General features: G+C 40.2%; 1 protein-coding gene and 1 long non-coding RNA gene across 9 annotated transcripts; one reads left to right on the top strand and one right to left on the bottom strand.

Annotated features, from left to right (window-relative positions):
* Positions 1-28431: 28431 nt before the first annotated feature.
* On the bottom strand, positions 28432-37298 carry LOC102952204. Its single transcript, XR_006212970.1, has 2 exons — positions 36829-37298; positions 28432-28708 (listed from the first exon to the last, which is right to left on the bottom strand). It is a non-coding gene; the product is annotated as an uncharacterized LOC102952204 (long non-coding RNA).
* A 160-nt stretch (positions 37299-37458) lies between these two features.
* Positions 37459-129028, top strand: RB1CC1 (RB1 inducible coiled-coil 1). Of its 8 annotated transcripts, none has more exons than XM_042973185.1 (24): positions 37459-37739; positions 61540-61654; positions 62580-62701; positions 63941-64067; positions 64242-64412; positions 70267-70469; positions 71837-72263; positions 77091-77261; positions 86778-86962; positions 87131-87317; positions 87402-87483; positions 87751-87812; positions 89662-89765; positions 90211-90337; positions 90428-92328; positions 108957-109122; positions 111849-111957; positions 112059-112299; positions 118993-119047; positions 120158-120205; positions 122500-122558; positions 124711-124838; positions 127199-127269; positions 128068-129028. In XM_042973185.1, exons 3-24 carry the CDS (start codon positions 62631-62633, stop codon positions 128143-128145), a joined length of 4773 nt encoding a protein of 1590 aa, XP_042829119.1. In that variant the 5' UTR covers positions 37459-37739; positions 61540-61654; positions 62580-62630; the 3' UTR covers positions 128146-129028. The 8 variants fall into 8 exon arrangements, 7 of the variants coding, with proteins under 7 accessions (XP_042829119.1, XP_042829117.1, XP_042829118.1 ...); XM_042973183.1 differs by having other exon boundaries at positions 124711-124847; XM_042973184.1 differs by lacking the exon at positions 61540-61654 and having other exon boundaries at positions 124711-124847.
* The last annotated feature ends 15151 nt before the right edge of the window (positions 129029-144179 follow it).

Below are 144179 nucleotides of genomic sequence, written 5' to 3'. Positions count from 1 at the left end.
TATAATTGTTAGAGATGCATATTGAGGTATTTAGGGGGATTGTGCTGTAGCAATGGGATTTATTTAAACTATTTCACAGAGGGGAAATAAAGAGGGATAGGTGAAGAAAATAGGTGCAAAATCTTGATAATTATTGATTTTAGGTCGTGGATGTAGGGGTATGCATTACACTTTTTCCTCTCATTTTGTGTATGTTTTTACATACAATAAAACAATTTTAAGCATCAGTATTTTTTAAAATTGTGCAGGCCCAAGAGTCATTGTCTCTTTTGGAGGCAACTGCTCGATTGCAATTGCTTCCCATGGTCCTGTTATGTGAATTTTATAGCTTCACTCTTAGAGGATCATTTTCTTACTTTTCTGATTTTAGGAAACAACTCATCCTTTACCTTTATGTGCCACCTCTATCATTATAAACAACTTCTTGTTTATAATGATAAACTTTATTATTCGTTTATAATGATAAACGAATGGCCAGTTGCCATTTCGTGAACAGCCTTAGGTGATGAAACTTGGAGAGGCAGAAGTGCGGGACTTTCTCAGGAGCAAGGCGGGAGCCGTAGGCACGCCCCTGGGAGGAAGGAGCCGGTCGGGGTGCTGGAGGGATCTCAGGGGCGCACGGGGAGAAAACAGTCCCCTTCCTTGGGTACTTTGGGAAGAGGGTTCATTGCCTCTCCGAGGACAGAAGACCCTGCAGGTGCGAGCCAAAGGCCTCTTACCGGCAGGGCAGAGCGGCGGCGCTACGCCAGAACAGGGTCTGCGCGCTGCAGGATCCTTTAAGACATTGGGTTTTGAACCCCAGCCCAACCGATCGCCTAGGAGGCCCCGGAGGCCGTGCGGCACGACGTGCTCACCGCCCTCTCGATTCCGTGAGGGCGGCCTGAACAGCCGGTAGGAGGCATCCGGTCCTGGGGAGGAGAGTGGGGCGTCGCCCTTTTTCTCCCCATCAACAACCCGTGGGGCTTCGGAGAGCAGCACGGCGACCCCCAGTGGAGGCGGGACTTACACCAAACCCCGCCCCTCTGTGCCTGGCAACTGCTTCTGTACCCGGATGGGACTGACACTGACCCAACCAGACGGGCCCTCCTCCAGACCAGCACAGCCACCTGTCCCAGGCACCAGCAGACAAACGTTTTGGGTTTTGTTTTTGTTTGCTTTCTTTTCTTTACTTTTCTGTTCTTTTCTTTTTCTTTCTACCCTCATTTTCTTTTGGAATCAGGCTCATAGTTTCTGATTTTTTTTGGTCAATTCTTAGTGTATATATCTTAGTGTATATATATATATATATATATACACACACACACATATATATACACTAATATATACTAATTAATTATATACATAATATATAGAATAATTAATATATAATTAATTTATATATACATAATATATAGAATAATTAATATATAATTAATTTATATATATACATAGTTTGATCAGGCATTTTTACTCTTCTTTTTCCACCTTTTCTCTCTCTTCTTCTTCTTTATTTTCCTTTCTCTTTCTCTGGATTTAGCCTATGGTTTTTTGTGGAGTTTTTTGATTCTCTGTTTGGTCTTCTTTTCACCCCTTTCATTTTTCTCTTTTTATGGGATCAGGTTCCCCACCCCCCACCCCCCACCCCCGCTTCCAATGCCGCCCTTTTTCTTTTTTTTCCCCCAGGTTCACTTCAACAAACAAATTAAAGCACACCCGGTTGAAGGTCCAAACAGTCTCTGCTACAAGCGAGGAGGAGCTCTGCAGAGGACTGACCTGTGGGATAGAGCAGCCAAAACGCAACAACAGAGTGCGTGCAGCCTGCACCAAAAACACTTGCTGAAGGGCCAGGCCCTGGGCCGTGTATGACCCCTTTTTAATATAGTAGTACTCGCAGGTGCAGGACACCTATCAAAACGGATTAAGACCCAGGAGGCATCTGGGTGGCTCAGTTGGTGAAGCATCCAACTCTTGATTTTGGCTCAGGTCACAATCTCACAGTTTGTGAGATTGCGCCCTGGGTTGGGCTCTGCTTTGACAGCTCAGAGCCTGCTTGGGATTTTCTCTCTCTCCTTCTCTTTGCCCCTCCCCAGCATGCATTCTCCTCTTTCTCTCTCTCTCTCTCTCTCTCTCTCTCTCTCAAAATAAATAAATAAATAAACTTAAAAAATAATTTTGAAAAAAAAAATACCACATAGTGAAAAATACATAATAAATATAACATAGTATATAAGTAAATTTAACCAGAAATAATATGAGGGGTCTGAGACCAGAAATGTGTCATGGGGGGGTGGGGGGGGGAACCAACAACAATGAACTTAATTCAATTATTTAAAAAAAAAAAAATTTAGATTGGTTCATAAAACAAGCCTCAATTAGCAAGATGAAAACAAAAAGAAATATTAAATCTGAATCAGGAATGTCAATGTATACAATAGGATGATGACACTGTATTGATGTTTGTAGAGTCCTTGTTTGTAGAGTCCTTCTAAAATGTCCTTGTTTTTAGAAGTATTAAATGACGTTCAATTTACTCTCAAATGGGTTAGGAAAAACTGGAAAGAAAAGAAGGAAGAAAAGATGGAAAGAGAAAGAAAGAAAGAAAGGAAGAAAGAGAGAAAAGAGAGAGAGAGAAGGAAAGGGAGAAAGGAGGAAAGAAGGAAAGAAAAATAAGAAAAATGTGAGACATGGTAATTATTGGGGAATCTGGATAAAAGATATTTTTGTCTTTTATATTTTGTATTCTTGTAAAAGATAAAAGATCTTTTCATCCTTGCCACTTTTTTATGTTTGAAATTATTTTTAATATATATAAATAAATATATATTAATATATAAATATAAAATATTTATAAAATATAATATATAATATAAAATATAAATAAATAATATTTATAAAATATAAAATATATATTTAATATATATAAATAAGTAATGCAGAAGAAGTAGATGGAGAGAAATAAATGAATTTGAAATTCATTCTTTAAAAGCATGCAAATGCCAAATATTAGTATAATGGAAAAAATTAGTATAATGGAAAAAAATTAGTATAGAAAAAAATGTAGATATTTTCATCCCTTTTTTATAGATGGGAAATTTAACTTGGAACGGCTAATCACTTACACGAAGTTAAGGCATGGGGAATATAGGATTCGGACCTTAACCCCACACTCCTTCTACGGAAACTCACTGCTTTTCCATAACAGGTACATTCATCAAGTGGCTACTGTAAATATGGAATTATCCAGGTAATGATCCGAAGTCAGGGTTTAGTGGTAGAAACATGAATTGGGCAGCAATAACAACAACAACAAAACTACAATAAAACATTGGCAGATTTTATGAATTGGCTGTTAAACACACAAGGATTGTCTGGATATGTAAAAATTCGGTTTTCCCCAATACTGGGCAGGCCTGCTGGGTGCTAGGTGTCTTCGAGTCCTCTGTGTTTGTCTGCTGTTGAGAAGAAGACCACAGGTCCAAAATGGAATCACTTATGCTTGGCCAAGTCACCCAATCAGGGCTTAATACCTTACTTTATTGCGGTTTCAACCTCTCCCAGAAATGTAGTCTTAAGTGGTCAGTCCAGAATTTTCTGGTCAGCACCAATAATAAGGTGCCGACCTGGGCACATGGGTCCTCTCCATCCCCCAAAGGAAGATGATGTAATCCACCTAATAAGGCCCTTTTCTCCCCCAAAGAAAGGTTACTTCACCTGAAATAATTTTTTTTTCTGTTTATGACTTTCTCATCCTTCCTTTAAAACTTTCCCATTCTGTAGCCCTTTGAAATTCCCTTCTACTTGTTAGATGGGGTGCTGCCCGATTTATGCATCAATCAATGCCAATTTCTTTAAAATATACTCAGCTGAATTTTTGTTATTTAACACTACAAATCTTCAGACCAACTCCTTGTAACTGTGCTTCCTTTTCCCAAATTTGAATGTCTCCCTTTTCTCACCTTCCCAAGCTTTTCCACTCTGTGTCTGAACCTATCCCTCTGGCAATTTTACATTATGGTGAACCAGCTCTTGTCCACAACTGGGTTTTCAAAGTCCCTTCTAACAAAACAGATGAACATAGGGAAAGGGGGAAAAAGAGAGGGAAGCAAACCATAAGAGACTTTAACTACAGAGAACAAACTGAGGGTTGATGGAGGAGAGGTGGGTGGGGGGGATGGGTTAAATGGGTGACAGGTTAAGGAGGGCACTTGTGTTGAACACTGGGTGTTACATGTAAGTGATGAATCACTAAATTCTACTCCTGAAACTAATATTACACTATATTTTAATGAACTAGAATTTAAATTAAAATTTGAAAAACAAAAGCTCACAAAGTCCTTTCTATACCTTTGCTTCTCTTCTGAGGACACCACCTCCCCCCTGGCCCTCTCATTTCGTATCAGTGATGTCACTCCCATAAACTGCTTCCAGATCATTAACTGCTCTCATGCTCAAGAAACACTCTTAAATTTCCAGCCACCCCATACTCCTAGTTATGACTGCCAACTATATATCTCCTGATTACTTCTCACCATTTATGGTATGTTTGGGAATTAGATAATACAATCTATATGAGATTCTTAGGATTGTGGCAGGCACATATTAATGACTTAATACTTACTAGCTATTGTTATTATTAATTTTAAACTTGGACTCAGAGTCTTTCTTTCCTAAGTCTTGCCATCGTTCTAAGTGGCTTTATTTTAAAATGGACAGTTCACCCATTTGCACGTTAGTCTTTGACACTCTGGTGGTGAACCATTCCATGGCCTTTATGTCCTCTCTATTGGCCATATGTACTCATGGCCTCACCTTGGAATTCTTGCACATTGTAAATACTCCGTGTTCCAGCACCCTTCTAATCCAAGCCGATCGAGGTAGGGTTGGGGCATCATCTCCCTTATAGCACCAATCTCATTATGTCATCAACCAGTTAAAAGACCTTCAACAGCTCCCTTCATCAAATTCAGTGCCTTCAGTTTGTCGTAAGTTAACTTTACAATCCTGACTCAATTTATATCTTCTCCCACCTGCCTTTTATACTACATCCTCTACTAAAACTCTCAACTCCAATGATACCTTATCCTTTTTCCCTTTCTAGCCTGGGAGTTTTGTAAATACTGGCCCTCAGCCTGGGGAGAGGAAAGAGGCCCTTCCTTCCCTCTGGGCCAGATTTTGTCTTTCAATTTGGTAGAGTATTCCCAAAGTATGCCTTTCCAACCCCCTTCTCGGACTCCCGTCTTCCTACCCTTTGTTATACCTCAAAATCAGCATCCCTCCTGCTAACCACACAACTACTCAGTGCGTTGGCACACCGTAGCACTTACCCTGCTGAACTGTAATTGTGCCTGATAGTTCATTTATCATTCCTTTTTAGAAGACTAAATTAGCTGAGGACAAGACCTGGCCTGACTGGATTTTGTTTTTACATTTCTAGTGCCTACTAATTCCTGGAGCACAGTAAATATTCTGACCCAATAACTATTCATTGAGGCAACGTATAAATCTAAACTATTCTAGCACAACACTTGATACCCTTTTCACAGAGTTTTACAAGGTAAGGCTGCCTCTGGGGATAAATCTGTACTCCATCTCCTCAAGGGTATTAGTAACTCCTACCCAAAGACCAACAAGCTCTTTTGTCTTTTACATTTAAATCAAAAGGCAAGAGGTGGGGCTTATGGTTAAATACCCCAAAGAGAATGTGAAGAAGATTATTAATTTACACTAACACTTCTACAGCATTTGCTTTCTTATGCCTGTTGACAATCTGCCAGGAAAAGGTGAGTGAAATTAGATTTTGCAAATGTTACTGAGATATTTTTTTTCCCAATTGCTTTGTATGTAAAATACTAAACAAAAAGTACTGAATTTATTTCTTGCCAGGCCAAAAAAAAAAAAGAAAAGTGGGGGGGGAGGGAAATTTGGTTTCTTGAACATTTAGTTTGCTATTAAGTCAAAGAAATTTCAAAAAATGTATATAAAATTATTAAAAACATTGTTGTTGCAGTTTATTCTACCCAACTGTGAATTAGATAATTTTCAAACAAAACTCTTTTTTTTTTATAAGTACTTTTGTCTTAATTTTTTTTTTTAATTTTTTTTTTTAACGTTTATTTTTATTTTTGGGGCAGAGAGAGACAGAGCATGAATGGAGGAGGGGCAGAGAGAGGGAGACACAGAATCGGAAGCAGGCTCCAGGCTCTGAGCCATCAGCTCATAGCCCCACGGGGGCTCAAACTCACAGACCGTGAGATCGTGACCTGAGCTGAAGTCGGACGCTTAACCGGCTGAGCCACCCAGGCGCCCCACAAAACTCTTTTTTGAATGTGAAAGCTAACTGGGCTTTCCATCAAAGCTTCTTCAAACCAAAACTTTTTCAAAGTAAAATTAACTTCTGCATGGTCTTTGTACAAACTTGAAGTAAAGCGAAGTGACATTTTTCTTCCTTAGAGAAGAACAGCATTTAGCGGAAATTGTACAAATTTTCACGACTGAAATACATTTCCTGCGATTGGAATACACACTTTAGAAAGATCTGAAATTTCTTCAGGTGGCTTGGGTTCTCCTGGGCTGTGGGATTTCTCAGTCTTTCAAGACGTCTGCACGTACAGCCATAAGCCTAAACAGAAATGTTTGGGCTAGAAACTTCTTTGCAAATCAACCCTTAGAAGAGTTCTACAGAGAGGGATTATTCTAGAATAATAAGCTATTATTATTGTCGATCAAATGTGTCAAAAGCAGTTATTCTTAGAATCATTCTTAGCTTACTAACTGTTCCCCAGAGGAGTCTTTTCTGGTTTTATCTGAGGAATGATATATTCAATTGATCCTGAAACCATTGGCTCACTAGAGTGTGTTAAGAAAGGCAGCGTGTTTATCTTGAGTATTATTATCTTTTGAAGTGGAATACAAATGTCTTCCATCAAATGACTGTGAGCACTGTTAGAGAAGTGCCTTTCAGGGAAGTGTGCCCTGTGAGCAAAGGGGACAAGCATTTACTGCTTTTCTGTTACAGCATTCCACTCCTTGTATTTGCATCTACTTCTTTCCAAAAATGTACTTAACGGCCATGATCTATTTGCAGTTCTCTGAATCACTCATGGGACCTGTTTCCCTTTTCTGTCCCTGCCCCAAGCCTTACTGACCACATTTACTCCCCTCTTCTGCCCAGGTTGGACAAATGTTAACCAACTCAACTCCATCCTGGCAAACAGACCAGTTGGGTTCACTGTCTCAGCCTAAATATCTCACCAGCGCTTCAGAGCAAGCAGAGCTTATCAGAGATTTCAGGCTCCCACTTTGCCCTATTTTCCCCATTTTACTGCTTGGATCATAGCTTCTAGAATGTCCTCTCACTCTCGCTTTGATCAGCTATAATTTACAAAAAATAAGACACACCAACCTTCAGTGTATAATTTGATGCTGACGAATGTATTCAGTTGTGTATTTACCACCCAAATTATGATATAAAATATTTCCTTCGCTCCAGAAAGTTCCACTGGGTCACTTTGAAGTCAGTCTCCTGCTTCCATCTCTGGAACCTGCTGATCTGCTTTTTGTCACTATAGTTTATCCATTTCTAGAATTTCGTTTAGGCGGAACCCTACACTATGTAATCTTTTGTGTAAGGCCAGGAGTAGTGTGAGGGGAGTACTTCAGTGTTGGACTTCTTTCGCTTAACATATTGCTTTGGAGATTTTTCCACATTGTTGCCTGAATCTTTAGTTTGGTCCTTTGATATTAACACATCTATTGAATGGCCATACTGTAATTTACTTATCCACTCACCAATTGAAGGATATTGGGGTTGTTTCTAGGGTTTGATTTTTGTGTGTAAAGCTGCTTTGAGGATTTGCTGTACTGGTGTCATGTGAACATAGGAATTTATTTCTCATGGCTAAATACAAAAGAGTGGGCTACTAAGTCATATGGAAGCATTTAATTTTATAAAAGACTATCAAACTTTTTCCAAAGTGGGTGTGCCATTTTATATTCCCAGCAGAAAAGTGTGAGAGTTACAGTTGCTTCGCATCTTTGCCAACTTTTTATATTGGAAGTCTTTTTAATTTGAGCATTTAGTTGGTATGGAGTGGTTTCTCATTATGACTTTAATTTTCATTTCCCTCGTTAAAAAACAAAAATCCACGGAGTAAATTTGAAGATCAAATTGGCTTCATTTAACAATTCATGACTTGGACAATATCCTGTGTAGCAAATAGAAAGGCACTCCAAAGACTTGTACAAAATGGAAGGCTTTCCTAGGCAGAAAGGGAACAAGAGAAAGAAAGAAAGGAAAGGCAGGGCTTTATAAAGCAAATTACCTCACTAGTCCTGACCAGGCCATTCCAGACTGACTGGTTATTAAGTTACTTTTCTTGAAGAGACCTACAGTCAGGTTAGGTATTAAATCTGTTTGCTGACATGGGGCTGAGCACGAGTGACTCTATTTTGGATCTGTTAGTTCTTTTTATAAGACCCCAATGATTAATAATTACGAGCATTTTTTCATGTGCTAATTTGTCAACTACTTTTAGTGTCCTGTGCCTGCTTGGGTTTCTCTTCCTGTTTCTTTTACTTGGGGTTTGTTGACTTTCAAATATTCAGCCATTATTTCTTCAAGCATTTTGTCTGAACCCCCACCTACACCTTTGTGAGACACTAGTTACGTGTGATGTATTTTAGGACACGTTATGTTGCTCTATTCATTTTTTTTGCTTATTCATTTTTGAGAGACAGAGAGAGACAGAGCATGAGCAGGGAAGGGGCAGAGAGAGAGGGAGACACAGAATCCGAAGCAGGCTCCGGGCTCTGAGCTGTTGGCACAGAGCCGGATGCGGGGCTCCAACGCACGAGCCATGAGATCATGACCTGAGCCGAAGTCAGATGCTCAACCGACTGAGCCACCCAGGCGCCCCTGCTCTACTCATTTTCTTAAAAATCATTTCCCCTGCATTTTGAGTTTCAGTTTGGATATTTTCAATTGCTTTGTCTTCAATTTCTCAAGTCCTTTCAAGGGGTGTATTGTGATGCCTTATCTGCTGTTAATCCCGTCTATAGTTTTTTCGTCTCAGATATTACATATCTCACATCTACAAGTGTAATTTGGGTCTTTTTACAATTTCCATTGTTCTTCATCACACGCGTGCTTTTCTCTAACCTTCTTGAGATACGAAGTGCGTTTTTAGCAATGTTTTAGTGTCTTGTCTGCTGATTGTATTAGCTGTGTCATTTCTGCATCTGTGTCTTAATTTCTTTTCCCCTTGGCGTAGGGACATGGTGGAGTATCTGTCTGTACACCAGGCAATCCTACAATTAGATGCCAACATTGTCAGTTTCATGTTATTGGATGTTGGTTTTTGGTGTTCCTTTCAATACCTGTAGGTTTCAGTTCTAAGATGCAGGTAACTTACTTGAAATCCACTGGATTGTGTTGAGGCTCACTTTTAAACTCTGTTAGGGCGGGCCTCAGGGCAAATTCAATCCCTTTTATCCATCTTGGTCAAAATGGAAATCCAATCAGAGCCTCTTTGATGGTACTTCTCTCAGACCCTCTCTGGGTGAAGGCACATGATAACTTGTAACATGACTTCTTCGCAAGCCAGACCATTCCACAACAAGACCTAGCCCCAAAGAGACAATACTGAATGGTAGCTAAGAGTTTCTGGAATGATTGAGACCTGGTTTAAATTTTATTTCTGTTTCAGTGCAACCGGAGCTAGTTAATCTTTTTAGGCTTTGATTCATTTATCTGTAAAATAAAAGTAACAGTACAGTTGACCCTTGAACAACATAAGTTCAAACTGCATGGAGTCCATTTATACACAGAGTTGTTTTTACAATACATTACTATGTATGTATTTTTAATGTTTGTTTTTGAAAGAGAGAGAGAGAGGCAGACTGTGAACAGGGGAGGGGCAGAGAGAGAGGGAGACACAGAATCCAAAGCAGGCTCCAGGCTCTGAGCTGTCAGCACAGAGCCTGACGCGGGGCCCAAACCCATGAATCATGAGATCATGATCTGAGCCAAAGTCGGATGCTTAACCGACTGAGCCACCCAGGGCCCCAACTTCCTTATGATTTTCTTAATGACGTTTTTTCTCTAGCCTACTTTATTGCAAGAATACAATATATAATATATATAATATACAAAATATGTGCTAATTGATGTTTTATGTTATCAGTAGGGCTTCCAGTCAACGGTAGGCTATTAGTAGTTAAGTTTTGGGGGAGTCAAAAGTTATATATGGATTTTCAACAGCACAGGGCACCCTGTGTTGTTCAAGGGTCAACTATAGTATCTTTCAGTGGTTGGGTAGATTAAGTAAAATAAGGAATACAGCATATTTTGGGGTCATTATCATAATTTAAAGCCCCAGATTCCTTAAATATGTCAGGTATCAGGCAGGCTGTATTTCAGAGAAACTTAAAAGCAAACATGTAACTGTTACTAAGTATGCTAACTGCATAATGGATACTGATTAAACATCAAAAGATAAAGTACTCTGTCATAACACCCAATCTCACGGTTTAGATGGTGAACCAATGATTTGGAAATGGACTATGCACTGAAAATGTACTAAAAATAATGTGTAATTTGGGCTTTAATCTGCTAATTTATCTCCACTCTAGTGGTTTAGAAACATAATTCACACCGTGTTGTAACAAGAAAGGATCTCAGAAGATATTTACAAACCATATATTCAACAAAGGACTACCATCTAGAAGATATAAAGAACTTTCAAACCCTAAAATAAACAGAAAATCCAATTTGAAAATGACAAAAGACATAAAGAGACATTTCACCGGAGAGGATACACAGGTAGCAAATAGATACCTGAAAAGATGTTCAGCTCCACTAGCCACTAGAGAAATGCAAGTTGAAACGAAAACAAGATATTATTTCACATCTATCAGGTTAAAAAAAAACTTTTTTTTTTTTTAAATGATGATGAAGATTTGGAGAAACCGGATGGGGCTATAACAATGGCAGCGTCACTCTGAGAAACATTTTGGCAGTTTTTAAGAATCTGAACATGTAATGATCATGTGACCAAAAAGTGCACTCTGGGGCATTTATCCCAGAGAGATGAAAATGTATGTTTACACTGGGGCGCCTGGGTGGCTTGGTCGGTTGGGCGTCCGACTTCGGCTCAGGTCATGATCTCACGGTCCATGAGTTCAAACCCCGCGTCGGGCTCTGTGCTGACAGCTCAGAGCCTGGAGCCTGCTTCCGATTCTGTGTCTCCCTCTCTCTCTGCTCCTCCCCAGTTCATGCTCTGTCTCTCTCTGTCTCAAAAATAAATAAACGTTAAAAAAATTAAAAAAAAAAAAAAGAAAATGTATGTTTACACAAAAACTTGTTCATGAGTTTTTATAGCAATTTTATTGGCAATAGCCAAAAATTAGGCTCAACCCAGATAACCTTCAATGGGTGAATGGCTAGCTAAATGTATGCATGGAACATGCATACAATGAATGTTACCCAGCAACAGACAGGAATGATACTATTGATCTATGCAACAACCCAGATGGATTGCTAGAGAATTGTGCCGGTGAAAGAAACCTACCCCAAAATATTATATATTGCATGATTCCATTTATATAACACTCTTCAAATGACAACATTATAGAAACAAAGAACAAATTAGTGGTTGTCAGGAGTTAAGGAGAGGCTTTGAGTGAGAGGCAAGTGGGATGTCTACAAAAGGGCCGAAGGAAGGATCTTTGTGGTGACAGAAATGTTTTATATCTTGACTATGTGAACATTAGTATCCTGGTCGTGATTTTGTAAGGAAACACAAACAAACAAACAAAGTAAAAGTTAGAAAACACCAATGGGGAAATAAACACTCATACTTGCGGTAAAAGTCCAAATTCCATTTTGGAGGGCATTTTGGTAACATCCTCTAAAAATAAAGATGATTATACTTTTCGCACAGTCATTCTAGCTCCGTGGCTGTACACGTGAAGTGACTGTGCCCAAGATTGTTCACTGTGAAATTGTTACTGGAAGCAATCCAAGTGTCTGTCAATGGGAGCCCGGTTGGATAAATTATCGGATATCTGCTCAGGGAATACTAGATAGTTCTAAAACAGAGAAACAGAAGGGCTCCATTAACTGACACAAAAAGATCTCCAAGCCATGAGGTGAAAAAAAAGAAAAAAAAAAGCAACAGGCTTAAAAATGTTTTCAATATTCTTCTTTTTGTATAAAAAGGGGAATTTAAGACTATCTGGATTTATAGGAATACGCTAAGGAAACTCTGCCCACATCCACCAAAAATAGTAACACTGGGTAGGTGGTCACCTAAGTGTGTGTTTTAGAAGGTTGTTGGGAAGCAGATGGAGAGAAAACAGGCCTGGGAAAGATACTTTCACTGAATACTTTGTATCTCCTGATTTTTTCCAAATGTGCATATTACCTCTTCAGAAATGAAATTAAGATGAATACATCAACTTTATCTTGACCTGGTAGATTGATTATTTGATGGATGTATTAAATTGCTAACATGAATAGACATGTATTGCATATCAAACATGCAATACAATTCCGTTAACATGTTTAGCACAAAGATCATTTAGAAACGCTTTTTCAAATGTAGTAATCTTTTTACAAACTAGAGTCATGCAGAAAATGTCTGTGATCATGTCTGGCCTGCGGGCATTATTTAACACATTTTCAGCAAGGTGATTTTTTTTTTCTAAACATGTATTTTTTTTTTTAAGTTTATTTATTTTGAAAGAGAGAGAGAGAGCATGCACACGAGTGAGGGAGGGGCAGAGAGAGAGGGAGAGAGAGAATCCTAAGCAGGCTTTGCACCATCAGCATGGAGGCCAATGCGGGGCTCAGTCTCACGAACCTGTGAGATCAAGACCTGAGCCGAAATCAAGAGTCAGATGCTTATCCAACGGAGCCACCCAGGCTCTCCCAGCAATGTGATTTTTATCACTGAAGTGCGTATGATTTTTATGACTGAAGAGAACACACATGAAGCCATATCATCACGTAATGTGCATTTTACAGACATTTTACTTTCTCCTTCACAGTCACGAGGTCCTCCTCTGACCCTTTTGGAGGAAACTCCAAGGTCCCTGCAAAGATCCATAGACAAGCAAATCAATGAGCTGTAAGTGGAAAATCTCAATAGTATACAACCAAAACAAGGAGTTGTTTGAATTCAGCCCTTTTTGGTATTCTAATCATAATCATGAAAATCAAATTATAAGACATATGCTCTATATTCTAAGAGAAGCCCCAACACTTGAAGGTCTACACCCTCAAACATGTGGCTAAAATTTAGTTCAAGGATGCCCAAAACTATAGGAAAAATATGTAACATATATGAGCTCCTCCAAAAATGACTCTAGGTCAGCACCCTTCAGTAGGAAGGTAATGTTAACCACATTTGTAATTACGAGTTGTCCAGCAGCCGCATTAAAAAGCTAAAGTTAATTTTAATATATTTTAACACAATATACTCAAAATATTATTTCAATGTGTAGTTAATACGACATAGTTTTGTCCAGATATTTTATAATCTTTCATGCCAACCTTTCAAAATCCACTGTTTTACCCTTGAAGTACATCTCAATTCAGACCCTAGATTTTATTCAAATATCCGATCTATATCTAGATTTCAAAAATTTACAGTTGAAATAGTAAACTTGTATATCCAAGTTGTTCTACACAAACGTAGGCGCCTGGGTGGCTCAGTCGTTTAAGCATCCAACTCTTGGTTTCGGCTCAAGTCATGATCTCGTGGTTTGTCAGTTTTTTGTCTCTCTCTCTCTCTCTCTCTCTCAAAATAAATAAATCAACTTAAAAATTGAAAAAAAAACTTAATAATTTTTCCATAACCTCATCTTAAAGCTAAAAATTTGTACCCTTTTACCAACCTCTCTTTATTTCCTCCCCCCACCCCAGCCACTGGCAACCCCTTTTCTATTCTGTTCCTATGAGTTTGACTATTTTATTTTATTTTATTTTATTTTATTTTATTTTATTTTATATTCCACAAAAAAGTGGTACCATGCAGTATTTGTTTTTTCTCTGTCTTTTTATCTCACTTAGCATAATGCCCTCAAGATGCACCTATGTTGTCACAAATGACAGGATTTTCTTCTTTTTTATGGCTGAATAATATTCTGTTATATATGTACAACATTTTCTTTATCCACTCATTTGTCAGTGGACACTTAGGTTGTTTCTTTGTCTTGGCAATTGTAAATAATGCTGCTATGACCATGGTGGGGCATATCTTTTCTTGACTATGGAATTACCAAAGTAGATGGGATCTCAACATATCCTACATCCCTTTGCCTTTAGTAAGATTCATTTGTATATCGTGTTGCACGAGAAGGGGAATTGGGGGGAGAGCAATCTTGTAGGACTGAACCTTTAACCCGTGGGATCTAATGCCCTTCTAGGCAGATAGTGCATAGTTGCGTTATACTGTAAGACTCCCCACTGCTGTCGCAGAATTTCTTGATGTGTAGACGACCATTACACCTGGTGTGTGAGTGAAGCAGTGTTGCAGTAGGATGTCAAATGGACGAGACCCAGGAGTGGTTTTCCCTTCACACTTATCTTCTACTACGACTATGGTTCTGACGCTTACACTCGAACCTTTAATCCTGCTGTCAACCGTCTGGGGAGAGTGGGAGATGAGCATCGTCGTGAATGCCTGAGGGTTTCAACACAAGATACAAACGAGTGTCTCCACACCTTTCCTCTACTACATTCCCAACGACAGCAATTTGTCTCTGGAATTACCAATAGAGGTTGCAACACCATCATGTCAGGAAAGTAGGCCTTGCAGCGGAAGCTCCATACTGGAGCACGACGGATAAACAAGCTGTAGCTTTGTTTCAAGAAAGAGAGAGTGAGGTCTCATAAAACTGCTCGAGGCGAAGCACCATAAAATCACCAGGACAGCAGTTACCACTCAGTAAAGACTACTTTTTGGAAGGAGGAAGCAGAAAAGCAACCATTTCTCGAGCTGGAATGAAACCAGCTTTAGGCGTGTCTCTGATTTGTGGACTCCCCATCATTAAACCTAGATACTTGTAAAGAATATTTGTGAATCTTCAATAACCCCACCCCCACCCCATTTTTGAACTAGATAAGACTAAGAAGAATTCTCTTGTTGTTAGGATTGATAATGATTCTCTTCCATTTATTGTTAAACACGTATAGAGACTAATGTGTTGCTAGGCATCGCCTTTTTATTCACTTAGAGGGTCCTGATGCATTTGAAAAACTGAGAAGTGTTTGGGGTTTTTATGAGGTCTAATCCTGAAGAAGTATGTAACCAGATTTAAGTGAAACCAAGGTAAATCAGATGTGGCCAAAAGGACGAAATTCTGCCATTAATATAATTAATCATCCATAAAGCTATCAAGAAATCCTGAGAGGTCAAAATAAACAATTATTCTGTCCACCAGATTTACTTTGAAAGTTGTTCTCTGCCAGGATATTGATTGAGGGTCCGCGCTAAATTATGTGACTCGGCCACTTGTCATGCAAGTTTAAAATTTTACTGCAGATGCAAAGAATACCTGTGTATAATAACTAGATTAATGTGCATGAAGTGAAGTGAGAGTGGTAAGGTGGCTGGCAGACAATAGCTTAGTGACACTAATTTCTGTGAAAGTTCACTAAGCACATGAATTCGTGCTTTGGGACTAGGTAATAAAGGAGGAGCAAAAAGCTTTGAGGGAATGCACGTTAGCAGGGAAATGAAAAGTGATTTATCAACTTATGGAAGGCGACGGTCCTTTGGAAGAAGACTGGCATAAGCAAAGACAGTTGGAGAAGCTGGAAGACATGGCCGGAAAAAAAAAAAAAACCACCACAACAACAACAACAAAAAACCCTGAGGAAGTCCTCTAAAACTCTGGGTTCAAGACCTTGACGTAAAGAAACGTTTCATTGGTTTCATCCATTGGCTTGGGTGTGTCCCGGGGGGTTGTTGGGGAATAGAGGGTAAGCACTGCTGGATGGAGAGGGAGTCATATTGTAGTTAATGGACATGGAAGTGTGTGTGAACATATGACCTGAAGGAAAGCGTTAGAGTCAAGCTTTGTGGAGACTTAGCTCCTTTCAAGGGAAGATTTTAGGCTTGTCCTCTCTGGTCATGAATCCTAGAACTGTCTCTTTTTTGGACTTACCTCTCTAAAATAGCCCTAGGTTTAGTTCAGTTTTCCCCAACCCCGTCCCAAAGCAAAATGGCCCTCTGTGAACTTGAGGAAAGTTCTGTGACCTGCTATATGATATAAGAATACTGAAAGCAGGGGCGCCTGGGTGGCTCAGTGGGTTAAGCAACCAACTTCAGTTCAGGTTATCATCTCATAGTTCATGAGTTTGAGCCCCGCATCGAGCTCTCTGCTGTCAGTGCAAACAGAGCCTGCTTTGGATCCTCTGTCTCCTTCTGTCTCTGCCGCTCCCCTACTTGCGCACACACTCTTTCTCTCAAAAATAAAAATAGACATTAAAAAAAAAAAAAAACTGAAAGCAATAGACTTCAAGTTTAATTGTGTTATCACAAAACTACCAGTTGGATAGGATTTTAGAAATCCTCTAACTTAGTCTCTCCCTACCAAATGGAAATTTAGGCAAAAAGGTTATGCTACATGCAGCAAAGGTAAGATTTGGAAATGAAAGATGTAAAATTTGTCTTTCTTGATTTTAAATCTGACTTTGTCTACTGAACTATGTTATCATACCTAATTTTGATAGAAAAAAAGGGATTCCCGGCTTTCTTGGAAGTGTAACACTTAGTTATTACTGATCTTATTGTGGCTGTGCTTCTAAAAAGTCCAAAGGGAGAGGTTTTTCTCTGTTGAATTAAAATTGGACAATTTAAAGGTGATTAAAGGTAATATGGGCTGTTATGAAACCAGGGATGAACTGTGATCTCATCAATTAGCAAGTATTCAGATAAAAATTTTGTGATTAACAAGTCTGAACATGTTTGAAGGTTTCTAGCCCACAGCGACCCCTGGTGTTATTTTGAAAAATATGCAGTATGGTTTATTCTCTCCTCTTTAAGACCATGTATTGCAATCATTCTTTGCATGAGTGGGCAAACTCTATAAAACAGTTCGTTCCCAGTAGTCGATGGGGTAAAGAGCAAATTTCTCCCTTGGAAATTAGATTCTGTGCACTAAAAATACAAAAAAGCAACCTTATATTAGGTAATATCTGTATACATTATTTTAAAAATCTACAAGAAAACCTCTTGGGAATGAAATTCATTTTATCAAATCTCAACTAGCAAAGAAATTAATTGGAAAAACAAAAGTGATCATAGGAATTCAAACTTAACTATCCCTTAATGTAATAGAAGTCATTATCCAAAAAGATAAAAGATAAAAGATATCATTCAAGTGTCTTAAAATCCATTATCACGCAGAATTAGGTGTTCTCCCAAGAATGGCAAATTTAAGAAATCGGTTGTCTACATAATGAGAGAGAAATCTAGGTAACTCGTACCGTGAGCCATAACATTTACTTCTGACTTTGCTATTGTAATGAGAAAAAGTTTTCACATCGCGTCTTCTTGGAACATGGTGGGATGAAAAAGGAGAGAAGGACAAAGAGAGAAAAAAGATAAGATGAAAGGAGGGAGGGAGAAAGAGAGAAGAAAGGAGGCAGGAAGGAAGAGGAGAGAAAACAATATATGTTAAGGGGACAGTTGCCTCCTGTGAGTTTGGGCTTAATGACCACTGAGTTCACTGGGCCTCTTGCAACGCCTAACATGCATTAGGTTGAACAGATGAAAGGTGTTGAAAGAAAACAAAATTATTCAATGACACTTGTTAGGGGATGGTAAATCAGACTTTACTCAGGGGGACTGTTGTGATAGGTATAGGGACTACTATGGTGGGTTTTGCAATAGGAGAGAGAGATCGGCCTCAACTCTGAATAGCAAAGGGGCAGGGTGGGGGTCAGCTGGTAAAAAGTTACTAAGAAGAAGCCTCAGGGATAGTGGGAGAGTCTAGCTAACCTGACCTGGTGGTATGCTTGCTGAGGGCAGGCCAGGGCAATCAGAGATCACTTGGGGCTGCTAGAGAATAAGGACCCCAGTTGGATAGGGAGGATGGTCAGATATTGAGGACGGGGACACTGGCTAAACCGATTCAGCAGGATTCTTGCTAAAACAGGACAACACAGAGACAAACATGGAAGCCCGAAAGTCGAGGTGTATTAAGGAAAAGGATTCAGAGGAGTCTGATTTAAGTTTGGTCAAGGAGAGAGACCCTTGGTCAAAGGGTCATCAGATATTGGCAATTTCATTTATCTAAAGTTAACTGAGTAAAACTCTGCAGAATATATAATGTAACATGTATAATGTCATCTAGCTCCATCAGCTAGCCCTGTAGGGAGACCATATACGTGGGAATTGTAACATTGTGTATTCCCAGAAAGTAATATTCCACCCTGGAGGTAGTTCACGGAGTCCATGGAGAGATACAGCAGTTGTAAGGTGATGTGTGAGGCTTACGGCATAGCTATAAGGTCAAACATGCAAACAGGTCTATGGGTTTTTAAATTCGGATTGTAAGAACACTCCAGACCCCAAGAGGTTTCCACTGGTTACTCAGATGATTGCTGAAACTCCGTATTAGAACACAGGGTTCTTACAAAAGTATAAGAGACGATATAAAATGCGAATATCTTTACTAACGTCTATGATTACCTTTTTCTTAAGAGCCTGAAATTGAAGGATGGGAGAGAGGAAAGAGGTGATTAAGAAAAAAAATGGAAACAAAAGCTGGGGGCAATAAACACTAACTTTCTGGCAACCAATTTTCCTAAAAGCCAGGGTTATGAAAAAATACTACACCAAAAGCAAGCAAAAGGAGAGAACTGTCACTGGGTTAGACAGACCAAAGGGGCAAGTGAAGGGAGACAAAGTGTGGCCAAACCAACACGCCCAAAGGAGAAAGAGCAAAAAAGCACTCACGTGTTCTAAATAGTATTTCCAGAAGGTGATTCCTCAGAGATAGAAATCACAGCAATGTTTCTTCACTCCCTAGACCTTGGACTATATGGAGCAACCTTATGATTGTGCGTAGTTTATTTGTGACTTAATGTGGAATAAAGGGAAGGAAAGGGAAAAAAACACATTTCCACATAATAATTGTATGATTGTAAACTGCAGGGACAGATGGATATAGAAATATTCCATATGATGCAATACTACAAAGTATGTCCAGTATTTTCGCTGTAAGCATCTTTGCCCCAAGCACTTTTTCCACAGCCATTTTCGCCGCACAACTAGTTGACCATGAGGCAATTTTGCTGTAGGACGTAAAATCACACAGAAAAGGACATTCGTTAAAAAGGACGTGGTGCAACGTGACAGATGAGTGACATTTAAAGAGACTGTCAAAAAATTGAAAACAGCATTTGAATACATCTAAAGTGTGTGTAGCTTCATGGAGTACTGTGCCAATCCCTGATTCATTTTGTGGATTGTATCTAAGCACTTGTCTCCAAAGCCTTTTGTTCGTGGTAGTGCCAACCTAAAACTGTCCGTGAGCGATTTAAGCAAGAGCGTTTATTTAGGATCAAAGAGTTGCAATTTGGGCACACAGATTTCGGTGGCAGTCCAAATAGTGTCCCACTAGGGAACAGAAGTCATGGGTTTTTAAAGCAAAAGGGAACACATATGTATGTTATTTACAAAAGAATTTCTGATTGGTGTCGACAGCAGAAAAGTAATCTTGACTGAATATAACTGCTGGCTAAGGCTGTTACGAAGCAAAATGTCTTACTGTAGCAGGTTGCAGGTGTCCAGGCTGAATCCTTGGAATATTTGTGGTTTGGCCCAGTCCAAAATTTCATGGTGCCCCTGCCGGGGACGTACATCAGGCCCCTGTCCTTAATGTCCTGCCAGCTCCATTTTAAAACTCTTGTCATGCATGGGCCCATTTCATTTCATTTCTCACAGTATTAAACATTTTTTTTTTTTTGCTTATCGATTCATCCCCTCATTCAGCATCACACTTTGTTCTTTTTTCACTAAAATCTCTTCCTTTATTAAGAGAGGTAGCCGTTTCCAAATACTAGGATGTGGGTTTGTAACTGAGCTTAGTCTTGCATTGTGAAAGCCTTCATTTGTTCTTGGCATTTTGTCCCAGTCCATTGATAGATGTTCCCAAGTTCAATGGGAAATGGGGGTTCAAAACTCTGCACCACTGTGAAGACATATATAAAAACGGGAGCACTGCATCAATGGAGAAATGAAACCAAACTGTCAACCAGTTATCTTTTATCTTTTATAGAAAATTTGCCTTTTAGCCAATTATGCAGCAAAAATGTTCTTGGCAAAAATGGAAAAAAAAATGTTTGTGGGAAAGATGTCTATGGCAAAGAGGCTTACAGAGAAAGTACATGGAACATAAAGTACATAAAGGTATCAAAAGAAATTCAATAAAATCTGTCTAGTGATGTATGTGTGTATGCATGCATATATATACTTTGAAAAACCTTTGTAAGGAGATAGATATATATGTGACCTCTACCATCCCCCAGGTGATGTCTGATCACCCCGGCCTGCCTTCAGCAAGAATTCTGCTAGATCATTGTCAGTGTGTGCGTTTGTGTGTGTTTATAGATCTATAAAATGGGAAAGGAGACAAGTTCCCAGATAACTTCAGAAAGGCAGAGTAAAAAGCACCCTAGAAGGTTTGTAGTTCCATGAAGTTTCGGAGGACAAAGAAATGACATTCAGTTGGGGAGACCCAGAAAAAAGAATTTTGAAAAACTGGTAGCCTATTGACAGGTGGCCAGAGAAAATTCCAGGAAAAGTGGTGGCCTGAGCAAAGGCATAAACTAAAACAGGAAAGATTATGTCTAGGGTGAATAACAGACAGAATTAATTGAGCACTTACCACAGGGTAGGTATCATCTCCAACTCTTTATAAGTGTTATTTACACTATCCTGACAAAGTAGTGCTATGGTTTTCATTTTACACAATCTTTTTAAAAAAAATTTTTTTTTAATGTTTATTCATTTTTGAGAGACAGAGAGAGACAGATCATGAGCGGGGAAGGGGCAGAGAGAGAGGGAGACACAGAATCCGAATCAGGTTCCAGGCTCCGAGCTGTCAGCACAGAGCCACTCACGGACCACAAGATCAAGACCTGAGCCGAAGTTGGATGCTCAACCGACTGAGCCAGCCAGGTGTACCCCCCCCCCCTTTTTTTTTAAGAGAGAGAGTGCATGAGTCCGGGAGCCAGGGAGAGGGGCAGAGGGAGAGAGAGAGGGAGAGAGAGAGAGAGAGAGAGAGAAAGAGAGAGAGAGAGAATCTTAAGCAGACTCCATGCTCAGCACAGAGCCTATCACGGGGCTGCATCCCACGACCCTGGGATCATGATATGGTTTTCATTTCAGATTTGAAGAAACAGAGTCACAGAGACATAAGGTACTTGCTCAAGATCATCCAGCCAGTAGGAAGCATTCATAGGCTCCAAAGCCAGCTTGAGTCCTTAGTCCGCCCACAATTCTCCCTCATGTAGGTCAGGATCTTCATTGGAAGGACCTAAAAGGCCACCTAAGGACACTTTAAAATAGAGTAGGCAGTAAGGCATTACTTGGGCCAGATGAGAAATCATGAGATTAAAGGGGAAAGGCCAGTTTCCTCATCTGCTGTCCAGTGCTGCGAGAGGTGAAGTTCATATAAAGTTCGGCACTGTAGGAAGTTACAACTCTTCATGCCTCTCCCCACCACAGACAAGGCGAGCTAAACTCCAGGTGAGAGGAGGTGAGGGGAAGGGAGGGGGGGTGAGGTGACGTACCCTGCTCTCCTGTCTGCTGGGTAGCCTGTTCAATAATATTCTTATGCCTCCTAATCAGGATTAAATCTCTAAAAGGGAGGAACCGTTTCTTCCTTATTTTTATGATCCCTGGTAATGCCAACAAATAAACATTTAATATGAATATATGTGAACACATATTCATATGTCCTGGAGACCTGATCACAACTTTCCCTTTAAAAACAGGAACTATCTCAAGCAAACACCAAAGTATAGATACCAAGGTAATGAATACCCAACCTATCCATTACCCACCTTTAACACATCTTAACCTATGACTGTACGTCTTTCAGATTTTTTTTATGTTTATTTATTTTGAGAGAGAGAAAGCATGCACAGTGTGTGTGCAAGCGGGGGAGGGGCAGAGAGAGAGGGAGAGAGAGAATTCCAAGCAGGCTCCATACTGTCAGCGCAGAGCCCCACTCGGGGCTGGATCTCATGACTGTGAGATCATGACCTGAGACAGTATCAAGACTCTCACCCTTAACTGACTGAGCCACCTGGGAATCCTGCATTTCAGAATTTTTAAAAAAGAAATAGTACATATATAACAAAAGCTCCCCGGGTCACCCTATCTTATTTCAATTCTCTCCTTGCCCTCCTGATTGTGGTACATTTCATTCCAGTGTGTGTGTCTGGATTTTGATTACCTGCATATTATTTTTTGTTTTACCTTTTGCCCCCACTCAACATTACCTTTAAAAACTTTCTTTTTTATCTTTTATTTTTTTGAAAAAAATTTAAATGTTTATTTTTGAGAGAGAGCATGAGGAGGGGAGGGGCAGTGAGAGAGAGAGGGAGACCCAGAGTCCGAAGCAGGCTCCAGGCTCTGAGCCATCAGCACAGAGCCCGATGCGGGGCTGGAACTCACGAACCTCGAGATCATGACCTGAGCCGAAGTCGGACGCTCAACAGACAGAGCCAGCCAGGTGTCCCTATCTTTAAAAACTTTCAATCTTCCTTTCCTTTTATGAATAGATATCGTTCAAAAGGAGTATACAGTGAAAAGTTTCTTTCCCACAAAGTGCTGGAACATCCAGTTCCATTTCCTAGAAGCAATCAGCGTTTCCTGTTTCCTCTGTATTCTCTCAGAGATGTTCTATGCATATTAAGCAAAGATATATATATGTCCCCCCCTTTTTTTACTTAAGTGCTAGCACACCGTTAAGCACCTGTTTTTTTTTTCATGCAGCATTGCATGTTACAAATAATTACATAAAATGTATAAAGAGATTCCTTACTCTTTTGTCCCAGATGCACTGGATGTATAAACCATCATTTACTTACCCTGTCCTCTATTAATGAATAATCCATTTTTTACTACAGCAACTAATATTGTAGTGACTATTCTTGTTCACATGTCAGTTCCCACACACGAAGTAGGTCTATGGAATAGAGCTGACACTTTCATGGTGATATTAATCATAATGGGTTGTCATTATTCTTCCTTAAAGAAGAAATAAGTGCCCATTTTCTCACACCCTTTCCAATACTGCATATTATCAAATGTCTTTATTTTTTACTTAAATACTATGTTTTTGAGTTATCACAGCAGAACACAGGCCACGGTCCATGCCATTGTATCTACTGAGTAGTATGCAGTTGTATAAATTGAATATACTGCAAGTTATACGTCCACACACCCACTGATGGACAATTACATTTTTCCCATGCAATTCCCATTTTTCACTTCATCCTTGTTAGAGTGCCTGGTTCACGATATTGCTTGAGTGAATGAATGAACTAATAAATCCATGAATAATAAGAAACTGATTGCAAAGCAAACTAAACAAGCTGGTATGAACTGAGGGACTATAGCTTATATTCCCCACTATGAATCACAGTGTTGAAGGGAAGACGTAGACAAATTTGAATACCCGGGAAAATCCAGACTCGGTCCTCTTGTCAGTTTAAGACCTTGGAGGTAAATGAGAGGGGTTGGGGAAGAATAGCCTTCTATTGCTTTTAAACTCTGGACTTTTTCAGTTTTCATAATTGGCATTAATAGCCTCAATCCCTGGTTAGTCAAGGAAACAACACACAGCGAGGATAATTTTTCTAGTTTTAAATGTAAACAGTACCTCATGAGTCATCTTTTGAATTGCAGAGATACACCCAGCTGGTTAAGGGCCACCACACCCTGTCTATATTTACTGAGTCAAGAATAAATCTGGCTAGGTTGCTTTGTTAAAAGGACAAACCAATTATTTAAAGCTCAAGTCCATACATTCTGATTCCCCAGCTGATTTTCATATCACAACAATGGCAGCTTCTGTGTGAGAACTTTATAACACTGATTAACCACAGATGGCAAGTTTCAGCATAGGACATTATTTAATATTTGCATATGTTGCATTTTGTGGCTGGGGCAAAGGAGTACTTACTGTGCTTAATTTTACTGAGGCCACGCTAGGAAATTTGTGAGCCCAAGGCAAAAATGCCACACATACTTCCTCCTCATATTTAGCTTTCTGCCCTAGGGACAGAATTCACTTAAAAGAGGCCAGTCTAGGGGCGCCTGCGGGGCTCAGTCGGTTGAGCGTCTGACTTGGGCTCAGGTCATGATCTCACGATTTGTGAGTTCGAGCCCCACTCGGGCCCTGTGCCGACAGCTCAGACCCTGGAACCTGCTTCGGACTCTGTGTCTCCCTTTCACTCTGCCCCTCCCCTGCTCGTGCTCTGTCTCTCAAAAATAAATAAACATTTTTAAAAAGTTACTAATTATATTATACAAGTGATACACCATTATATCCTTTGGTTTTGGGAGAGCAATAACCAGACTAAGACTGAGACTGCAGAAAAATCTGCCAATACATGTTTAAATAGAATTTGAGAAAAAGTTAAGCCCGAGCTTCAATTTCCTGCTATGTAAATGGCAGTTTTGTTGTGTTAGACTAAATAAGGTATATAGAAAGCACCTAGCCATGACACCTCACACATACTCTCTCGATTTCCTTCGCTACTTTCTCTTTCTCCTAAATCAACGGTGTATTTAGCACATTTAACACCTGGTATACATCATTCTTAGCACCTTCTTCCTCTGAATGAGAAGATTACTTTTATTAATCACAAAATGAAAGATAATATGGGCCAGGTAAAAATGTAGACATTGAAAAATATGCCATTAAATTTTTTTAAATGAGGGGCTGGTTGGTTCAGTCGGCTGAGCGTCCGACCCTTGATTTTGGCTCAGGTCATAATCTCATGATTCGTGAGAACGAGCTCCACATTGGGCTCTGTGCTGAGAGTGTGGAGCTGGCTTGGGATTCTCTCTGCCTCTCTCTGCCCCTCCCCAACTTGTGCATGCTCTTTCTCTCTCTCTCTCAAATAAACTTAAAAAAATTTTAAATGAAATGTTAAAATGATTAGGGTACAGAAAAGGAAAAAATGTAATACAGTAATACTTTTCCTTATAAATTTTTTTATAAAGGAAAAAGATATAGAAATGCTTCAAAAAAAGGTTTTCAAGGTTTTAAGAATGATCTGCACACAGAATGACAGAATTTAAGTTACTCAACTTGTGTTTAGGCATCTTTACAGTCATGGTGCTATCATTGTATATTTTGAGTCTACTGTTTATAGGTAGGGTTTATATAGTACCATAGGAGTTGGAGACATGAATTAACTTCCCCACAGAAGATCATGTTTATTAAAAGATAAGTAATAGGGGTACCTCGGTGGCTCAGTTGGTTAAGCAACCAACTCTTGATTTCGGCTCAGGTCATGATCTCGCGGTTCATGAGTTCCAGCCCCGTGTTGGGCTCTGTGCTGACTGCTCAGAACCTGAGCCTGCTTCATATTCTGTGTATCCTTCTCTCTCTGCCCCTCCCCAGCTCTCACTCTGACTTTCTCTCTCTGTCTCAAAATAAATAAACATCAAAAAAAAAAAAAAAAGACAAGTAATAAAATGTACTTACTTTTGAGGCTTACATATGTGGGTTATTACACGTTAATAGAAACCACAGCATTTATTTCGAATTTACATTAGTGGTTCTCTGTCTTGGTGATTTTGTCTCTTGGGACATTTGGCCATGACCGGAGGCACTCTGGGTTATTACAACTGTGGGTAGGAGACTACTAACTGAAATCAGGTGGGTAGACACCAGGGATGCAGCTAAACATGGGAAGATGAACAGGACAGCCGTTTGGCTCCAAATGACAACAGACCGGGAAACCCTGACTTGGAGTAACAGTAGTTTTTAGAGAGCATTTTTTCACTGGCACCGTTTAAGATTAATGGTACCCGGTGATGATAAAAGCAGACTGTTTGACGACTGTAGACAATGCACCACCTTATTACTGCCTGCACCCAGGGCTATCGAGTACATTTCCATTAGATTTTCCTTCTGAAGGACTGCCACCTCAAGTGAGGGTTAAATCAGACTTCCAATTTTAAAGTAACTTTAGGGCACCTGGGTGGCTCAGTGGGTTAAGCATCTGACTTCTGCTCAGGTCATGATCTCAAGGTTCGGGAGTTCAAGCCATGCTTCGGGTGAACCCCCTTTCTCTCTACCCTCGCTCACTTGTGCCCTCTCTAAATACATACGTACATACATACATAAAGTACTTTTAAATCACTTCAATGATGGTTCAATGAACCAAGCTTAGCAACAGGTGATTTATGGGGCTATTCTCTCTCTGCTATTTATCTCATTAAATTTTTTTAAATATAATTTTAAAATGTTAAGAAACAGTTACACTGAAATATAATTCACATACCAAAGATTGACCATTTTAAAGTGTGCGATGTGGTGGCTTTTAGTATATTCATGTGATTGTATAACCACCACTATGTGATTTCAGAATATTTTCAACATTCCCAAAAGAAGCCTCATGCCTACCAGCATCCATACCCTCTTCAGCCCTTTCCAGAGCCCCTGACAACCACTCACGTACTTTCTGTCCAGGAACTGCCTATTCTGAACATTTTGTACAAGCAGAATCAGAGTACGTGGCTTTTTCTGACTAGATCCTTTGCTTAGTGTATTTCCACGGCTCACCCGTGTTGTACCACGATTCAGTGCTTCTTTCCTTTTGTGGCCAGATAATACTCCACTGCATGCATGGGCCATTTGGTGTATCCATTCATCAGTGGATATTTGGGATGCTTACATTCTTTTTTGGCCGTCAAGACTGCTGCCGTGAACATTTGTGACATTTTGCTGGGAAAAGAGGTTTTCAGCCGTCTTGGGTATATACCGAGGAGCAGAAATACTGGGTCGTATGGTGATTCTATTTACTCTAAGGAATTGAAACTCTTGCATCATATATATTCTATCGTATGAACACGCCTTTTGGTTATCCATCGATCAGCTGATAGATATTAGAGTTGTTTCCAACTGTTGTTATGAGTAATGCAGTTTGAACATTTATGTGCAAGTTTCTGTGGAGACATATATTTTTATTCCCCTAAGAGTGGAATTGGTGGGCTATGTGGTGCTCTGTTAACTCTTTTGAGGGACCATTAATCTGTTTTCAAAAGTGACTGCACTATTTTAGAATCCCACCAGTAATATATTAGTTCCAATTTCTCCACATCCTTGTTATTGTGTCTTTGATTTCAGCCATCCTGAGGATGTGAAGTGGTATCTCATTGCAATTTTAATTTGCATTTCCATAATGACCGAGATTGAGCATCTTGCCATGTGCTTATTGGCTATTTGCATATCTTTAGGGATGCCTGTTCAGATCTTAAGCCCATTTGAAAAAAATGGGTCTTCTTATTATTGAGTTGTGAGAGTTCATTATATATTCCGGATACTTGTTCTTTATGTGATAGGTAATTCACAAACACTTTCTCGCATTCTGTATCGTCTTTTCAATTTTTGGATGGTGTCCTTTGAAGCACAAGTTTTTAAAACTTTGAGAAGTCCAATTTATCTACCATGCATGTGCATGTATAGACTGTGTTTTTGGTGTCATATCTAAGAAACTATTACCAAATCCAAGTTCACAAACATTTACTCCTATTGCTTTCTACTAAGAGTTTTATAGTTTTAGCTATTACATAGGTTTTCCGTCCAGTTTAATTTTTGTACATGGTATGAGATGGGAGCCCCACTTTATTTTTTTTACACGTGGGTATCCAGTTGCCCCGACGCCATTTGTTGAGAAAGCTATTCTTCCTCCATTGAAATGTCTTGGTACTCTCTTTGGAAACCAATTAAATTTATAGCGGTTGATTTCTCGTGTTGAATCTGTGTATCAGTTGGAAAAGTATCACCATCTCCGTAAGTCTTGTGATTCACAAACATGGGATGTTTAATTTCTTTCAACATTTCAAAAAATGTTTTACAATTTTCGGTGTACACGTCTTGAATTTCTTTGGCTAAATTTATTCCTACTATATTTTTAAATGGATGCTATTTAAATGAAATTTTCTCAGGGCACTTGGGTGGCTCAGTCAGTTAAGCATTCGACTTTGGCTCAGGTCACGATCTCACAGCTTGTGAGGTCGAGCCCCGCGTCAGGCTCTGTGCTCACAGCTCAGAGCCTGGAGCCTGTTTCAGATTCTGTGTCTCCCTCTCTCTCTCTGCCCCTCCCCCGCTTGGTGCTTGGTCTGTGTCTCTGTCTCTCTCAAAAATAAGCATTAACAAATTAAAAAAAAAAAAATGAAAATTTCTCAGTTTCATGTTTTCAAATGTTTATTGCCAGTACACAGAAATATAATAAAAATGTTTTCATGTAAAGAGTTAATACTACTGAGTTTCATGAAATAGGAAAACAATGTATGTCTTTAATCACTTAATACAGATTTTTTGCTTCTTTTGAATCTGTACTATCCACTGTGTTGAAGACATCCATACCGTAACTTCTTTTCAAAGGCTGGATGCTCAGCTTATTTGGCGCTGTTGGATATTTTCAACCTTCTTGAAACAGGAACGTCAAGTAGTTCCCTGGAGCCTTAAATACGGACAGGAAAAGACAGGCATTTAACATAACCAACTCTCTTTCATCAGTTTCCAGTACCTCGGGGGTACAAAGGCACGAAAGGGAGAAGGAAAGGAGACAAAAAACCTACAATATGAATGTAAATAACAAGCAAGGTATAAAATTAAGAAATATTTTGAAGTCATTCTTTTATTGTTAAATATAACTAGATGTTTGTATGAAAATGCACGAAAACACTTCATCAGTTTTAAGAACTGATGGGGTTGTAGTTTTCAAAAGGTGTGAGCAGCCACTGTTAGCATTATTCTGCGACTGTACAAAATGTTCAAAGTGCAGTAAATTTTACATGCAGTTTTCATTCTAACCTGTAGAGTAGTGTGGGGAAGCTAAAACAGGTATTGTGAACACGGGGGAAATCGAAATCATAAGTATTAAGTGATCTTCTAAATCCAAATAAGATCTCAGGCTTTCCAATTTCTAAATGCAAACAAGCTTATGCTTCAGTTGTATAGAAACAATGTGCGCAATTCAAAAAAAAAATGAAGGAACATTTAAGAATGACAAGTTCAAATCAATCCCTTGATAAGGGTACAAAGATTCAGAAAGTGTTGTGAATAGATTAGGATGTTTCTGATGAATTCATTGTCAGAGAGGGTGGTACCAGTGGATTTAAAGCAGAAGGAAGATTTAGTAGGATCAAAGGGATCTTTACAGATTTACTCTTCTGTTTCCCAAGGCTAAGTTTGCGTTAGAATTCCCTCTAGAGCTTAGTGAAAAAAGTAAGTCCTGGGCCTTGTCACTGTATAGTGTATTTGACACTTAGAGTGGATAATTTATTTTTAACACTCTACTCTTCTATGCAATAAAATTAGTTTCAGTAACAATAATAATGGCCAGAAGAGACAGTGACAGTTTTTATTGAAATTTCATATGAATCCTATACCTGAAACTAATATTACACTGTATGTTAACTAGTTGGGATTTAAATATAAACTTGGGTAGAAAAAGAGATTTCATATGATCAAGGCAGTCAAACATTAAAAGTTAAAAAAAAATAGAGGACGCCTGGTTGGCCCAGTCGGTTGAGCATCTGACTCTTGATTTCAGCACAAATCATGATCCTGGGATGGAGACCCGTGTTGGGCTCTGCACTGAGAGTGCGGAGCCAGCTTGGGATTCTCTCTCTCTCCCACAATAAATAAAAAGGGAAATTTAAGCAAAATGAATTTATTTTTTCCATAGAATTCATCTTTTCACCAATGAAAGCACTGGCAACAGGTGTTTCCTGAAAATCCATCATGGAGTCAAGTCATGGTGCTAAGTCTCCTATGCTGGCTTTGTAATTCTTAGAGCAGGCTTTGGATTGCTTTTTGGTATGCTGTCCACCACGTCTGATGCATTACGTCTCCCATCCCCTCTCCACAAACTTTTGACACCTTGTGTTCAAAAGAATGTTCCATCATTGTTTTTAGGATTTTTTTTTTCTAAGCTAGTGTTTTTGATATCTTGCGTAAACAGGTAATGAAGGGCAGTTGGGTAACAATGATGTGGTTTTGGAGCGGTGGTATGGGTCCAGAGCTGACAGCCAAGAATGAATTCTTGATACGTCTTTGGTGCAAAAATGTGATTTTATTAAAGCACGGGGACAGGACCTATGGGCAAAAAGAGCTACACTGGGTTTGTCACAGGTGACTGGTTATAGACCTTCAGGTTGGGAAAGGGTTAGGGATAGCATAAGTCTCTAAGGAATTTTGGAAGAAAGGTTTCCAGGACCTTGAGGGTGGGTATTGTTTAGGAAAAGGTCACTTATTACTGTCCAGTAAAACCTCAGTCATGGGACCCTTCAGATGTCTATCATCAGTGGGCCATAAGCTTGGAGTATGATTGCCAACATAGAGCTCATGGGGGTAGAGATAAAGAAGTTTCCAAAGGAATTTTTTATGTTAAAGTAGACTTATAGGATCCTGGGGGATGGGATAATGTTAAGCTAAGATTGCCTTTTGCCCTTAGCAAAGTCATGACTGAGGCAGCTGAGTCCCCAGAGAAAGGTGACTCTGCCTGTTTCAAGGACTTGTCAATGGGCTGTAGGCAGTAAGGAAACTTTTCATTTGCCTTGGTTTCCCGTATCAAGAAGCTTGCAGGACCCTATTCATTGTTAAATGCATCCGGATTTCAGAGATGTGAACATACCAAAAAGAGTGCACCTTGAAAAACAGTACAGTAGTTCTGTATTTTAACTTATTTTCCTTTGTCATTAAATATTTCCCTACAATATAAAGCCTGCAATGCATTTCATTGTATGGATGTACCATGCTTTAGTCTGTGGTTCTGGGAAGAAAGTGATTTGGTCACTCTGGGAACATCACAACACATCCAGAGACATTTTTGGTTGGCATAACTAGGGGTGCCACTGGCATCTAGTGGGTAGAAGTTAAGAATGTTGTTAAATATCCTAAAATGTAGAAGACAGCCCTCTTATAACAAAAAATTACCTGGCCCAAAATGTGAATAGTGCTGAGATTCTGTGGCCTACTGCTAGACTTAAAATTTTAATTTTTCCCCCCTCTAGGAATGCAGGAAATTAAGGGACAGCATAATGTGGTGCTTAAGGCTACAGCCTGTCAAATTGGCTGGGCTCCTATACTGGCCGATACAGTTTCTAGCTGCAGGACATTACCTAGAAGGAATTGGTTACTTAACCCCTCATTTCCCCATCTGTAAAAATGGAGAAAATGAATAGAAACTGGATAAAGCTATTAAGACAAATAGGTCTGCACCTAAAGCCCACATTTGTCATCTAAGATACACTCACTAGTGTTGCACCAGCTTCAGTTAGGTTATTTATTTTTTTTAAATAAACATAATCACAAACTTTACTATCCAGGGGTGTAGTCTGCATAGGAAGCACTGATGGAAAAATCAGGGGCAAAATATCTCAAGGTTTGCGGCCTGTTGCCAAATCTAAGATCTTCCAAGCCATTGAAGGGTGGTAAAATCAATTTAGTGGGTCAAGATTAGCATTGCAACAAAAATAGAATAGAAAATATTGGAGTGAGTCGCAAGTATTTTTTTCACAAAACATGGTTTCAGTGACAGAGGCCTGTATGTATGCACCAAGTCACAATGTTAAAATGTATTTAAGTTTATTTTGAGAAAGACAGAGAGAGAGAGAGAGAGAGAGAGAGAGAGAGAGAATCCCAAGCAAGTTCTGCACTGTCAGCACAGAGCCTACCACAGGGCTCGAACTCAAGAACCCGTGAGATCATGACCTGAGCAGAAATCAAGAGTTGGATGCCCAACCAACTGAGCCATCCAGGCACCCGTATAATGTTTTAATTTTTTAAATTTGATTTTATTTCTTATTTTTTAAAATTTACATCCAAATTAGTTAGCAGATAGTGCCACAATGATTTCAGGAGTAGATTCCTTAATGCCCCTTCCCCATTTAGCTCATCCCCCCTCCCACAACCCCTCCAGTAACCCTCAGTTTATTCTCCATATTTATGAGTCTCTTCTGTTTTGTCCCCCTCCCTGTTTCTGTATTATTCTTGTTTTCCTTCCCTTGTGTTCATCTGTTCTGTCTCCTAAAGTCCTCATATGAGTGAAGTCATATGATTTTTGTCTTTCTCTAATTTCACTTAGCATGATACCCTCTGGTTCCATCCACGTAGTTGCAAATGGCAAGATTTCATTCTTTTTGATTACCGAGTAAGACTACATTGTATATATAAACCACATCTTCTTTATCCATTCATCCATTGGTGGACATTTGGGCTCTTTCCATACTTTGGCTATTGTTGATAGTGCAGCTATAAACATGGGGGGTGCATGTGTCCCTTCGAAACAGCACACCTGTATCCCATGGATAAATGCCTAGCAGTGCAATTGCTGGGTCATAGGGTAGTTCTGTTTTTAGTTTTTTGAGGAACCTTCATACTGTTTTCCAGAGTGGCTGCACCAGCTTGCATTCCCATCTTTAAACATTTTTTTAATGTTTATTTATTTTTGAGAGAGACACAGAGTGTGAGCAGAGGTGGGGTAGAGAGAGAGGGAGACCCAGAATCTGAAGCAGGCTCCAGGCTCTGAGCTGTCAGCCCAGAGCCCGACACGGGGCTCGAACTCACGAACTGCGAGATCATGACCTGAGCCGAAGTTGGACTTTGAATGGACGGGGCCACCCAGCCGCCCCTAAAACGTAATTTTTAATGTGAGTCACAATAAAGAAGTTTGAAAGGCACCACCTGAAGTCCAACTACCACTTGATATTTGTCTATCTGTCTCTGTATCTGTAGAACTGATAAGCTTCTGCTTTAGGACATTTCAGCTGTGTATTTGGACACTTGGTTGAAAAACTCTTCAAAATAATGAAAGACAAGAACTTAACGTGAAAAATGACTACAAATAGTTTGTGCCAATCCATTGGTTTAAATCTGTTGGGGGGCGCCTGGGTGGTTCAGTCGGTAAGGGGCCGACTTTGGCTCAGGTCACGATCTTGCGGTCCGTGAGTTCGAGCCCCGCGTCGGGCTCTGTGCTGACAGCTCAGAGCCTGGAGCCTGTTTCGGATTCTGTGTCTCCCTCTCTCTGACTCTCCCCCGTTCATGCTCCGTCTCTCTCTCAAAAAAAAAAAATAAATAAACGTTAAAAAAAAAATTTAAATCTGTTGGGCAATGAAGCAGGCTGGAAGTGTTGTATGTGTTGCAGCGTTAGACACAGTGTTGTTCACCGGCCCATTACACTCATCACTAGCTTTGAAGACACACACTCATAAGTTAACTAGCATCATTATCATTAATAATATGTGAGTACCAACAAACCAGCTGAGTAGGGCAGCTTTAACATCTGTAAACAGTACTGAGAATATTAACTTGACAATCATAGTGCCAGAGCCTCTAAGTAGTGTATGACTGCATTTTATACATCATTAGCTATGATCTTAAAAATGAAAGCCAAAACTTTTTTAAAAGGAGCTAACCTTTAAAAATGGTTAACTCTAACCCATTCTTTGAAAAAGCCAAATTACGTTAATTGCAGTTGCTGGCTATTTGAACATAATCTAAGAGAAAATGAGGGCAATTATGCTAGGTTGAGAAATTCGTAATGCATGCAGAATAAAATCCCCAATCAGGCAGAGCTAACAAAATTCAGCTGTAAACTGCAATCTCCCCAATATCCTGATGTATTCTGGGTAAGGAAATAGTGTCATTTAAACTTGTGACCAGTGATGTTTGAATGGTCCCCTGCACAGGCTTTTGAGATATTTGAGGGCAGCAACTTTCCACAGTAACTTCTTAGTCAACCTTCAATACAAGTATTTTATTAATTGCTAATTATGTGCCAATCTCTCTAGAAAGTTCTAGCAGCTTAAAAATTAATAATTCATAGTTCCTAAACCTTAGGGTTTCATAGACTTAGAGGGGAGACAAGAATTTATAGTTGTGTGGTATGGAGCAGAGGCAGCAGAGTGGATCACTGTACTGCCCAGAAGTTAGACGCCGGCTCCTGTCCAAGCTGTTTGAAAAAATGAGTGAGAAATGAACAAGGAGGGAGGAACATTTCCTGGATGAGGAAACTCACATGTGTAAAGGGGAAAAGTGCCAGGAGGTAAGCTGGAGAGATGGATTGCTACAAAATGAAGAGGCTCTGATGCTATGTTAAAAAGCTTAAATTGTATCTAATTTGCAAAACAAAACCAGTGAGGCCCCTAGGAAAGACACCTGACCAACATGGTCCTGGATGGAGTAAATAACAGAGACTGGTTGAGGGGTGAGTCTAAGTATAAATTGAAGGCCCGAAAAAAGGCGTAGGGCACCATCAACAAATGTTTGTGTGTATACCACATATTGGGGAAATAGTTCCCTCTATTAAAAAAGAACTTACATTTCAGCATGTTAGACAGATAGTGAAAGAATAATCTAGAGGAACTGCAGACATGTTAGGGAAGGATTCCCTGAGAAAGTGACCCTGAAATGGGGACCTGAAGGAAAAACAGGATTTTAAAGATTCGAACTGATTTGAAGTACTTAATGGTGTTTCTCTATAGACTCTGTGTAACCCCTACATACTCCTAAAGACAACCACTCTCTTTTGCCCTCACTATAAATCTATTAAAAGCCCCAGATGTTTATTAAATTAAGAAATAATCATGTAATGAGGACAAGATTAAGCCTCTCACCTCTTTTCCCACTGGGAATATTTGCATCATTTACATCGTTTTATAATTACTTGATAATCTGGAAGAGGACCAAATGAAAGGACAGAGATTTAAGAGCGAAGAGGGAGACACTGCAAAAGGGAAGCAAATTAAAGAGTGAATAAAAAGAAGCGAGTGCTTGAGAAAGCTCAAAGAAAGTATCAGCACTGTCCATTTAACGCAATAATTTGGAGGCCCCTATTAATCTGCATTTCGGGGAGAAAAGTGCAGCAGGTGGAAATGAGGCTATAGAGTGTGGACTTCTTATCAGTCAAGCAGCTTGGTAGAAAAGTAATGCTGCATGAGGAAGTTTTGTTGTCTTAATTTACTAAGGAAGGGAGAATACAGAGTTTTCAACATTGTCCTCGGAGGAAAGAAGATGTAACCTGTTGAAACTTACTACTATGGGGGGCGCCTGGGTGGCTCAGTCGGTTAAGCGTCTGACTTCGGCTCAGGTCATGATCTCACAGTCCGTGAGTTCGAGCCCCGCGTCGGGCTCTGTGCTGACAGCTCAGAGCCTGGAGCCTGTTTCAGATTCTGTGTCTCCCTCTCTCTGACCCTCCCCCGTTCATGCTCTGTCTCTCTCTGTCTCAAAAAAAAATAAACGTTAAAAAAAAAAAAATTAAAAAAAAAAAAAAAAGAAACTTACTACTATGGACATAAGCATCAGTAATTTGTAAGAGTATTTACTCCAGATGCCTCCATATACATAACAAGGCTAATGTTATGTATCACTAAGAAACACCACTGAACGCATATGAACTTTTAACCTTTATATTCTGGAGCGGATGTAAAACCTTTAAGGTATAAACCAATCACTTCTGGTCCTTTCTTCCAAACTATGACTAGGAGAAGATGAGGACTGAATTGTTTGTTTTCCAAAGAAAGAAGTCAGACAAATAACATTGAAAAACATTTTATTATTTAAGAGATTATCACCGGCATAGTTCAGTGATGTTTTCACATTCCGGGCTGTAGTGTGTGGTATTTGGGAGTGACGGGTGTCAGTGACAGCTAAGAGAAGTTCAAGCACCGGTATATTCTTTAGAGGCCCAATGTGTTTTGCTTAACCAATTTTTGGCCAAATCTTCCTCACTACCTAGTTTCTGTGTGCCCGTTCCTATGCGGTGACTGATAAAATCAGCGTCTTTCTTCGGTCCTGCCAGTTCGTACCTCCTCCCGAGGCATATGAACAATTTAACCTCTCAATTTTCACTTCTCAGCTCTATCTTGCTGGGGGTATAAAAAAAATCCAGCTTAAAAAAAAAAATAAAAACGAAACAAATAAAATAATTTGCCAGACAAGATTCTCTCGGGAATATACAGGAATGTAAACTAAAACACAAAGTGGTTAAAAAAAAAAAAAAAAGTAAGAAAACAAAGAAAAGCTCTTCTCAAATAAAACTTTCAGATACCGGGTAAGTGTGATGGAAACTAAAAATCCCTCATGCTTGCCAGTCGTCCAGTCCAATGTTTTGTTTTGTTTTGTTTTAAACCAGTTTCCACCGTGATAAACGAAGGGTTGCAAACTTTGCTTCCTAACAGTATTTGCTCCGTTTCGGTGCTCCTGAAAACGGTGGTAACGCTCATTTCTACGTAAATCCAACTCAAGGGCGCTCCGACAGCGACAGCACCTCTCGGCTTTCACTTGTACCAGACATGCCTCGACAGAACAGGAATTTAAACAGTGTTGCATAATCATTCTACGAGTAACTCCTGCTCACCACATTTTAATACCCAAAGCCTTGTAGTTTCGAGCCCTTGCTTGTGGCCGATCATCCGCACACACTCAGGATCCCCCGGAAATCGTGTCCCCTCGGGAACTCACGCTAACCCACCTGAGAACCAACTCCGTTTACAAAACTAAAAACTGCTTACACCTTCACTCCAATCGACCAAGCCTTAACTCCTTCTGGTCTCTTGGACATTTTCTTGGGCTTACCTGGTCCGAGAAAAATCGTGCCGCCCCACACTCGAAGTTACTCGAGCCACTTATCAGCTGTTTCAAGTCCCGGCGGTGGGGGTGTGGTGGTGGCAATGTAGCCTGGCCGGGCCACAGCCAGGTACGTCATCCTCTTACAGATCTTGCCCGGTATGCGGCCGGGCGACGAGGGCACACAACCTCCGTGGGCCCCGCTCCTCCGCGACAGGTGGAAAGAGATAAGCTGTTTGACCTGGGGCTGATCCAAAATTCGGCGGGGTCCGCCTCAGGCCAACTCGCGGTGGCGAGAAAGGTCAAAATCACCTTGGGGCAGTCCGCGGCCGGACCGCGGCTCGCACCGCCAAAGGGCGCCCCAGCTGTGTCCCCGGGTCAGAAGAGGACAGCAAAGTCGCAGGCCGGCCGGCCGACCGCGACTGAGGGCGGAGCCGCCCCCCCTTTTCCCGGCGGCCTGCCGACTTCCGGACCTGCGCGCGCCTCTCTGCACCGCCCCGGCCGCCCGGCGCGCCCCACCCCCCGCCCACCGTTTCCCGGCGTGCTCCGCGGAGGAAGGGACGGAGTCGACAATAACAAACCCAACCGCGGCGGTGTCCGCGGCCCTGCAGAGCCCTCGGCGCTGCCTTGGGGGTCTCCGTATCGCCCCGGCCCCTCGGCTCTGACCGGCCGCGGCCCCCTGCCCCCCGGCCCCTGACCCAGAGCCGAGGGGCCTGACAGCGTCCCCTCTCCGCCCCGACCCCTCCCTCCCGCCGGGAGCTCGGGGCCGCGACCGGCACCTGGGACGCCGGCGGTTGTGTCGGTTGGCGGTGCCCGATGGGCGGTTGGTAGCCGCCGCCGCGGACGAGGCGGCGGCGGAAGATGGTGCCAGGGGCTGCCGGCTCTGCTGCTGCCGCCGGTGGAGGAGGAGGTGCTGCCAGGTAAGTGCTGTCGCCGCCCGGGTCCCCTTCCCCCATCTGGCACCGCGGCCGCGCGGCGAGCCCGGACACAGTGGGCCGGGGACGCCGGGGTCCCCGCCGGGTCGAGCGCCGCCCGCGCGCAGGTGTGTGCGCCCGCGGGCCCGGCGCATCCGGCCGCGGCAGGTGTTGCCCTGCGGCTGCTTCCCTAGCGCGACAGCCCCGGTGGAGACACGCGGTCTGAGTCGAAGCCCCGCTGGGCTGCGGGAGGTGTGGGGCCGACTCTCCCGGTGCGGGCCTGCGTGCGGCTTCCTCGGCCGGGGCCGCCGGGGTCCCTCCCTGTGAACGCGTCCCCGGCCGGCCGCGGGCCGAGTTTTCGGGAGTGGCGGAGGGCGAGGGACGCCGACCCTACCGGGAAGCATCCTGGCTTGTGGTCACGGCTGGACTTAGCCTTAAGGCTGTCTGTGACTTGAGAACCCGGGGAGAGGAATTGGGCCGAGGCCGAACGCAGCACACAGCGGGAGGAACGCAGAGATACCTTTGTCCCGACCCCGGAGTGCGAGATCGGTATAAAGTTACTCTTAGGAATGACTCAGCCTCCGCCCGCCCCACTGATAGATTTGGGATGGGGTGTGTTTGCGGATTTCACAACTTCCTTAGTCGAAGCTGGAGAACAACAGGAGAAATGGCAGCTTCTGGGGGGGAATGAATAGTTTCTTCCACCGCCTGGTGGATGTACTATGTTTATTGTTTATGGTTTCGTAATCTAGTCTTTTCCATCAGGAACTCTTTAAAGTGCGGTCATACCACGAAGTGCCGTGTGCCTGGATGTCAAGGAAGACTAATGTGCTCACTGTTGATAGAGTCTTGTTACTACAAGTCATTAAGCTAGATAACAATGTTTGCCTCGAGTTCACTGTATGTAGAGCGATGATTTGGGCCCTATGAAAATGTGCCTGTTATTTTATTGTATAGTTTCTAGGTTTTTGGGTGCTGATGCTGCTTGTTGATCTGTCCGATGGGTCAGAAGGTAAGCAACTTAGGAGGAGACGATTTTTAATTTACATCGACAAATCCGCTTAATGAAGAGTCACAGAATTATATTTCGATATTTGATACGACTTGGGTCTTTACCATTCCGAGGTGATGTTACTATGGGAAGCAAAAGTACCTTGAAGATTTTATTTGGGGGTTTTTTGCTTTAGTAAACAGACAATTGTTAGGGGTGGGAAGATGTTTTTTGCTTTTTCTGTATTTAGTGTTGTAGCAGAGTGTGGCCTTAATGAACACATTTTCTCAGTAACATTCCTGTCTTTTTTTTTTAATTTTAGTGTTTACATTGTGTTTAAAATCTAGAGTTTTATGAAAGAGATGCTTTATGTTGGTGTTTATGTTGATAAATGTCTGTTGATGGACATTAGATATGGACTCAGGCCACTTTTGGCGCATAATTTTCTTTAGTCTATTTTGAATGTTTCATGATAGTCAAATTTAGGATTAATCATTGGCCTAGTTCTGATGGTGTTGGATGACAGGGAAGGCAGTGAAGCAGTACTCTTGTCTCAGAAAATTTTTCTGGCCCTTGCTAACACATACAAATTCAGAATGCATGACACATTGACTTTTAGCAAGTCAGATTCATCAGGTCCTAAAGGGCAGAGGACACAAGACCTTTGTTTTTGAAAAGCCACACTTCTGGACCTAAATTTTTGTCATGTAAGATTAAGAGGGGCTTTTCTTTGGCTTCTGATTTTGAGACTGTCTTTAAATTTTCATGCCTTCAGCAAATGTTTGAGCACCTGCTATATGCTGCCCTTTGCGGATGTGTGTAACTTATAAGTGTTTTTTTAAAAGGGATATCTAGCAAAATGTTCTTATTTGGATAGTACTATTCTCTAACCCCAATTAAGCCTTTTCTTTTGTAGTACAGATAATAGTGGCTCAAGAAACTGAAGTGAAATCTAGCAGTGCCTTTCTACACACATTCATTCATGCAGTTATTTACTTACTACAGGTAGACCATTGGACCAGTAATTACAAGGAATATAGGAATGTGTAAGAAATTGTTCTTGCCTTATAATAGAAAATTGGAGTCATGTATAAAACTGATTGCAATATTGTAGCATTATTGGAAATTTGAAGGAAAAGTACTGAAGGAGATTTGGGTTTTTATGGAGTGTAGCGATATTTTTAGAATCATGATCTGACATGGATAAGTCACTTCCCTTTTCTTTAAAAAGATGTCCTATCCACCTCAACAAATTTTGGCTTGGGATTGATCATGTGCCTACTGTGTGCCAGGCACACTGGTGTAAAAGTACTGGGGATTTGGCAGTGAACAAACCAAACCAAATCCTGTACTCATTCAAGAAAAATATGGAGTAAGAGACGCATGCTGGCTGGGAAGGAAAACAAACAGGAGGAGAGGAGTGTCAGGATTGAGGGGTTGAAACTTTGGATAAAGTGGCCAAGGAAGTCCTCACTGATTGTTAACTTTGAAATAAAGACCCAGGAGAAGCAAGGAAGCTAGCTGTGTGACTATCTGATCTGAGGCAAGAGCATTCTTGGCAGAAGGAATAGTAAATGCAAAGGCTGTGAGTGAGATATTTGGCATACAGAGAAAAAGTGAAAAGGTTACTGAGGGTGGACTGATAGGAATGAGGGGAGGGTGACTCATGACTAGGAGAATGATGGTAGAGAGGACTCTGTAGATACTCAGGTTTTTTGGGTAACAGTAAGGAAGCTGTAAAGTGCCGTAATCTTGAATGTGCAAAGGCACGGAGGTTTGTTCCAGTAAACTCAGCAAGGCTAGAAGGCAACTTGTACCTAAATTCACGTATGTTTTCAGGAAATGTTAAACCCCTGCAACACAGTTTTAGCTCCTGTAACGTGAACAATGAATTAGAAGAACTTTATATGTAAGCTTTGTGTATAAGATTATAGGAAATGGTGAACTTTGAGAAATGTTAAAGAAGACAAATTGCAAATGCAGCCTGCTTTAAGATGCTGGAATAGGTATGATGCTAGAGAAACAGATTGTAGGGTGCTGCATTAAAGATGTACTTTTGTTGATAAAAGCGTGTGAATTTTAATTATCACTTTTCTGGTTTGCTTATTATTGTGGCCCTAATAAACCTAATTTGCCTGTAAGTGGACCTCTGTTGGCTGTCTCCTGAGAGGATGGCATTTCTTTCCATCCCTCAATAAAGATGAGGTCCTTTTAAATTACTTTTTCCAAGTAGAGTACTTGAGTACTTTCATGCACCCTTTCTTTCATTGGTCAGTTTCTTCTTCCACAGCTGTTTAGTGAGTACCCTCAGGATTATGGAGGACACCCCACGCTCCCAATCACCCCCCATGACTTTGCCCTCTTTTGAATTCTCGTATTTTATTAGCTTGTAATCGTGTTAAAGGATGAAAATAATTATGACTCATTTCCATTTTGTTGTTGTTACTGGTTCGGGACTAAACACATCATTTTTTCCTTCATACTCTACACGTAATAATTGATCAGTAACTATCCAGACTATCTGTTGAAATGTTACTCGAATCAGTACCGTACCGCTAATATATCTATTGTTTTTTTAGGTGCTATTTTGCAAATTCCAGATATGCACATCCTTTTCTTGAGATTGCTGTGTTTTTACATAGGCTTCCTAGAACAAAGCTAATTCAGAATTTACTGTATATAATTTTGATTGCATTTTCAAACTAAGTATTCTAAAACGAAGCATAGAATTATAACACTTTTGCTATAGACACAATTCTGCGAATATTAAGAGTTTAGAAAACCTGAATTCACATTTACAGGGAGGGTCCCCACTTGGTACTGCCATCCCTCAAAAATTAGACCAGGTGCAGCCCTGGATGTCATAGCTCAGCTGGTGACACTAATGCAGAAGCAACGGATGTGGCTTCCGTTCTTGGTATGATTTGGAGGCAAGACGGCTATTTTCTAGTAAACTTGACTTAAATTCATTTTAACAGTTTTTTTGAATTTCTGTTAAGCAGAAGCTGTCAAGTGACATAGTATGTATAAGAAAACATGTTTAAACACAGTAATACAAAATGAATTTACTTTTTGTGAATAAGACTAATTCAAAATGACAAAACTAATGATATTTTCTATAGGGACTTTTTTAAGACTAGTAATGTTTTCAAATTCAGATTATCAGTAAAGCATGCGTTTTGCATAATTTTTTATGAGTGGCAGGAGAACAACATGTTGAATACATTTATGTGTATTGAGGGAAAGATTCCCACATATATTATTCAGCTCAAATAAGTTGTATAGCATTACGCGTGGTGTTATCTCATTCTTATGAAACAAAACTGTCCGTGTTTACACACATACATTTTTTTCTCAACACATAGGAGAAAAATCTGAAGGATTATGCCAGACTATTAAAAGTAGTCCTGTTGTCTTCATTCTGTTGGAGCTGTCTGAATTTGAAGTTGCGTATTTACTTGTAGATAAGGCATTCATTTAGGAGGCCTTGAACTTTTATGGAGAAGGTTCTTTTGGGGGGAATGTGAGGAAAATGGCTGACCTACTCTTCTTTTTCTCTTTTTCTTTTCCTCTTGGCAGAGAAAGGGTAGGATCAGATGGAAATAATCTGATTTGGAGGGTTTGAAGTCCAGCTTTCAGTCCCTGGGTAACCCAGACATTCCGTTTGTGGTGAACGTTATTTTCATTGATGCAGCGCCTAGTGGTCCCTCCTTGAGGTCAAATTGCAACCTGCAGAATCACAAATCCGACAAAATTATTTCCGATTCTTGTTCTTTCCCTATGAAACTTCTGGGCCAGTGTGTATAGTTCATCCAAATTTTGTGAATTCTGCTAGACCTGAAAGCAGTTTGTGGGTACTTGTAATCCCAGCACCTGGCACAGTCTTGGCTTATGTTGAGTGTTCAACAAAGGCAGTGTGAATAATGATTGAATGTGTTCAGTTTGGGATGTCAGAAATTGAGGTTTTTTCCCGCCCTTTGTTTTCCCCATAAGGAAGCTAAATCCTAAATTTTGGAAAGTTGACAATAAACTGTAATGACTGACCTAATCATTATCGGTACTCTCTCAAAAGAGGAAATTGTAAATTCATCTCCAATCGATAAATTGGATAGGTGGTGGTTTTCACGGGTATTGGAGATGCTTTTTTTTTTCTTTCTTTCTTCTGGACTTGAAAGTCTAGTTGTAACTCCTATGTATCTGGGAGTGAAGTGAATGGAAGCATTTTTTAAGAAATAGAACTATATCTCGAAGCAAAAAAAAGAAAAATATATCACCCCTTTAACTCTCCTCATTTATAGCTGACCGTATCCCAGAAGGATCCAGGAAGAACAAATGTCCTTTTGTGATATGAGATTTTTTTTCTCCAGTATAATTCTACAACCTTATGTAGGTCTGTAAATTCAGAGGGAAAAGAGTTCTTGTGGACCACCTGTGATTAGGGAATACGTCCCAGAAGTGCTAATAGAACCGTGTTTTGGGACCATACTTGGATGAGTAAAATTCAGATGAGCAGAAATTGGGGGAGTTTTATCTGGCAGGGTTATATAAAGGGAGAGAATAGAAGTTTCTTGTCGAGGAGTAGAGATATTTCTAGAAAGGTAAACTAGGGCTTAATTATGAAGTCTGTGAATACTGGAGTTAGTTATAATCGCCACCGTTTTTGCACTGTAATGGAGTCTGAGATACACTCTGTAGAAGGTATCATTTCAGCCCACGGATGGTAAACTGATCATATGGATTATCTGAGCCTCATTGAGAGAGATGGGATTCACATAGAGGTAAATCTGGCTTCAAAGTCTGACAGTTTAATATTAATCTAGCTTTAAGCCAGAGGGGGCAAATTCACACCCTTAAAGGGGCAGACAGATAATGAAATTCAGTGAAACCATACTGGGGGTACTGTACTGTGGTCACAGGAGAGAGCTGCAAAGAAACAAGCTACAGAGCGAGGTATGCCATTGATCTGTGACCTGCTGTAGGCAGCTTTGAGGTTCTAGGGAAGGTACTTGAAGGTACAGGAGGCATGCAGCCTGATGGCAGTGGTTGTGACTGGTGGGAGCGCTCAGGGAGGCTTGGGGTGGGAAGGCAGTGGGTAGAGTAAGGCAGTGGGAAGAGTTTCTAGGCTCTAAAATAAGGGGTGTGTCCTTGGAAAATGAAGGGTTGGATTCTGAAGGAAAAACGGATAGGATTTAGATAGAAATAACTGAAGTTCTGAGCAGCAGGGGAACGAGGGTTTTTTTTTGACAAAAGAAGTTAGGGAGTAAATAGTTGTGAAGGAAAAGCACTGAATTGAAATGTGGGTATGTCAGGTTTGCAGCAAACAATATGATTGCTAATGGCTGATATTTAGCATCAGCTGAGTGTTAGTCCTGTGCCCTGAGGCAGAGATCTGGGTTAAATGGTAACTGATGATGTTTGTATTGCACTCTTCCGTTTATGTGTAGATTCTTTACATTTTCACAACAACCCTGTGAGATAGGGAGTTTTTTTGTAATCAAACTAATTTAAGTTTGGGGGTGCCTGGCTGGCCCAGTTGGTGGAGCATGTAACTCTTGATCTTCACGTCATGAGTTCGAGCCTCATGTTGGGGGTAGAGCTTACTTAACACTAGAAACTCTAAAAAAACCAGTTTGTTTGATGAGGTTAGTCAGGGTCACACACAGTCGATCGAGGGAATAAGACTTAAAAATAGGCTTCTGAGGGCCACCTGGGTGGCTCAGTCGGTTTAGTGTCCGACTTCGGCTCAGGTTCGTGATCTCGCGGTTTGTGGGTTCAAGCCCCGCATCGGGCTCTGTGCTGTCAGCTCAGAGCCTGGAGCCTGCTTTGGATTCTCTGTCTCCCTCTGTCTCTGTGCTCCTGTCCCACTTATACTGTGTCTCTCTATCTCTCTCAAAAATAAATAATAAAAACATTTAAAAATTTTTAAAAATAGCTTTTCTGGTTCCAAATCTCATGTTCTTTTCACAGTTCTGTTCTCCCTCTTACATGGACATAAAGATAGCAGTTGGAGAACTAAATATGAATGACCACGTAGGGAAGGTTGTGGAGTGGAGAGGCATATCTACACTGGGATGGCAAATTGGGGGCTAGAATGGGGACAGCAGATGGGGGTCATTGACTTGCTCTTTCAGTTGGACCAGCTGTTCTAGTGCAGCATACTCAAGTTTTTTATTTCTTTGTGGTGCATAAAGTGTTGTCTTTTCTTCTTTTTCAAAATGGAAGTATTTTTACGCCTGGTTATAAATGTGATTTTTAAGGACACCAAAGAAAGTGAAAGGCCCGCATCCAGAAATAGCCATTGTAAAAAGATCGATGTTAAGTTGTTCCAGAGGTTTTTTTTTTTTAAGTTTTTATTTTAATTTCAGTTAGCATACAGTGTTACTAGTTTTAGGGGTCCACTGTAGTGATTCAACACTTCATGTATCATCCAGTGTTCATTACCGCAAGTGCACCCCTTAATCCCCATTTGGGCCCCCCCCCCCAACTCTCTCCCCTCTGGTAACCATCAGTTTATTCTCTAAAGTTGAGTCTGTTTCTTGGTTTGCTTCTTTTTTCCCCTTTGCTTATTTGTTTTGTTTCTTAAATTCCACATATGAGTGAAATCATATAGTATTTGTCTTTCTCTGACTTATTTTCTCAGCATTGTACTCTCTAGCTCCATCCATGTCATTGCAAATGGCAGGATTTCATTCTTTTTCATGGCTGAATAATATTCGTGTGTGTGTGTGTGTGTGTGTGTGTGTGTGTACACCACATCGTCTTTATCCATTCATCATTGGACATTTACTTATGCTGTTTCCATAATTTGCCTATTGTAAATAATGCTGCTGTAAACATAGGGATGCTTGTGTCCCTTGTGTTTTTATATTTTGGGGATAAATACCCAGTAGTGCAATTGCTGAATCATAGGATAGTTCTATTTTTAACTTTTTGAGGAACCGCTATGCTGTTTTCCATTGTGGCCACACCAGTTTGCATCCCTACCGACAGTGCAAGAGTGCTCCTTTTTCCCCACATGCTTGTCCACATTTGTTGTTCTTGAGTTTAGCCATTCTGACAGGTGGGAGGTAGTATCTCATTGTAGTCTTGATTTGCATTTCCCTGATGGTAAGTGGTGCTGAGTATCTTTTCACGAGTCTCTTGGCCATCTATATGTCTTTGGAGAAATGTCTGTTCATGTCTTCTGCCCACTTTTTAATTGGTGTTGAGTTTTATAGTTCTTTATGTATTTTAGATATTAACCCTTTATCAGATATGTCATTTGCAAATATCTTCTATTCTGTAGGTTGCCTTTTAGTTCTGTTGGTTGTTACCTTCACCGTGCAGAAGCTTTTTATTTTGATATAGCCCCAATAGTTTATTTTTGGTTTGGTTTTCTTTGCTTCAGGAGACATATCTAGAAAAAAGTTGCTATAGGCCACGCTTTTTGAATGTTTGTGGATACACGTACTCCGTCAGCATTAGTTAATACAATAAAAATAAAATCTGCCTACTGAATCACATGATATGTACTGTAACTAACTTTTCTTACTGAATAATAAATATATCAGTAATCAATATGTATAGAGCTAACGTTTTTAAATATCTAAATGATGTCACATAATATAGCTGCAGCATAATTTATTTGATCAATCATGATTGATAGTTTTCTGAATTTTCATTGTTAAAAATAAAGATTTCATTGGATATATACCTTTGTACACTTGTCTTTTTGCTTTCAATATATTTCCAGCGGTAGAATTGCTGGTTTGTACATCTTAATACATAATTTATATTTTCGTATTGCCAGATTAAATCTTATAAGTTGTACCCATTTTCATTCTTGTCAAAACTGCCAGTGTGCTTGTTATAAGATAACAAGAGTCCACACTCTTCATTTTAGTCCTTAGAAGTAACCTGAAGGGTAAAAACAGGTGGCATTTCAGATAGACTATTTTTCGGTATGTGTGGATAGCCATTTGTCATAGTACTGTTGCTTACACAATGTATGCTTTCCCCCATTTGAAATTATGATGTTTATCTCTGTGTGTGTATATGAAGACGCATTTGAATCTGTTCTGTTCCATATGTTATCTATTAATGGGCCAGGCTCCTGGTTTTAATTACTGTTAGAGTATGTTTGACATGTTTTGATAAATGCTCTTTCCTTCAGGGTCTCTCTCTCCCCCTGCCCCCCCCCCCCATATATATATGTGTATGTATGTAAGTATATATAATAGGCACTTAGTAATTATTTTCTCAATGGACAGAAACTAAAGACGTTGTTTAGGGAAAAGACCACATAATAACTTTAAGAAAATCTTGTGTCAATTACTGAGTTACTAACCTGTTGCTTTTAGTTTAAAATTGCTTTGGGTTAGCTTTTGTCATACAAAGTATGACTTCATTTTATAAAAATTAAGTTTATACAGAAAATGAGCATTGTGCCAAATTTTAGAAAATCTTGACTATTTGGTGAAAAGTAGTACTGTGTTATGTACTGGGCTTAAATTTTATGTCATATAAAGTTAATTTCCTTTTTTTTAAGTTTATTTTGAGAGAGCGAGCACGACGTGCACGTGAGCGCACACAGGGGAGGGGCAAAGAGAGGGAGAGAGAGAATCCCAAGCAGGCTCCTCACTGTCAGTGCAGAGCCTGACATGGGGCTCGAACCCACAAATTGTGACATCGTGACCGGAACCTAAGTCAGGAGTCAGATGCTTAACCAACTGAGCCCCTCAGGTGGCCGCCCCTAAAGTAAAATTCTAATTGTTTCAGCGACAGTTGACTTCTATGCTGGCACTTTACCATTGCTTGTAAGAGTTTAGTTCTGGATCGGTTAGATGTAATCCACTTAGAAATTTGGTAGATTTTATATGAGTTAAGGGAAAATGTGCTTATGAGCAATCCCAACTCTGTAAGTTGATAAAAGGGTTAGCTCTTTTTTATTTTAAATGTTTGTTTTTTATTTAGAGAATGAGCAAGGGAGGGGCAGAGAGAGAGAGGGAGAGAGAGAGAATCCCAAGCAGGCTCCTTTCTGTCAGCACAGAGCCTGATGCAGGGCTTGAGCTCATGAACCCATGAGATCATGACCCGAGCTGAAATCAAGAGTCAGTTACGACTGAGCCGTCCAGGCCGCCCCAGCGTTAGCTGTTCTTAATGATTGATTTCTTCAAGGAAGTTAGTGAGTTGCTAAGCTTATCCTCTTTAACATTTTAGTAAATGTGGTCAAGGAGGCTAAGTCATTGGTCAATTTCACATACCCTTTTTTGGGTATTTTTTGGAATGGCATCACCTTTATGTGGACTCTCGCCTATCTCATTCTTTTCTAGAACTTTTGCCTGCCTCTCTGTAGTGTTACATATTGCATTGCACTGTCACGTTCACTTTATGTAACTCAGCTCCTTGAAAGGAGAGCTGATGCTTCTTTTTTTTAATCTTTAGAGACTGGCTCACTGAGAAAGTTAGAAACGAGTTTAATGTACATTTGACTATCTGGCATTTTATAAAAACATGGAGGAATTAGCCAGTATACCCTTTTCAGTTTTTAGGTGAGGAAACAGATCTGGTGAAGGTTCTTAAGGTCACAGAAGGAAAAATGTGAATCTAGTATAAAACCTAGATCTTTTTAACTTCTGTTCCAGTATTGTTTTAGGATGAATTCTGTTCATTTTCAAGATGACCAAAGATGTGCTTGATTACTAATGCCCCTTTTTGCTGAATGTGTTAACAATTACGTACCAAGGAGCAAATTCAGCTTTGGATATCTTATTTTGATTGCAAGAAAATAAGAATATGTACATTACACACTCTTATAAATAAAATATTCCAGTGGATTCTCTTTGAGCCATTTTATATTTCTGATTTCACGGTTTTGGTTCTTGCTCTAGTCCTTCTCCAGAGCCTTGGCCTCATTTATCGACTGTCCAGTGTCTAGTAGTTTAGGTAGTGAGTGTGTGGTTTTTTTTAAATTTTTTATTTTTAAACATTTATTTATTTTCGAGAGCCACAGAGCACGAGTGGGGGAGGGGCAGAGAGAGAGGGAGACACAGAGTCCAAAGAAGGCTCCAGGCTCTGAGCTGTCAGCACAGAGCCCGACACGGGGCTTGAACTCACAAACCTTGAGATCATGACCTGAGCCGAAGTCGGCCGCTTAACTGACTGAGCCACCCAGGTGCCCCTGAGTGTGTTATCTTGAAGAGCGATTTAAGGCATGGCCAGCTTTTCTCTAGCCATTTACAATACGGTTTTGGGAATGTAAGACACTTGGCATGTGGGGAAAAATGTAGAGCAAGATGTTTATTTATGTTCTGGATACCAACACTATTATTTGATTAGTTAAAATTTCAGGTGTGGGTCTGGGGCACCTGGGTGGCTCAGTCGGTTGAGTGTGTGACTTCGGCTCAGGTCACGATCTCGTGGTTTGTGAGTTCGAGCCCCGTATCGGGCTCTGTGCTGACAGCTCAGAGCCTGAAGCCTGCTTTAGATTCTGTGTCCCCGCCCCCCCCCCCCCGCCCCTCCCCTTCTCGCACTTTCTCTCTCTCTCCCTGCCTCTCAAAAATAAATAAACATTAAAAAAATTTGAAGTGTGGGTTTTAAGAGCCTAAGGAAGATTGTTGGCAGCCAGTAGATTGGTGGAGAATTTGTGACACAGGATGTTTGTGACTTCATGGTTACAAAATGGATGCAGTGAGATGACATGAAGGACCAAGGCTTATTCATCTCTCATCAGGAGGTGGGTTTCCGTGGTGTGGAGCTTCATGTCATGAGGCACAGAAAGGCAGTCTTGGGTTGTTTACTCCAAGGAGTGTAGACAGTTGAGTAGATGTTATGAAGCATTTTTAGTTGGGGAGAAGTAAAGTGACATTAAACTAAGACCTAAGATGATTTAGTTGGTTGTGTCCTCCAGGATGGATTTGAGATGAAATCTACCGGTAGAAGGAGCTCAGGTGGGTTATTGTCAGGGCTCGGGCACGTAGGAGGAAGCACTGGATGGGAATAAGGGGAAGAAGGAAGTACACAGACCAAGCACTCTGGTCACACAGATGGCATCTTAATTATCTTGTGAACCCAAAGAGGTCAGTAGGAGCGACACTTCAGTAGAGGAAGTTCTGCTTAAGGTAGGGTTGATTATTATTATATTGTGTTTGGTTTTTAATTAAAGAGCCTTGGGATACCTTGGCTCTAAGGAAACTACCAAAAGCTAGTTGGTTGAGATCTTTCTCAGTTAACTGTTTGATCTCTGTTTTGTTGGGTACTTGCAAGGGGTATGCTAAGGGTACTTTTCCTCACGAGAGCTTATTCACTCAATAGATGCCCTTGAGTACTCCCTGTTGTGTTTCAAGAGTGACTTCCTGTTCCTAGGTAACACTTTGGAGTATGTAATGTGCACTTGGCATTGTGCTAAATATTAAGCTCATTGCATAGATAATTTTACTTGTTTTCCACAAAGCTTTACGAGACGGGTATTGTTAACATTCCCATTTTACACATTAGCAGATGGAAATCCAGCTGTGTGGTGACAGGGGGCCCCTGGGCGGCTCAGTCGGTTAAGCGTCTGACTCTTGGTTTCAGCTCAGGTCACGGTCTGTGGTTTGTGGGATCGAGTCCTGTGTCAGGCTCTGTGCTGACAGTGCAGAGCCTGCTTGGGATTCTCTCTCCTCCCCCTCCCCCCCGCCCCCCTTTGCTCCTCCCCTGCACTCGCATGGACACGTGCTCTCTCTCTCAAAATAAACATAAAAAAAAAGAGAGAGAGATTCAATTTTGTCTGTTTCTTTAAATAGGTAGTTTCAACCCTGTACATAAACTGTATCTTACAGACTCTTGCATAGGTGGGCACCTTGGGTACCATCAAGGTCAGATTTTTTCTCATTGCAATGTTAGGTCCAGGGGAACTGTTAACTCAAAAGTAAATTTTATTTTTCACGTCTGTGGTGATTTTTGCTGAAGAATTAAGGCTGAGAGTAAGAAAGCTCTGCATATCCTTTATATTGTATATTGATTAGATGTTGGTATAAAACAGAAGTTTGATTTTTATATTTCTGTATATACATGCTTACTTATAGGAAGTTGTGATTTTCATTGACTGAAATTATTGTTCACAAAGTCCTTACATGTATACACAATTTGCATATCCTCATGTTCATGCACTAGCTGCAAATACGATCTGCTGAGATTTGATATGCTGGGTCCAGACTTATTTAACAAGTTGACAAGTCTCTTTGAGAAATTATGGGAAAGAAAATTTCTCAGCTCTGTTTTACCACAGTGAAAAGCTGCTTTTAGAAAGTGTTTCAACAACTCACTATCAACATGAGAAAATATGACCAATAGATGTGGGGGGAAGTTAAATTTTTGTCCAGCATGGATGGTGGGAAGTGTAGGACACAGAGTTTCTCACATGCATGTAGCCCTTTGTTAGGCACTGTTAGGGGTTAGGTTTCAGAGCAGACAAGGTTCTTTACGGCAGCCTTTTATAGGATGTGCTTGCTTTAGTGAATAAGTCCTAGCATTGCTCAAAAAAGCAAAAATGAAGCCATCCAACCAAAATACAGAAAAAACAGATTATTGAGCCACACTTTTAGCTGGATCATTTTTCTTCTTTTGTAGGGATGAGGAACATCTGAACTGCTCTGTAAATTTTATTCTTGTATATTTATATTTACTTATTACAGAAATTAACACAAAAAGGGAGTAGAGTATTGAGCCACACGTAAACATCATTTTGCGTCCATCATTTTGTGTCTGTGGTTATCTCATGGCCAGTCTTGTTTCAGTTATGGGCCATACAGGCCCTCCCCTCTCCCCGCCATTTCCCCTTCTCTTACAATTTTAGTCTTATTAATTTTGAAGAACAGATATGCGCACAATAGCCCAGCAAGGAAAATGTTTTCTGTCCTTTTGAGATGAGAAAACTGAATCTTAGGGCGTGTACGTTACTTAACTCGCTCAGCTTGTAAATGGCAGAATAAGAATTTAAATCAGGTGCGTTAAACTCTTCCTACATAAAAGTCCATTATTTTTCCCTCACTTTAGGTCACATGATAACCGGGAAGGTGAGGTATTCTGGCAGCAGCTAATTGTTTAACTAGATTTTTACTAATTCCAATACAGAGGTACTTATTTTTACTGTTTTGGTGTATTTTCTCTGTCATCATTTTTCCTTTATTCTTTTTGCGCATTGTAATTCTGTTGCGTGTACTGTATTCGTTCAACATCGTAACCTTGTTAAATATTATTGTATATCCTATTTTACCATGTGAATAGTTGAGTAGGCAAGTATTTTTAAAAGTATTCACAAGTAATGAAGTGTTTTGGGTATACTTCAACTATACTTCAGATTATTTCTGTAAGATGAGTTTTACGATACAATTACTAGGTGAAGAGAAATGTGTGCTTATAAAACTTACCTACCTACTCCATGAACACCAATTGCTTTTCCAGCAAGGTAGTAATTATAGTAGATTCCCACCTATAATGTGAATGTTGAGTATGATCGTCAAAATGCTTGTGGTATTTTTTGTACTGTCTTATGGAAATCTGCAAACATATACAAAAGTAGCGAGAATATATATTTGTTAAGTTTTTATTTTAATTCCAGTTGGTTACCATACAGTCTTAGTGTGCAATATAGTGATCCAACACGTCCATCCGTCACCGGGCGCTCGTCATCACAGGTGCACTCCTTAATCCCCATCACCTATTTCACCCATCCCCCCACCTCTTCCCCTCTGGTAACCATCTGTTTGTTCTACATAGAGAGAATATTATAGGGAATTTCTCAACTGTCCCATCTCATTTGCTTTAATAGTTACCGGCATTTGGCTGAGCTTATCTGTCCTTCTGCCCAACTGACTTTTCCCTCTCTCTCCCGCTTCCTGACTTTGTTTTTGCTAGACTGTTTTAAAACATCTCAAATACTATTTTACATATTAAGTTTTCAGAATTCGTTATTTCATAACTGAAATGCCATTATCATCCTGCAAAGGAATGGGAATTCTTCAGTGTAATCTAATGCCTAATCCATCTTTAGATTTCTACACTTCAAAAATGTTTTTTTTTAACAGTTTGATTCAGAATCCAAACACATCCACACGTTACATTTGATTATTATGCCTTTGACATCTCTTTTAATAAGTAGAATTCTTCCTCTCTTTTTGAAGCCATTTGTTAATCTAGCTCATTGTTCTATAGAATGTTTATTTCTCCGAATTTAGCTGATTGTTTTTCTTACAGTATTTTTCTTTTCTCTCTGTACCCCATGTTACCTGTAAATTGGTAACCGTAGGTAGAGGTAGAGTCTAATAAATTTGGGTTTGTGTTTTTCGGGGGAGGTGGTGAGAATATTTTCTAGGTATACTTCCGGTTGAAACACCTAGAGACACGAGCCTAGCGGAGTGACAAGTGATGGGTGTGTTCGTGTTTGTCGGCTTAGTTTATCTGCCAGATTTCTTCTACTTATTTTAGCGTCTCTTGATGTCTAGATCCATTATTTCGTTGTCAAATTGTTATTTTCCATACTCTGTCTGTAGTAATAGCTTTTCTATAAAAAGGTGTTTCTTTATCATTGGTTACCCTGAAGTATAATTTATGTAGGAAAGAGAGGATAAATGCTTAAATCCTTTCCGTTTTTAGTTTCAGAATGAGTTGCTACTGTTAAGTCATTGAAGATTTGTCCTTCCTTTTTTGTATCATTGTGAACGTGAACATTTATGGGCTTTATGCTAAGTGTTTATTCTTTTGATGCGCAGACTGCCCCATCTTAGTCATGGAAGCCCCCTCAGGCTGATTTCTTTGCCCTTTTGACATGGTCTTTCTTATTAGTGTTTGATAGCTTCTTTGCTGTATGGCACATGTCCCTGTTCTAGGCTTAGGTGTTAGTACATTTTCTACTTGAGACTTTTGGAATCAGTCGCTTCGCCAAAGGTTCCTTTTAGAAACCACAACATAGGCGTACGATGATTCTAGTCGACTCTAGAGTTAGAAGGTCCACCTCCACAAGACTGCTCTCACTTTGGATACTGGCCACCTGTTGGGTGGTGTCCAGGCCCGCCCTCACTTCAGGTCAGCTGACTACAAATTCGGGGTCCCCACAGCCACCTTCTGGCTCGAGAATTCCCTAGAGTGGATCACAGACTTTGGGGAAAATGCTATACTATTTATGGTTTTATGTAGTGAAAGGATACAAATTAACATGAAAAGCAGGCAAGGGAAGATGTACATAGAGCAGCGTGTGGAAGAGAGCAGGGCTCTGGTTGCCCTCTCCCATAGTCGGGGACAGCATTCCTTTCTCTTAGCCAGAGGGGGTGACGCTACCTAGAGTAATGCTCACCCCGAAAGCTTACCTGGGCCTTTGGTGTGCAGAGTTTTTATTGGGGCCCTATCACCTTTACAAGGCGGCTGACTTCACTCTCTGGCTCTTCCTGGAGGTCCAGCTAATGTCCTTTGGTCTCCATTTTTTCTGGAGACGGGAGCCGATACCGTGTGTCCTCCCAGCCCTGTCATAAATCCCGTCGTTAGACTGTTCTAAAACCCCCGGACAAAGACACTCCTATCAAGCAGGACATTCCAGAGACCTACAGTTCCCCTCCTTGTAGCCAAGGTTCAAGGCCAGACCTCTCTTTGGACAAGATTGATTCTTTTCTACACAAGACAGTGTGGGTACTTAGTGCTCTTGGGTTGTCACTGCCTCTGTTTCAGGGGGCTGCGCAGTGTGTGTTTTGTGCAAAGAGACATTTTTGGGTCGAGCATTTCTAAAGTCCTTTCTTTTTGTATTGTATTTCTTCCCTTAGATTAAAAATCTAGGGATCTTAGGCTGGAACCCTTGTTTGTTTGATGGGTGAAGATCTCTTTTTGAGATTTGTATTTCTTTGATCACTGAAGAGGTTTCATGTATTTTCCTCACTGGTTACCTGTTTTAATAACTTTCTCTTGCACTATTTATTGTGGATTTTTGCGATTTTCTTACTAATTAATAGGAACTCCTTTAAAAAAAAAACAAAGCCATTAACCCTTAGGCACTTGTTGTAACACTGTCCCACGCGCCAGTTTTGAGGAGAAAGATCACGTCCTTTGATGCTCAAATGGTGAAGCGGGTAATGGAAAGATTCATCCTTTTTTTGGACTTCACGCTTCCCCAAAGTCAGAAAATGAATGATTACTGTGACCTGCCCAGAGTCGTGTCATCTGTTAGAAAGAAAGCCAGGAAATTGGGCCTGTCTCCTGGAGGGCTTCCTGTTTGCTCTTGCTGCTGTCATTTCCATGCGGTGTTACCGTTGCACCCAGCGTGTCTGCCGCGCGGCTTCAGCTCTTGACTGTTTGGTGCCTGGTGATAAGCCGGGCTGTGCAAGCTCTCGCTGAGCTGGCCGCAGTTGCTCAAGGCTTAGAGCAGAAGCCGCCAAACTTTTTCTATAAAGGACCAGATAAGTATTTAGGCCTTGCTGGTTAAGAGGCGAGATCAAGGCTTTTAAGTAGGTGTTTACATCACGAAAGAAAAAACTGCCTTGCCCTGTCCTGTGTGTCCAGAATGGGCCATCCAGGGTGCTGGGCACGCTTTGTGTTCAGTTGCCATCGGTTGAAGCTTTTTTTTCTGGACACACGGGGCCACCTGAGGGATAGGGGCCTGGCAGGCTGGGGGAAGAGGCCAATCAGTAAGTTTTACTCTGTGTCCAGAGGCTCCCAGGTCCTGGGGTGCCCTTCTTCCTGAAGGTGCGGCAGGAGGCCAGGTGACCTGGGGCTCCCATTCCAGGGCTGGTTTCGCTCCTTGCCGCCAGCGGAAGCTGCAGAGTCCCTGACGTGGCGGTGGCCCCCAGTGTGTACCCTGAGTAGCGAACACAGCACTGGGAGTGGAGGTGGGTCTTTGCAACTCCACCTGTCCCTTGGAACGGTGCCCCCACAGCCTGTGTGGGCTGCAGAGCAAAGGAGGCCACTGGCAGCATTTTCACTCGCCCGTGTTCTTCTTGGCTACCATGGGCAAGTTCTTCTGTGTACATCCCTTTATCTGTGAAGTTTTTGGAGAATCCCACCGTGCAAAGATGACCCACAGTATGGAAGAATTTCCAGTCTGTGTGCAGGGAACCGTGTTATCTGTGTACCCAAGGGAATCTTGTTCTCCCATAACCTGGGTGCACACCAGTTCTTGGATGGTGACTTTTCATTGGAAAACGTTACCGTGTTAAATTTTGAAGTGTTCTGCCATCCCACCCCCCCTTACTTAATTTTAGAATTGTTTTCTATTATATTTAGGAAAATGAAGACTTTTTTTTAATGTTTATTTATTTTTGAGAGAGAGAGAACGTGAGCAGGGGAGAGGCAGAGAGAGAGGGAGACACAGGATCCGAAGCAGGCTCCTGGCTCTGAGCTGTCCGCACAGAGCCCGACGTGGGGCTCAAACCCACCGACTGAGATCATGACCTGAGCCGAAGTCGGACGCATAACCTCCTGAGCCACCCGGGCACCCTTAGGAAAATGAAGACTTAAAACTGGTTGTAGAAAGTGATAGAATTGTTGAGTGTGTGAGGGGGGGTGAGTATCGGGATTTGTAAAGGAACAATAAAATAGCAAGTCATGGGATGTGCTTCCTAGATGTTTTAGCAGCACCTGTTCGTGTTCTCCTTTCCTTCTTGATCCGTCCATCGATTTGAACTCTGGTTGTTTTTGTTACGTGACTTTGAGAGAGAAGTGAACTTTTTTTAGAATCCACAGTTTTGTTATTGAGTTGATGGGGATAACACCAACCCTTCGCACAGTAGAAATTGTGAGGATATGTAGCTGGTATAGGTCTTCAGTTCATGTTTCCAATCAGTGGTAGTTATTGCTAAGTCAACAATGTCCGTATCGTTAACGAATAAAACATAGAAGAGTGCAAGCATATGTTTTGGAATTGTTTTTAAATATAAATAATTGCATTTTTGTAGCTATTCTTTTTGAAAGTAGATGGAGTTTGTGTAGATATAAAATTTTCATGTTGCCCAGTAGGATGTAGGCTTCATGAGAGTAGGCAATTTTATCGTATTGTGTGCTCTTTAACATCTGAAGCTAAGAAAATGCCCAGGGTATACTATATTCTCAGGTGAAATTTTTATTGAATTAATGTTGTAAACTGAGGTGGGTTCAGACTCTTGGATCTCATATTTACCAATTTTTTGCTTGTAGGCAAGTCGAGTAATCTCTGAATCTGTTTCCTCACCTTCAAAAGAAAACAGCAATAATATGGATATCTTCTGTTATGAAAAATAAGGGAAACGTTGCATATAAAACTACTGAGCATAATGGCTGGCATATAACGAACCACTCAGTAAGCGTTAGTGATGATTATTTTATGTGCCGTGTACTTAGGACATATGAAATGAATAAAGAAGATTTTGTGGTCATGGAAGCTATTAGCCTGGGTTGTTTTGTTTTGCTGTTCCCTTTTTTATTTTATGTTTCTGGTTTTGTCTTCTTTTTAATTTCAATTTTAGTTTACTTGACACAGAGTGTTATATTCGTTTCAGGTGTATCATGTAGTAATTCAACAATTCTACACATTACTCAGTGCTCATCATAAGGGAACTCTTAATCCTTTACCTGTTTATTTCACCCATCCCTCCGCCCTCTTCCCCTCTGGTAACCATCAGTTTCTTCTCATAAAAAGTCTGTTTTTTTGTTTGTTTATTTTTTTCCTTGTTCACTTGTTTTGTTTCTTACATTCTATATATGAGCGAGATCATATGGTATTTGTCTTTCTCTGAATGACTTATTTCACTTATAAAGATACCCTCTAGAGCTATCTGTGTTGTTGCCTAGATCTATCTGTGTTGTTGCAAATGGCAGGATTTCACTCTTTTTTGTGACTGTGTGTGTGTGTGTGTGTGTGTGTACATCATCTTTGTCCATTCATCTATGAGTGGGCACTCAGGCTGCTTTCATAACTTGGCTATTGTAAATAATGCTGCAGTAAATATAGGGGTGCACATATCTTTTCCAGTTAGTGTTTTTATATTCTTTGGGTAAATACCCAGTAGAGGAATTACTGGATCATATGGTAGTTCTATTTTTACTTTTTTGAGGAGCCTCCATGCTGTTTTCCACAGTGGCTGTGCTAGTTTGCATTCCCACCAGATGTGCAGGAGGATTCCTTTTTCTCCACATCCTCGCCAGCACTTGGTGTTTCTCGTGTTGTTGATTTTAGCCATTCTGACAGGTATGAGGTGATATCTCATTGCGGTTTTGATTTGTGTTTCCCTGATGATGAGTGATGTGGAGCATCTTTTCATGTATCTGTTGGCCATCTTGTAGGTCTGGAGAAATACCTGTTCATGTCTTTTTTTTTTTTTTTTTTTTTTTTTAATTGGATCATTTGGGTTTTTTTGGTGTTGAGTTATAGAAGTTCTTTATGGATTTTGGATATTTACCACTTGTCACACATGTCATTCACAAATATCTTCCCCTGTTCAGTAGCTTGTCTTAGTTTTCTTGACTATTTCTGTTGCCGTGCACTGTTTATTTTGATGTAGTCCCAATAGTTTATTTTTGCTTTTGTTTCCCTTGCCTCAGGAGACATACCTAGAAATAAGTTGCTATAGTTGATGTCAGACAAATGGGTGCCTGTGCTCTCTTCTAGGATTTTTAAGGTTTCAGGTCTCACATTTAGGTCTTAATCCAGTTTGAGTTTATTTTTGTGTATGGTGTGAAGAAAGTGGTCCAAGTTTCATTGTTTTGCATGTAGCTGTCCAGTTTCCCCAACACCGTTTGTTGAAGAGACTGTCTTTCCCACTGCATATTCTTGCTTCCTTTGTTGAAGATTAATTGATCCTATAATTGTGGGTTTATTTCTGAGCTCTCTGTTCGGTTCTGTTGATCTGTGTGTCTCTTTTTGTACCAGGACCATACTGTTTAGATTACTATAGCTTTGTAGCATATCTTGAAATCTGGGATTGTGATACCTCCAGTTTTGTTTTTTTTTTTCAGGATTGCTTTGGCTATTTGGGGTCTTTTGTGGTTCCATACCAATTGTAGGATTACCAGTAGGCTGACATCGATTCAAAGAACACTGGGGTGGTAAGACCATGGAGCAGTTATGATTCATTTTACTACTTAGTTTTTCTCTTATGCTTTCTAGCCTACATCCTGGGTGGTAGTTGGCAATAAATGAGGATTTAGAGAGTGAAGCCTCAGAAGGAGGCCTCTCGTCAAAGTCGCCAGTTCAAGGGCTTTAAATCATAGGTAATGGAGGAAGACATTGGGTGTTCTATCAGGTAGGTCAGGAGGTGCTTCTCAAATGATTGTCATTGCCATCACTTAGGACTGTTAGAAATGAGCTGAATGACAAAAGACAAGTAGTGTTATCCAGTCTGCCTGTACAGTGGAGCAAAAGCATAGCCTAGGTCTGGGGCCACAGCAATCAAAACTCTCCTTGAAATCCTTGAAATCATCTTACGTTATTCATGAATTCTGCATATAGACTGATTCTCACATACGCTTTGTGTAGCTGTTTTTGTAAGCATTGTTAACGGTTGTGCTTTTTAGGTTGAGCTGTTACTCAGGGTGAGCACCAGGTGAAGAGATCGGTGTTCCTTCAAAGGCACATAGTAGCTGCTGCATTTATCAGAGTTTCCCTTGTTTACTGTAAGGATGATGGAATAGGAGAATGGCACTAGGACATCTTTACAGTAATTTCTAAAGCCTCTGATGAACTATGGGCAGTATTATACCTAGATCATGAAAAGAAAAAGATCGATGAAGTATTCCAGATTGAAGGAGATTAAATAGATTTAACGATTAAATACAGTATATTATCCCGAATTGGATCCTAGATTGAGGGGGAAGACTGGTATCATTGGGGCAATAATTTGAGTATGGACTGTGGATTAGATAAGAATATGGCATCTATGGTAAATTTTATGATTTGATGAATGAACTCTGGTCATGTATGAGAAAATTCTTGCTGTTAGGATGTATGCATCCTGAAATATTTATGAAGAATGAGCCACTCTGTCTGCAGGTTACTCTTAGATAGTTCAGAAAAATACGTCTTGTGCGTATGTATTTATGTGTATATGGTTATTTGTATAAATATACGTGTATCTATAGAGAGAGGTGGGGGAGGGAGGGAGGGGGGCAGGCATGGAGCATTAAGTGGCCCAAATGATAAAGCAAATGGAGCACAACGTACCGAGTTGGCAACACTGGGTAAAGGGTGCAAGGGAGTTTCTTGTACTATTTCTGTAACTTTTGACTAAGTGTGAAGTTATACCAAAACAAAAAAGGTAAACAATATTTAAAAGGAAACAAAAGCAAAAACTTCGAATAATGTAGTGATTATGACAAAGATTTTATATTTAGGCTCACAAATGTTGTGTCTTCTTGTACTGTTTTACTCCACCTTCGCAGGACAGTCTTCATCTCATCCCCATGACCCCGTTTAAATGTAACCTACATAGAGCTCTACTTTGATTATCCACATGCAAAGTAGGTCCTTCTTGGTACCCACACTCCTCTTTCGTTGCATTTATTGCAACTTATGTTTGCTTTCTTTGCGTTTAATTTCTTTTTCTCCTTCAAGATTGTGATCACCACCAGGGGAAAGATCTTGTCTGTTTTGTTCACAGAATACATAAACTCGATAAGCGTTTGTTCTGTGTAGATGAATTAATGAATTAATGAATCATCTCTGGTACCGATATTCCTTCCATTTTAGTCACCGTACTTTTAGCTACCGAATCCTTCAGAAAACAAGAGAACTTTGTTTAACCTGTAAGATAAAGTGTACTCTTGGATTTGGGCGGGGCGGGGCGGGGGGGGGGGGGAGGTCCCACCCAAACCCTGGAGAGTTGGCAGAGAAGCAGGGGTACTAGGGTTGTTTATTGAATTCTTACTCCCTGCCGAGTGCTGTGCTAATATGTACTTTGTCTCCCTTAATTCTCGTAATATCCCTGTGATGTGGGGTGCTGTGTGTATTATCTTTTGCTGAGTATAAGAAACGTTTCAGTCCACACTTTCCGGGCATACGTCAGCTGGGTCCTGTGTATGGAGGTCTGTCAGAAGATCGCAGTGAACGCGTCTGCCGGGGCCGGGGTCTCGTCTGAGGCCCAGCCAGCGAGGGATCCCGCTTCCGGGCTCAGTGGTGGTTGTCAGGGTCAGCTCCTCGCAGCCCGTCAGACCCAGAGCCTCGGCCTCTTCCCGAGGCTGACTTCAGTTTCTGGCCACACGGGCCCCTCCGTGGCAGCTCATTGCTTATCGGAGCTGGCAAGGGAGGGAGTCAGCTGGCACCGGGCAAGTTACAATCTTGAACAGCAGTCGTGTGACATCTCGTTAACCTTGCCGTATTTCATAGGCTGGACACAGACCATGGGCCCTGCCCACGCCTCGTAGAAGTGGGGTGTCACCGGAGTGTGGATTCCCGGGGGTGTCGCCGGGGTGTGGATACCTGGGGGCGGAGGGGCGATTTTAGAGGCTGCCTGCCACAGGTCCCACTTTTATTCATTTTATAAGACAATAAATCCAGACCGCTAGGAAAATTGCCCAAGATCCTATACGAGTAACGGGGCCAAAATCACACCCCGAGGTGGTCAGACTCCACAGCTGGGCTCTTTTTTACCATTATATTTTAAGAACTAAGAAATGGCTGTAGAATTTGACAGTTTGGGAGAGTTCTTTAGAGACTTGTGTTTTAGGTCTTTTAATGGAGGGCTATGGGTCAAAATTACACTCTTGTGGTTTCAGTGAATGTGCAGGTAGGAAGACAGACAGACAGAGTTTCAGGAGGGAATTTTTAAAGGAAGAGAACAATAACCATATGTTGTCATATACCGAATTATTTCTCTCTGTGATAATCCAGAAATTCTTCTTTTCCAGTTCACTGAGTTTAACCAGTAATGCCATTCAGTTGCCAATATCAAGCAAAGCAAACATAAGCCAGTTTTAATCTGCTTTTTAAGAAAAGTGGTAGTCCTTTTCATAGTGCCTGACGGTAAGTCACCGTTCCTAAATTCGTAACTTTTTTTTATCTAGCGCATGTAAAATAATGATTTTACAAACATTATTTTAAGGCTGTCTTCGTTTTTTCCTTCTTCCCTGATGATTTTCCTCCAAAAGAGCATAAAGAAAGATATATTCTAGCATCTAGGACTTGATTATCTTTCATCACTTTCATTAATTAGGTGGAATTTTACTCTAATTGTTAAAATCAAATGCTAGATCTTGAACTCTGTCCCTTCTCATAAATGAGGAAGTTTATTTCTTCTGTGAGGTTTTGACTTGGACAACTAGTTGTGGCAGAGTTGTTTTGAATATTCTCTTCTCCAGACCTGTGCACTTTCCACTGTTCAAGGAGATGATATAACTGTTAGGGTCACAGTTTCTCGTGGAGCATTTCTAACTCAGTGTGGAGGTGGAATTTAGATTAAGAGACAGCTGGTGGAAGGAGTTGGAACTAACTCGTTTCCCCTAACTTGCAAGTAGTGGCTACTCTTATTTGCTGCTAGTAAGTTTAACCTTAAGACAGTGTTTTTATTGTTATAAGGAACCAGCTGGGGAGGAACTTCTTGAGTTAGGAAGATCTTTGATCAAATGTTTAATTTTAATTCTTAATATAGAAAGGTACATGAGAACAGCGTGAAATGTACACTTAATTTTTGTTCTAATTGCTGACCTCTTCCTTAAAGCTAATTTTTAAAATGTAGAACAATTATGCATTTTATTAGTCTCACTACTGTTGATTTTTTTAGCAATGGGTTTGCCGAATTGTCTGGTTAACCATCTTAGACCTCAAAAACTTGGTCGTCGTCGTCGTCGTTGTTGTTGTGTGGTACAACTATACCATGTCTTATGGGAGGATATTTGTATTTGTTGTTGTGTTTGTAAAACTGACCGTTCTTCTTATCTGTTTCTGTTAGTAACCAGATCAGAGTGTGAGGTATAAGCTCACAGAATCCAGAGAAATCATCATGAAGTTATATGTATTTCTGGTTAACACTGGAACTACCCTGACATTTGACACTGAACTTACAGTGCAAACGTAAGCTGTATTTCATTCAATGTCATCAGTTTCGCATTTTGTATATGCAAAAAGTTAAAGTATTGATTTGGAGAAAACTTTTTTTGTTAAATAAGGGTAGCGATATCTGAAACCTTCGGTCTCCGCATATTACGTGTATAATTGCCATCCTTCCTAAAATGCTGAAGTTAAATTCATAAAATTATGCTTTGTTCCATTTGTGTGAATATGTTATTCATGATAAACAGACTTACCCACAAACGAACTGATTTCTATCAAGTAGAAGAAGTTTTCATAGTTGATAGCTCGTCTTAAGTTTCCCAGGACACCACTAAGGAAATTACTGCTAGCTACATAAAGCAATATTGTCGGTCCCATGTATTTTGGTGGTTGATTTTTATTCCTTTGTATGAGTAAAGTCAGTGGTATTTGTTTTGTTTGTTGTTGCGAGAATAAAATCAGTTTAATATTTTTAACCAATTTAGGAAGACTCGTACATCTTCATAACTCTCCAACTTTACGGCGAATTCAAATATTTGACTAATGAATGCCCTCCTATATTTGTGAAAGGTGGGGAGAGGTGTCAGGGGCAGTGAGGCTACGTTTTGGGGCCAAACAGCAAGAGAGGAAATAGTAACAACTATTCCTGCTTATATTTTGGCCCTAACAGCAAAGACCGGATAGCAGTACAGAATAAATAAATCTGACACGGAAGATATTATGAATAATTTGTGGAATTAATATTCTTAGTTTTAAAAGTGGAATTTGAATTTATTTTCTTTCTTAAAGTTCTAGTTTTTATAAAATACAATTTTACCTGTAAAGCAATGATTTTCTGAAAGATAGGGAAAGGAAGCAGTTTCTTGATTTATACTTCATGTAGTTTGTGTAATGTGATGTGGGGATTTTAACAGACATCTGTGTTCTGAGAATTTTAACAGACCTGATGCTAATTTGAGCATATTCCTTTGCTATGTTATATAAAGAGCACAGAAATAAATATGTCTGCTGCCTGTATTTTATAGACTTACTTTTAGACGTACCACATGGTTGATTTATTCACCTAAGAGATCAGCCAGCTTATGGAGTCTAATTCCAGAAACAAGAAGGTTATATTTTCCACTACTGTTTTGGGGAAAGTTTTGAGAGTGAAATTAATTAGTATCTGTCAGGTATTGTCACACAGTGCCACTTCGATAGTGAGGACTTTGTCCCTGGGAAATGTCAATAACTAGTATCTTTTGTGCCTCCCCCCGAAAGTGTGGCAGACCTCAAGCATGCCATTCACAGCAAATACAAGATTGCTATTCAGCATCAGGTGCTGGTGGTCAACGGAGGAGAATGCATGGCTGCGGACCGAAGAGTGTGCACCTACAGTGCTGGGACGGTACGTGTCGCGAGCCCTCGCACACAGACGCGCGCGCTCCGGCTCCCCGCCCGGGGAGTTGGCAACTCGGCGTCCGGGAGGAAGGGGTGTCTGCCCCCTATGTTGAGGGCAGGGCGCGCGGCCGGTATTTCACAGCATTTCACCGGAGTTTCTTTGGCTGTCTTATTGCCACAGGACACAAATCCGATTTTTCTTTTTAACAAAGAGATGATCTTATGTGATCGTCCACCCGCTATTCCGAAAACGACCTTTTCGACAGAAAACGACATGGAAATAAAAGTTGAAGAATCTCTTATGATGCCTGCAGTTTTTCACACCGTTGCGTCAAGGACACAACTTGCAGTGGTAAGATAAAAATCATCATAGTTATTTTTTGTGATTATTGTCCTTCTTTACATCTAGTGTGGTTTAAAATTAAAAGTGGGTCACTTAACAAAACGATGTCTTATTCGAATACTTGGTAATATTTTCACGAGGTTTCAGCTTATTTTAGGCATCGATGAACGTGCTAACAAATGGATGGTTCCTAAAAGCATTCCAATCTAAACAACACAGAGAACAAATGGGTGGTTGCCAGAGGGGACGGGTGTTGGGGGATGGGTGAGGAAGCCCGGGAGATGCCGCTTCCAGTTATGGAATGAATTAGTGGGAATATAAGGTACAGCATAAGGAACACGGTGATGTTACAGTAGAAGTGGATGGTGACAGATGGTGGCTGTGCTTGCGGGGAGCACAGCCCAACGCGGAGAGTGGTACACCTGAAACGAACGGAACCTCGTGTGTCAGCTGTCCTCACGTAGCTGGCAAAAACACATTGTTAGGCAGAACACAAAAATAACCACGTGAGGAGATGTTTTGCTGGTCGATGTGTCTGGTTTTCAGATTCCTACATTGTTAGTCATTCGACATTTGCAAACAGTTACAAGATTTTAGAGTGGAAGAGCTGTTTTAACCATGATTTCTTCACTTCTTTCCTAAATGATGGTATGCAGGTGATGGTTTCTGAACACTGCTGTGATGAGTAAAGTTACCTGTGTTAGAGTAGACAGAAGCAGAGGGAGAGCTTACACAATTCTTAAAAATGTGATTCTTTCTTCCATATCCGCATTTAGGTCCTGGAGGAGAACAAAGTCTCTTTACAATACATGCCTCTTACGTTGCTTCTGTAATTTCCGTGGGTCGTCGTGCAGGCCTCTTTCGTTTTCCTTTTTGAATTGCCAGTACTTCACTGTGATCCTGGCCCTAAACTGTCATCAGCAAGACACGGTTACTTTACTTTCCGACACGGAAAAATGTTATCTTTAGAACCACACAAGAGGATTTATCGTTTATAAAAATAAACAGATTAACAAAATATCAAGTCTTTAGTGTTAACGTTTGCTTCTGTAAGTAAATCTCAGCCGTTTGTTTTAGTGTAGCATATACATTTGTGAAAACTACCCCATTTTTCACATAGGATACAACATAAAAAGAGAATTAACTTCCTATTTCTGGGACATACTTGATAAGCATCAGTCTAGAAATGTTTTTGAGAAGGCAAAGTTACTTTAAAAAAACAAATTGTGTAAACTGAATTTCTGTAAGAGTCCTTTAGATTTGTTTTATGATTAACTCAAGAGAGCAAGAATATTGGTATACAAATAAACTAATAAAACTTTAGCCTACATATTTAAAAAGTAATATTTTTTGATTTGGATGAAAAATATAATACTAAGAAAAATGTACAAAAATCAAAGGATCATCAAATAGGACATGTAACTTCTAAGTGAGAGACAAGTCAAAAAGAATAAGTAAAGCTAGATTGAACGAAGGCGTGATATTAAAATGCATTATATTAAAACAATTTAAATAGAAGATGAAATGAGGATTAATCTAGAAATAAACAGTCCTAGCAATATCTGGTGATGCAAGTTGACATGTTAAAAACCACTGAAGGTTCTTCCAGGCGAGGATCAACACAGAAATAGGAAGGGGGGGGGCATAAAGAGTAGCAGCGATTGCATAATAACTTCATTAATCTAGCAAAAATCCAGAAACGATATAATACAAGCGATACTAAATATAAAGTAATGAGAGTAATACAATCCAATATACCGCTTGTTAATTAATTTAGCCAACTTTCTTTTTATAGAAAGATAAATGTACAAGAAAATTTTAATGGCAGTATTTATAGATGACAAAGTGGATATCAAAACATTAAACAGAAAAAAGTGAAATTTATAATAAATTATGAGAGGGGCGCCTGGGTGGCTCAGTCAGCTAAACCTCTGACTTCGCTCAGGTCATGATCTCGTGGTTTGTGAGTTTGAGCCCCGTGTTGGGCTCTGTGCTGACAGCTCGGAGCCTGGAGCCTGCTTCTGATTCCGTGTCTCCTTCTCTCTGTCTGCCCCACCCCCGCTCATGCTCGCGCTCTCTCTCTCTCTCTCTCTCTCTCTCTCTCTCTCAAAAATAAAGCAACATTAAAAAAATTTTTTTTTTTAATTTATGAGACAGATAAGTCAGATCTGTCTTGGCCTGTCAACACGGCTAAATGCTAATAACTTCAGGAAAACTTAATAAAATATAATGACGTATAAAATGTAATGACATGTTCATACCAGAATTATTTCCTATAGCCAAATGGTAGAAACAACCCAACTGTCCACCAGTGGATAAAGAAACAGATGTGGTATATCCATACAATGGGATATTATTTAGCTTTGTCTGGAAGGAAATTCTGATATTAACCATAATACGGAGGAGCCTCGAGGGATAGATATGCTAAGGGAAATAAACCAAACACAAAGGACAGATATTTATACCATCCCAATTACACAAGGTACCTAGAAGCGTCAGGTTCATAGAGACAGAAAATAGGATAGTTACCCAAGGCTGGGGGGTGAGGGAGGGTTGAGTTCATTGTTTATTGGCTGCAGTTTCATTCTGGGATGATGAAAGACTTCTGGAGATGGGTAGTGGTCATGGTTGCGTGGCAGTGTGAATGACCTAATGCCACTGAATCATTCAAAATGTGTTAAAACAGTAAGCTTCATGTGTGTTTATAATAATTAAACAGTAAATTAGATATTTTAATGTCGCTCTCATAATCAGAAAGCTCTTATGGGCTACATTTAGTTTTTTGTATCCCAAAAATCTGGAATGTATTTATTTTTTCTTACAGATAAAACCAGAGGAGTATCAAAAGAGTAATACATTTTAGTAGCAAAGAGGATATATTATTGCAGTGCACGGGTGGTTCAGTATTTGGAAATTTATTAATATAATTAATTGCCTCAGTCATTAATACCGGAGAAAGCAGAGAGTCGTGTTAAATTGTCCAGATGAGACATGTTAAAATTCAGCAGCTCTTCCTTTTTTTTTTTTTTTTTTAATTAAGTAGGCTCCACACCCAATGTAGGGCTTGAACTTATGATCCTGAGATCAAGTTACACGCTCTGCTGACTGAGCCAGCCAGGCACCCCCAGCAGCTATTCCTAACAAGTAAACTAGCTCTAGAAGGAAACAAAATAAATAAGATACAGAATTGGCCAGATATAGAAAATAATCCGCTTCCAAATCAGCAAAACATTAGAGCCATTTTTGCATAAATCGCCATCCAACTATTCAGTATTCTTTTGGAACTGAGAAATGTACTGAAATAAGAAAATGAAAATGAAGTGGTAAAATTAATGGAAGAAAGTGAAAAACATCCATTTTAGTTGATGATACGGTTGTATATTTGGAATGTTCAAGAGGATTTAATAAAACTCTATCAAAGAATTTTGATAAGGTGGCTTGGATATGTGATAAATATATAAACATTCACATTTCTTGGCACTGGGCCCTGCTTTGGAATAGAAATGGAAAATACATTATAGTCTCAGTAGCAAGAAAAAATACATAACATGCTATTTAAGAACATAAATTATAAATCAATGAAAAGACATACTGTTCTTAATATTTCCAATCATAATGTTAATATATTCATGCACTTAATGAATTGCACTCTAAGTTGCCACGATGAAGCATTTTTGCTTTGGAGAGTGAGGAGGAGCTCTTGAGTTTTTTTGTTCAGTTTGTTTTAAATAAAGTGGACTTTAAGTTTATGGGGAAGGTTCAGTGTCCAGGAATATCTAGGAAAGTTAAGAGAAATAAGAATGGAAGGTAGAGGAAATAACGTGTCTTTCTCAGATTTTAAAACACACTTCAGAGCTACTGTAACCCAAACCATGAATATGTCCGTGCATTTTAAAAGGAAGTAGAGGTGCTACAACCATAAAAGGAGTGTGATCTTCTAGATTCACCTTGCCAGAGTTGAAATTTGGTCACCCCAATTGTGGTGTGACCTTGGACTCGGATACCTTCATTAGTAAAATTAATAATAGATTTTTGTTTACTGAGTTATGTACATATTAGAAAATGCACAAATTATGGGGCGGCTGGCTGGCCCAGTCAGCTAAGTGTCCAACTTCAGCTCAGGTCGTGATCTCGTGGTCTGTGGGTTCGAGCCCTGCGTCAGGCTCTGTGCTGACAGCTCAGAGCCTGGAGCCTGCTTCCGATTCTGTGTCTCCCTCGCTCTCTCTCTGCCCCTCCCCCGCTCATGCTCTGTCTCACTCTCAAAAATAAACATTAAAAATCAAAAAAAAATGTACAAATTATCGCACATTCATTTTTAGCACATTTTCACAAAGTGAAATTTTAAAATATGGTGTCACCCCAAGAAGTCCTCCTTCATGCTTTCTCCCAGTCATTGTCGCTTTTCCATAAAATCAACCAATATCCTGACTTTAAAACCATAGATTGCTTTGCTTCTTTTAGAACCTTAAATAAATGGAATTACAGTTTGTTTTTTATTGTGTCTGGCCTCCTTCATTCATCTTATGTTCCTGAGATTCGTTCACGTAATTGCACGCGTTAATGGTTTGTATTCATTGCTGAGCAGTTTTCCGTTGTTCAGATATGCCACGGCTTATTTATCTACAGATAGTGTTTCAGGTTTTAGACTGTTGGGGCTCAGGCTGCTGTGAATATCTTTGCACGTTGTTTGCTAACGTGCTGCTAGCGTTCAAAGTGATTGTACCCACCATCGAATGTTCTACTTGCTCAACAAACTCACTGATACTTGGTTTTCTTGGTGCTTTTAATTTTAGTCATTCTGATGGGTGGGAGGCCATTGTAATTTAATTTGTATTTGTTTGATAATTAATAAGGATGAGCAGGTTTCCATATGTTTATGAGACTCTTCATATCCGTTTTGTGAAGTTATTCTTCTAATTTCTTAATTATTCGTTATTGGGTTGCTAATTTTTATGTAATTAATTTAGAGTGGACTTCATATCATCTTTATATAAGCTGTGTATTTAAATGCTGAAAATATCTTCTGCCACCCTGTTGCTTGCCTTTTGCCTTTTCATTCAACTAATGACGTGTTGTGATGAATTAAAATTCTTCGTTTAATGTCCACTTTATCAAAGTTTTGCTCTTGGGTCTTATTTAAGGAACACGTGCTTATCTCAGAGATACGAAGGCAGCAGCCAGGGTAAAGGTGCTGGTGTGTGTCTGCTATGCTGTCTTCCACGAGCGCTCCTTTTTAGAAAAACGTCTGTGACATTTGGATCTGTAGTCACCCATAATTGATTTTCATATTGTAGTAAAAATGGAAAATTCACTTGATGAATCAAGCACTGTACCTTTTAAAATTTAATAATGTGTATTGACCTCCTCATACCTTTATGAGATGTAAAGATACTTCTATTCACACCTATATGAGTATATAAAGATACTTCATCTTACTGAATGCTAAATGGATTGCGTTGTATAGACGCACATAATTTCTTGGTAGACAGTGAGGTGGGTTTTATTTCATTTGATAGTTGAAATAAAGAACCTTTTAGTGTTTTTTTGTTCATTTCTTTAAGCTTTTATAGGGTAAGTTTCTACGAGATGAATCACTGCCAGACGATAGATGCCGTTTTACTTTTAATAGTTATCGTTGAATTGTCCTCTGTAGATGCTCCACCAACATATAGTCCCAGCGGGGGTGAGTTAGGAGTTTCTTCCTCCTTACTGTCGCAACAACAAACCGTAGTGATAAGATAAACTAAAACGTTGCCTTGTCATGCTTTGTTTAAAATATATTTACACTGCATTCATGCATACAGGTAAATATACATATGCAAACACTACCTTCTTTTACTGTGTTTCTTCCTTTTCGATACAGGAAATGTATGAAGTTGCCAAGAAACTTTGCTCTTTCTGTGAGGGTCTGGTCCATGATGAACACCTTCAACACCAAGGCTGGGCTGCAATCATGGCCAATCTGGAGGACTGTTCAAATTCTTACCAAAAGCTACTTTTCAAGTTTGAAAGTATTTATTCAAATTATCTGCAATCCATAGAAGACATCAAGTTAAAACTTACTCAGTATGTTTGCCATTAAAATGGATAAAACGTTTGGTTAAAGTACCTTCTCAGTTGTTTTAGTAACTGATTTCATTTCTAATAATTGCTTGTATAATACTTGTTCATTTTTTGAGACTTTTATGATGACTTTGACGGATTCTGAAATTTTAAAATTATGGTCAATTTTATTCACCACATGTTTTATGGATCTCCCACATTTCTTTTTCTTACCTTGTTTTCTTTATGTAAAGGGCTTAAGAGACTTTGGAAATCATTTACAAACCCAAGAATCTTTGCCTCCTTCTTGCCCTGCTACCAACTTTACACTAAAGGCAAAATATAAACATAACACATCTAATGGAAATGGAAAAGTTTTCAAACATTTGGCAATCAAGGAAAATTTTGTTTTCCTCTTTAAATACTGCCATATGATGTAGGCTTGCTGAGATGGAAAGAAGCCATTGTGTTCTAGCTGGCGTTTAGGGGGTTTTCTGGTTCTTTGCATATAAGCACATCTGATAGCCAGTGGTTGTTTTGGAAAAGGGCTATAATGAATACAAAAACATAGCAATAATTCAGCATGAATGTAGCCTCTATTTTGTGTGTGTTTGCTTTCAATTTTCTACATTCATTTTTTCATTTGTTTTTACATTTTTTGTTAACTTTGAATTGAATTGGAGAGAAGTAACATCTTTCTAATTCAAATGAACCTTATTCAGATTTTTTATTTTGAAGTATGAGTTAGATTTTGGCTTTGCCAATAGGACAGATCTCGGGAAGGAAGGGAGTGATTACTTAAAGACTAGAAAGTTTTTAAGAGTTTGTTTATATGACAGTCTTTTCAACTGACTGTTGTTTGGAAAGTTCTCTTAGATACATTAGTTTCATGTAAGAGCTTAAAGCATTTCACAGATGTTTTTACAGCAATCAAATCATCATCACTTCATCTTTCCCATAGCTTTCGACAGCATACATCTACCTGTCTATAGGGTGTAATGAACGTGAGAGTTACCTTAATCTTTATTAGGACTGTTAATTTTATCCTGTGCTTTCAGCTTATCAAAAAATACTTGATTGCCTGAAGGGACTGTTGTGGTAAATCATTTTTGTAAATTTGAATTTTTATGTCTTACGGTTTGATGAAAACCAACTATTCACTTGTTAAGTATAAGCTGGCCACCTTTACTCGAGGGTGGTATTTTAATGTGTTCGTGCGTTAGTTAACCTCTAACTAGGTTTCTTTTAAAGAACATAGACTATGTATTTATAATGTAAAAAATAGATGGTAATATTTATGTGTGTAACAATTAAATGCTATTTCTTTGAAAATGCTAGTCTCTAACTGGAGCAGTCCCGTTATTTTACTGACAGATCTTTTGTATTTTAAGTTTAGGAACTGCGGTTTCAGTCATGGCCAAGATTCCGCTGTTGGAGTGCCTAACCAGACATAGTTACAGGGAATGTTTGGGAAGACTGGATTCTTTGCCTGAACATGAAGGCTCAGAAAAGGCTGAAATGAAAACCTCCACTGAACTGGTGCTCTCTCCTGATATGCCTAGAACAACTAACCAGTCTTTGTTAACCTCATTTCACAAGTCAGTGGAACACGTAGCCCCAGATACCACAGATGCTGAAAGTGGAAAAGAAATGAGGGAATCTTGTCAAAGTACTGTCCCGCAGGATGAAACTTCAGTAGATGCTAAAGACGGTGATCTGCCTTTTTTTAATGTTTCTTTGTTAGACTGGATAAATGTTCAAGATAGACCTAATGATGTGGAATCATTGGTCAGGAAATGCTTTGATTCCATGAGCAGAGTAAGTCATGTTAATTTGATATTTCTTGTGTCATTTCAACTATTTGAAGTTACATTATTTATACTAAATATTTTATATGATGGGCCAATGGTATTATGTTATAAGTAGAAATAATGAGTCTTGGCGTGAGACTTCAAGGATTCACCCTTGGATAAATCAAGGATAAATCAAGTCTTTTCACTTGTAACCTTATTTATGAATGTACAGTAAATTTGTGATGACTATTCGAGGTCAGAGATGTAAAATTTGTCCTGAAGTTCAGAGCCTTGAAGTGTCTACTCAAATGGTGAAGGTTTCGGTGGTAACAAGTTTGCAGTATTTTTTTTCTGACCTTGTAATATTACTTAGATGTTTTAATATCTCCTATTCTTTCATTTGTTCCTACAGCTAGGCTCTTACTTCTACTAGGTAAAACTTGAACAGTCTTAACGTCTTCATTCTTATGCCTTAAGTACTGAGCTCTCTGTAAATATAAGTAGATAGGTAAATGGTAATATTTGGCCACCTCTAGCCTATCATATTTCTTAATTTAATAATGGATCAGATGTTCACATTTATAAATGCTATAGAACTTTCAAGGTTTTTTTGGAAAATATGAAAGATACAATATTTGATTTTTATAATTAAACTTTTTTTAGGAGGGAGAATGATTTACATTCAGTGAAATATACAAATTCTTGAGTGGTTAGGCCACAGAGTAATACCACCCCAAAGAAGACACTGAACGTTTTCATCTCCCTGAAAACCTTGTGTATGTCTTTCCAATCACCATCCCCCCTTGAGGGAGGTCTTTCTGACTTCTAAAAGAAACTTTAAATACTATATCTGCCTGAAATATTTTGAAATTCAAAATTTAGACATTGTGTTCTTGGTTGTATTTCATAATTATAATGAGCTTGTATTTTGGATTAAGTCCTCCCCCGAATATACTTACAAAGACTTTTCAGCATGGGGAATAAATATCTTTTAAAATGTGATCCATAAGCTGATGGAAAATCTTTGAAGTCAGAAAGGAAGTTGATGGGGCACGTGTTTCAGTAATACAGAAATAATGAAATAATGTTTTGAAGTCAGCTATTGTCTAAAGATAACGAGCACAGTAGTTAACCATGTTTAAAAGGGAGCTCAATTGGAAAAGAGATTTGATCTTTGAACATTGAGAAAGGCAGTGCCTTGTCTGGGTTGCCTGGAAAATAGCACATTTCCTTTCAAAATGGAAAACCTAAAAAAAAATAAATTCTAGGTTTCTTCTTAATTCTTTAACTGTCTACTTCCTTGATGACATCCTTTAAAGGAGGCATTTCTTTTTGGCCATTTATTATTTGTTAACAAAGAAAGCTTCAGTTAAGACATTTGCCAGGGCATGGGAATGTATAATATATGATGTAAAGATTACTGACTAAAAGGAGTGAAAACTAGGGTTCCTGTTTAAAATGTTGACATTTTAGTAGTCTGAAAATTCCAATCTATGATTGTGGAAAGGCAAGCACATGATTGTAATTAGGTGATTGAGATATCTATATATTCAAAAGGATTTGAAATTGGGTTTGTGTTTGCATGGTTAAATGAAGTCCAGCACAGCCATGTAAGTTTTACTCATGTTACAAAACAAGGGGAAATAAACAATGATCCTTTCCTGGCTTAATGAAAATTCACAAGAGTTTATAGCTACCGAAAACAGAAGTTAGCTAGAGTAATATCACTGGGGTGTCACGTTATTGACCTGAATTAATGTTTACTTTCATAGTACATACCAACAATATCTGAAGTCTTTGTGGTACTTAACATGGCCATTATATTGTAAAAACAGAATATAAATTTTTATCTGTTTATAGCTACTTGTTATGAAACGAGTTAACGTAGCTTAAAATACTGCCTGTAATACGGCACTCTTTTAGTTGAGCATGCCCATTAGATTTAAAAAAAATTCTTCAAAAGCAGTGAAAACCTATTTTGAAGAATTTGTTTATATATATCTGCCTGTATTTTACACAGTGTGGGATGGTGTATTGGGATATACTGCATAATAAATTGCACTTGCCATGTTGTTTTTTATAAGGTTAATATTTTTCGTGGTAGTTTTGTGTATTTATTCTTAATACTACTAGTGGGATTCTAAAGACACATTGAAGGGAGTGTAGGACTTCTCTCGCGTCACAGGGTGCCTTCCTTTGATCTCACATTTGTTACGTAGTTGCACAAAACAGCTAACTAACCTGTTTGATTCTCTGATAGTAGTACTTTTTGCCAGTGAACTTTAAAATGTGCCAAGATTTGATGTTCCTCTTCTCAAAGCAAGTTCTGTTCGAAGCCTTCCTTTCTACATACCGATCCCAGTTTCAGCAGCATTTGTTAACATGTATTTCCAACTGGCAAAATCAAGTGTCTTCTTTCAGGAAACAAGTCAAGATGTAGGCGTTACGGAACTAGCCTAAGATTGGACATCAGAAGGGCTTAAATCCTGGCACTGCCTTTATGGATTGCCCCTGCCCATCTATATGGCATTGGAATCCTGTTTTATAATACTTGGGGGATTCTCACAACCTACCTTTTCCCCTCACGTACCAAGAAAAATTTCGAGTTGTTTCTGCGTTTTTGTGTACTCACATATTTTCTTAGGTCGTAGTGTGTTCATATTAGAACGAATCTTGGATATTCTAGTTCAGGTTATACCACAAAAGGCAAACGTTCATATATCTGATGATGAATAATTGGAAACATGCACATTGAGCTCATTTCTAAGCTGTTCAGAATAATACCAGTGTAATTTATTGACTTTTGGTTTAGTATTTCATTCATGATTCTTGTGATCTTACTGGAATATTGTTTATGCAATGGGCATGCATTTAGAGGTGGGATGGAAAGAATGGTGAGGATGAGAAAATTTTATTTTCTTCTCTTCTAAGACAACAGTAATGTTAGTCTTTGTAGATGTCGGTGGAAGAGTCCAAGAGGGCCAAATAGTGGAAGACTGTGTTCGGTTGCTGAAAATTCGCTAAGTAATTATTAGTAGGATTCTGTGGTTTAAAACACTATTTTAAAAAATTGTTCCAGAGACTCTGTTTGGAATTTTTATTTTTTATTACTTGTGGACAAATGGAATAAACCACTAAGTAGAGTAAGATTTTAGGAAGTCAAGTTACATAGCCTGTGCTCAAGTGATTCACAAAATGCTCCTCCATATTAATATTGTCAGTGTAGTTGCATCGTACTTGCAATGAATTAGGAAATACAGAACTATCAGAATTAGGAGCTCTGGTTTGGGGGTTGTTTTTTCTTCTTTAAATCATCGCTGTCTGAAGTCTTTGTGTAGTTGTAATTTTGTACAGGCTAAAAATTTGAATCTATTTTAATCCTTTCTTTAGCTTTTTATCGTCTTAATGATTTATAGCTAGTCTTTGGTTTGTACATTATCTTGGGTCAGAAACGAATACAGATTAGACTCAGTTACCATGAAATTAAGAAAAGTGAGGAAATGTTAATGTACGCACAAGTTTTCATTAATAGGCAGATGGCTGCCTGTATTTAAGTAGTGACTCTGTTAACTTTTTTGTAGTGTTACAAATGCAGCCTCTTATAAATTACACTGGATTATTGATAATAACAATAAAATAGCTGAGTTTTAACTGCTTTTGTATGTCCTCTCTGTACCAAACACTGTACGTTGAATAATTTATGGTCCCTTTGATTGTAGAGATTAGGGAAGGCATCATGAAGGAGGCAATATTTGACTAGGACAGAGATGGGCTTTTCAACAGCTAGGCAGGATAATCAGTATGAACAGAGATCAGAGCTAGAGAAACACAGGGCTTGTCTGGATGTAATGAGCAATTCAGTTTGAAAAGAGGATAGGCCTGGAAGGATTTACTCATATCCGGCCAATCACTGAAGCCTTCATTGTGTGCTATGTTTTTTGGATGTCATCGTGGGCAGAGGGAAGCCATTTGGGTATTTCAACAGGAGACAACTATAATTAGAAATAGAAGATACTGTGGTTGATACTCACACGGAGATATTATTAGGAAGGTGTCAGAAACAGGCTGAAAATGTATGAGAACGATCAGGCATTACAAAAGGGTTGGGAGCTTCATAGAAATCATGCTTCATTCTGAAATCACACAAGACATAGTAAAAATGGGCTAAGTACTAAGTCCTGGATCATCTGTGTTTATGGAATGAGAAAACAGGAGCCAGAGAAGGGAACTGTGGAAGAACCAGTGAGGTGATGCCCGAAAGCTTCCGGAGTTCCGAAGACGACATGTGAAAACCACTGCCAGTGTATTCTTTCAAGGGAAGGGGAAGGGTGTAGAGAGAAATTTGTTAGGTTTCATGAATTCCAGAAAATTTGTGGAAGAGTAAGAAAGATGGGTTGATCAAGCAGATTTCTTTAGGAGATAGAGGCTGAAAATAAAGATATCTGTAGGAGGGAATTAAGTTTGAAGATGTTGATACATTTTGAGGGAAAATGTGTTTTTAACTCTGCTTTATTTTATAAGACCATGAAAATAACATTTACGGTGTGACACTGAGGACTGATGAAATTGAGGCATCGATTGGAAGGTAGAATTCCAGGAATTCTGCCTTCCAATTCCAATTTCCAATATACTTCCTGGAATTCCTAATTATGTATTCCAGTATAATCAGTAATTTTTTATTAACATAATTCTCTTGCTCTCAGTTTTGTGAAAGTATAACTTAGATTCCCGTGCATTTACTTTTCTGTATTTTTCAATTTTTTTCTCCTCTGAAGCTGTGTATCAGAGTAGTGAGAAATGTATTTTAAAGTATTTGCTGGAAACTTCATTCATATCTTTTGTTGTTGTTCAGCTTGATCCAAGGATTATTCGACCATTTATAGCAGAATGCCGTCAAACTATTGCCAAACTTGATAATCAGAATATGAAAGCCATTAAAGGACTTGAAGACCGGCTCTATGCCCTGGACCAGATGATCGCTAGCTGCAGCCGACTGGTGAATGAACAGAAGGAACTCGCTCAGGTGCCCATTCCAAACTTCTCTCGGGAAAAGCTGTTTGTAGTTTCTCTACCAGTATTTTATGTGCGATATCAGTTTGCTGTGCACCATCATTTCACCTCATCCTTCACTCTTAAGGAAGATGGCGTGTTCTTAATGTTCAGGTTTGATAAAATAAAGCAAGCCGAGACCACTTCAGGTAGTAACTGAAAGATAAACCGTGAAAATGTTGTGTGCGGCTGGGGAAAAAACATATGTGGAAGGAGCATGATAAAACAGCCCTTGTACTAAACACTTGAGTACTTCCTGCTCCCCCCTCAAAAGACTACAAAAGAATAAATGAGATTTCTTTCCTTTTTCTTTTTTTAATGTTTGTTTATTTTTGAGAGAGAGCAAAAGACAGAGTGCGAGCAGGGGAGGGGCAGAGAGAGGGAGACACAGAATCCGAAGAAGTCTCCAGGCTCTGAGCTGTCAGCGCAGAGCCCTGTGTGGGGCTCGAACCCACCAGCCGTGAGATCACGACCTGAGTTGAAGTGGGACACTTAACTGACTGAGCCACCCAGACGCCCCAGAATAAATGAGATTTGTAAAGGTACAGGAGGAAAGTATGAAATCTTGCAGGTTACGAATACTTAGGTTTTTAGGTCAAATTTAGTGCAGTGTTCTAAGAATTCTGTTGTCAAGTTAGGTTAAAGTGATGGAATTGAAAGAGTGGTTAGCCTAGACGTATCCTGCCACTCTAGTGACCCACCCTCGAAAGTACTCTGACAAAAGAGTTGACTTGTATAATCTTGATTCTAACACACACTTTTCTAGTTTAACTTTCCTCTGCCAGTATTTTCCCTCCAAATGTGTTCTTACATTAGAACGTACAAATCATTTTAAGTGGGTACTGATGTTTTGCTTCACCTGCATGGCATTATACGCAGTGTGTTGTAGGTAGATAAAACATGTATATCCTTGCTTTATTCTTTTTAAGTAAAGTTTAAAATACTTAATTGCATTTTTATAGTTTCTTAATTGAATTCATCTGTAATTCACAGACTCTCCTTTTTTTGTTTGATCGTGTATCCAGCCACCGTGTGAACTGGATCCCTTTATGTTGTGCATTTACACTGACTTTGAATCCTAGTACGCTGCTGAGTAGAATGTGATAATGGTGTCCTTGTTTAATTTCTGATCTACAGGAAGGATTATTTCACAATTATAATGTTTCTAGTAGTTTATTTTTTCTCCTTGTCCTAATAGAAACCTTTTATCAAATTAAGAAAGTTAATAGCTTCTAATCTTGAACCATCCTTGGATTCTTGGAATAAACTCAACATGGTCATAATATGTTGTCTTTTTTAACATTTTGGTAAACTGAATTATATTCGTGTGTGTGTGTGTGTGTGTGTGTGTGTGTGTGTGTGTGTGTGTATTTATTTATTTATTTATTTATTTATTTATTTATAGACAGAGCGAGAATGTGCACAAAGGAGGGGCAGAGAAAGGAGTGGGGAGAGAATCCCAAGCAGGCTCCGTGCTATCTTTGCTGACTTGGGGCACGATCTCAGGAACCTTGAGATCATGACCTGAGCCAAAATCAAGTCAGACACTTAACTGATTGAGTCACCCAGGCTCCCCTGTATGTATTTTTCATTTGGTATGTATTTGTCAAGTTTGGGCATCAAGGTTTTGATGGCTTGCAAATAAGTTGAGAAATTTCTTAATTGGAACATTTAGTCCATTTATTTATTTATTTATTTATTTATTTTTAATTTTTTTTTTTTAACAGTTTTTAAATTTTTTTTCATGTTTATTTTGAGAAAGAGAGCACAGTCAGGGGAAGGGCAGACATGGAGGGAGAGAGAAAACCCCAAGGAGGCTCCACACTGTCAGCGCAGAGCCCGAGGCAGGGCTTGAACCCCTGAACTGTGAGATCGTGACCTGCGCCAAAATCAAGAGTTGGATGCTTAACTGAGCTACCCAGGCGCTCCTAGTTCATTTATTTAATGAAATTACTGAATATTTGTTTTTAAATCTACCATTTCCAATTTTTCTTCTTTTCTTTCCTTCAATTATGTCTTTGTGCTTTTGCCCTTTGGATTATTTTTATCATTTAAAAGTTTTTGTTTTTAAATATTTAGCATTCTGTCTTCCAGATTAGCTTTTTTCCTTTTAAGTAACACATGCATCCTTGTAAGTTTCATATGCATTAGAATATTCTGTAGTATCCTTTAGTAGCATATTTAGTTTTTGTCATTTGAAAATCTCGTTAAATCACCTTTATTTCTGAAAGGCGTTTTCTCCTGATATGGAGTCTAGGCTGTCGACAGTTTGTTTTTCGCACATTGCCTTTGGTTTGGTTGTTAACAGTTTTACAATAATATGACAGGATGTGGTTTTCTTTGTATTTCTGCTGCTTTGGGTTGGGCATATAGTACTACGGGAAGCTGTGGCTTACTGACATGTCTTTTGGTAAAATTCCCAATCAGTTTCTCTTCAAATTTTGCCTTTGCCTCACTCTTTCCCTTTTCCTTCATTGGTTCCAGTTAACACACGAATTAGACCTTTCATCTCATTCTTTGCATTTATTCTTATTTCCTGTATTTCCCATTTGTTATATCTATCTGTGCTTTATTCCGGATGTTTCCTTTTGACCTAACAATTGGGATTACTTTTTTTTCCCACTGAATAGCTGTTACTACATCCATTTATTGATTTTTAGTTTTTGTTTGTTTTTTAGCTCTACAATTTCAGTTTGGTTCTTTTGTTTATATAGTTTCAAATTATCTACCAAGATATTCTGTCTCATCCATCATCTCTTTGATCAAATTAACCATATAGTAATTTAAAAGTCTGTATCTGAGCTCCATGCTTGTGCCTGTGTTTCTGTGGATGTTTTTGTTGTTTCTTATAATTAATGTGGTCTTGCCTTTTCATGTGCCATTAGGCATTATTTTTGATAAGAAAAGCCAAGGAAGCATGAAGCTTCTTCTAGAGAGAATTTGTGTGCGTGTTGAAAGGGCAGTTACAATCTTAGATCATCTTAATCCAGTTTCAGGGATTTAGGTGATAGAAGTTGGTCTTCCAGTCCTTGTGTTAGCCAGTCTGCTTTTGTAGACTCCCATTCCATAGGATATAGCTTTGGGGGTACTAGGACAAAGTGTGTTCCATCATCCTTTTTTTTGGCTGGCACCGATCTCCAGTTTTTTATTTCATAGCTCCGTGAGAATGTCAGAAGGATTGCTTGTCTTTAAAAAAAATTTTTTTTAACGTTTATTCATTTTTGAGACACAGAGACAGAGCACGAGCAGGGAAGGGGCAGAGAGAGGGAGACACAGAATCTGAAGCAGGCTCCAGGCCTTGAGCTGTCAGCATAGAGCCCGACGTGGGGCTCGAATTCATGACCTGAGCCAAAGTTGGAAGCTTAACCGACTGAGCCACCCAGGCGCCCCAGGATTGCTTGTCTTTTTATTCTTAGTTTTGGACTCTCTTCAGGAATCAACACTTGTCTCTAGGCAAAGCATTCCTTAGTTGCCTAACTGGCCTCTCTCGGTTTCCTCCTCCTCCTTAGATACTGGCCCTTCTCCTTCACTGCTTTCTTAGGTCTCTAGTAACTAATGCCACAGGAAGCTTGGTCTGCATTACCATTAAATTACAATTTATCATTACTTGAGACAGCTCTGAATTCCTGAAATTTTGCTGTTTCTCTGATGTCATTCTTTTTCACTTTAACCCTTGATAGAGTGAATCAAACAATTTAGTTAACCAACCAGACTTCTCTTGATGATTCTTCAGGTTCTTTCCAGTTTTTCAGGTTACAAACACTGTTTTAATATCCTAGCACTTCTCTGTCTTAACATGCATGTTCTAGTATTTCTTTAGAGACAGCCTCCAGTAATGGAATTGTTGGACTAGGGTGTTTGTGCATTTTAAATATTAATTAGTAATGTTATACCCTCCATAAAGGAAAAATCAATCAACACTCCCAGTAATTAATGAGAAGAGCTGTTTCCCTTATATCAGTGTTTCCCATCTATTTCCTCTATTTGGTTGGTTGCCAGTTTTTTATCCTAATGTTTTTCTGTAAGAATTTATTATATATGTAGTCTGGGTAATTCTTTGTCTGTTGTAAATAATACAGATAACTGTTTTTCTCTTTGTTGATAGTGTTATAAAAATTGTTACACAGAAATTTTGAATTCTGCTGTAGTCAGATGTATTAGTCATTTTTCATATTTAATTTTATGAACTCCTCATTCCTTTAATGAGCCACCTTTGGGGGTGCCTGGGTGGCCCAGTTGCTTAAGTATCTGACTTTGGCTCAGGTCATGGTCTCACAGTTCATGAGTTCTGTCAGCACAGTGCCCACTTTGCATCCTCTGTCCTTCTCCCTGTCTCCCTGTCTCCCTGTCTCAAAAATAAATAAACATTTTTTAAAAAGTTTGAATCTCCATATTTCTTTATAGCTATTTCCCTAATTGAATAAACCAGGGCTTCCAGTTTTCTTAGATTATCTATTTCGTCTCTTTGGTTCCTTCAAATCTCTTGGTGTGTGTAGGGGTGTGTGTGTGTGTGTGTGTGTGTGTGTGTGTGTGTGTGTGTGTAATACTTTTTCTGCAATCAGGCAGCTACAAGGAATGGTTTTACATATGGTTGTATTTTTTTTTTTAAATCTGTTGCTGATGTTATTCTCAGATCTGCATTGGATTCAGCAAATGGACTTGTGTCATACAAGGATATGTCATTTTTCTGGAAGTGTAGTTGCCGTGATGAGAGGCTAATGGTACTTTTTTATTGTCTTTAAAAAATGGAAGAAGGAGGGGAGCCTAGGTGGCTCAGTTGGTTGGGCGTTGTTGGACTTCTGTGCAGGTCATGATCTCGCAGCTCATGAGTTCGAGCCAGTTCAGAGCCTGGAGCCTGCTTCAGATTCTGTGTCTCCCTCTCTCTCTGTCCCTCCCCCACTCACACTCTGTCTCCCTCTGTCTCTCAAAAATAAACATTAAAAAAAATTTTTTTTTAATGGAAGAAGGATTTCCTTTAGATTTGATCCTTTTTTGTTTGCTTTCCAGACCTGACCCTTAAACTTTCTTGAACCCAGACTGAAATAAAATTTAGTAGACATGTCCTATACTGTTCCTGTGAAAATTTGAAAATTAATTTTTGATGTCCTGTGGTGATAGAAGTACCCTGTCCAACCATCTTCTTTCCCCCTAATGTATCTGCAGCTTTTGCTAATATTTTAAGCTGTAGTAGCTTATAGAATTTAGCTTTTAGAACATTTTATCCTAACTAGCGATAATACTCCTACTTTAAAAAAATATGTTTTTCTTTGATTTTGATACCTGAAACATTATAGTCCTTTTTTGACGTTGAGGGGCAATTAAATTCTCATTTAATTATTCCTCAGTGAAATTTTTTGATGTTCCTGCATACTTTTTAACATTAAGTGTGTTACATATTCAGAACAAAACTGTAAAATAGATGCAAATCAAGTCCCTAAGATTGATGGATGTCAGCTGGGCTTGCCTGAGTGAGGCCCTGAGAGAAATTGACTTTAATAAGATAATTCTCAGTGCACTCATGAGAGATGGGAGATAACCTGTTGAGGTTAGGTGATATGTGCACATTGGAGCAACTTTTCACTCCCCTATTTTTATGTATTTGACTGTCACAGGATTCAGAGTCAAGGGTTTTTTTTTTTAATTTTTTTTTCAACGTTTTTTATTTATTTTTGGGACAGAGAGAGACAGAGCATGAACGGGGGAGGGGCAGAGAGAGAGGGAGACACAGAATCGGAAACAGGCTCCAGGCTCCGAGCCGTCAGCCCAGAGCCTGATGCGGGGCTCGAACTCACGGACCGCGAGATCGTGACCTGGCTGAAGTCGGACGCTTAACCGACTGCGCCACCCAGGCGCCCCCAGAGTCAAGGGTTTTAACTGAGATATCACTTCCACAGACAAGCTTTCTCTGATTTTGCAGTCTTGATCCGATTTATTTTCTCTTCTCATGTTTTTCTTAGCCTATGTCATAATCATATTTAAGTGATGGTGTGTGTTTTTTAAAAAGCACTTTCTTCTTGAAGAATATAAGCTCCACACCAGCAGGACTGTAGTCTGTCTTTCTCATTGCCCTGTTCACAGTGCCTTGTCACTGTTCCTGACCCATAGTAGGTAGGCGATCAATACTTCTAGAATCAGAATTTGGGTTAGCATAGTCTTAAGTTTGTGAAATGTTAGAATTCTCTTTAATCTGGTCTGGAATCTTTCACATTTTATTTATAGATGTCTCATCTCTCAGTTTTGTTACAGCTAATATTTTTTTTTCCCATTGCACATATTTTCTTTGCTTATCAGTATTTTGTTGAGAATGTGGTTGGTGAAAGTAGATAAATTCAGATTAATTGATTTGAGGAATTGATTTTAAATCTTGTGGAAACACAATTTTGTGTAGTTCATTTTATCTACATAGCAGTTCAATCTTCTAAGCATTCTTGAAGAGAAAGGAAAAGAAATGATAGAAGGAGATTTATTGTCTACATATCTTATATGATAAAGATCAGTTCAGGAAGCTTTAAGCGAGTAATTTTTTTAAAACCACAACACTTCTGGTGATGTTTATGGACCCTTCTATCTGGTCTGACAGAGAAACTTCACCAGGTCTGTGAACACTGGAGCCTTGAAAATTTATTCAGTATGTATTATTTCTTTAGCCATCTTCTTATCCTTAAGGATTATCAGCAAACTAAGAAAATAACAGGGGCGGCACCCAGGCAGCTCGGTGGGTTAAGCACCTGACTCTTGATTTCGGTCAGGTCATGATCTCATTATTTTGTGAGTTCAAGCCCTGCGTCAGGCTCTACACGCTGACAGCAGGGAGCCTGCTTGGGACTCTCTGTCTCCCTGTCTCTCTGCCCCTTCCCTGCTCACACTCTGTCTCTCTCTCTCTCTCTTTCTCTCAAAAATAAATAAATAACAAGGAATCTTCTTCCTAAACGAAAAGTTCACAGAATACATCTTGAGGGCAGTCGTAAATACTGTAGTAAACTAGCAAGTAGTTATATTTCTTTAGAACGTTGTCATGATTATTTAATTCTTATTAGATAATCTAGTGAAATTCAAAATTATGATATAGTTTAAGTTCTGTTTTCTATCTTCGCTCAGTCACCTATGTAATTTTCTTTTAAACATACATGCATCATGTAGCTATCAATCCTTATTCACACAAAAAATTAATACTACATGACATCAGAGATTATTCTGGTTTTTTTATTTACTTTTTTTTAATTTAAGCATAGTTGACATACAATACTCTATTAGTTTTAGGTCTACAATGTAGTGACTGAACACTTCTGTACATTACTTAGTGCTTACTGTAATTAAGTGTAATCACCATCTGTCACCATATGACTTTACGACAGTATTGTTGACTCTGTTCCCTATGCTGTACTTTTCGTTCCTGTGACTTATTTTAAGAAGCTTGTACCTTGTAAGGATTTTTCTACTTAGTCTATTATACTAAGGATGGTGTAACAAATTTATTTTATTGAAAATGGATTTACATTTTTTCTTGCAACATTTGCATATATGTGCTCCCGCTGTCAGGAAGTTCTTTATTGATAGTCTAGAATTTAGTTTGGGGGATGGATGATGTAATTTACTTGGGTTCAGTAAAGAGTAGTTGAAAACTTACTAAGATTTTAACACAGTTGATGAAAGCGCAGTAAGTTATTTTTAAATTCGGAAAAATATAGTCACAGTTGAGCATATAGCATATTGCAACGGAAGTAAGATACACAATTACTGTTGAAATTGTCTTATTTTCAGATATTAAACCATTTTGACTTTATTTTAATGCACATCATTTAAATTCAAATGTGTTCTTGAAATTTAGAAAGACATGAAAACAGAAAGGAGAGTGAGAACTACCAAAAGTTGAAGACATACTGTCGCCAGCCATATTGTTCCTAGAAGGATAATTATTTACAGCAGCAAGTATGGGAGTAGGATGGATGTGCAAATCCTGAAACTTGTATAGCACCTTAATTATTTAGAGAAGGAAAAAGAACCTACAAATACAATAAAAATACTTAGTAATAACATCATCAAGATGCCTTTGGACCTTTTTTAAGTGTTTGCTGTTAGGTTTTGGTTAAAGTTTTGTACACACAACTACCTTTTTTTTTTTTAACATTTATTTTTTTGTTGTTTTTTGAGAGAGAGAGTGAGAGGGATAGAGAGAGGGAGACAGAGGATCCAAAGAAGGTTCGGCACTCGAGCCCACGAACCATGAGATTATGACCTGACCTGAGCTGAAATCAAGAGTCAGACTCTTAACCTACTGAGCTACCCAGGCACCCCATAACTACCTTGTTTTAAATATGGCATATCTGTCTGAATTAATTTGTAGCCTAAACACAACCCCTACTTAACAAAATGATGCATATACCTATGAAAACAACTGAGTAAGGATAGCCAAGAAAAAGTACGAGAGTTATTTTTCTTACCAAATAATAAATCGCATTGTAAAATTACACACTTAAGGGGCTCCTGGGTGGCTCAGTTGGTTAAGCGTCCAACTTCAGCTCAGGTCACAATGTCATAGTTTGCGAGTTCGAGCTCCGTGTTGGGCTCTGTGCTGACAGCTTGGAGCCTGGAGCCTGCTCTGGATTCTGTCTCTCCCTCTCTCTCTGCCCCTCCCCTGCTCGGGCTCTGTCTCTCTGTCTATCAATAATAAATAAACATTAAAAAAATTTGTTTAATTACACATTTAAGTTATTGTTCTAACAGTATTTGCACTCATCTATCTACCTACCTATCTGTCTATGTATCTATATATCTATCTGTATAGTAGAACAAAATATAGTCCAGAAATACTGGAGAGAGGAATGACTTTTCAATAAAAAGTGCAGTCAATTGATTGTTACTCTTTGGGGGAAATGTACAAAATACTATTGAGTATCATAGAGGTTAGATTAAGTCAGTTATTTCATGGCTTAAAATCAGTGCCCATGTTTTATGTAATGTCATGCTCTGACTGACCCATGATGTAGGAGTCTAGACACATAAGTTCCAGTTGTAATTTGACTAAGTGTGTCCTTGGACAAATCACTCTTCCCAGTGGGTTTTTGTTGTTGTTTTTTTTTTAATCCCCTAGCGTGAAAATGGAGTAGAATTAGATGAGCAGAGAGTTCTTAAAAACAATCTCTTTTTATGAACACACCTACGTTCAGTAAAGTAGATTTTTAAAATCTTGTTTAAGGGTTGGCTGAGCTCCAACTCTTGATTTCGGGTCAGGTCATGATCTCATGTTTGTAAGTCCGTGCTGTCAGCACAGAGCCTGCTTGGGATTTCCTCGCTCGCTCTCTGCCCCTCCCATGTGGGTGTGTGCTCGCTCTCGCCGTCTCTCTCCCTCCCTCAGAATAAATGAACTTTAAAAAAAAATCATGTTTGAAAGTAGAACAGTTCGTGTTTAACAAAGATTTTTCCTCTTAAATGAATGTCGATGTCTTTCATGAAAGAAAGTTAATATCCTTTTCAATATTTTCTCTCAAAGGGATTTTTAGCTAATCAGATGAGAGCTGAAAACTTGAAGGATGCATCTGTATTACCTGATTTGTGCCTGAGTCACGCAAATCAGTTGATGATTATGTTGCAAAATCACAGAAAACTGTTGGATATTAAACAGAAGTGTACCACTGCCAAACAGGAGCTAGCAAATAACCTACATGTCAGACTGAAGTAAGTGACTGTTCCATCGAATCTAGGGCGGCTAGCATTGATTTTTAAAATTTCTACCACGTAATGGAGTCATTGTCTCTTACCATTACATTGAAATATTTGATTGGTTGATAAACTTGGGATTAGATCATTTTTATAGAGTTTGTGTGTCTCAATTTCATTCTGTAGGTGGTGTTGCTTTGTGATGCTTCATGCTGATCAAGACGGAGAGAAATTGCAAGCTTTGCTCCGCCTCGTAATAGAACTGTTAGAAAGAGTCAAAATTGTTGAAGCTCTTAGTACAGTTCCTCAGATGTACTGCTTAGCTGTTGTTGAGGTTGTAAGGAGAAAAATGTTCATTAAACACTACAGGGAGGTACGCAAGTTGAATTCTGTTCTCGTTGTGTATGAGCCTTAATGAATTGGTGCGTGATACTAACATCAGCTTTCCTCCTCTTAGTGGGCTGGTGCTTTGGTCAAAGATGGAAAGCGATTATACGAAGCTGAAAAGTCAAAAAGGGAATCCTTTGGGAAATTGTTTAGTAAGTGCTCTTCACTAATAAATTTATATGTGATGAAAAATGCTGTTTCTGTTTTGTAGATATGAATGTATTATTCTGTAGCATGTATGTGATATTAATTACAGTCAGATCTGGAGAAACATTGCTTTTAAGGTCTGTAGAGTTGAATCCATTGTTAAAATTCAAATATGAAGAATTGTCCATTTGTTTTTTTAAAAACCAGAGGGTTTTTTTCCCCCCCAAAATAGAAAGTTATAAAATAACCATGTTGTTCATTTCTTTACACAGGGAAGTCCTTTTTAAGAAATCGTCTGTTTAAGGGATTGGACTCCTGGCCCCCATCCTTTTGTGTATGTATTTTCTTTTTTCTTTTTCTTTTTAATTTATTTTTTAATGTTTGTTTATTTTTGAGAGAGAGGGTGAGCTCGAGTGTGAGCGGGGATGAGGCAGAGAGAGAGGGAGACACAGAATCCCAAGCAGGCTCCAGGCTCTGAGCTGTCAGCACAGAGCCCGACGCGGGGCTCGAACTCACGAACCATGAGGTCATGACCTGAGCTGAAGTCGGACGCTTAACTGACAGAGCCACGCAGGCACCCCTTGTGTGTATATTTTCTAACCGTGACTATATTTTGTATGTGTTCAAACCTTTATTTCAGAAGGAGGGAGATTTTCAGAAACATGTAGGATTTTTTTTTTATCAACGTAAAAACAGTTTTGGTTTTAAAAGCCAGTTGTCATTTAACTCTAAGATACATTCATAGTTTTCAGTCAAGGGTTTTCATAACCCAGGAGGATAAGCCATACTATACTGTTAAGCTGTTGATTGGTAGGAACAGATTTGCTTATTATTTTGCCCGTGTCCTTCCCCCTCCTCTTTCTCTCTCCCCTCCTTTTTCTCCCCTTCCCGGCCCCTTCTCGTCCTTCTGTCCTCTCCCCTTTTCATTCTCTTCACCACCACTGCTACCACCACCACCACCTCCATCCTGTTTTATTCATTTGTTTACAGATCAGAAGAGGGTAGCTAGCTCTTGAGGTGGTCTTCATTGAACCCATGAGAAATACATTTGTGTTGTGAAACCAGGATTACCGGGGATCGATCATTTTATTTCATGAAAAAAATGATTCCACAGGGCAAAGAAGTTCAGGAAATGCTGTAGGTTTTTTTGTTGGTCTTCAGATACACTGCTTAGCTGTTAACCATGTTTGTATACTGCAGGATTTCTTAGGGCTTTAACTATGTAATTTTGAATATCTAAGAATAAGCGATGTAATGGGGTTCCCCACACTCTTTAATGAAGAACATCTTGACATTTCTAAATCTGGTTAGGTAATGAATCCAACAGTTGGAGTTACTTTAACAGTTGTATTTCTCGGGGGGACCTGGGGGGCCCGGTCGGCTAAGCATCGGACTCTCGGTTCCGTTCGGGTTGTGATCTCACCGTTCCGTGAGTTCCAGCCCCACACCTGGCTCCACCCTGACAGTATGGAGCCTCTTGGGATTCTCTGTCTCCTTCTCTCTTTCTGCCCCTCCCCCACACACGCTGCCTGCCTCTCTCTCTCTCTCTCTCTCTCTCTCTCTCTCTCTCTCTCTCTCTCTCTCAAAGTATTTCTTGCCAATATCATAAAGAAATGATGTTATAAATCTAATTTGTTTTTAAAGAAGCTGAAATCGGCTAAGAGTTTATATTTGAAAATGTAATGGAAAAAAGATCAGTGAAAGGCAAGCAAGGCAGTATTACGTAGGAGAAAACTTTTCACAGTACAGCAACAAGGCGTGCTAGTAAGTGATAGGCATAGAAATGGGGCCAGGGCTAGAGAGATCTTCATGGTGAGGCTGTAAGTCAAAGAAAACTTCGGGAACAGCCTATGTGCTAGTGACGCAGATGTGTTCCTTTAATGTTGACAGGCTGCTACCCCATTTTTAAAAAGCTGACGAGAGAAAGGAACTGTGCCGACAGTTAATCACGAACAGCTTATGGTTCCCAGTTACTTGAGACTCAGAAAATAGTATACCATGTTGTCATTGAACAGTCCCTTGTTTTTATTCTGTTTTATTCTATTCCTTAAATGTTAGTAGGGGCTTTGTAGCACGTTTGCTTCTTTGTTATATTGGAATTAATGACAGTAAAGAAGCATTCGTGAATTTGTCCTCTTATGTCTTTTGGTCATTTTTGAGTTGATTTGTTTTGTTTTGTGTAGACACAGAAGCCTCGAAAGTTTGACTGTGAACTTCCAGATATTTCATTAAAAGATCTACAGTTTCTGCAATCATTTTGTCCTTCAGAAGTTCAGCCATTCCTCAGGTAAATGTCATTAGTGTTTTTGACTTGGGTTATCCCCTTACAATGTTTTCCTTATTTTGGAGCTGTGGAAAGTAGCACCAGTAGTCTTAGGAGATGCCCGAATATAGAAATGCGTTATGATAGACTGGCTTTCCTGTGCTGCTTTAGAAGATTTCTAGGGAATATGCAAATGATCAGAAAACGAAGATAAAACAGAAGGAAATTAATGCCTTACATGCAATTAATTTCTTTTCTAGTAATTACTCGGACTTTTTGTATACTGTGGGGGATTTCTAATTCATCACTGTAGTGATTATGCCTCAGGCCCCTGAAGCTGTTGCCGGGGTTGATTTGAAGAGGATGTTAATACTGTAGTTATTTTGGACATAGTTTGACATATTTGCGTGTAGGTATCCATCTTGTCATTGCAGAATCAGAACTCTAATTTAATTGCATTCTGTTTCAGGGTTCCCTTACTTTGTGATTTTGAACCTCTACACCAGCATGTACTCGCTCTACACAATTTGGTAAAAGCAGCACAAAGTTTGGATGAAATGTCACAGACCATTACAGATCTACTGAGTGAACAAAAGGCAAATTAAGTTCTTACAAGTGGTTGCTTCACTGGTTATTACGTGTTTTTGTTGCTGTAGCTCTGTAAAGCCTGTCCCTCTCTCTTCCAGGCATCCATGGGTCAGGTATCCCCGCAGTCGGCTTCCTCACCAAGGATAGAAAGTACAGCAGGAATTGCAACTACTACCTCACCGAGAACTCCTCCTCCGCTCGCCGTTCAGGATCCCTTGTGTCCTGCGGTGTGTCCCTTAGAAGAATTATCTCCAGATAGCATCGATGCACATACCTTTGATTTTGAAACTATCCCTCATCCAAACATAGAACAGACTATTCATCAAGTTTCATTGGACTTAGATTCATTAGCAGAAAGTCCTGAATCGGATTTTATGTCTGCTGTGAATGAGTTTGTAATAGAAGAAAATTTGTCATCTCCTAATCCTATAAGTGATCCACAGAGTCCAGAAATGATGGTGGAATCGCTTTATTCATCAGTCATCAATGCAATAGACAGTAGACGGATGCAGGATACAACTGTATGTGGGAAAGAGGATTTAGGAGATCATGCTTCTCTAAATGTCCAATTGGAAAAGTGCCGACTTGTTGCCCAAGACTCGCATTTCAGTATACAAACCATCAAGAAAGACCTTTGCCACTTCAGAACATTTGTCCAGAAAGGACAGTGTGACTTCTCAAATTCTTTAAAATGTACAGCATTAGAAATAAGAAACGTTATTGAAAAGGTAAGATATTCTCTGGAAATGACACTAAACGAAAAACATCAAAAAGAACTGCAGTCTTTAAAAAGTGAGTACGAAGACAGACTTGCTGCACTCAGAAAGGAGAGCGAGGAAAACGAAAACAAAATTAAAAAGCTGAAAGGAGACTTGGCGTGCCTCGAGGAGGTTTTACAAAACAAAGATAACGAATTTGCTTTGGTTAAACATGAAAAAGAAGCCGTCATCTGCCTGCAAAATGAGAAGGATCAGAAGTTGCTGGAGATGGAAAGTCTCATGCGCACTCAGAGCTGCGAAATCGACGAGCTGAAACACTCGCGGGAGACCGTTCTGGAAGACCTGCAGAAGCTGCACGTGGAAAATGATGAGAAGATTCAGTTGTTGCGGACGGAGCTCCAGGGCTTAGAGCAGCGTCACCTCAAGGAGCTCGAGGACGCTCTGCACGCCAGGCACATGCAGGAGGTCGAGAAGGCCAAGACCGACCACGGGGCGTCTTTGGAGAAATTGAAGAAGGAGAATCAGCACAGAATCGACCAGATCCAGGAGTCTCATGCCGCCGCTATCCAGGAGAAAGAACAACAGCTCCAGGAATTAAAACTCAAAGTTTCCGATCTGTCGGACGTGAGATGTAAGTTAGAGGTTGAACTTGCGTTGAAGGAAGCAGAAACCGATGAAATAAAAATTTTGCTGGAAGAAAGCAGAGCCCAGCAGAAGGAGACCTTAAAATCTCTCCTTGAACAAGAGACGGAAAATTTGAGAACAGAGATAAGTAAACTCAACCAAAAGATTCAGGATAATAACGAAAGCTACCAGGTGGGCTTGGCAGAACTAAGAACTTTAATGACCATTGAAAAAGATCAGTGCATTTCAGAGTTAATTAGTAGACACGAAGAAGAATCTGACCTGCTGAAAGCTGAATTAAACCAAGTAACATCCTTGCACCACCAAGCATTTGAAGTGGAAAAAAACCTGAAAGAAGAAATAGCTGAACTGCAGGGTAAACTGGATGCGGAATTGAGTGCTCTTGAAAAGCAAAAAGAGGAAAAACTCACCCAGCAGGAGGAGAAGTATGAAGCTATTATCCAGAAACTTGAGAAGGACAAAGAGAAATTTGTCATGAGCCAGGAACAAGACCGAGAACGGTTAATTCAGAAGCTTAATTGTGAAAAAGAAGAAGCTATTCAGACTGCCCTAAAGGAGTTTAAATTGGAGAGAGAAGCTGTTGAGAAAGAGTTATTAGAAAAAGTTAAACATCTTGAGAATCAAATAGCAAAAAGGTAAGAATTACTTTAGGCTGTAATTATAGAATGAAAATATTGGGGAGTCAAATTTTAATTGTGTGTGTAATCACAGTACCTTGATTTACTTACATATCTTAGATAAATATAGTAACAGGTATTTTTGTAAAATAAAAACTTTTATAGTCAGTGTTTCTTAGAAACATTTAAAAAATAACACTACCTAAGTCCATTAGTGGCTTTGTAAAATGGATTAGTATCTTGATGAGGCCCCTGGGTGGATCAGTCAGTTAAGCATCCGACTCTTGATTTCGGCTCAAGTCCTGATCTTACGATTTGTAGGGCTCCTTGCTCACAGTGTGGAGCCTGCTTGGGATTCTCGCTCGCTCACTCGCTCACTTCACTCTCTGTGCCCCTCCCCCGTGAGCACATGTGTGCGTGTGCACTCTCTCAAATTAAATAAACTTAAAAAAAAATAGAAAAAATAATAATAAAATGGATTAGCACTTGGACTTCCAGAGGATGATTTTTTTTTTTTTTTCAAATTTCAAGTGTTTTCAAGGACAACTTCCTTTTTAATTCATTAAATTCCCTTTGGTTTATGTGAAGTTTTTTTTTTCTAATTTCTTCCAGTTGAAAATTACTGTTTTCCCTTCTTTTTAAATTGTGGATGTGTGGGGCACCTGGGTGGCTCAGTCGGTTAAGCATCTCAACTCTTGATTTCGGCTCAGGTTGTGATCTCACGGTTTGTGGGATCGAGCCCTGCATCAGGCTCTGCACTGGCAGTGCGGAACCTGCCTGGGATTCTCTCACCTCTCTCTTTGCCCCTTCCCCCTGCTCGCTCGTGCTCTCTCACTCTCTCTCAAAGTAAATAAATAAAGTAAATAAACCATTTTAACAAGTTGCGTATGTATGAAAGATAACACCTTCCTCTGAGCAGCGCTTAGTAAAGGCTAAATTCTAAATTGGGGCTAGTTTCATTGTTATTTTCTTGATATTAAAGTTCATACTAAAGTTCAGTTATTCCCTCTGCGGTTCGAAAGATAATGTTTTTAAATTCCAGGTTTTATACAGTGGGGGTTGTTTTTTGGGGGCTTTGGGTTTTTTGCATTTTTAATATTGTTCCTGTCTGATGTTACTGCCTTTTGACCAGAGAAGTAGTCTTCAGTTATTTCTGCTCTTTAAATTCCACTGAGGGGTTTTATGGCCTAATAAAGAATTTCTGGAGCATTATCCACGAGCTCTATCACTAATTCTTCCAAGTGAATATATTTATAGGTTTGTATGCCTGGTATGTTTTAACCTGTTTCTTGCCCGATCACTTTTACAGTCTCTTGTGATTGACTTTCTGCTGTGTAATATGCATATATTGACCTACAGTTCAACTTCCCCTTCTGTTTTGAAAACAGAAACTCTTTACGTATTCTGGGGGGATTGGAGGGTTTAATCCAGGAATCAGGGCCTGCACGAACATTTACGGGGCTAGAGGAGCTAAGGTCAAGGGAATGGCTTCTAAAAACAAGGAAAGCTCTGGTGAAAGAAAACAGATGCTGAAATGCCCACCAAAGCTGATAGCTCTTCACGGCTCACTGGAAAGCTGCCGTGGCGACCCAGAATCTCTTCCAAGCCCCAGTGATGCAGCTCAGTCTGTAGCACAAAATGGGCCGCTCTCACTCACTTGACAGGAAGCTCCTGTGGAAATTATCTTGGGTACACCCACCCCTGGAGAGTAAGCCTGGACTGCCTTTCTCCTTTCCAGATCTTGTGCGTGTGCACTCTCTCTCAAAATAAATAAACTTCTTTAAAAAATAGGAAAAAATAATAATAAAATGGATTAGCATCTGGGATTTCCAGAGAAGGATTGTTTTGCAAATTTCAAGTGTTTTCAAGGACTTCTTCCTTTTTTAATTCATTGATTTCCTTCTTTTGGTTTATTTGAAGTTTTTTTCCTAACTTCTTTTCATTGGCAAACTTGCAGTTAGAAGGGGATTCTCGGAAATATAGCCTCTCTGCAGTACAGTGCGGATGAGATTCTAGAAGAGGAGGGAGAGCAGTGGCAGAATGATGACAGTCCAGCACTGTATACCTCCCATTTCCAACTCAGGGGAGCCTTCCTGTCTCTACCCATATTGATTCCAAATAAAGACACTTAAAATGTCAGGTTTCTGTTGGACGTGATTCAGCTTATGTCCCTCACATCACCTCCGATAGCCTCACCCTCTTCGACACGTGAGACTCATTCTGTCATTTTAGCCGTCCTGGAGCTCTTCATGTTTCTCTCTGCACAGACCTAATCTCTCTTTGATATTCTGTAGGTTAAATACTGAAATACAGGGTTAACTACAATTGTCACAACATTCATTACATAGTAAAATAATGAGAGAAGGGGAATAAAGATAAAAAAAATTGATCCAATATGTAGAGGTTTAATTATGGTAGTCTTTATTTCTCTAATTAGTCTTGCAACTCTAGTAGGTATTTGCAGCTTCCTTCTGCTCCGCACTCCATTTTCTACCTTAGACGTTACCTCCGCTGATTTCACTTCTTGGCCTGAAGAGACTGCCGTTAATGGTTCCTCCTGTAATGCGGTTCATGTAGGTGCTCATTTGTTTCTCAATGGACACAGCAGTGCCAAGAGACATCCTAGGAAAGCTTCTGACTTTCAGGCATCTTCCTCTGCCCTTACAGTGCAGGAGCAGCTGTTTCCCGTTGATAAGTTCAGTCGTATCAGTACATAATGCAGCTTCTTTCTTTGTGTGTTGATTCCGTGCTGCGATGAGCCCTAGGTGTCCATGTGGTGGTTGAAGCTTCCATTTCACTGGGGCCCCGGTTCTGTCTCTTGGCAAAGGAATTCTTTTGCAGGGAACTAAACTGGCAGGGTCCAGAGTTGTAGGGAAGGGAAGCAAAATTTTTGCTCTTGGCTCATTGAAATACTAGTTATTCTAGTTTTCATCCCTGGTTGTCCAGCCTGTGTGTTCTAACTGTGGGAGGATTCGTTTCACAAAGTAGTCTGTGGTTCAGGGCGTGCACTGCACCCTTCAGCCTGGCCATTCAGAATGCCACCCATCTGGTACCCTAACTGAGCTTTCGGTGCAGTGATCCACAGTTGTATCAACCCACCTGTTTTAAGGGTTGGCCTGTGTGGTAAGATAAGTGACTTCCACGGGCTACAGGCCATGGCTACATATGTTTCGCTGTAAAATGAAATTCCTTGTTCAGAAGCAATTCTAGTAGAATATCATGGCAGTGAATAAGGCCTTTTGTCTGTTCCGGAATGGTGGGTATGTTCAGAAATACTGCGGGCATGGAAGGTAGTTCCATTCGGAGAGTAATAAACTGTCTTTGTGAAGACAGATTACTATCCTTTTTATGACGGCAACAGTCCCGTGGGATCAACCTGCCACCAGGTAGCTGGCTGGTCTCCCAAATGAGCACTGCCATATCGGGGGCTCGCTGCTGGTTACTAGACGCACAGAAATCCATGTTACCGAGCCCATATGTAACCTCACTTCCCGCCTCTGTGGATAGTTGTCCGTGAACCTTTTGAATAGGACTGATTGATACTCACAGAATGCTCACCTTGCCCATCTGAGAATCAAGAGGTTCCTCACAGCGGGACAGAATATACTCAGAACCTAATCTCATACTTACATATCCTGCACATTTAAGAGTGTGATCTGTATTTCTTTTCCAGAAACCTTCCCACCAGCTTTCAATCTAGTTTCTCCCGAGTCCCTCACTATCCAGCCGAGCCTTTGACCAGTGTCCATGAAGCAGCGTAAATCTGTACCCCTGACCATTTCTCCTCCCAGCTAACTTCGGGTACACTGTTTGACATGTTGCCGCTGGGAACTTTCCCTTCTCTACTCTTCTTGGGAGCCACTCCTCAGTGGGGCTCTGTACCTCAACTGGACCAATGAATCGTGGCAGTGCATTTTGCAGAATCCTGATGAAACCAGGCCTGCCAGTTTTTTCCGCTCCTGGTGAATGTCAGAGCGGTGACGGGGAGAGAGGCAGTGTAGCGGGAGGAGGCACCTTGGGAACCGGAGCCTCTTACTTGTGCCGTATTTCGTTGGCTCTCACGCACGCCACACCTGTCTTCTGAAAGAAGACTGCTGTGTCTACCCAGCCTGTGGTTTCAAGTGTTCGCTTGACGACGGTCAGCTCAGGCCACCCAGTAGCTGGGGGGACCGTGGCCAGTCTGTCAATCTGTACAGCCCCAGCAGCAAGCCGCAGTCACTTTACGACAGGGAGCTGGTGGTGCGCTTCACAATTCTAAGGGTCTCAGCTGTGATTTCTCGTATCGGCCTCGCCAAAAGCTCTGTGCGGTGTTCATCTCTGCTACCGACACTTCAGGCGTCTTCTGGCAAACGTGGCCCGAGGGGCCGAGCGACTTGCTCGTCGCTCTGGGCCTTCTACCGACCAGGGAGCCTCACAGGTTCTCCCGTAAACGAGTCGGAGCGGCATACCCAGGTGCGTCTTGCCTGCAGGATTCCGAGATGCTCCCCTGGCAGCAGCTTGGCCCTTCACCTTAGAGGGGGCAGGTCACGTGATCAGACCACCGGGCGCTTAGAAATTTCACCGTGCCAACAAGCAGCTGAATTTTCATCTGTTGCTTTATCGCTCACCTTCTGGCACATGTGTGCCTTGCCCTGGTAGCTCAGGTGGTTGCCGCTTTTGCCTGCTTGGCCCAAGGAGCATAAATGCCATAACTGTATCGGATTGGTGTGATCTGTTTTTTTTCTTCTTTTTCCCCACCTCTCAGATTAGTGTGATATCTTGAGGAATCGCCAGAAGACCAATATCCCTGCCAGCGTGGTTTTAACAGAGGACTAGAGAATTGGTATAATCCAGAGACGATAAGACATTGGAAGCGTATTGCTGTTGCTGTAGGTGAAATCTGACGGACTCTTGGGGTCTATACTAGGGATTGACAGACTGGCCTGTGGGAATCCAGCTCATCACTTGTTTCTGTAAACGCAGCTGTATCGGAATACACAGATACCCGTTCCTTGACCTGTTTGTTGCCTGTGGTTGCTTTTGGCGTAGTTGAGTAGGTGTGACGGGTCATCCGGCGAAAATGTTTACCCGTCCCTTTAAAGGAATTTGTCAGCCCCGGTGTCTACTTAGAGCTATGAAGAGGGAAGAAATCACTAAGTCAGTAGCTCCGTGTCAGGTAGTGGTAGCCTTGCTGATTTGCCACAGCAGAGAGGGCATGTGTGGAATAACTGTTTTCTTGGAGCCGCTGCCTGATCGAATTGACGAGAATCCATTGTTTTTGTGTGTTTTCTACAGGACACACACTTAAGTTGAATGAGAATGTGGTAGAAATCTCCCTTATATCATGTGAAGCGAGAGGCGGTTTTAGGGATTTGACTTGGCTTTTCACCATGATACGTCTCCATTCCGTAAATAAGGGAACCAACAGGGTATCTCCAACAGTTGCTTTTGTGTCTGTTCCACTATAAATTGTGGATGTAAGGGACCCACTGGGTCCAAGCTCCATGTATCACCTGGCTGTCCGTAATCTCCTGGTGGACCGCAGTGACATTCGAGCCCCTTCAGAGCCAGCATTCATTAGTCCCTCCAGAGTTGGTTAATTACTTACCCAGAGTACACAGTCAGCCTGAGAAGTGGGCACAGGTCCCTATGCTAAAGACTATAAAAGAGACCATATTATCAAACTTTGGCATTGTAGTTGGTGACTGACTCAGGTCTTGGGATTGGGTGAGGGGTAGTGATTCTCTGTATTTTAATTAGCTCTCTGAGCAGCAGATACTGAGTTGTAAAAAAACAAAACCAAACCAGGCTTTTGAAGTTTTAATCCTTGATCATCCCATTCTGTCTTAGCCCTGCGGACAGCCAGCACCAGAGTGTTTCTGGGTCAGACCTTCTAATTGCCGCTCCAGCACTGCTGTCTATAACAGCCCCACATCGTGTGTCTGGTTAAGTGCCGCTGATCGGCCTCCACCCCTCCAGAGTCTTGTCATTCCCGTTAAGGTCATTGATTTTCAGCGATTTGGCCTCACTCTGCTCTCCTTGTCCTGCGGAGTACCACTACAGAGCCTTTTGAAGTCGAATTTCCCAAAGCTTTGGCGAGGGGTGCATTCTCTGGACCCTCCCAGGGTACAAATAATAAATCTCTTCCACGGTGCCTGTCACCATCATTCTTTGGGTGTCCTCCTCAAGACGAAATTTGTTCTTTAAAAACCATTTTCTAAGATGAAAATTAGTGAGAAGAGTGCCATTGTGTTTATACATTTGTAGATCTCCTTAATGTTTGGCTTAATGGAGTCTCCTGTTTCTGCGTCCAATCTGTTGCGGTGTCTTTTGATTAATGGGTGATAAAAATTCAGCCTTTCACTTACATGTAACTGGAAAAGAGGTATAGTTCAAGAGCTTGTTCAGATGCTTGTGAATATTTCTTTGATACTAAATAAAAATCCAACAAATGATGATTTCTTAAACATTGGTTTCAGTATGGAATATTAAACTGTCAAGTGGATTTTTTTCCTACTGTTACTTGCTAATATCTGTTGAACGATCTGTCTTGCACTTGGAGTGGATGTTTTACTCATGCATGATTTTGGTCATTTGAAAACCACTGGTTCCCGGAGTTAAATGGATCTTGTAAATACTGACATATTTTATTGACAGAAAAATCAGATGTTAATATACCTACCAATTTTATGAAAAAGATCTTAGGTGCTAGGAAGCTCTCAAACTTATAGTGGCAGATACAACTTTTCTAAGGTTTGGGGCATGGAGGGGGGGGGGTGTTGTTAGTTTTACATTTTCTCTATGCCCACCCAACATGGGGCTTGAACTCATGACCCCAAGATTAAGAGTTAACATCTGACAGAGCCAGCCAAGTGCCCCAAATTTTCTAAAATTTTAATTTATTCTTAAAGAGTGACATTTTACCACTGGTAAATTCTGTCAGGTGTTCATTGAAGTAACACACTTATGTGGGTCATTTTTGAAAAAAAAAAAATGTCTGTTGGAAAACTCAAATTTAAATAACAAAGATTGTCATTTTTCAAATAGAAATCGTATAGGATGAAAAAAGCAGCCAAATTCACACAGCCAGAACAGTCACACAAGAACTGTTCCGTGAGACAGACACGCTTCTGGAAGCGGCAGAAGGGCTTTATATGTTCTCATTTTGTCACACCTGACACTAAAAAGTGCATACTCCGTGGTCAGATTTCGATAGTGACAATTTTTACCACATTATGGATGTTCCAAAATCAACCTGCCTTTTTCTTTATCGCTTCGACTGCCTTGATGGAAAGGAAACAGTGACTAAAAGTACAGTTTGGCACTATTGTCTTTAATTTATGCTAAGGGGTCAGTGATCTTATCATGTACAGATGACAGCAAAGTATAAGAGACATGTCATTTTAGTATTATTATGAAAATAGCTGTGCTCTTACTGATCCCTTGAAAGTGTTCTAGTCACCTCAGGGTTCCGTGGATCACACTTTGAGAATCGTTGATAAAGGGACTGGTTGGCACCATTGTAACCCTTCAATAAGGTTTCTGTCCACGCTACTCACCTGGCAAGAGGCAAGTGAGACCATATAAATGACTGGGTGTGGCCGCGTTGCAGTAAAACTTGAGTTACACCAACAGGTAAAAGCTGCATCTGGCCTACCCGCCTTTGTGTGCCTGCCTGTAGTCTAGAATATCTCCTCTCCACATCGCATTCTCTTGTAGTGTTGGCCATTAGGTCCAGGTGTCAGGCAGGCAGTGAAGTAAACTGTTAACATTGAATGTAGAGTCTCTGATTATTGTAGCTGAACAGATAATTGTGGCCTCGGTTATCCCTATGTTTGCCTTTCCCCTTCAGACTCCTATCGGATGTATTCCCATACATGTTCCCTATATTGCTACCAAAATAAATGGAAACTTTGCAGTTGGACTTCCTCCTTGGTTAGATTTTCAACTCGCCTGGGATCTGGAGATTTGAAAGTAGAGATGGGTCTGGAAGTAATTAAATAGTAGGGGAGCCGGTTGAGAGGGGTCAGCTTGTTGAGATGGGACCCTGGGGCAAGGGGACACTAATCTTTAGATGAGGGAACAGAGGCTGCTGCTGCTGGCCAAAACACCTGGGTGGGATTCGGTGGGGACAGCTATGGCATCTCTAAAACCTTTAGCCACCTGAGCCACTGAGCCAGACAGCTATAAGTGTCAGCTGTTAGGCCCTGGAATGCCCTATTCTCCCAGAGTTCGTGTCCCGCTGGCAGTGAGGTCACGACTGCCTGCAGATCAGAGCATCCAATTCCAGATTGCTGTCTTTATGCTCTTTCCCCCCAAGGATCATATTTGTGTCTGTTAGGATTGAGTCTAGAAAACAGAATCTCTTAAATACTCCAGGATTAAAGGGTTATATATTAAAATGAGAACTTCTGTGAATTTGGGGAGACCTAAGGGAGGGACGGGGTAAGGGAGTTGCTGCTGAAGACCTGGAAATCTGGATTCAAAGCCATCGGAAGCACCAAAAGTGGGTGGCTCGTCAGGAAATGGCTACAGGGTCACCTGGGTGGCTCAGCTGGCTAAGCATCTGACTGTTGATCTCAGCTCTGGGATCGAGCCCCACATCGGGCTCTGCACTGACAGCACAGAGACTGTTAGGTCCTCTCTTCCCCCACCCCCCCCCCCACCCCTTCCCTTGCTTGCTCTTTCTCTCAAAAATATATAAACATTAAAAAAAAAAAAAAAAAGGAAATGGCTATAGTTCCTTGGAGACTTCCACACCAGTTGCCTAGTGGGGCACCAGTGCAGGCATTTCACTTGGAAAACCCTTCAGAATCTTACGTAGCCCCCATATCTAGCCATAGCCACCTCTGGAGAGTGACAGACTCTTTCTCGTCTATCATTGGCAAACTTGAACTCAGAACTTAACTGGGAAGGAGTTTCTGGACGGTGCAGTTCTAGGCTTCTCTGTCACGCAGAAGAAACATTTGAAAAAATAAGTAGGGGCACTTGGGCGACTCAGTCGGTTAAAGCCCCCGACCCTCAGTGTGGGCTCAGGTCATGATGTCACGGTTTGTGAGACTGATCCCGGCGTTGGGCTCCGTGCTGACAGTGCAGTGCCTGCTTAGGATTCTCCCTCTGCCTCTCCCCTACTCACACACTCTCTCGCTCGCTCTCTCTCTCTCCCCCCCCCCGCCCCTCTCTCTGACCCCCCCCAAAAATGAATAAACTTTTAAAACAAAAGAAAGGAAATCGGTGAGAAGAAATGATGCTGAGGCGATGACACAGCCCAGCACACCTCCTTGCTTTCCACCACTCAGTTGGTTGCACATGTGCCAGAGGCATCGTGGAGGGACCGTGGGAAGCAGCAGCAAGACACAAGGATATTGGTTGTATCCGTAATGTAACTCCCACAAGTCAGTAAGGAAAAGGCAAGCCGTTAGGCAAATGGGCAGAGGATATAAACAGCCAGATCAGTGAAGAAGTACAAATGGCTAACATGCGAATAGCTTTTCAGTCTACATGGGATTAAGGAAATGCAAAATTAAAATAAGATGCATTCCTTCCTATGTAACTGGGAAAAATTAATAGTATACCTTATTTTTAAGGGTAAAGGGCTTTCTCATACACCTGTGTACACAGGAAGTGCAAAGAGTGTGTGTGTGTGTGTGTGTGTGTGTGTGTGTGTGTGTGTGTGTGTGGTGTTTGCATATGTTGGCATATGCATGTGTTGGCATATGTTTGCATATGTTTTTGTGCCAGGACCATAGTGTCTTGATGACTACAGCTTTGTGATCTAGCTTGAAATCCAGAATTGTGATGCCTCCAGTTTTATTTTTCTTTTTCAGGATTGCTTTGGCTATTTAGGGTCTTTTGTGGTTTCATACAAATTTTAGGATTATTTGATCTAGCTCTGTGAAGAATGCTGGTGGTATTTTGATGGGGATTGCATGAAATGTATAGATTGCGTTGGGTAATACATTTTAACAATATTAATAAGTGTTCTGTGGTTTTCAGACTACACATCTTTAACCTCTTTAGTTTATTCCTAGGTATCTTACTGTTTTTGGTGCAGTTGTAAATGGGATTGATCCTTGATTTCTTTTTCTACTGCTCTTTCTTTTTCTATTATTATTGGTGCATAGAAATGCAACAGATTATGCACATTGATTTTTGTATCCTGCAACTTCACTGAGTTCATGTATTCTAGCAATTGTTTGGTGGAGCCTTTCAGGTTTTCTACGTAGAATATCACGCAGCTTCAAATAGTGGGAGTTTGACTTCCTCCTTGCTGATTTGTCTTCCCTTTATTTCTTTTTGAGGTCTGATTGCTGTGGCTAAGAATCCCATCCTGTGTTAAATAGTAATGGTGAGAGTGGGCATCCTTGTCTTGTTCCTGACCATAGGGGAAAAGCTCTCAGTTTTTCCCCACTGAGGATGGTATTAGCTGTGGGTCTTTGATATGTGGCCTTTATAATGTTGAGGTGTATTCCTTCTGTTCCTACTTTGTTGAGGTTTCTATCAAGAATGGATACTGTATTTTGTCCAATGCTCTTCATCTGTTGGCGGGATCATATGGCTCTTACCCTTTCTTCTATTAATGTGGTATATATCACATTGAGTTGGGAATATTGAACCAGACCTGTGGCCCAGAAATGAATCCCACTTGATCATGGTGAATAATTCTTTTAATTTGCTGTTGAATTCAGTTTCTGCTATCTTGTTGAGAATTTTTGCATCCAGGTTCATCACGAATATTGGCCTGTAATTCTGCTTGTTAGTGGGGTTTTTGTCTGGTTTTGAAATCAAGGCAATGCTGGCTTCATAGAATGAGTTTGGAAGCTTTTTTGGAAGAGTTTGAGAATAAGTATTAACTCTTCTTTAAATGTCTGGTAGAATTCCTCTGGGAAGCCATCTGGCCTAGGACTCTTGTTTGTTGGGAGATTTTTGATGACTGATTCAATTTCTTCACTGGTTATGGGTCTGTTCAAATTTTCTGTTTCTTCCTGTTTGAGTTCTGGAAATGTGTGAGTGCTTAGGAATGTGTCCATTTCTTCCAGGTTGTCCAGTTTGTTGGCATATAATTTTCCATAGTATTCTCTTATAATTGTTGGTATTTCTGTGGTGTTTGTGATCTCTCCTCTTTCACTTGTGATTTTATCTGTTTGGGTCATTCTCTTTTTTGGTAGGTCTTGCTAGGATTTCATCAGAGAACCAGGTCTTCGTTTTGTTGATCTGTTCTACTGGGTTTTTTTGCTTGTTCCTGTAGCCTTTATTTCTGCTCTAATCTTTATTTCCCTTCTGCTGGCTTTAGGCTTTGTTTGCTATTCCTTTTCTAGCTCCTTTGGTTAATTTGTATATTTGGGACCTTTCCTGCTTCATGAGCTAGGCCCGAATTGCAATACACTTTCACCTTATGACTGCTTTAGCTGTATCCAAAGGGTTTGGACTGTTGTGTTTTCATATTCGTTTGCTTCTATGTCTTTTTTATTTCTTCTTTAATTCCTGGTTAACCCATTCATTCTTTAGTAGGATGTTCTTTAACCTCCATGTATTTGAGGGCTTTCCAAACTTTTTCTTGTGGTTGACCTCAAGTTTCATCATGTTATGGTCTGAAAACATGTATGGTATGATCTCAATTTTTTGTACCTGTCAGGAGCTGATTTGTGACCCAGTATGTGATCTGTTCTGGAGAATGTTCCATGTGCACTCAAGAAGAATGTGTATTTTGCTGCTTTAGGATGAAATGTTCTGAGGGGCACATGGGTGGCTCTGTCAGTTAAGGGTCTAACTTCAGCTCAGGTCATGATCTCGTGGTTCGTGAGTTCAAGCCCCGCCTCAGGCCCCATGCTGGCAGTGCGGAGCCTGCTTGGGATTCTCTCTCCCTCTGTCTCTCTTCCCCTCTCCCACTTGCATGTGCTCTCTCTAAATAAATAAATAAATAAATAAATAAATAAATAAATAAACTTTAAAAAAAAAAGGATGAAATGTTCTGAATATATCTGTTAAGTCCATCCAGCCCAGTGTGTCATTCAAAGCCATTGTTTCTTTCTTGACATTCTACCTAAATGATCTGTCAGTTGCTGTAAGTGGATTGTTAACGTCCCCTACTATTGTTGTATTATTACCATTGACTTTATGTTTGTTATTAATTGATTTATGTATTTGGGTGCTTTCAAGTTGGGAGCATAAATATTTACAGTTGTTAGATCTTCCTGGTGGACAGACCCCTTAATTATGATATAATGCCCTTCTTCATCGCTTGTTGCTGGCTCTGTTTTAGAATATAGTGTGTTTGGGGCTCCTGGGTGGCTCAGTCGGTTGAGCGTCCGACTTCGGCTCAGGTCATGATCTCACAGTCTGTGAGTTCGAGCCCCGCATCGAGCTCTGTGCTGACAGCTCAGAACCTGGAGCCTGCTTCGGATTCTGTGTCTCCCTCTCTCTCTGCCCCTCCCCGGCTCATGCTCTGTCTCTCTCTCTGTCAAAAATAAATAAACATTAAAATATAGTGTGTTTGATAGGAATATAGCTACTCAGACTTTCTTTTGACAGCTGTTAGCATGATAGATGGTTCTCCACCCCCTCACTTTGAATCTGCAGATATCTTTAGGTCTAAAATGAGTCTCTTGTCGGCAGCATGTAGATGGATCTTGGGGTTTTTTTTAATCCATTCTGATACCCTGTGTCTTTTGATTGGAGCATTTAGTCCATTTGCATTCAGAGTGATTATTGAAAGCTGTGAATTTAGTGCCATTGTGTTACCTGTAGAGTTGATATTTCTGGTGATGTTCTCTGGTCCTGTCTAGTCCTTGTTACTTTTGATCTTTTTGTTTTGTTCTATTTTTTTCTCCTCTCAAGGAGTCCCCCTTAAAATTTCTTGCAGGGCTGGTTTAGTGGTTATGTACTCCTTCAGTTTTTGTCTGGGAAATTCTTTAACTCTCCCTCTATTCTGAATGACAGCCTTGCTGGCTAAAGAATTCTTGGCTGCATGTTTTCTGCATTCAGCACGTTGACAATTTCCTGACGCTCCCTTCTGACCTGCCAAGTTTCACTGGACAGGTCTGCTGCTAACCTCATGTATCTACCCTTATAAGTTAAGGGCCTTTTGTTCAGAAATCTTTCTTTGTTTTTGTATCTTGCACATTTCACTACAATATGTCATGGTGATGACCTGTGTTTGTTGATTTTGAGGGGAGTTCTCTGTGCCTCTTCGACTTGAGTGCCTATTTCCTTCCCCATGTTAGGGAATTTTCAGCTAAAACTTTGTTCAAATAAACCTTCTGCCCCTTTTTCCCGCTCTTCTTCTGGGACTCCTATGATACAGATAATCTTTGTTTTATGGAGTCACTCAGTTCTCTAAAGGCTCCCCATGATCCAGTAGTTTTTTTTTTTCTTCATTATTTCCCATGATTTTATCTTCTATGTTACCTATTCTTTCCTCTGCTTCTTCAGTCCTCATTGTGACTATCCAGTCAGTTTTGTATCTCAGTGATAGCATTTTTTTATTTCAGCCTGACTAGTTGTTAGGTCTTTGATCTCTGCAGCAAGGTTTTCTCTGGTGTCTTCTATACTTTTTTCAAGCCCAGCTGGTAGTCTTATGACTGCTATTTTAAATTCTTGTTCAGATATATCGCTTATATCTGTTTTGAGCACGTCTCTGGTTTTGATTTCTTCTTGACCTTTCTTTTAGGGAGAATTCCTCCATCTTGTCATTTGGGCTGCGTGTCTGTCTTTTGTGTGTTTCGAAAGCTCGTCATGTTTTCTGCACCTGAGAGTAATGCCGTATTAAAAAGGGGGAATACACTGTCCCCAGCCTGGCACTTAAGGAAGTTTCTGGCGTATGCGGTGTGCACTCTGCTGTTGAGTTTTGGCTGCTCATTCCCACTGGTCAGTCCTGTGCAGAGCTCCTCCTTGCTTGTCCTGGGGCGGGTTTGGACTTTTAAATAGGTATGCTTTGATTTGTTTGTTAAAATAAGCCTGGAAAAAAAAATGAAAAAAAAGTAACCCAACAAACAAAAAACTATGAGCCTGATTCCAAAAGAACAAAAGAAGAAACAAAACAAAACAAAACCCAGTAGGCCTGGTCCTGTTTCCCCCAGAACTGCAGGTGTTGTTTCGAAGCACTGGATTTTCGGAACACTTTGTGCCCGCGGAGTGCTCTCTGTGCTGGTCTTCTGCAGGAGAGGCCCTGTGCGCTGGCTCCGAGTCACCCCTGCCCAAGTAAACACGCGGCTGCCAGGCACAGGGGGCAGGGTTTGGTGTAAGTGGCCCGTCCTCCATTATGGGCCACCGCGCTGCTCTCTGAAGTCCTGCGGTGTTGTCGTTGGGGGAAAACGGCACCGCCACAGTCTCTCGTCCCAGACGGGGCGATCTCACACCCCTTGCTGTTGAGGCAGCCCTACGGAATAGCAGGGCAGGGAGCTGGGATTCAAGACTCAAATCTTCAAGGACCTGACACCACACTGCCCCGCCCCCCATCCTCCAGAGTAGAGCCTCTCCACGCTGTGTCTGATGTCCTTCGTCGCAGAAAAACAGCCCCACTGCCTGCGCAGTGCACAGAATCTGTGGTGTAGCACCTCCAAAGGCAGCAGTAAAGCTATATGCCCTCTGGGTGCACCTCTGTCCCCCGCCAATGGAAAGCCTTTCGCTGGCACCTGTAGGGTCTCTGGTCCTTGGGGAGGCAATACACCGTCTTCCGGAAGTACTTCGGCCAGGGCAACGTTCTCGCCCGGCGCGCCCTGGGGATCCCTGCACCGCGGCTGTGCGCCGTGTGCTGCGGAGCCGGCTCCCTCCTCCCCAGGAGCCCATGCGAGCTCTGGAGAGAGTCGCACGCTTCCAGAATCCTTTCTCATGCTGAACCTTCCCTCCTTTATACTTTGTTACTGTGTTCCAGTGTTCTAACCAATATCCTCACAGAAGTCTTTCACAAACCTGAATTTATATTTTATCATTCTCTCTCTAGATAAAATTCTTTAATGACTTTACATTGTACGTATAAAATCCCCAAGGTTTGGGGCCGTTGGGTGTCCAGCTTCAGCTCAGGTCGTGATCTCGAATTTCATGAGTTCGATTCCCCCGTGGGGCTCTGTGCTGACGGCTCAGAGCCTGGAGCTGCTTCGGATTCTGTGTCTGCCTCTCTCTCTCTGCCCCTCCCCGGCTCCTGCTCTTTTTCTCTCTCTCAAAAAAAAAAAATTTTTTTTAATTAAAAACATAAAACATTTTATTAGACAAGCACTGTTGAAGACAAGCTAATATGTAAACTCTGTGTATACCTAATTTTAATCCTTAACACTTGGTATGTTGAGTCCACATTTATATTCTGTTTTTTCCGTAATCCTTTGTTTTACATAGCCTGTCAGGTTTCTTTCTGTGCTACAGTTTTTACCTTCCGTACCCCTTTGTCGTCTAGCCCTAAAGGAAAACTTTGAAAACAAATCTTTTACCTTATCCCTTTTTACTATATTACGGATTAAGTGTTTCCCCAGTTGAAGCCTTTCTGTAAACTAAGAAGTGTCAGACTTTGTTAGAAATATTATGTCTCTAACTTCATACTTCATGTTTGCTCATTTAAAACCATCTCTTAGGAGAAAATGGGGACCAAGTTCATATGAATTACTAGATTTTATCAGTAAATTTGGAAGTATGACTAAAAGAATCACAGTGAACAGTTTTTGTCTGATTATCAATTGCTGTAGTATTAATTGTATAATAATTTTATAGATTATGAAATTACATCAGGAATAAGTAAGAGCAAACAATTTCAATATCCACATTGGTTGTAAAATGCCTCGTCATTCCAGAAACATTAAAGTGTCATTTGAAATTGTGTAAGTGTACATTTAAAGCAATGAGTTGATTTGGTCACCAAAATAGTGTGGGAATATTTGCTAAGACGGCAGCCTTTTTCCTGTGGTTTTAACATATTTGTGACTCCTTTGGTGGGATTAATTACCTGCTTCATGGGCAAAGGTTTTTGAGGTACAAGATTATTAGGTTGAAGACAGACAAAATTCACTTCTGTATCAGAAGTTACAGTGCTTACTAACTTGTGTTTGTGCTTTTTCTCTTTGCCTTTCCTCTTCTCTTCTCTCGGGTGCTTTGTCAGCAACCTGTCAGGGGTTACCTAATTTCGAGGGAGATGAGTATGAATTAGGAATACGTGGATTTACTGTGAACATTTAAGCCCGCCTGTAGTTTTGTGTTATTTATTCATTAGCTAACAAAATGACCCAAAACCTGTTTTAAAAATTAAGGTCTTTTCAACGTACGTGATCTTCACGTATGGGTTTCTTTTTTCTTTCTCTTTTTTTTCTTTTTTTATCTGTGTCATGTACATTACAGTTGTAGGAATAGCAGAACTGAAATTTGAAACTGAGTTGAGACGCATATTGATTTTTATATTGAGAACATTCCCACTTACTGGTAGAAGCAGGTTATCCTGAATTTATCACATACGATTATCATAGTCGTTCAGCCATGTTGGTGTCAGTATCTGGCACTTTCCCCTCTTACTTGCTTCCAGTTGGTAGATAAAAAGGGTGGAGGGTTACCCAGAAATATCTCCTAATTATTGTTAGGTTTAAGGAAGATACGTAGCCTTTCTGATGTCAGCGAATTGTGGCATTTGATATATTCACGATTATATGTTATTTTGGGGGAAAAGTTTAATACTTCATTTAATTTTCAAGTCTTGCCACTGAATCTACCAGAGAAGATTCTTCAAGCCTAGTCGCTGAACTTCAAGAAAAGCTTCAGGAAGAAAAAGCAAAGTTTCTAGAACAACTTGAAGAGCAAGAGAAAAGAAAGAATGAAGAAATGCAGAATGTTCGAACATCTCTGATTGCTGAACAACAGGTATGTTCCCCAACCCTCATTACATTTACTTTAGGTCTAAAGAAGCTAAATATAAATTAACAAATATAATTTTTTTGTGCAGCTGAGGGTGCCTCATATCTTAGATGTGATTTTTCCAGCTTTGACCTTGATAATATTTATTAAATATCCTCATGATAAAAGCATTTTCAATTCCGATTACTTTTAAGTGTTTATACAACTTCATATATAATGATTGAATTTTCCCCCTGAGCTCTAAAATTTTATTATTCTAAATTACATGCTAATCGGTACAGACTTCTTACACTTCCCTCATTCTTATCCACATGACAGGCCGGTGGTAGATAATGGCGGGCTGTTGAACTTTGACGATTCACTTGTTAGTATTGATGACTACCGAGAGTGTAAAGCTCGTGAAGGACGCAGGGGCCAGACCGCTAAGAAGTAGGGGGTCTGGTGAAGGAGCTTGTACTTCACCGCAGGCCTGGATGACGACGAGCAATTGGAGAGGAAATCAAGGGACCACAGTTTGATTTGTACTTAATAGGGATCGCCCTCTGGGGCAGGGAGAAAGAGGGGAGAACTGCCAGGCACGGGGCGGGGGTAGGGCAGTGGGCGTCTGCAGTGACAGCTCGGGCCAGTGAGAAGAGTGACCTGGTTTTCTTACCCCGAGGGATGCGTTTCTGAAACGGTGACACATGGTATATAGTTGGTACCCACATTCGTTCGATATATGTGGGTCTTTTCCCTTTTCTGAGATGGTATGATTACCTTCATGTCTTTTTAGAATTCAAGAAAGTCCAGTAGTTCAGAACCTGTAGTCACTTTACATTTTAAGTTTTAAGGCCTGGGGAAAGAAAGGAGAGCCTGAAAAGAAGGAAGGAGAGTAACTAGAAAAAGAAAGAGTGCGGCTTTATGGAAGCCAATGAATTTTAAGTGTTCGCGAAGTAGCGACCAGTTTTAAGAATTACCAAGGAAGAGATCATTAATGATGTCTCTGTTTTTAAAAATCTGAGGTTGTACATTCCCTTGTATGATTCATTCGACATGAACTCTCACTCTCTTGCTATCTTTCTCTGTGTGCTCCTTTATGAGCGACACATAATTTTAGATTGCCCGAATTAGGTAGGGGATGAATTAACTGACAGAAATGTGTGTGCTATTATAAATATTTGTTGATTCTTTTTACATAAATAATACATAGAGAGATGGCTTAACAAAAGACATCATAAGTGCCCCTTTTGAGGCATCTTCACGTATGCTTTCTGGCTTAACTCAGTGTTTAATGAATTCACTAATTTTGCTCTAAAAATGCCATATCCTTACTCTGTCTCCCAGTTTTTAGTGTTATTGGCAGTATGCATTAATTGAAGGATCCTGACTCTTAATTTTGGAATTGGAAATGCTGGGCAGATGGGAAGAGGCCTTTGCCGTCCATCTATGGCTCTTAAGTTTTTAATGTTTATTTGGTTTTGAGAGACAGAGACAGAGTGTGAGTGGGGGAGGCAGAGAGAGAGAGGAAGACACAGAATCTGAAGCAGGCTCCAGGCTCCGAGCTGTCAGCACAGAGCCCGATGCGGGGCTCGAACTCAGAAGCCGTGAGATCATGACCTGAGCCGAAGTCGGACACTCAACCGACTGAGCCACCAGGGCGCCCCTGTGGCTCTTAAGTTTAAAGAAGATCTTAATGGAGATTTTGCAAATGAAATTGTCGACCATTTGGTCATCTTTATAAAAGAAACTACAGTGAGAATTGCCACAGGGACTTTCGCGATCTGTGCAGGCACTTCAGTACATGGGCTTCGTAGTAGGAAGGGGTTTTGGTTTTTTTCTAATTGTTTTTTTTTGAAAGAGAGCAAGTGTGTGTGCCTGGGAGAGGGGCAAAGGGAGAAAGAGTCTTAAGCAGGCTTCTTGCCCAGCTTGGAGCCTGATGTGGGGCTCGATCTCATGACTGTGAGATCATGACCTGAGCTGAAATCAAGAGTCAGACACTTAACCGACTGAATCACTCAGGCGCCCCGGAAAGTTTTTATAAAAGTCGAGGAAGAACAAGTCTAGTTATTATAAGCCAGATGTCCAGATAAAGAGATGGGATGATGTCATCTCTGTGTAACATTACTGTGGTAGTCAAGATTTAGCTAAAAACAAAAGGAAGATTCCAGAAGCAGGAAGATTATTAAAGAAGAAAAAGGGAGTGTATAACAACACTCGTTACCTCGTTTTCTTTCTTTCCCCCAAATTTAAAATCATCTCTTCATGCTAAATTTCCTCTGACGATAAATAGGTAGACAGTCTGTAATGAGAAAATAGAATTCATTTGAAAGGTATTAAATTGGAATGTATCTTAATGTGGAACCAGGACAGTGCAGTGACACTGTATTTACAACAGTATAGCGTTCTTATTTAAAAATAAACATCATTTGTGGGGCGCCTGGGTGGCTCACTTCGGTTAAGCGTCTGATTCTTGGTTTCGGCTCAGGTCACGATCTCACGGATTTGTGGTTCGACCCCACATCAGGCTCTGCGCTGACAGTGCAGAGCCCGCTTGGGATTCTCTGTCGCCGTCCCTTTCTGCCCCTCAAACAAACAAACAAACCAACAAACCATACATACATTATTTGTGAGCTGCACTATAGCTTCTCCACATACAGATGCACCACGCAAAACAAAAATATTGGCTAGTTTATTCCGCCCTGGCTGCTGTGTACGTGCAGATAATTTAAACAGTTGTCATTCTCTTGTTCCAGACCAACTTTAACACTGTTTTAACAAGAGAGAAAATGAGAAAAGAAAACATAATCAACGATCTTAATGATAAGCTGAAAAGTACAATGCAACAGCAAGAGCGAGATAAAGGTAAGTGACGTTTTGTCATGTATTTTCAACGCCTTTTAAGATTAAAACAGTCGCATGAAATGTTTATAATGTGTGATTTCACCTTGGGGGGGGGCCTCCAGATCTGATAGAGTCACTGTCTGAAGATCGAGCTCGATTGCTTGAGGAAAAGAAAAAACTGGAGGAAGAAGTCAGCAAGCTGCGCGGCGGCAGTTTTGTTCCCTCGCCGTACGTAGCCGCGGCCCCGGAACTTTACGGAGCATGCGCACCGGAACTCCCAGGCGAGCCAGAGCGGTCAGGCCCGGAAACGCAAGACGAAGGCAAAGCCGACTCGGCGATGGAGACCAGCACGATGTCTGTACAGTAAGTCCGTCCGGCTTCAGCTGCCCCAAGTAGGACAGGCTCTCCAAGCACCGGTGCACTTCCGTGAGCCAAGCGCCGAGGACAGGAAATACGTGTGGCGCTGCTGTGCCTGAAAGTCGTTGTGCCTTTTAGATCTTTGAGCCGCAAATCCGAGCAATACTTTAGTGTCGCTGACTGTGTGTGTATGTGAGTCGCTTTGGCCTCTTTTCATAGTTTACGGGTGCCCCAGACTTGTCGTGGGCTGCCCGCTGAAGGCTCCCTGCAGGAGTGTGAAGCTGTTCTTGTTCGCAGGAAGTGTTTAAACTCTGAGGTCCACTACCTAGGAGGAAGGGGCGTTACCATAGTAACGGATATATTGATTTTGGTGAGTGTGTGTTGGGCGGGGGAAGGCAGAGGAGTTCCTAAAGGGACTATCCTAATTAGAAGGCGTAAGCGACAGAAGGAAGTCCAGACACGGGAACAGTTAACCGGCCGATCGCAGCAAAACCTCTCAAGAAAAAAAAGTATCCAACTGAATTCTACATATGAGAAGCACCTGAAGAAAAATAGTAAGGGGAAAAGTGTGTAAATCATTCAAGGCAAAAGAGTTTTATAAGTTAAAGAAGAAGTTTCAGATTTAGAGAGGGCACGGTTTTACCTTAAGCAGTTGGTTGGTAACTTGTAGTTGCTTAAAAATGTAACTTCGATCAATTGTGTATGAATAGAAAGTGGATTAAATCTAGAACGAGAACTTTGTAGAGCCACAGTTATGGTAGGCCTTTTTCCTCTCGTGACACAATGAAGTAAAAATAATAAATAAATAAAGCAATAGAGAAACCGTTAAGGAAATTCACTACATACCAGGTCACAAAACAAGTCTCAGAGTTCTAAATACTGAAGTAATTACAGCCACTAAGCATAAGCAGTTGAAAATTAGTAACGAAAGTAGTTTATCCATTTGCTAATTTGAATACCTGTGTATACAACATAGGTATTGATAAGAAAATCGAAATTGAGTTATTTAAGTCTAAACAAAAGTATCAAAAATGAGAGCTATAATCAAGGTGGTAACACTGGGACAATTATGTAATCTCAAGTACATGTATGAGAAAATGAAATTAATAAAAGTATGTAAACTATGATAAATAAAATATCAAGTAAAAAGAAGGTACAAATACGTGGAATGAATAGAACCATAACCACATGTATGGATTTAAAAATTACAGAGACTAAGATACAGGTGTAAAAAATCCCAAGGACAGTTTTAACATTTCAGATGGAATGGAGTCAAAGATGATCGTCATGACTCATTGGAGTATTTCAGGAATGCGATAAGTAAATTAAACATCAGGGTTCCTGGGGGGCTCAGTCAGGTAAGCATCTTCTGACTCTTGGTTTCGGTTCAGGTCATGATATCACGGTTTGTGAGTTTGAGCCCCATATTGGGCTCCGCACTGATAGTGTGGCACCTGCTTGGGATTCATTCATATTCATATTCATATTCATTCTCTCTCTCTCTCCCCTCCTCCCCACTGACATGCACATGTGCATGCACTCTCTCAAAAATAAAAGTCTTCAAAACTATTTAAAAAAAAAAAAAGAAAACCCACGAGAAGATCATATTCAGTGGTGAAACACTGAATGCTTTCCCCTAAAAAATCAAGAGCAAGAAGATGGTCCACTTTGGCTGCTTGTATTCAGCATTGCACCTGAGGTTCTATAAAGGGCACTTAGGCAAGAAATAGAAATTAAAGGCATCCAGATTAGAAAGGAAGAAATAAAACTATCTCTATTTGTATATATAATATGATCTTGTATATTGACAGTCCCCAGAATTTCACTACAAATTTAAATACTTAAGAATAAATTTAACAGAAGTTGTTCAAGACATGTACACTGAAGGTTACAAAATATTATTGAATGAACTTGAAGACCTAAAAAGACATCCCATGTTCATTGATTGGAAGACTTCATCTTGGGATGCCTGGCTGGCTCACTCAGTAGAGCATGCAACTCTTGATCTTGGGGTTGTGAGTTCAAGCCCCACGTTGAATGTAGAGATTACTTAAAAACAAAATCTTAAAAAAAAAAAAAAGACTTAATTTTGTTGAGGTAGCAATACTCTGTGATCTGCAGATTCAACACGGTTGTTGTTGAAATACACCTTTTTTGCAGAAGTGGACAGTGGGTCCTAAATTCATATGGAAATGCAACGAACTCAAAATAACCAAAACAGTCTTCAAAAAAAATGAAGTTGGAAACACACATGTCCTTATTTCAGAAATTAATACAAAACTATAGTAATAAGGATGTTGGTAGCTGATATATATGTGTGTAGTTATATGTATGTAGACATATATATAAACCATTGAAATAGAGTCTGGAAATAAGCCCTTAACTTTATAGTCTGTTGAACCTGAATCCTTGTATTATGGTGCCAGGACAATTCAATGGAGAAATGGTAGCTTTTTCAGTAAATGGTGCTAGGACAGGACAGGTGAATATCCACAAACAAAGAATGAAATTGGATCTCCTATTTACAAGACAGGGGAATCACAGAGTTAAATGTAAAAGCTAAAATGAAATTAAATCTTCATGACCTTGTCTTAGGCATAGCCTCTTCCTACAAGAATTAACATTAGGGGTGCCTTGGTGGCTTAGTCCGTTAAGTGTCCCAACTCTTGGTTTGGGCTCTGGTAGTAATCCCAGTGTCATGGGATCAAACTCCATGTGGGGCTCCATGCTGAGGACGGAGCCTGCTTAAGAATTCTACACCCTCTTTCTTGCTCTCCCTCTAACCCTGCCCCCCAGCTCATGTGTGCTCACTCTGTCTCAAATAAAAAAATTTAAACAAAAAAAAAAAGAATTAACATTTAGAAGACACAATTCCTGCTTTAGTCAGTTGCTTAAAATGTAAATGGGGAATTACCCAGAATAATTTAGAAGTCTACATTACTGCTAATACCAGACATAAAGAATTGTAAGAAACTACTATGTACAATCATTTACAACAAATTGGACAATCTAGAAGACATGGATACACTCCTAGAAACATACAACCGTCCAAGACTGAGTCATGAAGAAATAGAAAATCTTAACAGGCCAGTTAAGTAAGGAGATTGAATCTGTAAGCAAAAACCTCCCAGCAATGAAAAGTCTGGGACCAGATGGCTTCACTGGTGAATTCTATCAAACATTTTTTTTAAAAGAAGAACTAATACCAACCTTCCTGAAACTCTTCTAAAACATAGAAGAGGAAAGAGCTCTACGGAACTCAATATATGAAGCCAGCATTACCCTGTTACCTGCATGACAGGGGAGCTACAAGAAAAATACAGGGCAGTATCCATAATGGACATAGATGCAGAAATGCTCAGCAATATATTAATAAACCAAGTTCTGCAATGTACGAAAGGGAATGTACACCAGGATCAAGTGGGATTTATTCCAGGGATACAAGGGTGGTTCAGCCTCAGCAAACTGGTGCAATCTACCCCATCAACAAAACAAAGAATGGCCATCGTTTAATCATTTCAGTAGATGAGGAAAAAGCACTTGACAGAATTTTCAACATCAATCCTTTCATGATAAAAACTCTTCACAAAGTGGGTGTAGAGTGAATGTACCCCAACATAATAAAGGCTGTATATGCGAAACACACAGTTAACATCATACTCAACAGCAGAAAGCTGAAAGTTTCTCTGTAAGATCTGGACAAAGCAAAGATACCTACTCTCGCCACTGCTTTTCACCATAGTGTGCTGGAAGTCCTAGCCAGAGCAATTAGGCAAGAAAAGGAAATAAAAAATACCCAAACAGGTAAGGAAGAAGTGAAATTATCTCTTTGTAGATGACATGATAATATGTAGAAACCCCTAAAAGACCACCAAAAACTGTTAGAACTAATCATAAGTTCAGGAAAGTTGCAGGACATGAGATCAGTAATGTTTTTATATGCTAACAATGAACTAACAAAGAGATTTGAGAAACTGTCCCATTTACAATTGCATCAAAAAGTAAAATACTTAGTAATAGATTTAACCAAGGAGGTGAAAGATTTGTACACTGAAAACTACAAGATGTTGGTGAAAGAAATTGAAGAAGACACAAATAAGTGGACAGAGATTTTGTGTTCATGGATTGGAAGAATTAAAATTATGAAAATGTCTTTACTAACCAAAGCAATCTGAAGATTCTTTGCAATCCCTATCAAAACTCCAGTAACACTTCTCACAGAAATGGAAAGGAGCAATCCCAAAATTCATACGGAACTACAGAACGCCCTGAATAACCAAAGCGATCTTGAGCAAGAGGAACAAAGCTAGAGGTTTCACACTTTCTGACTTTCTGACAGGTTTCACACTGTATTACAGTGCTGTAGTAATCAAACAGGTGGCATAAGTAGATACAAAGCTGAATGGAATAGAATAGAGATGCCAGAAACAAATTCCTGCATATTAGGCAACTAAAATTTGACAAGGGAGTTTAGGAATGCCCAGTAGGGAAAGGATAGTGTCTTCAATAAATGGTGCTGGGAAAACTGGACGGCCACATGCAAAAGAATGAAACCGGATCCGTTAACACCATACACAAAAATCACCTCAAAATGGATTAAAGACTTAAATAGAAGACCCAAAACTGTAAAACTCAGAGAAGAAAGTATAGGAGAGAAGCTCCTTGACATTGGCTTGGCAGTGGTGTGGGGGGTTTTCACTGGAAGCAAAGACAGCAAAAATAAACAAGTAGGACTACATCAAACTAAAAAGGTTCTGTACATCAACAAAATCAAAAGACAACTTATGGAGTGGAAGAAAATATTTGCAAATTATACATCTAATACATTGTTAATGCCTGAAATATATAAAGAACCCACACAACAGCAAAGAAACAACCCCAGTTAAAAAGTGGGCAAAAAATAGACCTTTTTCCAAAGAGGACGTACGGATGACCTACATGAAAAGGTACTCAGTGTCACCAATCATAAGGGAAATATAAATCAAAGCCACAAGATACCAGTCTCCTCGTATCTCTTAGGATGTCTGTTATTAAAGAGGCAGTGGGTAACAAGTGCTGGTGAGAATGTGGAGGAAAGAGAACTCTCATGAACTGTTTGTGGGAATGTAAACTGGTACAGCCAGTATAGAAAACAATATGGTGGTTCCTCAAGGAATTAAAAGTAGAGCTGCCGTGTGATCCAGCTGTCTCTCAGCTCTGGGTACATCTATGCAAAAGAAATGAAGCCATTATCTCAAAAGCGATCTCTGTCCTCCCATGTTCACGGCAGCATTATTCACAGTAGCCAATACATGGGAACATCCTAAGTATCCCTTGATGGATGAATGGATTAAGAAAATGGTGAACAAAAATATTTCATGAATTATTATTCAGCCATGAGAAAGAAGGAGATTCTGCCCTTTGCAGTAGCATGGATGAACCTGGAGGCCAACATGCCAAATGAAATAAGCCAGCCAGAGAGAGACAAATAACGCATAGTATCCCTTATATGTAGAATCTTTAAATAAAAAGTCAAATTCATAGAGTAGAAAAGTGGTTGCCAGGAGCTGGGACTGGGGGGGGGCAAGGTTGGATAAAGGTTGCAATCTTTCAGGTACAAGTTATAAGATGAACAAGACCTAAGGATGTAACATGGTCACGGTAAATGGTAACACTGTGTTGTATAGTTGAAATTTGATAAGAGAGTAGAATTTCAACATGCTCCCTGCCTTGCTAAAAAGGTAAGTGATGGAGGTGTTAGTTGACTCATTGAACTTATGTTTTCACAATGTGTATGTATATCACATCATCATATTTTACACTTTGAATGTCTCATAATTTATTTCCCAATTGTGCCTCCATAAAGAATTGTCATAAAAATACAACGTTCAAGCCTGTACCCTATTAGACATTTTTTTCTTTTCTAACTTTTGAGTGTTTTAGTGCGATGGGCAGATTTACGCATGGCAGAGAGATGAGCACATTTCTAGCCACTTAGTAGTACCACTGAAATCTTTGTTGAGATCTGGTTTATTTTTTTGTGGAATAAAACTTTAAGTTCTGTCTGTAGCTTACTCATAGATGTATTGTGTTTTATTTCTAGTTTTAATGGTGAAGCCACCCAGGAAATACCACTTTATTGGTACCACACATTAACCCACACGTAGGAAGAGGAGCGCTTCTTCCTCTCTGGGGGAAAACTTCAGATTCAAAAGACATGGCCCCTAGAAAAATGCATGCACAAAGTTTTGCTTATAATTTCAAAAGGTTTGTCGATCTGGATTCAAGACCTCCAGTACAAAGAACGTGTACCATTGAAATGTGTCCTAATTTAAACATTAAGGCTGCTTTTGAAAATGTAGTCCAGAGGCGCCTGGGTGGCTCAGTCAGTTGAGCATCCGACTTCAACTCAGGTCATGATCTCACTGTTCATGAGTTCGAGCCCTGCATCAGGCTCTATTCTGTCAGCTCAGAGCCTGGAGCCTGCTTCGGATTCTTTGTCTCCCTCTCTCTCTGCCCCTTCCCCGCTCGCACTCTGTCTCTCTCAAAAATAAATAAACATAAAAAAAAAAAAAATTAAAAAAAAAAAAAAGAAAATGTAGTCCAAATCTTTAATTTTTAAAGTGCTCTGTAGTAATAGTTAAATTTCCAAATCTTATTGAAGAATGTAAAGTCCAGAATTTTAAAAGACTTAAACTAAAATAAATCATTCTCTTTTAGAGAAAATATCCATATGCTATCTGAAGAAAAACAGAGAATAATGCTGTTAGAACGAGTAAGTAAATTTCTTTCTTGAAATGCAGTGTTGACTGTGTTCGCGTTCGTTCTGGACGCTTGTTACAAAATGTTTATATTGAAAACATACCAGGTTGTGTTTATAAAGTTAGATCTTTTAAAAAGTGGTTACTTTTGCGATTAATGTTTTGAGAAATCCTGTCATTTTTTTTATTCAGGTGGCTAAATATTTGGTAATAGTATTCCAGGTCTGTTATTTGTCATTTCTTCCCAGTAAATGAAGTCTATATCCGAAAAGAAGATTGGTGGTCTTTATAAAATGAATATAGGGAATAATGGTTTTATTCAATAACAGTTCAGAATGCAACAAAAGATTATAAATAGGAACCCTCATGTATTTATTTCAAAAATAAGGTAAGTATTTTCTAGAAGTGGGCAAAAATAGAGTATGAATAATGAGATAAGTTAGGGGTTTTGTTTTTTGTGTGGGTTTTTTTTTTGAGATTAATTGAAATTTTAAAAAAATGGCAATAAGGGGTTTCCTCTCAATTGTACTATCAGGTTATATATAATTTTGATTCAGAGTTAACATATCCTTACTCATAGATCACTTTCATTCCTTGGGCTTTTAAGATTTTCAACATTTTCTCTTGCTCTTTTCAGGCTTAATCGTCCAGTAAGAATCCAAAGTCAGAATTCTATAACTTTGTGTTCTATCGTGCATTCTTATTAAAGGGTTGTGTGATCACCTTTGTGAAATTCAGCTGGGGTGTGTGTTATAACTACAGAATCCTCCTCTTAGGCCAGACCTGTTCCTATCCCCCGTCTGCTGTCTATCCCCTACAGAGTCTTCGGGAATAGCTCCCAGCTATTTACTGCACATTTACAAGTTCCACAAGTAATTCTAAAGCATATTAAACTTTGAGAACCCTCAGCTTAGGTAAATGTACCTAAAATTGTTCTAATTCTCTCTTAAGCCTGTAAATAATTAAAACAGTTGGAAAGGATCCATAAAAAAGAATATCCTCACTAACTTTTCATACTAGATCAGAACATTAATGTGAAGATGAAGGAAATTTGACAGTTAGGAAGTTTCAAGTAGAGAAGATACAAGGGATAAACCACAGGTCCCTTTTTTTTCCTCCTGCAGACATTACAATTGAAAGAAGAAGAAAACAAGCGGTTAAATCAAAGACTGGTAAGTTATTTTTCTTGGCCAATAGATGTTAACATTTCAAAATGTTTTGCATTACATTTCATTATAAATACCGTCAGCAACATGTTTGGCTCGATGAATTTATTTCTAGTAGTTTCATTGGGCCGTGTGGGTCATTAATGACTTGATTCTCAGAGAGGTGACCGTAGGTCAGAGGTGCCCTCCGTGGCAGTAGAACGGACGAAGCTGACTACCTTACTAATGTCACGTTAATATCAGTCAGCAAATTCAAGACCGTGTTTCCGGTGATTAATAAGCTATGATCACTTAGGATTCCGTAATTACATGTATTTGTAACATCAAGTTGGGATTCTTAAGTCAGTAACTCTTTATAGTTAGAAGTACTTTTTATAGGCCTTTTGGAAATTAACATATTCACTCTTAAGGGTGCGTAATTAATACATTATGTCCGTTCACTTTTTTTTTTAAACTGAACATGTTTGATCCTGACACTTTGCATGATACCCTGTATAATCTTCTGAATTAATCTTGGCTTTACTCTAACCTGCAAACATATTAACCAATTACTTGAACAGTTGTACAGTTGATCTTACTTGTTTTAATAAGGCAGTTACTTCATTTTGCAAGTTCTAATAATTGTAAGTTATGAGGAAATAGGAATAATCTTAAGGCGTGTGTTCAGTACTTTTGAAAAGTTTTGATACTGATTAGAATTGAGCTTTTTAAAAACAGTATCTTGTAGGGAAACATCTGCTTTTCTTTCCTATACCTTATTGAACAGCAAAAATTACATCTAAATTCTGTAGTCATTAGTCATATGGTCAATTAGTCTACAGTCATTATAGTCAATCATTAATTTATCACCAAGACAATCTTAAGTCTATTTGCTGTTTTTGTAAGTACAGCAAACCATTGTTCAAAAAGACTGAGAAGAGTTGCCTGTCTCAGACATCATTCAACATGCCGTTTGATGCAGTATTTCCAATAGATTTTAAGCCCTGTTTGGCAAGGGTTTTGTAGCCAGTCTTGTCTGTGTTCCTAGCACCTTCAGTAGTAACTGGTACACAGTTGATGCTTGGGAAGTGTTTATGAAAGAAGGAGTTTTGCCCTTCAGATCCAGAGGACCCCACTCCCACCCAGAGAGGTGTCTCAATGTTAAGGATACTCTCATGTCAATTTACAGCTGTTTTCACAGTGTTTTCTTAAATCTAAGACCTCATTTATAATAAATATATGAAAAACTTAAGCTTTTTAAAAAATCTAAATAAAATGTGGTCCAGAAAATGGATGGTCAAACTTGCCTTCACTGGCAGTATGTAGACCATTTGGATGATTTTGATACTAAATTGCTGTACTTTTAGGCCTTTCTGTTCATTATTTGTTATTGTTCTTTTTATTTTGTTTCAAGCACGAACGAGACCCTTCGTTATTCCAGATAAAGTTCAGAGAGCAATGGAAGAAATTCTGAGAATCAGAATTAGACTTAATAAGAGAAATGCACTTGTCTGTCCTTGATTTGTGCTGCCCACTCTGCTTGGGAAGTGAAGGCATCTTCACCATCCTTTCTGGCCCTGAGACTGGGGGACACGTGCCCCGTGGGTCATGTGATGGTGTCAGAAATGGATTAAAGCCCGTTTGAAGAGCAAGCCGTCCCAGCTGGGCTAAGGCAACAGCGCGTCCGCTCGCGTGTCTCGTCCCATTTTGTTCGTCATCAGGAGAGGAAATGGGTGACAGTCACACCTTTCCTCATTTAACACTTGCTCAGAATTGTGGGTTTTTAAACTGAAGCTTCTCAGAAGTTGCCTTGGACGTCAGAAAGGGACTTTACCGACTCTGAGAACTTTGTTCTCCCACCCACTTTTCAGCCAGAGTAGCATTGTGTTTATTTGTTTTTCCAAGTTAGTGAGTCTTTGAGTAAGATTTTCCTGCAGAGTTTTTTGGTTTGTTCTTTTACCAGTAGATTTGAAACTGATGTGTTAGAATTGGCAAACTCTTCTCCAAAAATTGTTAATCTCTTTCCCTGTGATATTTTTAATATTAGCTATGGAATTACAAATAAAATATTCTATACGTAGTCTTTAATGCAGCCAAATTTGATTAAATAACATAAGTAAAAGTGTAGGTGAATTTGTCCACTGAAAATTATTGTTGAAGGAAAGGAATTACATTAATGAACCTTATGCTTGGACTCTTAAAAGCTGAGGCACAGATCTGAATGTGTGTGACATCGAGAGAAATTTTTGCAGCAAGGACCTAATAAATATATGTGGTGCTTTAATTGTGTAAATAGCTTTATGAACTGTCCATTTTTTTAGATGTCTCAGAGCATGTCTTCGGTATCCTCAAGGCATTCGGAAAAGATAGCTATTAGAGAGTAAGTATTTTATTTATATTTTCTCAAAGTTTTTCCTGTGAAAGAGAGTCACTGATTTAGATAGTATTGGATTGTTAATGGAAATATATTTCAGTGGCTGTAATCCTTCAGATTTCAGGTGCATTGAGCTGAGTGTTTTGTACTCATTGGTAGTAAAACATTTTCTATTAAAAGTAAAGGTTTTCTAAATTATTCTTGGAAACATTAGGATTACATTCAAAGCCATTCCTATTACAGCTTTAATTATCATTTGTACACAGATATTTCTGAAATCTTTTTGACTCCACTTTTCAGCTGATGCCACCTCTTTAAAAAATTTTTTTTTGCATTTATTTATTTTTGAGAGACAAAGACAGAGTACAAGTTGGGGAGGGGCAGGGAGAGAAGGAGACAGAATGTGAACCAGGCTCCAGGCCCCGAGCTGTCAGCACAGAGCCCGACGCGGGGCTCGAACTCACAAACCGTGAGATCGCGACCTGAGCCGAAGTCGGCCGCTCAACCGACTGAGGCCCCCAGGCACCCCCAATGCCACCGCTTCTAAATCCTGTTGATCACCTTAGTCTTTTTCATTTTAGATCGGAGAGTCATTTCAAATAGATTTTTTAAGTTACAGTGTTTCTGGTTTCTGTTTTTCAGACTTCACTGTAATTGATACACTACAGATTCATAATACACTATTAAATTTATCAGTTGAATAATTTCACAGACAGCCATCCTGTTGCACATTACCTCACAGTAATATATTGGGTTTTGACACGGGCTGTTGGAAAGGAGGGTCTCCGTAATAAGGTTTTTGAAAAGCATTGTTAACAGCTCACAAGCACTGGTTAGTCTTCTGTATTTTGTCTGTAATAGGTCTGTCAATGAAATTTTTGGTTGTCAGACGTCTGTGGTTACTGACCCGCATTAGAATCTTCTCTTTTCTCAGTGATTTCAAAGGGCTAAATGGTATCTGCTTTCATGTATCAGCTGTATGTCAAGTCAGATCCAGGGTTGGGCCTTTCAAAGATTAGAATGGGATGAGCTTTATGAAAAAGAAAAAACTGCCTGGGAGAGGTCCTATCTGCCTTTTTAAAGATGTTCTGGTGTTTAGCCAAAACAGTGCCTGCCACATCCTGTGAGGCAGGCATCGAGGATTTGTAGGATAAGCAATTAATGAATAAAAAACTGTTCTCTTTTAAAAGCTTTCCCAGTGATTCTGATGATTTATCAGGTGCAAGACCTACAGAATTAAATGATCATGGCAAGTGTGAAATCCAAGGTTAACTTTCCTTGTTTTTTTTTTTTTATTAAGTTTTTAAATTCGAATTCCTGTATAGTTAACGTACAGTGTCACATTAGTTCCGGGTGTGCAACATAGTATTTCAGCAACTGTGTACGTTACTCAGTTACTCAGGGCTCAACGTGATAAGTGTACTTACTCTTAATCCATCCCCCACCCCCCTCCCCTCCGGTAACCACTACTTCTGTTCACCATAGTACTGGAAGTCCTGGCCACAGCAGTCAGACAGCAAAACGAAATAAAAGGCATCCAGCTCTGCAAGGAAGACGTATTACTTCCACTATTTGCAGATGAGATGATACTTCATCAAGAAAACCCTAAACCCTCCACTAAAACACTGCTAGACTGAGAGCGAAATTCAGTGAGGCCGCAAGATTAGCCTTCAAGGCCTGTTCATATTTTGAACATTTTGAAAACTGATTCTGAAGAGAGCATCACTTAGAGCCTATGGGCAGCTACACCCCCTTCCTTCTTTCCTCGCTCCGTGTTTCAGGCGTCACCCCAAAGCAGTCATTTCCACCGACTTGTTTAAGCCTGATTAAGTACATGAACTGAACACTGCTGGGTTTTCTTTCAAACAGAAGAGCACTAGACCCAGAGACAGAAATAGCAGGTAGCACGTAGTGTGAGTGGAAGATAAAGGATGAACATCTTCTTCCTGGGGGGGGGGGGGGGGGTCGGGGGGGGGTCTCCCCGGGGGGGGTCTCCCCCCTCATCCAAGCATTTGTTTTGTTTTGTTTTGTTTTTCTAAACAATAGGTAGTGTTTGATACTTGAATATAGGGCTGAACACTGCAGAATATATGCTTGAAGTTTTCAGAAGAGTGCGGCAGTGACTCTGCAGGCCAATAAATTACATTCCTTTCTTCAGTTTTCAGGTGGGAGATTTGGTGCTCATCATCCTAGACGAGCGCCATGACAATTACGTGTTGTTTACCGTTAGTCCAACCTTGTATTTCCTGCATTCGGAGTCTCTGCCTGCCCTGGATCTGAAACCAGGTGAGGGTGGTAAGTGTCACATCCGGAACCACACTAGCGAAGCCGGAGCGCACGCAGTATGTCAGAGGTTTTCCCCTCCTGTCTAATCATAACAGAATTACATCACTCAGACGGAACTCTGCTTAATACGTTTTTGTTTCTGTTTTGTTTCTGTTTTGTTTTTGTTTTGTTTCGTTTTTTCATTTTGTTTTTGTCGTTGCTGTTTTATAAAATCTGCGTTATCCAGATTATTTTCCAGGATCTACTGACAATTCGAAAATAGAGTGGATTTAATGAGATTGGATCAGATATACCCTAGCAGAGGCAGAATTATATTGTCAAAATTCTCATACACATGCAGCCTATTTTAGCTTAGTACACACTCATTTGTCTATAAAGGCAGTAAAGACCAGTTTTAGAAAAAAAGTTCTCCGGTTGTAAAATGCCTTTTCTAGCCTGCTTATCATCTTACGTTCTTCCTTTTTTTTTTTTTTTTTCATTAAACTTTTCAATACTTAGTGTTTTTTTTTGGTTTTTTAAAAAAAAATGTGTTAAAATATACTAAATTACCGTGTCTATTATCTATTGCTTTGATCTTTAAAAGAGAATAGATACCTTGGGGTATTTAGCTTAAATAGGATTATTAAAGTACAGGAATATATGCCCATTACAATTGATGTGTCCGTGTGGAATGACTTACCGACATGGGCAAATACCAATTCTTGAATTAGGCCAGTGTCACACGATCACTCCATCATGGCTGTTGGTGATGGGTATACAGAAATGCGCATAGACTTGTACAGTTTTCGTAGAACCTTGAAAAATGAGAAGATAAGCTTACAACGTACTGATTTCGTGCCTTGAAAACAATGAATGACATTTTTTTTTTTCGATTTTCTGGGTTTTTTTTCATTTCTTTAAATTTTTTTATTTGAAAATGATTCTGAAATTTACCAAAAAGTTGCACAAGTACCAGCGTTTAAAAAAACAAAAAAAGACCTATAGACCTTTACAGATTCACCTGTTGTTAACATTTTGCCCCATTTGTTTTATTCTACATGTGTATGTCTAAATGTATAAATGCACAAATATACACAAACGTGTTTATTTTTGTTTCCAGAACTATAAGGGGCTAAGGTATATCATGGATCTTTAAAAATTTCAGTGTGCCTTTCCCAAGAATAGGAGAGTTAGTGTTTAAATCTAGGAAACACTTCCTGTGTACCCTTAGAGGTTACAGTGCACGTTACCACGTGAAGGGCTATCACAAGTCTTGGAGAAAAGAATTTAACAGTCTTACTTTACCAAGGAACTCTACCCTCCTGACCCCCACCCCACCCCCACTTTTTTAAAGAAATACAAAATACTAGAGTGTTTTTATGCCCTTGACAGTGGGACCCATTACTCCTCAGACATAAAACATAAGCATTCAGTTTTAGATCATTCTTTTCAGAAATCACGCATTATCTGTGAAGTGCTAAATTACTCTGTAGAGCATTTTCCATTTCTGATAGTTCATTCATGATATCCTTCATTTATATCCTGCCAAACTATGTTTAGGGAATAAAGATCAGATTTGTCTTCTCTTGGGAATCTCAGGCTTTAGCCTAAGCAGATCATTTATTGACCCAATACTTTGGAAATGAACTCTTTTATTAGCTTCTCTTTTAATGAATTTAAAAATGAAATGAGTACTCTCCCTTTCTTAGGTTGTCACACTTTGGCTCTTTGAGGATTAGCTTTTCATCCTGTCTCCTCCCTCATTTTCCGTCTCCCCTTCACACAAGCATCGCCCTTCCGGGCTTTGCTTCTTAACCCGTTAGCCCTTATGTTATTTATCGTGCACCAATCATGTTACCGCTGCCGTGCCAGGCGCTGTGCGGGACAGATGTGACACAGGCTCCTACCCTTGAGCACTGACGTTAAAAGCACCACCACCCCCCCACCACCCCCACAAAGGCAGTGCTTTGCTTTGAACCTAGAAGATAAATTTTGTCTGAATAACTGTCTGTTTCAGAAATAGAAATGGCCATCTTCATTAGCATTTCAGTAGATGGCACTGTTGAGCTAACTTAGAATCCCTAGATTTATTTGTTCATGATTTGTACTTAGATTATTTGTAGTTCTTGAACTTTTATTAGTTCTGTGATTTGCTTTACCATCTATATTTAGTGAAGAAAGTTAAAATCAATGGCTGAAAAGTAAAATGATTCCATTTCTGTCTCAGAAAACATTTTGTTTTTTAGGGATTTCAGTTTTAAGAGTCTTACACCTTTTTTCACTTCTGAGAACTTTATTCGTCTGTTTTGATTCTGGCAGTTAATGTTTTCATGAGTAATTATAACTACTTTTAAAAAGAAACTCACACTTTCGTTCACTAGCTTCAGGTGCATCTCGAAGACCCTGGGTACTTGGAAAAGTAATGGAAAAGGAATACTGTCAAGCCAAAAAGGTAAAAACTACATCAGGTAATATAAACTAGGAACCATAAGGAAGATTCAGATTCACATACTCCTTTACACAGAAATTGTTCATAGGGCAGTGGTTGGCGTTTTAGCTCACTCGATCGAGTCAGGCCCAGTTAGGCCTTGAGTTCAAGGAGTGTGAGTACGAACCAGGAGTTTTATAAGGATTTGTTATTTCTCTTTAGAGAGTGGACATGGATAGGTGATTACCAACAACTCCTCAGGCTGTACGTGAAAACTACTACGCTCTTCTGTGACTATCCAGTTATTAGTGTTTTCGTGTGCGAAGAAAGAACACGTAGCGTAACTGATGACTGAGTGCATCCGTTTGTAGGCAGAGTTGTTGTTTTCTTATTTTCATATGCTATCCCCCGGGAGGGAAGATAACGTGAACTGTCTGATGGCTGAACACGTCCCTGACTGTAGTGTCAGCAGTGTCGACACCGTAGAGTCGGTGGAATGTACCGAACGGTTTGGGGCCTCTCTGCTCCAAAGCACTGATGGAACTTAAACTGTGTACTGACAGTTCTTCGGTACGAAATCGCGACCCGCGGCTCCGTTTGTACCGTATTGTTGGGCAACGATTACCAGCTCTTTCTTCCATCGATGTTAGTGGTTCCGTGTACTCTCAGCCTGGGGAGGGGCGGGTCTTGGGCGCTTTGGTAAAGACTTCTGCTCGCCCGTGCTCCCCAGCCCCCAGTACTCTCGCACTGAGTGGTACGATCGGACAGTACTGTGTAGTTTGGTTTTAACCATTGAAGTCATTCCTCTTCTTTTCTTCTTAGGCACAAAACCGATTCAAGGTTCCTCTGGGGACAAAGTTTTACAGAGTGAAAGCTGTGTCATGGAATAAGAAAGTATAACTTAAGGAAGAAATCAAACGTTCTGTGACAGCTGCCTGATCTGTCCTACAGTGCTTACTCCTCACTCCAAAAACAGCAGGCCGTCTTTTTATACGGAGGTCGCCGTGACAATACACTTCATTGGTGTATATCACTTCCTTTTTAACTGGCTACGTTTTAGGAACAATAAATTCATCAAAAGCCTTGGCCGACTTAAAATGGTTTTGTTTTTGGTTTTTTTACCCAGATAACTAGAAATGCGGACCAAAGTAGTTCATTTTCTCAAAGGGCATACCCTGCATTGTGGCTTACGGTGAGCCATATTAATTGCCTGTTACATATACATTAGCTTGGACTTAGATAGTAAATGTTAGCTCTTATTACCAGCATTTGTCCTTTTGTGAAATCAATATCAGAAAACTTGCACTCTGAGACACATTCTTTATAAAATGTATAAATTCTTCAGAACTATTTAAAGGGGAGTGTTACTGCATGCAGATAATCATAACTTTGAGTTTGCGTCTGTAGATTACTAAAGCAAATTGTTTCATTTATTTTTTTAAATGCCCTTTGACGTTTCAAAATAAAAACTTGTCATTTGATCGACTGATGTTAAGGCCAGCCATAATCAGCAGTCTTCAAAAGCACTTTGAACAGCGGCCACCTGGGTTCTACGGGGAAGCGTGTGTGCTCTTGACCGTTTCAAACGCGGCACTCAAAACCTTCCCGACCTCTTTTGATTTGGGTTGGAAATAATCCTGTTGATGAAATCGTAATCCATGGTTTGAGTTCAGAAGAAGCATATTCATTGTACATTAACCATTTAGAGGTCATTTAAATAACAAAATATTGTATTGTAAAAGACATGTAGAATTTTAAAACAATAAAGATTTGAACCTGTAAATGTGTGTGCCTTTTAAAGAAGGATGCATTTTTAATATATTCGAGTGATTGCTGGGAAGTGTGAAAAGCTTGTTCTGTATCATATCGAAAGAGAAACTTGTTTATTACAAAAATGTTCTTTAACTATATACTGTGTAACAGGGTAAAACAGTGTTCTGTAGAATAGAATTGTGTAAACTCGATATTTAGACAAATTGCTACGGAGCAAAGGTATTTAAATGAGTTAGTTGAGTTGGAGGAGGCTTGTTTCAGGTTTGTTGCTAGAGAACGATAATAAAATGATTCTTTTTCAGAAAATATTTAATTTCTTCTTAAAAATAAGTTAAATATTTTTTTAAATATGTATATCTAATAGTACAGAAAATGGAATAAACACCATAGTGTATAGAAAACTGAATTTGACAACATATTAATGAATAAATGAACAAATGATTTCACATGTTTCTATTCAGTCCTTCCATGACCTCTCAGTGCAAAGAATACCAAAGCGATCAACTGCCGTATCTCCAGAGCGGTTTTGTGAAGCAGATTTGGTTGGGTCTGAATGAATCTGCCAGGTGGACCATTTTGACTGGGTGCCTTTCACACATAGAAATATGTGGTCGTTGTGCTGTGGAACCGCCGTGGCCCGACACGACGTGGAAGCCGTCATCTCATTGACGCTGCTCTTCCGTGTTGGATTTTGTCGCTTACCGTTTTTCTTACATCCTGTTTTATAGCCATCCCGTCGGTGTTCACATATCCCTTTATAAAGCACATGGAGAGAAAATGCAGTTTTCTTTGTTAAAAAGAGAAATGGAACCTGGCAAAACTCTTGGAGTTCTTCCCTCTGTATGGTTACGGTCAGTGTGCTGAGCGTTTGGGCATCAGAACCCCTGAGTTCCATCTAGATCTAACCTTCACTTTGGGCGACGTGCGTTAACTTTGAACCTCAGTTTTCTCCCTAGATGGTATGGTAGGACCTACCTCATAAGGTTATTTTGAAGGTTAAGTGATGAAGTTAATAAACCTATAAAGTGCTATAGACAATTTTAAAAACATTAAGTATTCAGTAAACACTGGGTATTATAAAGATTTTTTGCATAATCAAAGCCTGTTACATTCATTACCCAATCTCTCATAGAAACGTAGCTTGCTTTATTACAAGAATCATGCTTAAATCATTTTATTGCAAGTAAAACTTAAGCACACATGGATTATGTGGATACTTTTACTGATGTTCGCAAAGATACCTCTGCATATGCTAAGAACAGAAGGAGCAAAAATTATGTAAACTTTCATTTTTATTTTTTAAATTATCATGGCGTAAAACATGTCTATGCTTTCAAAACAGTGAACCCTCTCCCAAGCCCCTGTTCTGTTTCCCAGTTGTGTCACCTAGAGGTATACTTTTTAGCTTATAAGTGCCAAATAATACAACTACACTGCAATTATCTTGCTAAATCATTTATCGATTTACTTTCTTATATGACATTTTAGCTATTGCGTAAGAACGTTCTCTGCTGTTTTTCCAGTAATTTACTATGTTACTTTCCAGCTGGTTCACTAGCATTTACGTTATCATGACTCTCTACTGTTGGCTGAGCAAAGTCGTGAACTACGATTACGTTTCCTTTCATGTACAGCCCACAGCCTTTACTAAGAGCTTTTCTACTGTTTTTGTTGTTTTTTTTTTTTTTCTCTTCTTGTGCTATTGTGGTGTGATTGCCACAACTGATGTTTTCAAGTGCTTCTTCGTATTTTATTTTGTCAAGTCACGTTTCCCAGAGACGTGCGTTCTGGAACCATTTCTCCCCATGCCTCGTTACACACAGCCAGAATGAACTAATTCTCACTTGGAGTGTTTCTTCCAAACTTTCAGCCAGAGGCACACATTTGTTTTGCCGCCGCAAAACTGGTCATCTTTCCAGCCCAGGAGCAGTTTCCCTACCTTCCCAGCCTTGGTGGTCAGGCCGCGCCAACCGTTAGGCTTTTGTTGTGGCAGCACCGCGCTCTTGGTCCCGATCTCTGGGTCAAGTGCCCATTGTTGCGTCACTGTTCATTCTAGACCCGGTACTCGCTCACGTGGCTGCGGGCATCTGTTGACTCCACTCAGGCCGGACGCAACGTGACGCCTTCACGAGAGTGTCTGAAGGGTAGTTAGGGCTGTCCTCCGGGATGCTTCGGCTCCCCTTGTGGCCTGTCGTAACGCCCTGGGGTTCTAAGCTGTGGCAACAGCATTCCTAAAAGAGGCACCAAAAGTCAGACGCTTGGGAGTCCAATTAGGCCACTTGTCTTTTGGTCAAACTAACAGAACCCACTCAGATTGCAAGTGTAGGAGTGGTGGGGGGGAAATTGTCTGTTTTAAACCACCACAGTTCTTTCTGAAGTTGGGTGCAAAGCAGCCGTTTTCCTTTAATATTTAGAAAGAGTTACGGATTGCCTTGGATTTTTTTTTTTTTTTTTTTTTAGACTGTGATTTAGTGATGTCTAAAGCCACAAAACTTTAGGTAATACTTTAAAATAATTTCCATAAATATGTCTTTTACTTACTAGCGAAACCTGGAAGCAGTTAAAACTTACTGTCCACCAATCGATGGCTTTTATTATTAGTCATACTCTCAGAATATAAACAAGCCGTCTTTGGCCAATTTTTGAACATACTTTTAGATGATTTATCATCTTTGTAAGGTGGAAATTCTTTCAAACAATTCTTAACATAGTGGTAATGAGACTCTGCAGTCAGCTGAAAGCTATTTGGTTTACATACTTCTTAGGTGTCTCACACTTGGAGGCCATTAGACTGAGCGCCACCTGTTCCGTTCCTGCCTTAAATAAGTCTTACTGGCAGCACCAGTCCTCGTGTTAGTGGAAACAAGTGGCCAGCATCAGTGTGACAAAATGCAAGATCGGTTCCCTGTGTGCTCTCATCAAAGCAGTAACTGCCCCACGCGAAGATACCCGGCGATGCCTCTCCATTCGGTGTCTGTACCCCCCCGTGAAAACGCTGTGCTCCTAAACCATTTTCATAGATGTCCCCCTTTCCTTCTGCCTCAGGGCAGGTGCTAGGCCTGCAAGACGGAAGAATCCTTCCGTGCTCACTATCACTATAATCTGGGCAATTCGGGAGTTTCCGACACTCGCAGGGTGAGAAAAATCTTTACCACTTTCACGCGTGGCTTCCGAAAGGTCTCCAACTTTGTGGACGCTCACAGCAAAGATGCGTCTGCCGGTCTAATTCCCAATTGGTGGTGTAATACTCCTCTCTCGGACTGATTTGGAAATGCCACCCGCGAAGCCCTCCACCCGTCAGTGAATAGCTAATGCAGGTGTCACTTGTAACGTCTTTGGAATTCCGCTGTACCGGTGACTGTCTGCCTAACCAGTCCAAGCCTCTAAGGCGAACTGCTCAGTGTCTTGAAGAGTTCTTAACTCCCACGAGTGTCAAGCCGAATCTCACGAGCGTGTAAGATGCCTGAGTTCTCAGCAATTCCAGTTATAATCAGATACTACAAGTTTACCTCTTTATCCAACCTGTTTAGAATTATGAATTCTGGGGGCCCCCCGGGGGGCTCAGTCGGTTAAGCAGCCAACTCTTAATGTTGACTCAGGTTGTGATCTCACAGTTGGTGAGATTGAGCCCCACATCAGGCTCTGGGCTGACAGCGTGGGGCCTGCTTGGGATTCTCTCTCTGCCCCTCCCCCGCACATTCTCTCTCTCTCTTTTCTCTCTCTTTTTTGTCTCTCTCAATAAACATTTTTTAAGAGGTGTCCCATACATGTAGGTATCAACTTTGAAAACAGGTTAGACATGGTCTAGTAGAAATGTATGCTTTGGCCCTCTGTTTCATGCCACCATAGACATAACTAAATCCTTGCAAATACCACATTTTCATGAATATTCCTCAAGTTTAGCCTGAGGCACTGAAACCATGAGTGAGCAACTTTTGCAACTGTGGCCATTTTGTACTCTGGAAATCTTGCCAGAAGACTTTTTTTTTTAAGTAGGCTCCATGCACAGGGTGGAGGCCAGTGCAGGGCTTGAACTCACAACCCTGAGGTCAAGACCTGAGCTGAGATCAAGAGTCAGCTCAGGCACTGAGCTACCCAGGCACCCCCAGAGGACTTTTTTTTTTTTTTTAATCTTTATTTTTTGAGAGAGAGAGAGAGAGAGACAGCACGTGAGCAGGAGAGGAACAGAGAGAGAAGGAGACACAGAACCCGAAGCAGGCTCCAGGCTCCAAGCTGTCAGCACAGAGCCCAATGCGGGGCTCAAACCCACGAACTGCGAGATCATGACCTGAGTGGAAGTCAGACGCTCAACCGACTGAGCCACCCAGGCGCCCCATTTCCCAGAGGACTCTTAACAGCACTACAAGCAATTGTGCATAATTTAAAGTATTTTTAATTGCCTGACAAATGACATCATCATTATTTAATAGCTTTCAAAAATTCTGCGAGAATTTTGTCGTCGCTCGTCCTGACACGCGTGGGGATCGGGAGTGCCAGACAAGTCACGGTCCAACTTTGGTACCTGCTGTTTCCCAAGGCACCTTCACGTTGGTGAGGACTGTGAACAATTGTGTACTCCTTAAAACATCAGAGAGAGAGGCTTTTCAAACAAGTTCCAATTTATTGAATAACTGGCTATTTACTATTATCTATAGAGTATTTCCGGTTAAGATAGTTGAAATCTCACACCACGAACTGATAATTACTAGTCACAACAGCATGAGACGGGTACGGGTTGTGTAACTAGAGCGTCAAGAAGAAATCTCTCCGCTTTCACAGCACATCAAAGTTGTCCTCTTACTCCTTCCGTTACTCATTGCCTCACAGGCAGGCCTATGTGGCTCCCTCTTCTAAATATCTTTCCCCAAACTGTTTCCCAATAAATAAATGAGTGCATCGATAGCACTAGCTTTTCCATGTCTTTGTATGAAGGCAGGCCATGGTCGTGGAGGTGCGATTCTGGTTTACACCAAACCCATTGGCCTTTGTGGTAGTGATATAGTTAGTTGCCAAGGGAACAGAGTGCACTCACATGAATTCCTTGTCTCGTGGGACGCAGAATTACCAAAATGGAGCCCGGTGAGCCAGAAATTGGAGCACGTTTTGACCGTCGGGTAGCCATGGCGGTTCAGCTGTCGGCGTGTAATGTTCTCGATGCTCCCCACCCCTCGCGCAGTCGTCCCCAGCTGCATTTCCCAGCTTCCTCTTTCCATCCCCCCGCAGTAGCCGTGCTGCCTTTTTCAGTTGTTCAGGTGTTAGCTTTTTAAAAAGTGTAACCACGTTCCGGTCACGTTTCTGTGAGACTACCACCAAATCCATGTTGCCTTGACGGGACTTAATGTTTTAAAATCCCAGGGGCGCATGGGTGGCTCAGTCGGTTGAGCCTCCAACTCTGGATGTTGGCTCAGGTCATGATCTCACGGTCATGGGGCTCTGTGCTGAGTGTGGAGTCTGCTCGGGAGTCTCTTTATCCCTCTGTGCATCTAGATTTCCTCCCCATATATGTTCTTTGTAGTGTTTATTAGAATAAGCTAACCTGGATGGAAATACCCAGAATTTTATACAAATCTGGAACATCCCAACAATTTAGGCATACTAAAATATCTCCCCAGTGCTCACTACCCTATTATTTCCAATTGTTTTAATTACATAGCTTGTCATTAAAAGGTTATGATTAGAATGACGTTCAGAAAGTCTCCATTAAAGTTGCCATCAAGATGATTCTGTGTATTCATGTAACAGTAAACTCCAGAAGTTTTATATTGGTTAGAAGGACCAAAGCAAAATGCCTCCTAATGCACTTGTGGCATTCTTTAAAGGGCTGCAATTGTGAATTGGGGGATGGCTAATATCAGTGAATTTAGTAAAGTCACTTTGCACAGCATTCGCTCACAAGTTCTTTGCAAAGTTCTTGGGGAGCCCATCTACTCGAGGTTACTATAATAACAAAATTGGATGTTGGCTGAAAGTGGTGAGTGGTCACTGTGGCCCTTTCCTGGCGGAAGTTCTAGAAATTACTGTAAGAGCACAAGCGTAGCTTAAAAGGACACAGTTCGTTAGCGACAAGAAGCGTGTTGACCGTTGTGCAATAAGCCTCTTATATTAGTATGAGCTACTGGTCTACACGAAGTAGTCCACGTTTTCAAAGACCACGCTTAAGAAACCAAGAGTCTGCAGGGTTGACTTTTGTCACTCCATCTGAATTTAGCCTTTGTCCTTGAAACAACTTCGCCTTTGCTCTAAGGAAAAATCCTGAACTTTATCCAATCGGGTCAACCACTCACACTTAACCCATAGGCCACAAGGATGCGAGGCCGAATCAGATAACATACCAGTGACGCACGCAGAGGGCAACAGAAGCTGTCTGCAGTGCTTGTGGTCTAGTACCTTCTGTTCGTGGTGGAATTTCAGGACTGCACTTTGCCCAAGTTTATCTTTAGTCCCACATCATCAATATCCACAGCTGAGCCTCAAAAATGCATGACTTGAACATAGCCCTCCTTATTCATGGGGTAAGTCTTTTCAATGTAAACATCTAGAGAGCTTGTTTCCTCTGGAAAATTCCAGTGTTTTATGCAGATCCTGCTGCTTACTTAGACTGGTAGGTAGGACACCATGTGATATTCTGACAAGGGGCAGAAGGCTTCTAGTGTTTAAAACTGGGTTCAAATACGACCTCTGAAGTAAATTGCTGGCTAACCTATGTAACTTCTTTTTTTAGCCTCAGATGTCCTGTAGGAATTTCTTTTATCTAAGAAATAAACCTTACAGTGTGTTGTGATCGTCACAATGGGAGAAAGTGAGCGAAAGTATTCTGCTTATTGAAGAGTGATGAACAAATATTTATACATGCTTAGAAAGACTTTTCAAAGATTCCATATACTTTTAGTTACTTTTTTTTTTTTTAACACTTCTTATTTATTTTTGAGAGACAGAGAGCATGAGCAGGGGAGGGGCAGAGAGAGAGGGAGACACAGAATCCGAAGCAGGCTCCGGGCTCCGAGCTGTCAGCACAGAGCCTGGCGTAGGGCTTGAACCCACAAACTGTGAGATCATGACCTGAGCCAAAGTCGGACGCTTAACCGACTGAGCCCCCAGGCGTCCCGTCTGTGTACTTTTTAAACACTAATTAGAAGTGGCAGAGTGGTCTTCCTAGGCTTCTACGTCAATGCTATTGTTATTCACTGTACAAACAAGGGGCACATAAGCCCATCCTAACCCCCGCCCACCACCAACACCACACAAAAGTTAAACCACGGCACCTCAGAGAGCAGACGACAGCCATGATATATTTAGGGATACAAAGAGGAACCCAAAACTCTGTGCTTTCCCTCTCTTTTTTCCCTGGGGTAAAGATTTCAACACAAGACCTTACAAAAAAAAATTGTGATTCCCATTCCAAAGTTAAGGTGTAGCCGTACTTGGGGTCCCTGCCTGGCTCCGTTGGAAGAGCATACGACTCTTGATCTCAGGGTTGTGAGTTTGAGCCCCATGCTGGGTGTAGAGACTACTTAACATCTTTTTTTAAAAAAAGGTATAGCAGCACTGAAAGATTACTTAACATCCATATTTTGTATCGTAACATAATTTTAGGGGCACCCAGGTGGCTCAGTTGGTTAAGCCTCAGACTCCTGATTTCAGCTCAGGTCATGATCTCAGGGTGTGCGAAATCGAGCCCCACATGGGGCTCTGGGCTGACAGTGCGGGGGGCGGGGGTGGGGGCTGCTTCAGATTCTCTGTCTCTTTCTCTGCCCCTCCCCCGCTCAGGCATGCGCACTCAGTCGAACGTTAAAAGATAATAAAATAATTTTAGGATACATATTTTAGGGTATTTTTGAAAACATTAAACATTTTGATCCCTATTTTAGTTTGAATCATTCATTAGAGGGACCCCTGGGTGACTCAGTTTGTAAAGCCTCTGACTTAACTTCAGCCCAGGTCATGATCTCACAGTTCATGAGTTCAAGCCCTGAGTCAGGCTCTATGCGGACAGTGTGGAGCCTGCTTGGGATTCTCTCTCCCTCTCTCTCTGTTCCTCCCCAACTTGTGCTCTCTCTCTCTCTCTCTCAAAATAAATAAATGCACTTAAGAATCATTAGATACAGCCATTTTTATTTTGACAATTCTGTTTTTCTCTAAATGAAGTATAATTTTCATGGAAACCATGACATATGGAAACTTGTTTTTGACAGGGAATTAAAGATGTTAGAGAACTAATCATATTATGCAGTAAACGGATGAAAGTACAGATCTAGACATTTTTTTTTCATGTTTACTTATTTTGAGAGAGAGCCCGTAAGCAGGGGGAGGGGCAGAAAGAGCAGAGAGAGAATTCCGAGCAGGCTGTATGCTGTCAGTATGGAGCCTGACACGAGACTCGAACCCACAAACCGTGAGATCACGACCTGAGCCGGAATCCAGAGTCCTACATTTGACCGATCGACTGAGCCACCCAGGTGCCCTGATATTTATTTTTTTTCATTTCCAAACAAGAGAAGTTCATTCACCATCTTGAAATTTAAATGAGCCCTCTTGCGGCTGATAGAAAAATGCCTTTTTAAATGTTTCTTACATCAGTTTACGCGCTTCAAAAGTAACTGAACTGGTAAAGTGATCAGCTATATCACTTCTTTCACACATGGATCCGCTAGGTCTCTTTGACTTCTCTTCACACACTAAGGTCATCATAGAAGATCTCAGGTAACAACGTGCTCCCTTTGCGGTCCTTACCTTGTGTATATTGTGAATGCAAACACACTACACAGTTTTCATGGTGCAAATGAGCCAGAGTTGGATTCTGTGGGCCAATGACGACTCATTCTAACTTTATTCACTTGGCAGAAACTTCCTTGCCTGAACGATTCAGGTAGCGGTCATTTATCAACAAGCTTTGGTGTTAGATGGGACTCCAGAAAGCTCCCCTAACATTTTCAGGAAGCACGGGTGAATCTAGAGGGAGGAAAAAAGAGGAATTCTATAACTTCATAATTAAAGCTTTCACATATTGCCCAAACTATTTTTCTGGGAGCCTGGTGCTTTGAGAGATGAACTTAAGAGATTTTCACATTAAGTGTTCAGTGACCAAGTCGTTGCAAAGAATTGAATCTGGTATGCTAATTCCACTGGATGCATCAGAGAAACTGGGACCAACACTTGCATCAGGAGATTTTTGTTTTCAGCTGTCAGTTTATAAAGAATATATGGAATTTCATTGCACAAAAAATAGGACAGCCAAAGTATATAAAAATATTTCTTCTTGTACTTAATGTTTGCATTCACAAACAAGAACTAAAAATTTACCTAATTAAAAGGTCATTTAAAATCTACATTGCAAATATGAAGATTGCATGAATATCTACACGAATTACTGTATTAAATGCCAAGATTAAAGATAAACCGATGTAACATTCTCTTAACACCCAAAAAATAAGAGACGTTAAAGTCTCAGATTATAGCACTGTTATTCTCTGAGATCTCAAAACATTTGTAGAATAGTTTCAGTAGGCGTTCATATATAATCGGGAATCTAAAAATGAACTCTGAATAATGCAAAATAAAGACTCCTGAGGCATTCATGTAATTTTACTTTTTTCCTGAATATTGGGTTAAGGAACATGCTAATTTTTGTAGTAATTTTTTTCTATTAGAAAAAGTAAGCATAGTAAAATGTGTAGTAAAAACTGTCCGGGGTCACCATTACCAGCACACGTCTTTGAGCATCCTGCCATCTTTGTCCTTCTAAAGGGTTGGAAAGCACGTCAGGGAAAAGAATCAAAAGAACCATATCAAGGCAAAAGCATTCATGTCTCAACCTAAAAATAGCGCGCTGGGAAATTACTATCTATAGCCTCACAAATCCAGTCCTGGTTTCTGCTCACAGCATAAGATGGAAAAGAAAACAGTCCAGAAATACATGCACATATGTACAGTCACCTGATTTACCGCAAGGGTACCACTGCAGCTCGGTAGGGAAAGGATGGTCTTCTTAATAAAAGGTACCATATGGAAAATAAAATGAACCTTGACCTTCCCTGCATACTAGGCACAAAACGTATTTGAAACACAGAAAGCATATTTGAAATGGAGCATGAAATTAAGTGGGAAGGTATAATAAAACTTTTCAAAGACAACAGAAAAATGCCCTTTTTTTTTATCCCTAAGACAAAAAAATTCTTAAACAGGACCCCAAAATAGCCCATTAAAAGATTGAAACATTGCATTTCACTGAAACTAACAACTATTGTTCATCAAAAGACTCTACTAATAGAGTAAAAAGGCAAGTCACAGACCAAGAGAAGATATTTTCAATGCATACAGCTAACAAAGTGTCACCGGCCAGACCCCGAGACCTGACTTTCACTGCCTGTACTCGCTTTACTGCTTGTACTCACAACCTTTGTCTTACATTTTTCCTTAATCTCTTTAGGGTTTACCTCTTAACCCAGGCATAGGAAAGCCAAAACCACCCTTCAGGTGATAGCAACTGCCCTGATAGGGCCTCCAGCCGGCCCAGACCACCCAGACCAGTTGAGCTAAACCCCTACCTAGGCCTGCACAGATGGACCCCGGAGTGACCCTTGGAATGACCATGAGATAAAGGGGACAATTCCCTTGATCTCATTATAATACTAAAATCCTGCCCCGGTGGGACCTCAGCCTCATTCACATACAATGTTAAGTATAGGCCTGTTTCCTTAAGATGTAAGTCAAGTTTCTACCCGCCTCTAATTATGATGACAAAGCTTCCCTGTCTAAATATTCAGCCGAACCCTAAAAAAAAAGGTACCCGTTCACCCTCTCTCAGAGTCATGGCTTTGGAAGTTATTGCCCCATGACTCCTCATTTGCTGCAAATGAAGTCTATTTTGTGCAACAACTCCACCTGGTGTATCTGTGACTCACCAAGGAGTGAGAGCGAACCCATGTTGGTTCAGGTACAAAAGGACTAGTACCTAGAATATATAAAGAGCTACAAATCAATAAGGAAAAGACAAGGAAAAAAAAATACTTGAATGGATTCTTTATTAAAGAGGAAAACTAAATGGCCAATAAGCTATTAATAAAGTGCTAAATGATTCCATTTATGTGTAGTTCAAGAACAGATAAATGAATCGTGATGGTAGAAGCTAATTTCGTAGAAGGGAGCATTGGGTGCTAGAAATAGTCAATATTTTCGTCAGCGTGGGGTTAAGTGGTTGTATCTATGGATTTTACTACATATTTGTTTTATCTCATTAAGTTTTTAAATAACTACAGTGGTTGATTTGTGTATTTCTTCTCACTATTTCATCATACGTTGCTGCACGTATTTTTTAGACTATACGGTTAAGTGGATCTATGTTCATAACTGTGACATCTTAACGTATTTTCCTTTTAGCATCCCTACAACATTCCTCTTTATTTTGTATTGTTAATGGAGTAAATTCAAAGATCTAATTGGCTTTATTCAGTGATTCATGAATTGGGCAACATCCCATCTAGTGAGTAGAAAGGAGCTCCAAGGATCTGTGCACATGGAAGGCTTTTACTGGCAGAAACAGAGCAGAGCAAAGAAAATTATTAGCAAAGGAAAAGAAAAGATTGTTTCGGGCAAGGTCACCTCCCTTTGGGGGAAGAGTGAGAGTCCCATGCAGGCTACCTCACTAGTGCTGATCAGCAAATCTCATATTGACTGGTTAAAGCTCACATGCAAGTAGTTAAGTCTCCGTTTGCTGTCCTGGGGGCAGGTGACTCCATTTGGGGCCTCTTTACAATTTATTTTTAACAGTATGATGCTTTAAGCTTTAAAAATACATTTTGTCTTATATTGACTTTGCTACCCTGGCATCCTTTCAATCCACATTTGTGTCACGTATCATTTTTCCATCTCTTCAGTTTTACCCTTGTATTTTGTTTTAGGAGTCTCTTGTAAAAAATATATTGATGGATTTATTTAAAAACATTTACTTTACAAAATGTTTAGTTTAGGACTTAAAGTCTCTTTTTTGATGTCAGCGGTGTTTTACCTTGCTTCCTTTTTATTTTTTTAACTTTATTTTAGGGAGAGAACACACGTACACATGGGGGACAGGAGCAGAGGAGGGAGAAAGAATCTTAAGCAGGCTCTAAGCCTGATGCAGAGCCTGGTCTCATGACACTGGGATCATGACCTGAGCCAAAATCAAGAGCTAGATGCTCAACCGACTGAGCCACCCAGGCACCCCCACCTGCTTTGCTTCCTTTTTATTTCCACTTGCATTAAATTTGTACATCTAAGAAAAAATCTTTCTGGGTGATGATCTCCAATTTATCACATATATGCTTTATTTTCCCATGTATTGATAGCTTTATTTATTTATACTTACTTCTACCCATCTTTTCCATAAATAAAACCTTTTCCCTGAATAAACTCTTAGCAAACTCCTAAGTCCTTTGGTTTCTCTTGACACGACCCATGTTTGTATTGTTCAGATTTACTTCCAAACTATTTGACAACCTATTTATTTCCTAGAACTTCAAGAAGATTGAGTTGAGTCAAGAGAGCGAGTTTCACCATCTTTTTCCACCTGGAACTAAATCTCTCCGTTTTTACATACAAGTGTTACCGAAGTCAAGGGGTCCAGTCAAAGGGTCTACCCCTAATACACTTAATCAAAACTTCCTGTCCTAACCCACAGGGAGACAGTGCTTTACGAGAGCTATCTCCCTGTCTCCTTTTGGTAACAAGTCATCAAAAGTTCTTCGCTTTCAATGCTTCCTTGGGTTGGGTTCAGTTTAATGTACCCCAAGAAATTCGGTCCAATTGCACATGCCGAGCACGTCAACATGCCAGTGCGTACATCATATGCTCAAAAAATGGCTGAAAACTCCGCCCACAGGGGGAGATCCTAGTATTATAATGAGCTAAAGTAACTTCAGGACAAATGAGGAGGGCTTCTGCACAGGTCCTCGCCTCCAATATGGCTCCAACTGGCTCACGTAAGGGATTATCAGGGGAGACCCACCTAGCAAGGGGCTCTCTGGTGAAACGCCTAGCAAGGCAGCTCCCTGGCTGGAGCTGTGGCTTCTTCGAAGCAAAACACATTCCTTCCCCGTCGTGTCCCTTGCCCCCTCCTCCCTGCTGGTGGCTTTCAGTCTTCTGATTGATTAACTTCCTGCTGCCCCTGCGTCCTAGCTAACATAAGGACACTGCTGTTTAGAGAGGTGGATGGACTAGCCCAGGATCAGGACCATGACCTCTATTCATAACCAACCTCACAACCCCGGACACAAGGAAATGCTCTCGTCTCAAATTACCCTTGCTCATTTCTTTGTGCAAGTCACTGTGGGCCAATGGGTAGGTGGTAGAGAGGATGTGCCCCAAGTCTTCCCTCTGTCCGGTCCAGTCTGACTGTTCTCACCTTCCCTCTGGTCTCCAAAATTCAAACACGGTAAGCATCGCATTGAACCAATACCATAAGATATTCAGTGCACATGGAGGATGTCTGAGATTATTAAATTTATTGTCTGCCTTTGTATGTCTTTGTCTTGCATTTAAAATTTTTTTGATGTTTATTTATTTTTGAGACAGAGACAGGGCGTGAGTGGGGGAGGGGCATAGAGAGAGAGGGAGACACAGCATCGGAAGCAGGCTCCAGGCTCCGAGCTGTCAGCACAGAACTCATGAACTGCAAGATCATGACCTGAGTCGAAGTCGGACGCTTAACTGAGTAAGCCACCCAGGTGCCCCTATCTTGCATGTATTTTCCCATCTTTCTGCCTGTCACTCGAGGCTATGAGTTGCAGAAAGTCAAGAACGGTGCCTGGCAGCTAGGCTCAAAGCAAGTTTATTCCTTTTTCATCATTTTGGAGTTCCTTACATCTAGCCTCAATCCACCCTGATGCAAGTTTAGACAACAGAATCCTTCGTTTATGTCTGTTCACAGGATAAATATGGCAGAGAAGGGAAATTCAAAGGAAGAAATGGAGAAAGCCAAGCTTTCGGTATCGTACTTTAAAAGAGTGCATTGCTAAATGCTTAACAACATCCCTAGAAAAAGATCCAGTGCTCAGAACAAATGATCTGCCTTTTTTTTGAAATTCGGGTTAAATCAAATTCCATGATGTAGCTTTAGCCTGGGAGGTGTATGCATAAAGAGGGGAAGGGCAATTTCATAATTTTGATGATGGTAAAAGGGTAATAGGAGTGGGGTGATTTATTTTGGGTCTTTAAACCAGCCCCCACAACCTTCTTCACATTCTGGCAGGGGGTGCCTGTGTCACAGTCTGGGTACTGGGTAGTCCCAGATGAACCCCACCAAGCGCGCCTCAACCTGCACCTCATTCCTGGTGCCTGGACAAGCCCACTGGCCCCTTTCTATGCCCTCAGCCAAACCATCATTAAACCCATCACCTCAGAAATGAAGAACCTGGGTCCACAGAATCCCTTCATAGAGCAGCAGAGGGAAGGGGCCAGGTTAGCTAATCCAGCACATCATAAATGAAGGCAGAGAAGACATCTGCCTTGCTTTAAAGAAAAAAAAAAAAATCCACCTAGCTCCTCACCCAAAATAACATCTAGATGAGTTATAGAAACTATAGACAGGGCGCCTGGGTGGCTCAGTCAGTTAAGTGTCCGACTTTGAATCAGGCCATGATACCATGATTCGTTGGTTTGAGCCCTGTGCTTACAGCTCGGAGCCTGGAGCTGCTTCAGATTCTGTGCCTCCTTCTCTCTCTGTCCCTCCCCTGCTCGTGCCCTGCCTCTCTCTGTCTCTCAAAAACAAATAAATGTTAAAAAAAAATGTTTTTTTTAAAGGAACTATAGACACCGCTTAAAAACAAGAACAGTGATAGAGTTAAACAGTTGTCACCACCCCGAAAGGGGAAAGACTTTCTCACCTTACGAAGAGAAGAAATTATAAAGAAAAAATAAAAAAATAAATACCTTCAGCGAATGTAATAACCAAAATAAAACGATCGCCAGCTCACCAAGAAGTGTTGTTTCTACAAATATGATAAAAGCTTACTATTTTTTTTACTAAAAAATTTTTTTTAAGTTTATTTATTTTTGAGAGAGAAGGGAGAGAGAGAGAGAGAGAGAGAGAGAGAAGGAGAGGGGCAGAGAGAGAGGGAGACAAAGAATCCGAAGTGGGCTCCAGGCTCTGAGCTGTCAGCACAGAGCCCCATGCAGGGCTCGAACCC

This window comes from Panthera tigris, chromosome F2, assembly GCF_018350195.1.
Source record: "Panthera tigris isolate Pti1 chromosome F2, P.tigris_Pti1_mat1.1, whole genome shotgun sequence".
Taxonomy (NCBI): domain Eukaryota; kingdom Metazoa; phylum Chordata; class Mammalia; order Carnivora; family Felidae; genus Panthera; species Panthera tigris.
The sequence above is the reverse complement of the archived record's forward strand: the minus strand, read 5'-3'. Positions and strand labels throughout refer to the sequence as shown.

What these genes read in the sequence shown, in the direction of transcription:
- RB1CC1 (XM_042973184.1), top strand. Translation starts at nt 62,631, where the DNA reads ATGAAGTTATATGTATTTCTGGTTAACACTGGAACTACCCTGACATTT. An exon ending in GAGAATCAAATAGCAAAAAG is followed by an intron (nt 92,329 to 108,956) that starts GTAAGAATTACT and finishes TTAATTTTCAAG; the next exon opens with TCTTGCCACTGAATCTACCA. An exon ending in GAATAATGCTGTTAGAACGA is followed by an intron (nt 119,048 to 120,157) that starts GTAAGTAAATTT and finishes TTCCTCCTGCAG; the next exon opens with ACATTACAATTGAAAGAAGA.